The sequence below is a fragment of the Adiantum capillus-veneris genome, chromosome 15, assembly GCF_014529385.1.
Source record: "Adiantum capillus-veneris isolate H3 chromosome 15, ASM1452938v2, whole genome shotgun sequence".
NCBI classification, from domain to species: domain Eukaryota; kingdom Viridiplantae; phylum Streptophyta; class Polypodiopsida; order Polypodiales; family Pteridaceae; genus Adiantum; species Adiantum capillus-veneris.
Window position 1 is genome coordinate 57,044,332 of NC_140945.1, and position 144,179 is coordinate 57,188,510.

The following is a 144,179-nucleotide window of genomic DNA, read 5'->3' on the forward strand; positions in this document are numbered from 1 at the left end:
TCCAAATTTCATATGTAGCATGTATTAGATATATATAATGGATGTATGATGACAAATGAGCAGTTTTGGCTCTGTAAGTGCAAATAGACATCATACCCGTATGATGTCTTTTGTGTCAAAATGGTGCTTTTTGGTTCCAGATAGCTTGTAGATGTGTTTAACAACAATCCTACAAAGTTTCAATGAGTTTGGAGTTATTTTGACAAAATTAGGACCAAAAATCAATTTTATGGCCTACTTTGCGTTTTTTTTGGTTTTCCTTGGGTTTTCTAACTCCAATTCTCATGATACTTGGTTCATAGGATGTGATTAACATGTGGAATGAGGCTATGCACTCAAATGTTGAAATGGATGTGAAATTCATGCTGTGAGACATCATACGCGTATTATGTCTTTTCTTGAAATGTTGGTCTTTTTGTGCAAAGAATGCTTTGTGCTAGTGCCCTAAGCCCTGCTAACTAGTTTTCAACTTAAAAAGTCATCAGTTTAGCTAAAAAGCCCCCTTATAGGCATTTCAGTCTCCGAAGTCGTCTTTTTGCCTTGGAGTTGAATTTCTTCAACTTTTTTTCTCGAGAGTTGCATTTCCAGCTCATTGGATATGTTGTGAAGCCATCTATTTGGCTGAACTTGACTTTGGCTCCCCGTTCTCCATCTTTCTCCCTTTGGTTGCCCGAAAGCGTCTTTTTCACCATCGGTAAGTGAATCAGCTTTCTTTTGGGTTTTGCTTGCAAACATAAGTCATCGATAGTTACTTGAAGCTGCTTGTGAAGTTTCATTTCATTCGGTCGTCAATTTCAGCCGTTATGCCAAAATGACGCTTTGTGTGTCCGTAGCCAAATCGGTTGTTCCGACCTACTTTTTGTGATTCAAACTTGGAGATATTCTATGGTTGCATTGTCCTTGATGTGGTTGAACTTCCTGTGAAGTTTCGTGTTGTTTCGACAACTTTTTCCTGTTTGCCTCTTGCAGGCTCTGTTGACCTAGGGTTTTTCCAGTCGTTCTTTCTCGAGCTTTGAGTGTTAGAAACCCATCTTCTATACTAGGGTAACCCACCTATAAGTTCTTGCAAGGTTTGGTTAGGCGGTTGTGCCACTACCTAGCATTCTACCCCATTCCCCGTCTGCTCTTGTTTCTTGGTTTTGGTCAGTTTTCGCGACAAAAGTTAATGATAAGCATCAAAAGCTTATGGCAACGAGTCTACCTCTCATGTCTGGTGTCCTCTGAGCTCTCGTGGAAGTCGTAGAAGGTCGTAGAAGATCTGTGCTCCTGCGGCTCTCTGCTCTTCTCCAAGAAGGTAATAGTGTGAATGAGCTTGAAAGTGATGTGAAAAATACTTGACTTCAGACTTCCCGGTTCACTTGCCACCAAATTTGTCATGTGCTCCTATCTCGTTGTGAGATGCGCTTTAGGATCTGAAATTTTCCAAATCGGACTCCGTTTGACCTGTTTTCTTAGAATTCCGTCCGCTTGCCAAAATTCTGCCGTTTCGGACTTTTCGCAACTTGTTCAGAATTGTACTCAATTTTTACCATGGGTTGCCCTTGTCATTAGGACCATCACCGTCTATTCTTTTCTTTTTTCCGATCTCATTTCACCTGATTTTTTATTTATTTTTCTTTTACTTTTATTAAGAAAATCATAAAAATAAAGGAAAATAGCAAATTGAAGCCAAAAAATTCCAAACATACACAATAAATAGCTGGTAACCCTGTGTATATGAATATACACTTATTTGTGATTTTTGGACTTGGATTACCACTTTTTTCCACTTTTTAGCTCCAAAAACACTCTTATTTAGTGATATTTACACGTCTAGAGACCCAAATTCATCATTTGATCTCTTCTTGTTGCAAAACAAGGTATATAAGGGCATAAATATTATCAATATCCGCAATCAAACATAAAAATTGCAAAATCATGTAAGACACTGTCCTTGTAATATAATTTTTGTTTTTCTTTGTTTTTTTCGCTTGTAACTGCTTTGTAGCTCCTGTATACCTGTATACCTCCCCCCCTCCTAGTCTGAGTCCTCGCGGACGACTATGAAGTGTCTGTGGGCGAAGCATTGTAGTTGTTTTGGTCATAAGTTCCCAATGCAATTGTAGAGCGATGATACAACAGTCTTTCCAATAAAGCTGCTCTTTGTTTGATTGAAGGATTGGTGGTCGGGTTTTGGGTTGGTTTTGGCACTTCGGTAGTAGAATCAGTAGATGGATTCTTCTTTACCTTGTTGTTCTTTTTCACAATCCAAATCTGCTTCCGCTTCGCTTGTGCTTGCCACAAACTCTTTGCGACCCAAACCTGCTTTGTTCTTTGTGTTGATTTCCTCGCCTTGAAATACCTAGGAGTTTCCGTGGATTGTACTGAAGGGAGTTCCTGTTTACAAATCCTTGGGATCCAAATTTGCTTGCTATAGCTTTGTGCCCTCATGAAGTTCTTTGGAATCCAGATCTGTTTCACTGTCCTTGATTGTCTGGAATCACTCTGTTGTCTGGTATTGAAGACTCTGTTTTCCACCTTTGTGTTCTCTGGCACAACCTTTTTTGGTCTCCATACCAACTTTGACTCCGTTTTTTTCCAAGGTTGAGCTGTTATATTATTGCTTGTCTTCCTTATCCAATGTTGAGAATTCCTCGTCGAAGAGTAATCCGGTTGTATAGAAACTTTTGGTTGCCATTGCTTCTTCTTTTTCTCTAGTTGTTGTTTACCTTTGTTCTTGGATTCTTCCTTTGGAGTTGGCTCTGCTCCTTTGGTGAACTTAACTGATTGACTTTCACCTTCGTATTTGATAAGCACTGATTTAGAACTCCAGTCAATCATTGCATTGTATTGCTTCTGCCATGGTTGTCCTAGCAATAATGGATGTTGTGTAGCTTGGTCTTCAACCACGTAAAACATATGAGGATACACATATTAGTTAATCTGTATATGTAAAACTGTGCATCCGACAGTTTTGATTGAATTCTCAGAGTAACTCTTTAACTCTTCGCCTCGGCTTGCGCTTCCTCCACAATCTTTTTCTTTTTCTGGACACGCAGCTTTTCTTGATGTATTTTGAGAAGCATGTCTTGGGTTAGCGGCAAAAGATACTTTTTCACTCTGCATCCACTAATCCAATTGGGCATTTCTTCTCCGTCTAATGTAGCAAGCTTGACGGCTCCACTTGGTGATAGATCTTTAATCACCAGAGGTCCCATCCTTCGCTTTTTAAGCTTCTTAGCATGTTGTTTCAGAGTGTAAACTAGGACATAGTCCCCAACCTTAAACTCTTTAGTCCGCACATGCTTATCAAAAAATTCCTTTTGTCGCCTTTTTTGAGCGTAGATAGAAGCTACTGCTTTTAGGCGAAGCTCGTCTAGCTTTTCCAGGTCATCTATTCTATCAGAAAGCTCGTGCCCTATCCACTCTAGATCCCTAGCCACCCTTAAGGTTGAAATCAAGAATTCTATTGGTAAGATAGCATTTAGCCCAAAAACCATGTTATATGGGGTCGTTCCTATTGATGTTTTATATGCTACCCTATATGCCCATAATGTTGAATGCAACTTCTGGTCCCAATCAGTTCTCAACTCAGATACAATCTTCGTAAGGACCGTGCATATGGTTTTGTTTGTTGCTTCAGCTTGTCCGTTTGCTTGTGGATGATACGGGGCTGATTTCCTATGGATTACCATGAATTCATCTAGAAGGATCTCTATCACTTCATTTATAAAATGTGTGCCTCGATCACTCACAATTTCTATTGGCAATCCATATCGTACAAAGACGTATTCATATAGAAATTGTGCCGTGGTCCTGGCATCTGCTTTTTGAGTTGCCTTTGCTTCGACCCACTTTGTTAGATAGTCTGTAGCCACAACGATGTATTGTGCATGAGTCTTATATGCAGGAGGTGAAATGGGTCCGACATAATCAATCCCCCATTTTGCAAAAGCTCTTGCCCCCATCATTGGTCTAAGCGGCATATCATCTCTTTAAGTGGTACTTTGGTCCGTTGACAGTCATCACACCGTTTAACGTATTCCTCAGCGTCCATATGTAATGTTGGCCACCATATTCCTGCGGCTAAGACAAGTTTTGCTGTCTTATCACCTGAGAAATGGCCTCCACCTACTCCTCCATGAGCTTGCTCCAGGATTATCACATACTCAGACTCTGATGCGCAAATCCTAAGCTCGTTGTCTTTACCTCTCTTATAGAGTTGATCTCCTATTAAAGCGTAATCTCTAGCTTCTGTCTCTACAGATTTCTGACGAGCTTTTGACGTTCCTTCTGGGAAAGTTCTATTTGTGAGATATTGAACAATATACCGACTCCATTTCGAAGCGATCATTATCTGATATAATGTCGAATACTTTGCTGGCGGTTTTGATGAACATACAATACATACAGTGACATATTCATGTACGCTTTCTTTCATTCCTGGCCAATAGACTCCCAATTGTAACAAATTCCTATATGTGTTCCTTCTTGAACAATGAAATGCACATTCCTGAACATGTGCTTCGCGCAGATATATATTATATTCCTCAAGATTGATGCATAGTCGTAAAACATGATCATTTCCCAATTGATACAACCTTCCTGCAACCAATTGAAGATTCTTGGATTGCTGAATAGCAATATGTTTCTGGTTGTATTCTCTTCTATCAAAGTCTTCTCCATAGGTTAATAGGCTAACGACATTTTGAGACCACTTCGGTATCATTTCTATGTTGAACAAGTACGCGTCTGGCATGTCGTCATCCACTCCTATAGGGTCTTCTCCATTCGTCAATCGCGAAAGATGATCAGCTCTAAGATGTGTTTTTCCTTTCTTTACTACTACCGTGAAGTCGAATTCCAGTAAGATAATGAACCATCTCACTATTCTCCCGGTATTGCATGGTTTATTCACTAGGTAGAGCAAGGCTTGGTGATCCGTAAAAAACACAAACTTGTTGGCTAGAAGATAATGCCAAAATTTCTTCACAGCATATATCATTCCTAATCCCTCTCGCTTTGTTGTGGTGTAATTCTTCTCTGCATTGTTGAGCTATCGACTGGCGTAACAGATAGGAAAATCCATGTTTCCTTCTTCTGGCTGAGCCAGAATGCATCCTATTGCATATGCCGAAGCATCTATATGCACATGGAATATCTTCTCCCAATCTGGTGATTTCAAGACCGGAGCAGTAATGAGTGCCTCTTTCAATTTCTTGAATGATTCCTCACACTCCTCTGTCCATTCAAAGTTCACTATTAGCCTGTAAAGTGGTTGGCCTATTATAGCGTACATGTAAATGAATCGTCTATAATATCTGCAATGTCCCATAAAGCTCTGTACTTGTTTTGCATTGGTTGGTCTAGGCATCTCCACTATAACTTTTATCTTCTCTAAATCCGTGGATATTTCGTTTTGTGAGACAATATGTCCCAGAATTCTGCCCTGTCCGACCATAAACACACATTTCTCAGGATTGAGACAAATGCGATATGTCCTACATTTCTCAAATACTTTTCTTAAGTGTATTAGATGCTCATCTCTCAAAAGAGAATGTACACATAAGTCATCCATGTATATTTCCAGAAACAACCTTAAGTATTCTTTGAAAGCATACGTCATCAGCCTCTGGAAGGTTGCGGGAGCATTGGTTAGACCAAAAGGCATAACCTGATAAGCATAAATTCCCCACTCCGTTGCAAAAGCCGTTTTATGTTGATCTTCCTGTGCTATGGCTAGCTGGTTATATCCTGAAAAACCATCAAGAAAGGAGTATGTTGTTTTCCCTGATACACGCTCTAGAACATGATCAGTTATCGGCAGGGGATGATTGTCCCTTATTGTTGCAGCATTCACTTTCTTTAAGTTGACACACACTCGGAGTTTTCCGTTCTTCTTGGGTACCACCACAATCGGAGATACCCAATCAGTGTGTTCAATCTCGTATATGAATTCAGCTTCCATTAGCTTATCTATCTCTTCTTTGATTCACTTAGCAAACGTATCATTATATGTGTATGGTCTCTGTCTGCTAGGCTTTGCGTCTTGTTTTAGTGGGATTGTGTGTTGGCATATTGATGGGTCAACTCCCTTTAAGTCCTTATAAGACCATGCAAACACATCCCTGTACTCTCTGAGAAGACTCAAAAGTCTCTCTTCCTCGCCTGGAGACAAATCTGTGGCTATGTACACCGGTCTAGGTGTCTCACCTGGAGCTGCTAAATCAACTTTTTTTGCATCCTCCGGTCCGTCATAAGATTCGTTCTCCCTTTTCTCTCGAATAGGTTGGGTTAGTACCACCTTCCTATCCTCTATTGTGAATTTCCTTTAGTGAGAGGGAACATCCATGTTTTCCTTGATTTTGGCGTTTTCGTCCTCTCCACTCTCAATTTCTGTCGTCCAAACTTCTTTAAGAGTTTTCTTGAGCTCTCTGTACTTGTTTCTACGTTCTAACTTGGACTCCGTGTGTTCTCTGTTGCGCTTGCTCTTTTCTGATTTTTCTGTTTCAGTTTTCGTTTCATTCCTTTGAACTTGATTTCTTGAGCTTCTTTTGTCTTTTCGTAAGCTCTTTTGCTCATTGCCTCTCATTCTTCCAGAAATCTTGTCCTTAACACAATCTTCCGCCTTTACTAGCATTAGAAATTCATTTTTCCTCTTATTCTAAGCATCGGATTGGTTCTAACCCCCTTTGTTTTTCTCTTTGCTCTATAGCGTTTCTGGCGTTGTTTAGTTTGGTTCGGAAAATCATAAAATCGGACATCCGTTATAGTTTCTTCGTTTCCGCTTGAATTGTCCGTTGACTCGTTGTCTGCTTCATTTCCCCACTCTTGCTGATCGGGAATGTCGTGAAACACCTCTTCTTCATCTTCCTTTTCCAGTGTATCGTTCTTTTCAGTTTCTTTTTTGAGTATAGTTCTCAGCATGAAGTACGGAACCACGTCGTACCCGTCCTTGTCGCAAAATTTCGTTGTGGGACCATCCGAAATTGCACAAACATCTAGGGTTGCTAGAATGTGTGTCCATTCTAATGGTTCAAGCGTGTCCTCTGGAAAGGGTTCTCCTATATAAGTTTCGTCTTCAATACCCCTTTCTAAAACATATTCTTCTCGCCTCTTCACCTTCGCAATACTCTCTGACCTTGTTTAAGGGTACAGGCTTAGCGTTCTTTTGTGGTTTGCTCAGCTCTTGTATACCCTCTTGCAGTCTCGATGTTGGGTCTTTTATCCCAAATTTCTCGAAGCATCTTCCTACAGTGGTCCACATATGTGGTCTTAGCCTCAAAAGCTCAGCTAGAGTGATAGTGCATGTCACTGGTGTTGACAAGATCTCTATCAATCTTTGCGAGTCCATGACTTTTTCTGATGAGATTCTTCGTGAGGGAAGTGCTCTAATCTCGGATTTTGCTTCGTACTCTCCTAAGTATAAAGGTAAGGTATTCAGTGAATGAGGTTTGCTCTCCATTGTTCTAACAGAGCCCCCATCTCCCCAATAAGATTGCAGATCCAAGTCCACTTGAGATCCTGCCTCAAATTCCACTATGGGAGGATTCCTGATGTCCTTTTCCCAATTTGTCTGATTAGCTTGGCAACTTAGCTCGTTTGCAAAGTTTGCCTCTCTCACTTGTTTCCAAAATCCATTGTAATCCTCATCTCTTCCGTAAATCCTCTGTATGACTGGATGAAAACTCTCTATCTCCTGATCGGTTGTGTTCAATACTATGCGGTCATCCTTGTGTGTATTTTCAGGCTTTTGTGCACTGGGAGTCTTTTCAGCTACTCGTGAAATGATAGTCTCTTGCTGAATTGGGTTTTCCGTTCCACAATTCATTGTTTCTCTTGGTGGTTCTAATAAGGCTTGTGCAGTCTCGATCATTTTCTGGCACATTTCAAGTCTCTGCTTTTCCAATTCCGCGTTTGGGTATGTCATCCACTTCTTGTGTTTGGTTGTTCTTTAACCTAGCTTCGTAAGCTCTCATCAGTGCGTCCAATGGTTCGTGTACTTTGTCAACTAGCACTGATCCCCCTGAGCTTAAGCTCGTTGTTTCTTTGATACTCTTTTGTTTCGTTCTTTCCGGGCTCATCTCTCGTTTCCCGTTTTGACTCTCAAGTTTTTCTAATCTATCTTTAGTTCGCTTTAGTTCCTCAGCTAGAATAGCATCTTCACGTTCTTTTCTCAACTTCATGCGTGCTTTTCTAGCTTTTCATGTGTTTCTCTGACTCCGCGGTCCTTGACTAACCACTTCAGTCGCTAACTTTCCATTCTCAGGTTCTCTAGTGGTTTTCTTAGCTTGAGCTCTAGTAACAACTTGCGTTGGTATCAGAGTTTCATTTTCGGACCCACTGTTGGTAGGAATAGTTTCTAGCATATTCAATGTCGTCTTTTGCACTTTGTTTGGATTCTTTGAACAATCCTCAATGAAGTGAGTAACCCCACACTCAGTGCAATAAGCGTTAATTCTAATGATTTCCGTATGTGGACAAACATTCATCAGATGGTCACCTCCACACTTGTAACAGGGTCCTAGTGCTGGTCTTGGTCCCACTTGATTCGTCCTTTGTGGATAGGATGGTCTTTGTCCTGTTAACCCTCCATGAGCTATGAACATCAATGTTCTTGCGTCCAAATTGTATCTCTCTTCATCAGAAGCACTTGTAACTGTTGGTGTTCCAACATTCCCAATCATGCCCCATGGTTCTGGTTGTTTGGGTTCTTCTGGAGGGTAATACACAGTTGGAGACATGTGTGCACCAGATTCTTCATAATAGGCTTGAACAGGCACTACGGCTTGTTCTTCCTGATTCTCCAAGGTTGGTGCATACCTAATGCCCACTGGTCTTGCTCCTGGTAAAGGTGGTTGTTGTCCCAATGCCGGTTGCGGTCTTTCTATCCCCATAGGTCCTGGTACATTTCCCGTTGGGTATCGAGGTACTGGATGTACCTGAGGTGGTGCTAATTGAGCAGGAGGTGCATACTGACGCTCCCTTAAATACCCTTTGTTGTAATAGCACTGCTCTGTTGGATGGTTTGTCCATTTTTGTTCAATAGCACACCATTTCAGTGGTTTTGGCAATGGTTTTTGGTATGGTGCCATCCTTTTTAGAGCATCTTCTATCATTTGCTCTACATTTGGTGTGGTTGTTGTTTGAACAATTTTTTTAGTGGTAGTCTCGCTCGCTACGGAGGAAGAGCTACTGGATGCAAAATCTGTATCCGCTGACACCTCTCCATAAACCGTACAGTTATCCACTAAGTACAATGCTTCTCTCGTTACTTGCTCGAAACTTGTACAAGCTTTCAAGTGCAAGTCCTTCTTGAGAGTGTCGTTTCTCAATCCTTCAATAAAGAGAACAGATAGTTTGTCATCTTGTGGTCGTTCACGTACTGGACATCTCTCAATGTATTGTTTGAAGCGAAGTGAAGCTTCCTTCACTTTTTCGTGTTCTCTCTGTTTAAAAGCATATATTTGTGAGACCGTATTGTGCTTAATCCCTCGTTTTGAGAATTCCTCAACAAACTCTCTTAGCAAATGGTATATCCTTCTAATTCTTTCTTGCCCATTGTTGAGTATTGCCTCCCATACTTGTCGTAAGCGGCAATTTTCACTTCCGATCCCTCTGTGTAGGTAAAGACATAAAGTCTTTTTTGGTCTGTCAACTCTCCAGTGTAGGGTTCTTCACATCTATAATAGAGATCTTGCTCCCCATTATTATATTTGTATAGCCCCACATAGATGTTATCAGTGCTGATCCTTGTAGTTTCATTCTCTCTTCTTAACCTCGCATCAGGGAAGTTCATTATTGGTGCTTTCTCCTCAAGTTCTTCATCTACTTTGGCTTTGGTGCCCATCAATCCCCACTTGTCCACAATGTTAGGGTTTAGGACTACCAAATACATGGTACCCTCGTCATCTAGATATCTATCTCCGCTATAGCTCACAGGCACTAAGTCCTTGAACTCACTAGGTCTATCTTCTATCTTTACACAATAGCGGTCCATTCCATCTTTGTAGATCTTGGCACCTTGCTCATTGTCGTACTGGTATTTTATGAACAATAGCTTCATTGTGGCGGAAGGGTTTGATGGTCCTGCTGCCATATTTTCTCTGTTGTTCAGGTTCAAGTGTTCCAAGTGTTAAAAATCTGGTAAGATCTCTCCGAAGAAGTATCAGAAACACTTCCTTCAAAGATCGGCTCTAATGGTTGCACCCAACTTTGGTTTACACTTCCCTCGGTTGATATGACACTTGCTTGTTCCCCTTGTTTTGGTTGGTTATTCTGGAGATTCCTGTCCGATCTCAAATTCATCAATTCCCCTAAAGGACTTTAACTTTTCCGTCTCGACAATTTGTTTTCCCAAGTTTTTGGGGTCAGAATTGATCCAAACTGATTGATACTTGGTCAATTGTTTAATCTTGTCAGTTGGACAACTTCTGTTTCATCAAGTGAGAATTTTGTTGCAGTTATGCTGAAAAAGACATTATACGCGTATGATGTCTTTTTTCACAGATTTGGACTATTTTGGTTATGCTCACTCTCAGTAGCCCCCTTATGCTCTGTCCACTCACAAAATTCAGTTTGAACTCTGTTTGAGCAAGTTATGGCTAATTTAGGCTTTTCTTGGCAATTTTCCGCTTTTGACTTGTTTTGGGTCAATTGTGATCCAAATGGGATGAAACTTGAAATATAACCTCTAGACAACTATTACAATGGATCTGTGTTGGCAAAGTATCAAAATATGTCCAAAATTAGGTAAAAAACATCATACGCGTATGATGTCTTTTTCATCAATTTGGGTCAAGACTTGATATTTATGCTTTCTAGAGTGTTTGTAACAATCTTGTCAGGTCAGATATAAAAAATAAGCAGTGGATGTGCTAAAAGACATTATACGCGTATGATGTCTTTTGTCTCAGATTTTGACTATTCTTGGTTTTAAGCCTTCTCCAATGTTTATAATTGAGTTTCAAGTGTTTTTATCAGGTTTGAATGTAAAAACAAGATCTGAATCCAAAATTTTCTATTCTTTGCGTTTCTTGGACTCCGACTTGTCTTTTTGGGTTTCTTTGAGTGTTAATGCTCTTGTTTTAAGTTGAAATTAGGGTATAACCCCCCTTTTGAACACTCTGGTAAAGTCAAAATTTCTATTTTGGTTTCTGTTTGGTCATTTAGACATCATACGCGTATGATGTCTAAAGTTGCAGATTGCCAGTTTTTTGGCACAGAATCCTTCCTAAAGCTTTCTCAAGTGCTCAGCAACTCCCAGATACACAGAAAATTTCTCTGACTTTTGTTTATTGCAAGTTTCACTACTAACTCGACGCTTTAGTGATCTAACATGCAATCAACCATATCAAGCAAATACTCCAATGATCACTAGCTCTAGATCAGGATCAAATGAAGTCCTACCTAAGCTATTCCTAATCATAAAATGGGTTTGGTAATTGTGATTTGAAAGAGATCCACTGCCACTCACGGACTAGCAAATTCTTCTTCTATCAACAACTACTCAACACCAACAAAACAACAAACAAATCTAAGCTAAACTAAAAATACTGTCAACACGGAAGACCCAGGAATACCCCACTTCCTAGTATCTCTCGAGATCTTCGGAGTCCACCACTCCTAGATCTTTTCTTACTAAAGTATACAAAGTAGTTTATACGACTCACCTCGTAGGATTAGTCTAAGGTCACCTACTTAGGGCTCTCGTCCCCGGCAGCGGCGCCAAATGTTAAGGCGGTTACGCCGCTAGCGGAAGCTAAATAGCGAGAACTCAACCAACAACATAATTTGTCAGACGAGGACGGAGCTTGACCCGCAGGCGCATGGAAACAACTAGGTGGGTGTCAAATCACCTACTCGATCTTCTAATGACAATCACTACTAAGGAAATCAAATCTAAGTTCTAAAATACGCAAGTGACTGAAATCCGTACTACGAACGAATGCTATACGAAACAGGATCTACAATCATTGAATCGATCTCAAACTCAAGGGGAAGTCTATACACTAGGTAAGAACAACACCCTAAAGACTTGAACTGCAAAATCAACCTATAACCACTCCGTGCGGTAAACGCGTATGAAGACAGGCCGAAATATACAGGTGACCGAAACTTGACCCCGATGGTACTAATGTGTAGCTCTACTCGTTGTGGTTCTATAGATATGCTGCACGCTCAATTCCGACACACGAGTTGGAAGAAAACTCACATCGAAGCTCGTAGGAACTTACCACACATATAAGACGATAGCACGCACTCTTGGTATCTGTGCGTAGCTCTCGCCGTTGCTAACACAATGGCGGTGTCGCTTCTCCAATGGCGGCTCCATAGCTCGCGTAGCAAGTAGATAAGACTCTCTCTCTCTCTCTCTCTCTCTCTCTCTCTCTCAGACACAGTCACGGCGCTCAAAAACTCACTTTGATTAATAATCTGAATGCCTAGGTTACAAAAACTTTGGCTTATATACCTCAGCCTTGGAGGTGAGAACATCTCTAACTAATTACATCAGCAAGTGAAATTACTTCGGGATTACAAGCTGGAAACTCAATTGAGTCCCGTTACTTAATGAATGGCTCAAATCAAAATTAATGTCGGAAAGACATTTATTACAATCAATGGTTACAAAATGATGAGTGTGAGCAAAAATGTGGGTGTGATCCTCTGCTGGCTCAACATCAGCCATAGCCAGAAATTGTTTGAAGCACATAAAAACTTCGGACTTCGCTTTAAGCGGAAATACCCATGCATGCATGGATTAATCATCAAGGAAAGTCACGAAGTAAAGGTAATTGCCCAAGGATGGAGTTTGCATGGGCCCACAAACATCTCTATGCACAAGCTGCAACCTGCATGTGGCCCAAACTGAACCATCCTTTGGAAACTTAGAACGTTGCATCTTACCCAAAATACAGCCTTCACAAACATGTTTGACAAGTGCTTCAAGAGGCGGCAAAGAAGCAACCATATCAAATTTCTGCAAACACAGCAAACTGGCAAAATTCAGATGACCAAAATGTGCATGCCAAAGTTTTTCATCTAAAATAGCCCTTGAATTTGCAATAGCATTTGCAAAATTTTGTCCACACTTGTCATACAAAGTGAGCTTATACAGCCCACGGCACGAAAGGCCAGATGCAACAACTTCATCACCAAAACTGACATCATGAATTGTACACCTGTCATCCACAAATTTGACTACAAGTCCAAGTCTAGCAAGTGTGGATACAGACAAGAGATTCTTCTTGATCCCAAGTACATAAAGTGCATCAACAAGTGTGAAGGAACTGCCATTTGCAATAGTAAGCACAATCTTTCCAACTCCCTGAACCGGATAAGAGGCATTGTTGGCACAAGTGACTGAATTCCCATGAGGGACAGACTCGAGAGAGGGAAACAATTCTCGATGTGAGGTAATATGCTTTGTAGCACCACTGTCGAAATACCACACATGTGAATCTGCAGCAACAACTGACAAGCATGCATCATGGACAATAGGATTGTAAGTGCACTCCACGCTAAAAGCCCATTCTGCATCAACCTCAGCATCACAGTCTCCTTTCACAGAAGACTCAACAATGGCTGCATTTGTAGTGGAACTAGCATTTGCAGTGGAATCACCCTCTTTCTTCTTAGCCTCTTTGGCCTTCAACTTAGGACACAACTTGATCAAGTGATCATTAAATTTACAATAATGGCAACGCATCTTCTTTTTGCCCTTATCACCAGAATTGCCAGACGAAGTGCTGCCAGTAGAAGCATTAGGAACAAAAGTTTTGCCACTCGCAGCAGAACCGTAAGAAGTGGCTACATTGCCGTTACCACCCTTTCTTTGAGAAGCAATAAAAGCCTGCTCAATTGCACGCTGTCTAGTCTTTTTTTTTTTGGAAAGTGACTCTTGCAATAGCAATGTGCATAATGCATCAAACTTGACAACTTCTGGATTTCCTTGGGTCATAAGTCTCCAAGTACTAGCAAAAGTCTGGTAAGGCATCAAGAACAGTCTGCACAAGGGAGCTGTCTGAAATGACTTCACGTGGAGAAATAAGTTGCTCATTGATATCCTTGACACCAGCAAGGAAAGTGTCCATATCATCTTCCTCATGCATAATCTTTGACTCCAGCTCTTTACGCAGCAAAGCAATTTTAGCCTCATTGCGGCTTGCATAAAGACCTACTAGAATATCCCAAGCTTGTTTTGCAGATTTTGCTGAACGGATGTGAGGAGCAATGGTGCGCTTCACTGACAATGCAATCAATGCATGAGCCTGCGCATCCTTTACATCCCAACGATCTTGTTTAGCCGTAGGCAAAACAACTCTAATAGCTGCAATCCTTGCAGCAAGACCTGCAACATCCTCAACATCGCCTACATCCTCAAAACTAGGACGTACATCAATGCCCTGCACAATATTCCAGACGCCCTTTGACACAAGAACGTGTTACATCATATAAGCCCACATAGGGTAATTGTCCCCATCCAACATGTCCTCAGTAGCAAACATCTTGAACACATCTGTGTTGTTGTTGTCAGCCATGGTAAATGCTGCACCTGATGTGAAAACTGTCCGAAAATAGGAGAAACGAAGCGGGAACAACACGTGCTATATAGCACAAACCGTAGAAAACTGTAAGGCACCTGTTATGCAGAAATCGACACTAATAGAAATTCTGCACAAAATGATGAAATTGCCTTTGCAGACCTGCCTGTAGTGGAAACGGAGGCCGAAATGAGCTCGAATCAAAAATCTGAGTAGACTAAGCTCTACGAGCTTCTCCCAAAATATTTGTGGGCGTGTGAACGCTTGCCAAAGGTCATTGAAATCGGAGAAAGTGAGCAGGCGTGTGCTAGAGCAACTGGCGACTAAGCCCGGGAGGATGCAACCTACTCTGATACCAATTGTTGGAATTAGGGTTGCAGAGAAACACACACAACTTGGAGAAGACGAAGGAAGCTCGAGGCACACAATAGAGATTGTGTTACTTAGTGTGCAATGGAAAGATAGATAGCCCTAAAGTGATGGGCGTATATACAATGCTTGGGGGAAAAAACCTCCTAAAGAGGGAAAAAATGCCCCACGGTCCTAATGTGTTCACGCACATCACTACCACATGTATATGGTAACACTTATCATGTTCAAATTTTAAATAGTTGCTTATGTAGAGTTGTTTGCGTTTGTCAAACCTTAAATATATTATAATTGAAAATTTTCATACATTATTTCTTTACATACAACATGTGTAATGGCTACTAGTCCATTTTGTTGTCTCGCATCACTTTTGTGATTCCACACCGATTTTGAGGAAATTTAAAAATTGTGTAGCCATATCTACTTTTAGTGTATTTAAGGAGAGCCTAAATTGATTGCCTTTTTTTATATTTTTCAGATGACATGTTATAAGATTGCTATGAAACCTTGTAGGATGGTAAAACTAGCCATGTGACCCAGATTATTGATTCCAATTTTCATTTTGATAATGTAGAACCATAAACTCATGTTGTATGCTCTTTTTTAGCTTATTTGATCTCATGCATGAAGCGCATGTGCAATTTTCATGGGTTTGTATCATCCAATTTTGAGTATTTAAGAACTAAGATAACTTTTATTAGTTTTCATTAAGAATCCTTATTATACTTGCTTGTTTATATTATTACTGCTTACTGAGGATTACAATGCTTGTGATTGCTTAATTTTTGGATCGCTGACTATGCTATTAGGAAACCCATAGAGTCTGTAAACATGTTCATTATATTTGTGATATTCAAGTATCTTAATAGTAGACCTGGTAGGAATGAACTTGTATATTTTAGTCAACGTGTCAATAACAACCCATAATGAGGCATGTCCTTGGATAATATCAAAAGACCTAGTATGAAGTCCATAAAAATACTTTTTTATTTATGGTTGAGAATCTCAAGGAGATGCAAGACTCTGCCTACTTTGAGGCACTCTACTTTGTTAATTGTCATTTTTGGTAATGCAAGATGTAATCTTGAACATGGAGATGCAAACTTGGTCAATAAACTATCCAATACATTTTTGGATTGCAAGAATGCACATGAAGATGGGGAAGATGACAGAGAAGCTGAAAAGCACACAACCCAAGAAATAGTATTACCAAGTATGCTAATACAAAGATATGGCGTGCCCTAGAATGATGGGCATATATATAAGCAAGGGGACATAACCTCTTGATTAGGGAAAAATAGTACCAAGTGTGCTTACACAAACCAATGCCATAATATGGTAACAAATTCCCTTTAGGAGTGATGTGATGAACAAGAGCTAACACTCTTGTTTAGGAAGTGCCACACTGTATGTGATTAGTTCACAAAGGGGAATGATCCCAAAAATTTCAAAAAGCTTTAAACTTCTTACAAGGTAGAGCCTTTGTGAAGAGATCATTAGGGTTGTCCTGCATAGCCACATGACCTCTTCTACAAAGAGTCTCTTCTTGACATAATGACAATGCATCTCAATGTGCTTCATGCAAGCATGTAACACTAGGTTCTTTGCAATTTCCAAAGCACTTTGATTGTTAGGAAGATAGTGGTGGCAAATTGTTGTCCAAACATCCAAGTCACTCAACATATTCAATAGTAGGCATGGAAGGAGCATGAAAGCTACTTGATACTTAGCCTCACAACTAGAAGTAGCCACTGTAGATGGCTTCTTGCTCAACCACTATATCCCATGAGCTATTGAAACAAAAACCACTAGTGGACACTTGTGTGTCATAACAATTAGCCCAATCCAAGTGTGAAAAAGCATGTAAATCTAGCAACAATTGCTAAATGCAAAAGATGAGGACATATAAAGATTTGTTTATGAAAATCTTGGTATTTCATTTGTGAAAAATGAGCTTTGGGATTTCTTGGGTGATCATGAGGAGTTTCCTTGTAGATATGTGATGAAAGAAACTATTGATGACAATTGCAATGATTTTTCCAATGCTTTTATAAAGGAAAACTTGGAATTCACCGGTGACTTGATTGCACAAAGTACATCTTGTTATGAGGCATTGATGGCAAAGATGCTGCAAATTATGTCATGGATCAAGGAAGTAGTAAAGAAAGTACAGATGGTTTGTTATGAAGGCATTGATGGCGAAGATGCTGCAAATTATGTCATGGATCAAGGAAGTAGTAAATAAAGTAAAGATGGTTTGATTGAGGATGACAAAGGGTATTGTGCTATTTACTTATTCTACCAACATACAAAATTCCAATGTTGATACTTCTATATATGCTTCTTATGCTCGTGATTTGATGACATACGTCGTCCTAAAATTGCAGAGAAAGTGACCCAAAATGGAAAAGTGATGAAAACTGATGCATATCTCTTTTAATGCTTATGTGAGTGATCCCAAAAATTTAGGGATTTTTTGACTCTTTTTGGGATTTTTCACATAAAATATGGTCTTTTATGGGTAAAAAATGAGTTATAAATGACCTAGTTTTGGTTAAAAATGGCATAAAAGGCCCAAAAATTGACACATTAGCACATTTGGCCATGGGAAGATAGAGAGAGCTACTTCTTATGACTGAAAAAACTTGCAATTTTTCCCTTCTGTGTAACTTGTATATGGGCTTGTGAGAGAGTGAATTAGGGTTTCCCTTCATCAAAATGTGTGAGTGGGCTATGGAAGCTCTTAAATCTCTGCAAAATTAGAAAATGGTCGATGTGAAGGTGAAAGCTCATGATTTCCTTTTAACAGTTCAAAGTTACAACTACGTAATTGGAGGCGAGGCTACACCAAATTGTCACACACACAAGAGTTTTGAGTTGATTTGATACTGTGCAAGAGTGAAGATTTCATGGCTAGAGGTTTGGCCTTTTTGAGTGTGTCTATTGCTTTGAACAATTCAAGAATCAACATATACTCTCACAGCCAAAGGTTTCACACCTTCCGAGCTAAACTGCACAGTTTTCGACAATGTATCCGGCTCTTGCCCCTTCTGTGTCATAGCCCCGCCAAGCACGACACCTTTCACCAATAGCCCTAGTTGGCAACCCCTTGACGCCTCCTCCACATAGCAATATCAAGCAGAGGCTTGCTCTTTCATAGAGCTTTACACACACACACACACACACACACACACACACACACACACACACACACACACACACACACACACACACACACACACACACACACACACACACACACACACACACACACAAAGAAGCTGCCCTTTAAGAAAGCGCAAAGAGCCTTGCATATTAAGGATTTCTTGCCGAAGGGAAACTTCCACAAGACTCGAAAGGCCACTTGCAAAGAGCAAAAGATGCAGAGAAGCCCAATTGTCTTGCTTCAACTCTGGCGAAGGAGGCTGATGCTCCCCTACCCGCTTTTTGCTTGCTCGATCGAATTCTTGTTTGCTGAGAGGATATCATGTTGGATTCCATTTCTTTTTTGAAATTTTCCCAGCTGGGACCCCCTACTCGACAAGCTTTATCCAAGAATTCCATCAACCATGCTTAAGGCATCATCTTTCATTTCACATTGCAGAACAACATGAGCACAATCTTCATTTTGGCATTTTCTAAGAGCTGGGTCGCGCTCTGTTCTAGCAGGGCTACTGGAAAAGAGAATCTACCATATATTGGGCATATTTCCTGCTTTTGTGTAGCTCTGCTATTGCTCCAGTAATCCCTTCAAAAATGAAGGGATTACACTATTTTTCAAGTGGGGAAGAGCATAGCATACTTTTCCAAGCCCTTGTCCAACGGAAGCGCAGGAAGACCATTAGCTTTTCGGCTATATTCTTGTACCATTGCCTTTGCAATTGAGGTGCGACCCGATATCTCCTTCCCCGTCCTTAATCCTGCTAGACGTGCGATCCGGCTCTAAGCAGACTGACCCAAAAACGATCATCTTTCGTTTCACATTACTAAGCAGACTGATACTCTGCGCCCTCTTCCTGCATAACGAACAACTACATTGCATAATTTGCGCCCCCCCCCCACCCCCCCCTCCCCTCTCTCTCAGCAATGTCGATGGCTTGCCAGAGCGCAATTGCTTTCCTCTCGACGGCTTCATCGCGCCAATCTTTGAAGCTTCCGCAGAGCAGCTCACTCTCAAGGCTCCCTTTATTCAGTCCTCACTCCTTTCAAGGTATACGAAGAGGTGTCTCTCTTTCCCGGGCTCCCTGTCTACGCCATTCCCACAGCAAACGTGCTTCCTCCTCCTCCTCTTCCGCTCCCTCTCGCCCTCTTCTGATTACTGCGGTATGTCCTCTCTCTCTCTCTCTCTCTCTCTCTCTCTCTCTCTCTCTCTCTCTCACACACACACACACACACACACACACACACACACGCACGCACGCACGCACGCACATGCGCATGCACGCACACACACATACACGCGCATGCACGCATGCACACGCAGCACTTACACCTTCATTTTGATGTAGGCAGGCAAACTATAATTACCAATAACCGAAATGGCCACTACAATAGGCAGTTGATGCATGCATACACGTGCATGTGCGCACATGCCTGCTTACACATGCATAGCATGCACGCATACTGTAGTGAAGGAGTTACCTGAGAGAGAGAGAGAGAGAGAGAGAGAGAGAGAGAGAGAGAGAGAGAGAGAGAGAGGCGTGGGGAAGGAGAAGCAAGAAGGCAACGCTATGTAATGCTTTGCTGTACTAGGCACCAAGGGGTTTGTTATATATAGGACGTGAGGAGACGTTACAATCAATTAAGAGCCCACGTGAGGATCTTGGGATGCGGGCCGTTATGCCTATTGGGATGATGACTAGTGGATGCTGTGGATTATTATTCCCATGCACACACACACGATGGTTCTCCAACAAGTTAAAGAAAGTTCTTACTTGTTAATGTTCAAGACCAACAAACCATAAGGATGCCACAATTTAATTCACGTGACCAAGCTTCAAGGAAAAGTAATAAAAGTGTGACGGGTTTTAGGGTTAGGATTTTTGCGTCGAGATTATAGACGCATTTGATCCATGCGTTCGTTTGGCCAGTCACAAACTCACTCTCCCTAGAAAGGTGGTCCATGCGAATCTCTGCGTCAAAGTCACAATCCCTTGTGTAGTGAGCAGTTATCTTAATGTGACATGTGCATCTGTGTGGCACTAGGACATCTAGATGACCTGCGGGTCTAGGACTAATTTAATTGTGTTTGGAGATTCCGGCCGAGGGACCTAAAAACTAGAGAAAAGAAGAGGTACCAATGTGTGAATGGCCGCGGAGGGGCCTAACTCATTCAAAAGAGGAGAAATTGAAGTCCTACCAACTTACAAAGATCTGCTGAGGGCCTATATCATCAAAAAGGCCCCATAGGACTTAAAAACTCACCGTTTCAGCCTGACAGATTTTCGGGATTTCCTCTAATTATACGGACGACAGGTCCGCGATCTGCACTAACACATGGCCAGATTTCCGCAGGATACGTTGGGCAGCTTTTTGGCGAAGTTTGGCGTAAATGTTTTAGGGCAAATGCTTTTGAAACTGATGCTTTTAGGACATGTGATTTTGGGGCTCTGCTTTTGGTGACCCTTGTAAGTTTATAAGCACCTAAGGGCTCACTCTCAAGAGGCATCTAGACGCGGAGCTTCTAAGAGTTGGACCCTCGGGATTTGTACTTTGGCAAATCAATAAGAAAGAGATACTGAAAGGGATGCCAATCTTTGGGGACAGTGTGACTTGAGGTGGAACTCCGCCACTTTGTGTGTTCCCGCGTGGACTCTCTCTCTCTCTCTCTCTTTTAGTTGTTGGGAAGTATTAAAAGTGTTGCAAAGTATGTATTCTATCTTTAGATTGACCAAGTCTATCCATGGGAATACGGGAATATGGACAATAGTAGACAAGTTTAGCAAACAAGCGAATTCGCAAGAGCGCGCTCGTTGCTCTGCTGTGAACCTCGCTGCGCCATCCCCCCCCCCCCCCCCCCCCCCCCCCCCCCCCCCCCCCCCCCCCAGCGCTGGCTGCCTCCTCCCGCTGTTTGCCTCCCTCCCCCCCCCCGCTTGGCCTCAGTCCCCGTTGCCCCCCCTCGCGCTGCCCCTGCCCTTGCCCTTGTTCGCCCGCCCTCCCGCCCTCAGTCTTCTCCCTTGCGCTGCTACGCTACCCTTGCCCCCCCCCCCCCCCCCCCCCCCCCCCCCCCCAATTCGGCTCGTTCGCCCGTCCGTTTTGTTCTTCCTCCTCGACAGCTCCCCGCAGTTCGGCCCTTTCGGCACTGGTACAATTCCTTGGAGCAGTGTTCGGCGCGGCCAGTTGCAGCACCCTCCCGTCGCCCTCTTCTTACGCCACAGCAGTAGACACAAATGGAGGCTCCAGCTTCGCCACAAAGGGACTCGCCAGAAGCCCCCTCGCCCGACCCCGCTGAGCCCACCATTTGACTTGCTCTCTCGCCGACAGAGCAAGCGAGCCTTGCCGCAGAGGTAGAGCGATTGCAGGCGACCTCGGTCATCTGCAAGATTCTCGGCACCCGACCTAGCAGAGGAGAGCTGCGAGACCTTCTCCAGGCCCGCCTTCTCGCAGAGGTGGGCAAGATCTTGGATGTCCAGATTCTCGGACGAGGTTACTATCAGATCGAGTTTGGGACCTCCGAGATGGCGTCCAAGGTCATAGCTATGAATCCACTGGCCATCCGAGCATCACGTGCCCACTTTCGACAGTGGCGACATGGTTTTGACCCAGCTTCGGATGGTTTAGTGGAGGAGGCAGACATCCCCATCTCAGTCTGCTTTCCGGGTTTACGGAGGGAGTACTTACACTTCTTTCCAGGATCGGTTCTGCCATTGGGACTAGCCTGGAGACACCTCGTACGGCAACATCAGTAGCTGCCAAGGCGGCTGGCATTCCCTCAGTTCGAGTTTTGGTCAGAGATACCCACACGCTCTCGAAGGTTATCCTGTTACCTCGGGTGAGTGGGGGTTGGTTTCGACAGAGTGTGGAGTACTCGGGCCTCTCGAACCAGTGCTTCATTTGCCGACAGATGGGCCATCTAGCGAAGACTTGTCCACGGAGGAGGCCGCAACCTGCACCACAGCCTCAGCCCCAGCCTGCCAGCAGGGACCTTTACCGAAGAGTCAAAGTTTCTCAGAGTCAAATCCTTTTTCAAGGATAGCGCATTGACATGATGGGCGATGCTAACAAAGAAACCAGACAGTCCCAAAACATGGATTGATTTCAAGTTAGCATTCTATCCGAGTTTCCTTGATGATACATTTGAGGTTGAAATACTTATAGCTTGGTCGGGCCTAAAGATGTACCCTTAAGACACTCTTTCCATCTACAATCAATGTAAGGTGCAACGGAAGTGAATGTCGAACTTTGCTCAAGATGAGTGCTCCGAACTGTGCTCAAGGGTTCCTTTTACTTACGGAAGGGAGAGCCTTCTGTTCCTTTAGTGAGAGAGTGCAATGATCACAAACAAAGTGAATGACACTATGAATGAAGGTGCTGAGACTTGAGAGAGACAGAGAAGAATACGACACGAGACGGTTCTCAAACCCTCCTCCAAGGGCTCCCCTCTCTATGGCGAGAGAGGTCTATGCTATTGATTGCACAAATCTGGTACAATGGTCTAGATGCAATGGACTTGCCGACGATGTCGACGACAATGATGATGACGACGAGGACGGGCTAACGCTACGGCTAAAATCTGCAAATGCTGAATTTCTGCTGAATTCTGACACTGTGTTGGCAAGGACGGCGATGGCGACGACGAGACGACTATGCGTTGAAAACGTAGATGCGGAAATCTGCGGACAGCGGGGTGAATCTGAAAACGCTGGCTGATCTGACGATATGGCGAGGATCTGCTGTGGGTAGGTGAGATTTGCGAGGCTAAGGGCTGATCTGCTGTGTCTAAGTGCTGAAAACTGAAAACGCTGATGCTAGGAGATGATCTGTCGCCAGAAACTGCAAAACGCTAGACAAGTCTGCAAGATACAAAAACGCTAGGCTTGATCTGGGATCCGCAACCGCCAAGTGTTGGAATGTGGAAACATTGGCTGATCTGGGAAGTCCAAAAACGCCAAGCTTGTCTTGTGGCTGAAAACGCTAAGTCTCCTGCCAGTCTTGCTGAGAAGGTGCAATGCAAGTCAGTGGAACTCTTGTTGCCTCTTCTGCCAGAAAGTGCTAGCGCTAGGTTTCTTATATAGTCACCTAGCAAATTTCCCCTACTCAGTTTCCCAACAAAGTCACTTATTAAATAATAAGTGAAAAATGGATAAATAGGGAAAATGGTTTTGTGCATTGTAAAATACTTATGATGGGTACTGAGTGTCATGCTTATGATCATGCTAGGTACAACTAGAGGATATGCAACTACTCTTAAGTGCCTGGACATGCACGGCTTGCGCACAGGCTCACAAAGGTGCCAGAACACTTCCTAAGCTGACCTGAACCCTAGACCTGAAGTAGCTTGTCTACATGCACATAGGGTTAGATGTGCACGTGACATCCGCTCATTTTCAAACTGAGGTATTGGTACCGAGCTGCATGGCTTCCTTGTAGTCCGCCAACAACTCTCGGTAATCTCTGAAAAACTCTTCGCCGACCCACTCTGATGCGTGGGTCGTGCGATACTTGAACTTCATGAAGGTCTGCAATGCTGGCTTCTTTGGGCCGCGCCGAAAGCAACACAAAGGGATCTGTTCTGGCTTCAATGCTACAACTTCGGCTATGGTCGTGGGACCACTTTCTTCAAGAATCTCTGAAAGGGAAAATTCCTAAAACCATGTCCAATACAAAATCATAATAATACCCATTCCATGTAGAGTACCTGGAAAAAGACTATGCTTCCTAAAAGACCGTGCATGCAATGCAGATGAACAAAGTAACGGAGTGTCAAACCGTTCACCAAACACATGCAAACAGTGAGAGCGAATCTTGACTTTTCAACCTAACTCTATCATCTGTGGCAAATCACAACGGAAATGCTGATGCTTATGCTCTTTCTGAGACTTTGTCATGCCAAGGAAGAGACATGTAAAAGCGATTGACCAAACGGACAATCGCGAAACAATGTAAATTCCTTGAATGCAAACTGTTTTCCTTTTCATGAGTGATCCGCATACATCCGTGTTCATCTGTGAGTGAATCATGTGTATCATACAATACGGCATGCCTGTGAAAAGGTGGTACATAAAGACGGTGACGAAAATACAAGAAACCGTCACGAATGAAACACTCGAACAATGCGTGTTGACTAATCATGCGAACACACAATACTTTCTGAGTGGGTTCCTTGGACCTCGACTCGAGAGCCAAGATCAGTTCTACGCGATTGATCGTATCTGCAATGAGGTTAGCTTCACTAGAAAAATCATCATTCAAACCATCATCCTTGTGAACAATCACATCTCTATCATGCAAAACATGTGTGTCGTGCTTTGGAGAAGAGAGGACCGAGAGAGTCTCCTTTTGTTTCTTTTCAAGCTTCGCGTGCACATTAGAAATGAGAGGTGAAGAATGAATAACTTCCTCCCCACGAATGACAATGAGAGAGTCATTTTTGGCATTGAAATTCAGAGTATTGTCTGCCCAATCAATGAGAGGGTTATGCTTACGAAACCATCGAATGCCTAGAATCATATCACATCCTGAAAGAGGAGAAACTACAAATTTTCTACGGAAGGACGCTTGCTGAACAATGAATAACACATCAAGGCACTCTCGTGTAATGAGAGAGTCCATACCGGGAGTGAAGCCCGACACCTCGAGAGGAGATGTGTTGCGAACCTCCAAGCGGGCTCTTTCTACAAGAGGCACAAATCACATCATGCATAGTGCCAGAATCAAACAAGACCACCATGTATTGACCATTCACATGACCATAACACTTCATGAGAGACTCATCAATGAGAGGATCATGAGAAAATTGGGACGCACTAGTGTTCTCTTTTATGGCATTAATAGAGGATGTGGGTTCTTTAGGTTCGTTGGATGGGTTCTTAGGGACATGTGCTCTTTATATGACCCTTGACATGACATTGATAACAACCACCTTCCTTAGAATAAATGACTTGTTCTTCTGCCGTTCCGTATCCTTTGTGCAGTTTTTTATATGGGTTAGCTTAGCTTTAGTAGCTGTGTTAGCTTTACCCTGAGATTTATTTGAGTGTTCTTTTCCGAAGGATTAGAGGAAGATTGGCTATAAGAGTTACCATTCTTACCGTTCTGTGGGTTGTGAGGAGTCTGAGAGGTACTGTGAGAAGACTTGTTCTCCTTAGGCTTTCCTTTGTTGTGCTTCATTTCTCTCTTGTGTGAGAGCAATCGCTAGTGCGTTGTTGAGATCTACGAGATCGAAGACTTTGATATAAAACTTGATATACTCGTCCAACCCAAAAATAAAAGCCTCTTTGCGCTTTGCATCCGATTTGCGTATTTGTGTGCCAAGCTGCAAAACATGGTTGGAAAACGACATGATTGGGGTACGATTTGCTTGAGATTGCGCCAATCTTCCGTTAACCACACTAGGTAGTGAGGTGGCAAGAACTACGCCTTGAGCTTGTCTTGGAAGTCGGCCCAATTGAAAGAAAGGGGCATGTCCTCCTCGGCTTCCTCTAGGTGCCACTTGCCACGCTTGATACCAATTAATGGCATCAACGGCAAGATACATGGTTGCTGTCAAAACTTTGCTATTCCCTGTTTTCTTAGTTGTCGCAAAATAAGCATTAAATTGATGCAACCAAGAATGAATGACATTAGCATCCATTTTACTGTCATACTTCCTGAATGTCAACTTCTCTATGACGGGGTTTTTGGAATCCGTTTTTCGACTTGTGCTACTTGATGATTCTCCCACGTCCTTGAGTGGCTCGGATTTCAAGATGAGTACATGCAGGACCAACTGTAAGGTGCAATGGAATGAATGTTGTATTTTCTCAAGATTAGTGATCTTTACTGCTCAAGGTTCCTTTTAGTTCTTAGGGAAAGAGAGAGCTTTCCGTCTTATGGAGAGTGCTGTGATCACGAACAAAGTGAGTGGATATTGTGCGTGCAAGGGAATGAGACTGAGAGAAGGAGAGAGAAGAGATACGACACCGGGAGGTTGTAAAACCCTCCTCCGAAGGCCCCACTCTCGTCGGCGAGAGTGGTCTACTTGATTGCACAAAGGTGTACAATGCGTATGCAATGGACTGATGCAATGGGACTGTGCCGATGGCGACGACGATGATGATGACGACGATGGCTAAATCTGTGATCTTCTTCGACGGGAATCGGGGACTGTATTTGGGCTGAAAATGGACTGTTTCAGGGCTGACTTGTGGCTGAATTTCACTGCCCTTGTCGGGGGTGACTTGGCGATGAAAAACGCTGATCTAGCTGTGCATATGGCTGCGTTTTTCCTTGCTTTAATACTTGCTGTAAAATGCTGATGACTGGCTGTAAAAACGCTGAACAGTGGATGCAAAAACACTGCAGATCTGCTGCGATTTAAGGGCTGAATGCTGAAGATAAAAACGCTGGTTGGTTGCAAGGTTTAGGGCGTTTTTAAAGGCTGAAATTGCTGCTACTGAAGGTCCTTCAATGCTGAAAACCGATTGTCTTGCAAAGGTTCCCAATGCTAGTCAAAAACGCTGAAGACTTGTCCTGCTAGCGTTAGTGAGAAGATGGGATCGCTGGCTTTGGTAGTGGTTGGAAAACGCCAATAGCATGAGAGGGATGGCGATGGGTGCTAGGGATGGAAGGACCAAGCATGCGAGAAGCAAAATGCTGATGAAGGAGAGTGGATGGGGAGTGGCCTCGCCAAGGTTGGAGAGGGTCTTGCTGAGAGAGGGTTGGACACCTGTTGCTTGGGGAAGCCTGCTGTGCCTTTGCTCATCTGCCAATTTGTGCTAACTTGGGTTTGCTTATATATTAACTTACCCAATTTGCCCTACTGAGTACCCAACAAAAGTCACTTAATAAATAAGTGAAAAATGTCAAAAATAGGGAAAAATGGGATAAAGTCATGTGAAAAATCCCCAAACTGACTCTGATGGAATCTGATGGAAATGCTTATGCTTATGCAAGGTGCAACCAGAGGATATGCATCTACACTGAGTGATTGGGCATGTACGGTCTACGAATAGACTCACAAAAGTGCCAGATCACTCCTAATCTAACTTGACTGGACTTGACGGAAACCCTGCTATGGTGTAGCTTGTCCACGGACACATAGGGTTGGGATGTGTCACATGACATCCCCTTCTTTTTAAAGTGAGGTACTGGTACTGAGCTGCATGGCTTCTTTGTAGTCTGCCAACAACTCTGGATAATCCTTGAAGAACTCTTCGTCTACCCACACCGCTTCATGGGTTCCTCGATCTTTGAACTTCAAAAAATACTGTCGTACTTGTTTCTTCGAACCATGGCGAAACTGATGCAACAAGACTTGCTCCGGCTCCATGACTTCTGCTTCATCGATGATCACCGGTTCTTCTTCTTCCAAAACGTCCTTTGGAGGTGTTCCCTGAAACACTTTCAACCAAGAAACATGGAAAACTTTGTGCATTGACCATGAGTTAGGCAACTTCAATTTCATTGAAACCTCATTAATCTTTTTGATGACTAGAAATGGACCATACATACGAAAAGATAATTTAGGACATTTCTTTCCAACTTGCTTAAGACGCTGTTTCATAATTCGTAGATACACCCAATCTCCTTCCTTGATCGAGACCTCCTGACGGTGCTTGTTAGCCTGTCGAGAATAAGATTCCTGAGCCTTGCTTAGCCGAAGCCTCACACTCTCAGAAATCTCATCCAGTGACTGACTCTCAGCATTGGCATCAGGCATTTGACTGACCGATCGAGTCAATAATGATTGGAATCGGTGGCCAAAAGCTGCCTCATACGGAGTTCGACCAATAGCAGAAGAGAAGAAATCATTGAGAATAGCCTGTACCAATGGGAGATAGAGCTCCCATTGAGACTGCTGATCATGAACATAAGACTTCAACACATCAAAAGCCAATTGATTATAAATTTCCGTTTGACCATTTGACTGTGGATGAAAAGCAGATGAAAAATTCAACTTTGTGCTAAAATTTTCAAAGAGTGCACGCCAAAAGTTGGACGTAAACTTAACATCCCTATCTGAAACAATGGACTTTGGCAAACCACAGAGGGGGTACCAATGCTTTATGAACAATCGTGCAACATCTTGTGCTGTAACTGTGGCCTTACAAGGAATCAACATGCAAAATTTGTTGAAACGATCAACAATAGTTAAACATTGAGTGTTCCTTGAATGCTGACTTGGTGGTAAGTTAGTCACAAAATCCATAGAGATATCCTGAAAAGGTCCCTCGGGAATAGGCAGCGGAAGCAAGAGGCCTTGCTGCTCACCCCTAGGAGCTTTCACTTTTTGACATATAGTGCAATGTGTGACATAGCTAAACACATCTTTTCGCATTTTAGGCCAATAGAAAAATCGTTCAATCTTTTCCAATGTGGTGTTCATACCCCTGTGCCCACCCGTGAGAGAGTCATGTGCATCATGCAATATGGCTGGCCTGAGAGAGGGCAACACACATAGACGCTGACGAAAAAATAACAATCCATCACGAATGAGATAGTTGCTGGGCCCTTGGGAAGCAAGAGTCTGCAACGAATACTTACCAAACTCCGAATCTGCATACTGATTCTTCGTGCTGTCAAAAGACTCACCCTGTATAGAAAATGTGGTTCTTGACTCAAGAGCCAAAATCTGTCCTTTGCGACTCAACGCATCTGCAACAGGGTTAGCTTTTCCAGGCACATACTCAATCAAACCTCCAAATTGCTCAAAAAATTGTGACCACCGCGCTTGGCGATCACTCCAATGTGCACTAGGCATAGACTAGAGCCACTTGAGGGCTTGATGATCTGTGCGTACTGTAAACTCTCTACCATACAAGAAATGCTTCCAATGCTTAAGAGAGTGAATGACAGACAAAAGTTCTTTATCATAAACTGAATAATTCTTTTCCGCACTACTGAGCTTCCGGCTAAGGAAAGCTACTGGGCGACCATGCTGCTGGAGCACAGCGCCTATGGCGACATTGCTCGCATCCGTCCATACCTCAAAGGGGTCATCCCAAGAGGCAAGGATAAGACACGGTGCTTCTGTCACCGCAACCTTGAGAGCTGCGAAAGCCTCAATGGCTGCCTCGAGCAAGTCTACGCGCTCACGGCGAGTCTTTACCCCTTTCAAAACATCAGTCATAGGTGCAGCAATGCGTGCAAAATTCTCTATGTGCGAACTATATGCTTGACATAAACCAAGAAAAGAACGCACATCATATGCAGTTTTGGGCAAATCCCAATTATGAACCTGTTCCACCTTCGCGGGGTCTAGCTTGACGCCTTCTGCAGAAATGATATAACCCAGATAAGTGACTTCAGTAAGAAAAAATTCAGACTTCTTAGGTGCAATGTACAACTGACACTCATCCAAACGAGTTAATACCCTTTCAACATCCCTTTCATGTTGTTCCCACGATGCAGAAAAAATGAGAATATCATCTAAAAAGATAAACACACATACACCTACCATGTCGCCGAAATGACCTACCATGAGACGATTGAACGTACCCACGGCTCCTGTCAATCCAAAAGGCATAACAATATACTCCGATTGCCCTCGCTCGGTGCGAAAGGCAGTCTTGAAAATGTCGCCTTTGAATACCCGTACCTGATGGTATCCACTTTTGAGATCGACCTTGCTGAAAACCTTTGCTCCATTGAGCCTATCCAAGATATACTCAATGCGAGGCATCAGAAACCTGTTCTTGACGGTCATCTTGTTTAATGCCTTGTAATCAACACACAAACGAGACGAACCATCCTTCTTGCGAACGAACAAAATAGGGGCAGCAAAAGGACTTACACTAGGACGTATGAATCCTCTAGCCACCAAACTCCGTGAGTTGTCGCTCTAACTCTTCCTCCTGTGACTTGTTCAAAAGGTAGGGAGCCTTACTGACCGGCTTGCTCCCTGCATAAGCTCGATGCGGTGGTCCTCCGGCCGCTCTGGTGGGAGACGAGGTGGAAGATCATCTTGCAAAAAGAGATGTTTAAATTTTGTAAACAACTCCGAATACTTACCTGGAGCCTGAATGCTTTGGGAAACTGGAGCAGCATAAATGAATGCCGCTTGTGCTCCTCGTCGTAATTCACGCTTTACCTGTACATGCGAGATGAGAGGCAAAGAATGCAAGCCCTCCTTAGCTCGAATGATGAGGGGGGAATCAGTATCGGAATGTAAAGTGATCGTGTTAGCACTAAATTTAATGTCAGGATAAAGTTCACGAAACCATTTAATGCCTAAAATCATATCACATCTTGAGAGAGGAGACTCAAGAAATTTCCTACGAAAAGAAGCTTGCTGAATGGTAAACATCACATCAAGGCACTCTGTCACCAGCGTGTGACTACTATCTATCCTTTTTGTTGATTTCTTTCTTATTATCTATTTACTTTCACTTTTTGGAAACACCCCTCGGGAAATCTAACTGCCCTGCATTTCATAGCTAGTGTGGAACTGTCCAGAGGGAGTCCAGGCCTGAGGGCAAGAGAGCACTAAGGTTGGACAAGGACTATGGTTAGCCAAAGTGGGGTCATTGACTAGCCAAAGTGGAATCCTTTGCTACAGAGCCTACATTTCAGTTCTGGGTGTGGCTGCAGTGTACAAAGGGGGTCAGATGACCTAGAAAGATACAATGGCAGCATCTCCTAAAATTTAGGGAACTGCTATTTTGGGACTTGAAAATGTGTTTGCGTCATTCCGGAGGGGAACATTTTCTTACTCTGCCGTGAAGTCAACTGGGCAACCGGTTGGGAGATTTTTAGGCGGCAACCCCGAAACGGGAAAATGCTTATAAATGTGCCAAGTGGCACCTTCTGGTGCACTTTCCTCATGCAAGAGAAGGGGGCGCTGAATTTTAAGCTGGGAGAGGCTCATTTTCAGTTTTTGTCACAGGTTAAGAGCTATGGAGTGCTTGCTTTCCCTCCTATGTACAGTGCGGTGCCAGGAGTGATGCCCTGCACGCTACGCAATGCCCTCTCTCCCCCCTTTGGCAGTATGTTATGCCCCTCTAGTGGGCTTTTCATTTGACTAATGTACAGTTGTGTGGGTTCATGCGCGATTACCGAGGCAAGAGCCTCTTGCACAGGTACTGGATTAGCTAGCGGCTAATCCCCCGCAGGTACAGGTGATTCGGAGAGGTTTCACGAACGAAATCTCGTCCGATTCAAAGGGCAAGTAGCCCTACAGGTGCGAGAGCTCGAGGACTTGCTACGGATGCGACCGGCACGCGAAACGGAGCCCGAAACAGTAAATTACAGCCTGCTGTGTATTTTTGCAGGTTTAGGGTTTTGGCCCTAAACGGACCCTAATACCCCCAGGAGGTTCGGGGACGCGAGGGGACCGCTGTACAGGTGATCTGGCGCATTTTCAGGGCTGAAAACAGAGAATTCAGCGTGCTGCAGATTCTCGCCAGGTTTTGCAAAGTGTCCGTATGCGTCGGGAAAGTCATTTAATGCGTGGGAATACTGACCGTGAAGGGTTCTAGTACAGTTATGTTGCTGAAATCAAGCCAGAATAGTCAAAATTCAGCCAAGGTTGTGCGGGGCAGCTTGGAAAGAACCACAACGTTTATTCCCTCTTTTAAACAATAAAGAAATACCGAAAGGGGCGCCTAAGTTAGGGGCCAATCTGGTGTCGGTCTACGCACACAGGTGCAATCTAGTAGCCTGTATCCCTCTCCCCTTTGTTGTGTCTTGAAAGTACAGGTAAAGTGGACGACAAATTAAATGGGTGAAAGCTAAATCAAGGTTTAAAGTAAAGTCTACCGCCCTTTTTGGATTGAACAGGCCGGTTTCACACTTCTTCGTGATAAGAGAGTCCATACCAGGAGCGAAGCCAGAAACCTCGAGAGGAGATTTCTGACTAACCTCTAGGCGGGCTCTCTCAACAAGAGGGGGACTAATCACATCATGCATACTGCTTGGATCAAACAATACGACAAAACGTTGTCCTTTTACATGACCATAACACTTCATGAGAGATTCATCAATGTGTGTGTCAGAGTCATGAGAAGATGCAGGTTGTGTTGTGACAGAGTTTGTGGTAGTTGCGGGTGCCTTTGGTTCTTTAGGTGGGACTGTCTTAGGACAGTTTTTCTTAATGTGACCCTTAATGTGACATTGAAAACATCTACCTTCTTTAGCATAAATCACTTGTTCTTTCGCCGTGATGTATCCTCCTATAATTCCTTGAGAAGCTTTTTCATCAGGGGTTAGCTTAGGTTTTGCAGGTACTTTACCTTTACCCTTAGATTCATTGTGAGAGTTCTTTTCCGAGGAATTAGAGGAAGAAGGGCTAGAAGAATTACCATTCTTACCGTTCTTACCATTTTGTGTGTTCTGAGAATTTTGAGATGTCCCTTGAGAAGACTTGTTCTCCTTAGGATTTCCCTTGTTGTGCTTCATCTCTTGGGCGAGAGCGATTGCTACCGCCTTGTTGAGATCCGCGGGGTCAAAGACTTTAACATCAAACTTGATGTATTCGTCTAACCCAAAGAGAAAAGCCTCTTTGCGCTCATCATCCGACTTGCGTAGTTGAGGCCTAGCTGCAAAACACGGTTAGAAAAGGACATGACTGGCATACCATGTTGCTTGAGATTACGCCAATCCTCTTTCAAGCGTGCAAGGTACTGAGGTGGCATAAACCGCGCCTTGAGCTTGTCTTGGAAATCAGCCCAACTAAAAGAGAGGGGCGTGAAATCGTCGGCTGCCTCTAGGTGTGCGGCTAGCTGTGCCTCTTGCCATGCATGGTACCAATTGATGGCATCACCGACAAGGTACATAGCTGCCGTCAAAACTTTGCTATTTCCTGTTTTCTTAGTTGTCGCAAAATAAGCATTAAATTGATGCAACCAAGAATGAATCACCGTAGCATCCATCTTACCATCATACTTACTGAAAGTCACTTTTTCGGTGATTGGGTTGTTGGAATCCGCATCGTGGGTTGCACCACGAGAGGAACTCCCATGATCTTTGGGTGGTTCGGTCTTCGAGGCGAGAACTTGGGCAAGCAATTCTTGAGTGCGTAGCTCTCGTCGAGCTTCATGCTCGGCCTCCAATGCTGTGTTTCTTGCTGCCGCTTCTTCCTTCCTTAGTTCTTTTCTTTCTTTTCTTGCATCGCGCTCGCGTTCTAAAGCAAGGCGCTTGTCTTCCTGTCTATCCATCGTGGCCATCATTTGCTTCATCATTGCTTCCATAGGGTCTTGCGTAGATGGCGAACGGGGAGGGTTGGAAAAACCTCTTGGTGGGGAGAATCCTTCGTCGCCTCTCTCATGCTCATCACCTGAATGCAAAGTATCCATGCCGCTTCGGGTGGCGACCATGCACTATGATCTTGGGGTTTTAAGCTCGCGAGGAACTTGGGTTCTTGATGGTCTAGAGGTTCTTGAGGTCCTTGATTCGTGAGAATCTTGGGTTCTTGAGGTTCTTAAGGGGTTCTTTTGCTTGCAAATCGCGTTGGAGAAGGATCTTCTCTTCACCCGAGTTCTACTTCCTTTCTGCAGAACACTTCTAAAGCTCTGATACCAATGTAAGGTGCAACGGAATGAATGAAGTATTTTCTCAAGATTAGTGATCTTTACTGCTCAAGGTTTCTTTTAGTTCTTAGGGAAAGAGAGAGCTTTCCGTCTTATGGAGAGTGCTGTGATCACGAACAAAGTGAGTGGATATTGTGCGTGCAAGTGAATGAGACCGAGAGAAGGAGAGAGAAGAGATACGACACCGAGAGGTTGTAAAACCCTCCTCCGAAGGCCCCACTCTCGTCGTCGAGAGTGGTCTACTTGATTGCACAAAGGTGTACAATGCGTATGCAATGGACTGATGCAATGGGACTGTGCCGATGGCGACGCGATGATGACGACGACGATGGCTAAATCTGTGATCTTCTTTGACGGGAATCGGGGACTGTATTTGGGCGTTTTTAAAGGCTGAAATTGCTGCTACTGAAGGTCCTTCAATGCTGAAAACCGATTGTCTTGCAAAGGTTCCCAATGCTAGTCAAAAACGCTGAAGACTTGTCCTGCTAGCGTTAGTGAGAAGATGGGATCGCTGGCCTTGGTAGTGGTTGGAAAACGCCAATAGCATGAGAGGGATGGCAATGGGTGCTAGGGATGGAAGGACCAAGCATGCGAGAAGCAAAACGCTGATGAAGGAGAGTGGATGGGGAGTGGCCTCGCCAAGGTTGGAGAGGGTCTTGCTGAGAGAGGGTTGGACACCTGTTGCTTGGGGAAGCCTGCTGTGCCTTTGCTCATCTGCCAATTTGTGCTAACTTGGGTTTGCTTATATATTAACTTACCCAATTTGCCCTACTGAGTACCCAACAAAAGTCACTTAATAAATAAGTGAAAAATGTCAAAAATAGGGAAAAATGGGATAAAGTCATGTGAAAAATCCCCAAACTGACTCTGATGGAATCTGATGGAAATGCTTATGCTTATGCAAGGTGCAACCAGAGGATATGCATCTACACTGAGTGATTGGGCATGTACGGTCTACGAATAGACTCACAAAAGTGCCAGATCACTCCTAATCTAACTTGACTGGACTTGACGGAAACCCTGCTATGGTGTAGCTTGTCCACGGACACATAGGGTTGGGATGTGTCACGTGACACCAACTCTTGCATGCGTTGGTCTCTCTGCGCCTCACGTTCTAATTCCAAGGCCGCTCGTCTTTCTTCGGCCGCCATGTGTGCTTGCTCACGCTCACGCTCCAAGGCTACCCTTCTTTCTTCGGACGCCAAGCGCGCTTGCTCACGCTCATGCTCCAAGGCTGCCTTTCTTTCTTCGCGCTTGCGATCCAAGGTGGCGCGTTGCGCTTCTTGTTGTAGCATCATGTCCATCATCGACTTGACCAAAGCCTCCATAGGATTTGGTACAACCCGTTGCGCAGATGGGGAAGGTGGAGGGTCCGAAAAACCTCCTGATGGGGAAACTTCTTCTTCACCACCTCCATGCTCATCACCTTTATGCAAAGTATCCCTTCCGCTTCGGGTGATGACCATACACTGAGATCTTGGGTAATTAAGTTCACGAGGAATTTGGGTTCTTGAGGTCTTGAGTTTCTTGAGGTTCTTTCTTTAGCTTGCAATCTATGTTAGAGAAGGCTTTTCTCTTACTTGAGCTCGACTCTTCCCTGCGGGCGTACCCCTTGGCGGCCTTGCGCTCACACCAAAGTTGCTTTTTCCTACCTCACGTCGATTGGCCGGCCGCTAAGTGCATGGTCCGCTCTCAATGAGTGAAGAGAGGAACAAGGGGAGACTGGATAAGCCCTTCTTTCTTGGGTTACCCGTCACTCTTCAAAAACACGATCAGGAATTGACACGCCCAAGTGGGCTTGGGTTACGTGCGACCGCAACAAGCAAAACATTTCTTGTGGTTCTTTCCTTGAGTGATACAGAACATTGCCAAAGCTTTGATACCAATGTAAGGTGCAGCGGAAGTGAATGTTGAACTTTGCTCAAGATGAGCGATCCGAACTGTGCTCAAGGGTTCGTTTTACTTACGGAAGGGAGAGCCTTCCGTTCCTTTAGTGAGAGAGTGCAATGATCACAAACAAAGTGAATGACACTGTGAATGAAGGTGCTGAGACTGAGAGAGAGAGAAGAATACGACACCAGACGGTTCTCAAACCCTCCTCCAAGGGCCCCTCTCTATGTGGCGAGAGAGGTCTATGCTATTGATTGCACAAATCTGGTACAATGGTCTAGATGCAATGGACTTGCCGACCATGTCGACGACAATGATGACGACGACGAGGACGGGCTGAAATTTGAAAAGGCTAGGGCTGAAATCTGCAAACGTTGACTTTCTACTGAATTTTGACACTGTGTCGGCGATGGCGACGACGCGACGACGATGTGCTGAAAACGCAGATGCTGAAATCCGGGGACAGCGGGCTGAATCTGAAAACGTTGGTTGACCTGACGATACGACGAGGATCTGCTACAGGTAGGTGAGATCTGCGAGGCTAAGGGCTGATCTGTTGTGTGCTGAAAACTGAAAACGCTGATGTTAGGGGCTGATTTGTCGCCAGAAACTGGAAAATGCTAGAAAAGTCTGCAAGATGCAAAAAGGCTAGGCTTGATCTGGGATCTGCAACCGCCAAGTGTTGGAATCTGGAAACGTTGGCTTATCTGGGAAGTCCAAAAACGCAAGGCTTGTCTTGTGGTTGAAAACGCTAAGTCCCCTGTCGGTCTTGCTGAGAAGGTGCACTACAAGTCACTGGAACTTCTGTTGCCTCTTTTGCCAGAAAGTGCTAGCGCTAGGTTTCTTATATAGTCACTTAGCAATTTGCCCTACCTTGTTTCCCAACAAAGTCACTTATTATTTAATGGATAAATAGGGAAAATGGAGTTTGTGCAGTGTAAAATGCTCATGATGGATACTGACTGTCATGTTGATGATCATGCTAGGTGCAACCAGAGGATATGCAACTACTCTTAAGTGCCTGGACATGCACGGCCTGCGCACTGGCTCACAAAGGTGCCAGAACACTTTCTAAGTTGACCTGAACCTTAGACCTGAAGTAGCTTGTCCACATGCACATAGGGTTAGATGTGCACATGACAATCAAAGATCTTGGGATATGTATTTGCCTATATCTAATTTCAGGGATATGAATTTGCAGGACAGATTGAGAAGTACACATTGGGTTTCCCCTACGAGATTATTGTGTCGGCAAGATAGTCTCTATAATATAAGGAAACTTATGTCTCATGCTAGAGTCATGTATCACATGATGAAAGACAAATCGGTCTTTGAAACGACCCCACCTCCACTATCACCTTGGAACTCTATTTCTCGCAACAACACCCCTTCAGCCTAGAGGCAACAAAGGGCAAGACCTTCACAGACTCCTAACGGGTGTTTTCAACTCACTCCTCAGCAGATGGCTGAGTACCGGGCTCAAGGGCGATGCTATAACTGTGGTCGCACACGACACACTTTCACAACATGTAACCGACGGTCCCAACCTACTTCACCCAACAATATCCCTGTGAAATGTCCGAATGCCAGGATAGCAACAAGAAACCCCGCCCTTCGGTGGGATTGATTCCAGATCTTGTTGAAGAACCTGAGCATGATACCGCAAGAGAACCATGCATAGCTTGGGGATGAGTGTCACAAAATGATGACGTGGCCTAGACACACACACGACATGCTGACGTGGTAGAACGTACGGATGTGGCACTACGGACATTGACGTGGCATAGGACAATACGACTGATGACGTGGCTGGCTGTACGGACCTTGGATTTTGCGTCGATTGATGACTTGGCAACCTGTACGGATTTTCGCAAATTGCGTTGATGCTTTTTTTGCTAGCTTTTGGGACGAGTAGCTTTTGGAACTTATTGCTTTTGAGTTTAGAAGCTTTTGGGGCATCCCTTGTAAGAATAAATAAACCCTCTGGGTCTTCACTCTTCAGAGCATATGGACGCAGAGTTTGAGAGCAGAGGACTCCCTTTGGGTGTTGTACTTTGCTCAAGCATCAATATAATAAAGAAATATCGAAAGGGGCGCTGTAACAAACTTGGACACTCCAAGTCAAGAATCTACCGCGACACGACAAGAATTTACTTCAACACAATTCACAATTAGATTTGACACCGGCCCGGCGAAGTTCCGTGCCAAGAGGTATTGGGCCCAAAGACTGGCGCCCCTTTCGGTATTTCTTTTTAAATTAATCTTCGAGAAAAGTACAACTCCCATGGGTGCTCTCTCTCTCAGACTTTGCGTCCACATGCTCTGCAGAGGGAGCCCCCTTGGGTATCTTATAAAGGTTACAAGGGTTGCTAAAAGCAGAGCCCCAAAAGCTTCAAAATCAAAATCTTCCACTTAAAAGCATTTAAAAATAAAGCAACTTGAATCAAAAGCTGCCCAAATTCAGCCACGCAAGTTCAACCCTGCTTTTTGTGTAGAAAAAGCAGGTCTGTACAGCTTAGCCACGTCAGCACTGCAGCGCCGCAAATTATGGATCCGTACGCATGCCACGTCAACAGATTTTTGCAATTTTCGGGAGGTGCCACGTCAACAATTGTTCCACGTTTCACGGGGCTACCCTGCTGCACAATCTGGTGCACATTCTAGGGGTGTATTGGGTCATGCCACGTCACCGGTTTGTGACATACCCCCCTCTTGAAAGCATTGTAATCGCCCTCGATTACGCCTGCAAAACAGAAAGAGGCCATAAACTGTCTTAGTAGACACTGACTGTTAGTACCGACGCACTAGGAAAACACATCTAGCACATGTACCAATCGACAGTCACATCACGACATCACAGGACATCACTTGACATCACATGACAAAAATTCATTCGGATCTCAGACCATGATTATTTGGCAACGTATTTAGCAATCGCATCTAGATCCACTCGGGACCTCATAGATGCCGATTAACTAATCCATATTGCAATCACGTCTATCGAGATCTTTCAGACCGAAATGCTGCAGTCATTTCGTCTACCAGTTCTTGCACTTAAACAAGTCAAGAACAAGTCAGTATCATGTTCGGGAATTCCAGTTCATAAAGTCATACAACAGAATACTGTCAGCTCACAATATCCCTGAAACTCAAAAGAGACATCAGTGACTTTAGTATCAAAATCGGGGCAATCTGTTGACAAAGGAGTGGAGCGACTCCCCTCTTGTCCATACCCGTTGCGCCAAATTCTGCCCAAGCTGAGTTTGGGGTTCCATTTGGAATAGACTATGTAAACCAAATGCTTCAAGGTAAAGATTCACAATCTGAGGAGTATCTGCCAGGTCCTCCTCCTCCATTTACTTTGCATCCAATGCGGAGTAGGTCTTGAATTTAACCAAGAACCGTCTTATCGCTTTACCTACTATCTTTCTGTGCCAATATCTGTTCTCGAACGAATATGTGCTCGTTTTCCTCCACTTCGGGTTGCTCATCTGGCACCCCATCATCGGGCACATTGTAACAGACTTGGACACTCCAAGTCAAGAATCAATCGTGACAGCACCAAATAACCACTTCAAAACAGTTCACAGTTCACAATAGATTTGCACTGGCCCGGCGGAGTTCCGTGCCTAGAGATATTGGCCCCAAAGACTGGCGCCCCTTTCGGTATTTCTTTTTGTATTAATGAGTTCAAAGTGCAAGAGTGGTTGGGTCTCACTCTCATACTCTACGTCCACATGCTCTGCAGAGTGGGAGCCCAATCCACATATTTAATTTACAAGGGATGCCAAAAGCCCCAAAAGCTTAAAATAAAGCAAGGGTTCTTTTCTCTCACAAGCTCTCTTGAATTTCAAAATAAAGCAAAAATATTCTCTCTCTCTATCTCAAATTGCATCTCTAGAAACCATCAGCGTGAATAACACCGCAATTTCCGGAAAGCTGCCGTACGGTGCCACGTCATCATGTCAACGCTTTTTCCGGGATTCCCTTGCTGCCATTAGGTTAGGGTTAGGGTTTTTTCTGTTTTAGGGTTTTTGGCAGATTTTAGGGTTTGCAGGTTTTAGGGTTAGTGTTTCCAGAAATTAGGGTTTCAGCAGCAGTTAGGGTTTCAGCTCTCGGGTAGACACGTCATCACTTTGTGACATACCCCCCTCTTGAAAGCTTTGTAATCGCCCTCGATTACGCGTACAAAACAGACAGAGGCCATAAACCGTCTTAGCAGACACTGACTGTTAGTACCTACGTACTAGGAACACACATCTAGCACATGTACCAATCGGCAGTCACATCACACGACATCACAGGACATCACTAGACATCATAGGACATCACATGACATCCAACATTCATTCAGATCTTAGACCATGATTTATCGGCAATGTAGCTAGCAATCGCATCTAGATCCAATCGGGACCTCATCGATGTCCGATTGACTAACCCCTATTGCAACCATGTCTATTCGAGATCAATAGACCAAAATGCTGCTGTCATTTCGTCTATCAGTTCTTGCACTTAAAAAGAAGTCAAGAACAAATCAATATCATATTCAGGAATTCCATTTCATAAAGTCATACAGCAGAATATTGTCAGCTTTCAGTATCCCTGAAGCTCAAAGAGACATCAGTGACTCTAGTATCAAAATCAAGGCATCTGTTGACAAAGGAGCGGAGTGACTCCCCTCTTGTGCATCCCACTGCACCAGATCTCCGGCCAAGCTGAATTCTGGGTTCTATTTGGAGTAGACTATGCTAAACCAAAAGCCTCGAGATAAAGTTTCACAATCTGAGGAGTATCTGCCAGGTCTTCCTCCTCCATCCACTTCGCATCCAATGCAGGATAGTTCTTGAACTTAACCAAGAACCGCCTTCGGACTACTTACCTTTATTCTTCGTATCCTTATGTGCCAAAATCTGTTCAGGAACAAGGATCTCCTTGTTTTCTTCCACTTCGGGTTGCTCATCAGGCTCCCCATCATCAGGCACATCACCTTTAAAAGGTTTCAAGAGACTCACATGGAATGCATTGTGAATCCTCCAAGTATCAGACACTTTCAGTCGGAAGGAGACATCATTTATCTTTTCAGAGAAAGGTCCGTAGTATCGCATACTAAGCTTTGGAAAAAGCCTCTCCTTTCCCTTTTTCTTTCTCAGGCGTGCCTTCTCAAAACGTAACAGCACCCAATCATCCTGCTCCAATTTCAAGTCGCGACGATGGCGATCCGCTGCCTTTTTTTGTCATTCTCGAGATTTCTGCAAAGCCTCGCGAACCTTGGGCAAAAGCCGTATCTAAGTCTCGCGTATATTCATCTGCTTCAAAAATCTTATCTTTCGTACTTAGGAAGGGTGGAACCTTCGCTGCACCTTCAACAATCTCAAATGGCCCCTTCCCCGTCGAAGAGTGTATCGTGTTATTGTAGGCAAATTCCACCAAAGGTAGGTACTTTTCCCATTGAGTCTTCTGATCCGAGATATAAGACTTCAATAAATCTGAAACCATTGAATTGGCAATCTCAAATTGCCAGTCAGTCTGCGGGTGGAACGATGACGAGAACTGCAACTGCGTGCCAATGTTCTCCCAAATTGCCTTTCAAAACAAACTCGTAAATATGGGGTCCCTGTCGGACACAATCGTCTCAAGCTTGCCATGTAATCTGAAGATCTGGGCCACAAACAATCTCGCTAAGTGATCCAGCTTGACTTTCTTCTTCACTGGAATGAAATGAGCCTATTTGCTAAATCTGTCAATAACAGTCCAGATAGTCAATAACAGTCCAGATACCATCGTGACCCCTCTGTGTTCTCGAGAGATCAAAGATGAAATCCATTGCAATACTTTCCCAAGGGCGGGTGGGTATCGGTAAAGGCTGTAACAATCCCTGTGCTTTATGCATGTCAAACTTGACCTTCTGGCATACTAAGCAATTACGCACAAACTCTTCCACATCCTTTATGAGTCTCGGCCAAAAGAAGTATCTCTCTACCCCTTTCATGGTGGTCGGAATGCCGCGGTGACTTGTAAAAGATGGACAGTGGCATTCAGTCTTAACCTTTTCCCTCAACGGCTATGTAACGCACAACATGGTTTTTCTCATCAAGTAGCCATCTTGAATGGAATATCCCGCTACTGTCTCCCCATCCCGTATCTGTGTGAAAACGTCTACAAAATCTGTATTTGTGGCATAGTGGTCAACCATATCCTCGAAGCTCCTATGATGTATTGCGGAAATAGCCAGAACCAACGGCTTCCGAGGCAAAGCATCTGCCACCACATTCTTTTGTCCCTGCACATGGACAATCTGGAAGTGAAACTGTGACAAGATGTTTGCCTACCGCATCTGCTTTTTCGAAAGTTGCTTCTGTGACAAGAAGTAGCGCAAACTCTGATGGTCTGTAAAGACAATAAAATCCGCTCCGAGTAGGTAATCCCGCCACTGAGTAAGAGCATGGATAACCGCCAAAAGCTCTTTCTCATAAATCTGTGCTGTTATTTCTGGCCTTGAGAACAATCGGCTCTCGTAAGCAATGACATGGCTTTCTTGCATTAAGACCGCACCCAGACTACGACCAGAAGCATCACAATATACTTCAAATGACTTTTGCAAGTCCAGCAAAGTCAAAACTGGTCCCGTAGTCAATTTCTCTTTCAATGTCTGAAAGGCAGTCACCTCTGTGGGTCCCCACGAGAAAGGGACTCCTTTCTGTGTCAAGATATGCAAAGGGGAAGCAACCTCTGCAAACTTTCAAATGAACCGGCTGTAGTACGAACACAGTCCCAAGAAGCTTCTAACTTCATGGACATTCTTCAAATCGGGCCAATCGCGGATAGTCTCTATCTTGGCCGGATCCATTTGCACTCTTGCTACTGAGACAATGTGTCCCAAAAAGTGTATCTCTGGTAGGAAAAATTCACTTTTCTTTGCATTAATCACTAACTTGTGCTCTCGTAATGCCTGAAAGATTTGAAGCAGACGATCTCTGTGTTCTGCCTCATTCTTGGAGAAAACAATGATATCGCCAAAGAAATTGCCGACAAATAGCCTGTACTCTCGAAAAATCCTTAACATCATCCGGTTAAATGTTGTAGGAGCATTGGTTAAGCCAAAAGACATCACCAAAAACTCAAATAACCGAAAAGTCGTCCGAAAAGCTGTCTTATAAACGTCTCTTAGCGCGATTCTGATCTGATGATATCCACTCTTCAAATCAATCGTGCTAAAGCACGAGGATCCTTGTAATCTGTCGAGTATATCATCGATCCTAGGAATCCGAAATATGTTCTTGATGGTGATTTTGTTGAGAGCTCTATAATCGATGCACATTCTCCAAGATCCGTCTTTCTTCAAAATCAACAACACTAGAGAGCAATATGGTGAAGTACTAGGTTGGACAAGACCCTTTTCCAAGAGGTCTTTCACTTGGTTTATAATCTCTTCATTTTGTGCTCGGCTCACACGGTAAGGTGCCCGGTTCGGTGGTGTGCTTCCAGGTATTAGATCAATGGTATGATCTTCAGGATGAGCAGGTGGTATCTCGCCTGGTAGGCCCTCTGAGAAGCAAACGGCGTGAGAGTGGAGAAAATCTTGGCGTTCTTTATCAAGTTTAGACATATTTGTTCTATCCTTATTGCTTAATTCTTTCATAAAGATCGAGTAAACAAACAGACTAGATTTCATTAATTTAGAAATGGCCGAAGCCGATACAATAGGGACACACTCGCCCTTTAGTTTTATGTCAAGTACAATGGTTCTGCCCTTCTCTGTAGTCAATGTCGCTTTCCTCGCCCGATAACCGACCACGGCGTTGTTCTTGTGGTACCAGGGAATCCCTAAGAGAACATCACAACCTTCCAAAGACATTATGAAAAAGTCCTCATGCCCCAAATACCCCTGACAATGCAACTGAAGTTTACCAATGACAGGTGTAATGGCTACGTCCCTGCTGGTGCCGCTAGAACAGCCTCCGCAAGTGGTCCCATCCGATCGGGAGTGATCTCGAGCCGCGCCGCCAATTCAAGTGAAATGAAGTTGGCCTTGGCTCCTCCATCAAAGAAGATCAGGGCCTCTTGGTCTTTCACTTTGCCCCAAGCTCGGCAAAGTTCTGTACTCTCGTCCATGGTGTTGGGATCGATACCCACACAATCTGGAACGAGTCCTGTTTTCATCTTGCCTTTTCGTCCACGTTCCTCAGCTGCTCTCGAACTCTCTGGCCTTTCGTCGTCCTTGTCATTCTATTCTTTCTGTGCCTTTTTAGGGCACTTCGCGGAGATATGTCCATGTTCCCCGCATCCAAAGCACTTCCCCTCCCTGATGAAGCGAGCTCTCTCCTGAGGAGTAAGCTTGGGTAGTGCATCCTTCTTTTTTGGATTGCTCTTTCTCTTTCTACTTCATTCGCTAAAGTCTGTTTGTCACAAATGCGGGCACCACGTGCCAATAGAAAAGAACAGACTGAACAGACTTTTAGCACTTCAATACAACTGTTCAATAACAACTGAACTGAGAGAGAGAGAGAGAGAGAGAGAGAGAGAGAGAGAGACACGGAGTGGCGAAATTCCACCCCAGAGAGTATTGGCCCCAAACCTTGGCGCCCCTTTCGGTATTTCTTTATATTACTGCTGATTCGCAAAGTACAACAGCTGGGGAGCACCTCCTCTGCAATCTGCGTGCTGAAGAGTGCCATAGAGGGCTCCCAAGGCTCATATTTAAAGGCCCAAAGCTTGAAAGCATCAAATATGAAAAGCTGACCCCAAAAAATCACTTTCCTAAAATTTCGGGATTTCCCTAAAAAACCGCCGCGAATTCCGGGACGTCCGTACAGGCGCCACATCATCATATTTTGATGTGCAAAGTCTTTTGAGTGTGTTCTGCTTTATTTTTAATGCCTTTATGCCACTTGGGACCCCATCGGACGGGATCCCCATAAGTTGGTAGGACTTCTTCTTCTGTTGCTTGTTCTTCTTAGGGTTTCTAGAATTAGGGTTTGCAGGTTTTAGGGTTAGGGTTTCCAGAATTAGGGTTCAGCAGTTAGGGTTTCTGGCAAAAATTAGGGTTTGCAGGTTTTAGGGTTAGGGTTTCCAGAATTAGGGTTTCAGCAATTAGGGTTACCACGTCCTCACTCTGTGACACTTCTTCTACTGCTTCTTAGGGTTTAGGCCCCTCGGCCGGCATCTGTAAGTTGGCTCCATTCTTTAGGCTTTTGACACGTCAGCAGTTTGTTACATCTCCCCTTCTTGAAAGAGAGTAATCGTCCGCGATTACAGCATATCTGCAAAACAACTCAAGTTAGCTCAAAAATTTCCGAGGGACATTCCGAGGGACAATCAATTTGCTCTTTTTATTAAGGAGTTAGCTTCTCCTTTCTGCTCTTTTGATCAAGGAGTTAGCTGCTCCTATCGGCTGTTTTGATCAAGGAGTTAGCTTCTCCTTTCGTCCAGATCGGAACTCTTGATATTCCGGCGTAGTAAAATTAGCCATCACACCCAGACCGTACTGATCTTCCTCTGGTGTCTTGATGCACTAAAATTACATACCCAAGCAATCTCATCCAATTAGGAATATTTAGTGGTTGGCACATCACAATGCAACACAAATGCTCACATATGCATGTTACAAGACATAGAAACATAACGCCGCCGATGAACACTCCTCCCGCATAACCTAACAAGGTCCGGGCCGGGAGATATTCAACGACTCCCTCATCACTCCTCCCGCATAACCTAAAAAGGTCCGGGCCGGGAGATATAGAGGCCTTTTACAACCAAACGCCCCCCAGACCGCAGCCTGCGTCGTTTGGAGGTGCTGAGAGTAACCACTGCTGAGACTTCTTAATACTCCTCCCGCATAACCATCCAGGTCCGGGCCGGGAGTCACACCAACAATTATTTTACAAGCATACAACCAAACGCTCCCCAGGCATCGGCCTGCGTCGTTCTGAGGTTTTCAAACATACAACGAAACGCTCCCCAGGCATCGGCCTGCGTCGTTCCGAGGTTCAAACAATACCAAAATAGTATTTACCACTTCTCCACCTGGGAGTAAAATCACCAATCATTGAAACCAGAGTCAAACAATTCAAATCGGCACCAAAACAGGTTCAAAACAGGTACCATCCATTTCAAACAAATTCCAAACAGGATCACCAAACAAGCTCAAACAGAACTCAAACTTAAAAAGCAATCTCGACATCAGTCGAGCTCGAAAAGTCGACTGACTTTCCATCCTGAAACCTGCACCAAAAATTAGGGTTAGGTTTCTTCCATAAGGTCGTAGCCGAGCACAGCATGGTCCATCAGCTCTTGGACAAACAGTGTTTCTTTGGCGGCGATGGTAGTCTCAAGATAGCAATCGTACTCGGTCTCCAAGTTCATCTACTCGTGAAGAGACATCTACTGGGAGATGTCGAGAAACTTCAAGTTATAATCTGCTAGGGTTTCCATGGCAAGCATTTCAGGATACCCCACTCTGCCAGAAGTTGCACTCCGAAGGAAGATGTCAGAAACCATATAACTTCGGGCAAAGATTTTCTTGAAAGCTTGCCAAGTACTTGGAGTATGCTGCTTGGTAGCTATAGACATCAACATCTGCATGGCACTGCTTCTGAGAAAAACAGTGACTTGAAACAAATCTGGATCCTTCTCTTGCATGGCTTATGCCATGTAAGACATGAGCAGTGAAGACGGGAGCGCGCCCGATGCGCGATGAAGTAAGGGTGGAAGTGGCTGATACCTCAAATATAATTCAATTCCAATAGCTCTGTCTGCTCTTTTGTAGGACCGGTATGCTTTCAGAAAAGCACACGCCTGATGCTCTGATACCACTGTCACAAATGCGGGCACCACGTGCCAATAGAAAAGAACAGACTGAACAGACTTTTAGCACTTCAATACAACTGTTCAATAACAACTGAACTGAGAGAGAGAGAGAGAGAGAGAGAGAGAGAGAGAGAGAGAGAGAGAGAGAGAGAGAGAGAGAGAGAGAGAGACGACACGCGACACGGAGTGGCGAAATTCCACCCCAGAGAGTATTGGCCCCAAACCTTGGCGCCCCTTTCGGCATTTCTTTATATTATTGCTGATTCGCAAAGTACAACAGCCGGGGAGCACCTCCTCTGCAATCTGCGCGCTGAAGAGTGCCAGAGAGGGCTCCCAAGGCTCATATTTAAAGGCCCAAAGCTTGAAAGCATCAAATATGAAAAGCTGACCCCAAAAAATCACTTTCCTAAAATTTCGGGATTTCCCTAAAAAACCGCCGCGAATTCCGGGACGTCCGTACAGGTGCCACATCATCATATTTTGATGTGCAAAGTCTTTTGAGTGTGTTCTGCTTTATTTTTAATGCCTTTATGCCACTTGGGACCCCATCGGACGGGATCCCCATAAGTTGGTAGGACTTCTTCTTCTGTTGCTTGTTCTTCTTAGGGTTTCTAGAATTAGGGTTTGCAGGTTTTAGGGTTAGGGTTTCCAGAATTAGGGTTCAGCAGTTAGGGTTTCTGGCAGAAATTAGGGTTTGCAGGTTTTAGGGTTAGGGTTTCCAGAATTAGGGTTTCAGCAATTAGGGTTACCACGTCCTCACTCTGTGACACTTCTTCTACTGCTTCTTAGGGTTTAGGCCCCTCGGCCGGCATCTGTAAGTTGGCACCATTCTTTAGGCTTTGACACGTCAGCAGTTTGTTACACTGTTCGGCTCGTTGTGTCATGACCTCATCGGTGGGGTAGGTCGGACTGCTGCCAGAGTGAATGGTAAAACCCCGCTTTGCATGACTCGTCAACTCCTGAATAGAAGCTGACTTCTGTTCCAAGCAGTGATCTCGGATCTCTGTTGGTAGACCCAAGGTAAACCGCTCAATCTGTTCTCTGAACGAGATCTTCTTGAATGAAGAGGCGGGTAGAAAAGAGCTCCAGAATCTCTCGTAATAAGCATCCACTGTATCTCTCTTGGTGATCCGAAGATGGTTCCAAGCAGCTCGTATATCGTGTTCATACTCTTGAGTCAACCAAGAAGAAATAAAAAGCTTCTTAAATTTCAGCCATTTAACTGGCGCAGTCTTGTTTAAAAGAAGCGTGGACCACCAAGTTCGAGCATTTCCCTTAAAATAAGAGGCAACTCTCCGAATCTTGGAGTGCTCTGAGTAGCGTCCTTCCGCGAAAGCGATGTCAAAGTGTTGTATAAAAGACAAAGCCTTCGAAGCATCTTTATATCCTGAAAAAGTGTCAAATTTGATCGACTGTCCACCTTCCTTAAACTCTTGGACTTTCTTGCTTTTATCTTCCAGAAAGTCATACTGGTTGGCTTTATAAAAATTCTTCTTGTTCGCATAAAAATTGCCTTCATCAGAGTCTGAACTGTTTGTAGACGAGTCCTCTGTAGAACTGTCACTCACTGGGCGAGATTTAGACTTCTTTGCCTTTTTCTTGCCCTTTCCGAAGCGTTGTTTCTTGCTTCGCTTTTTGCCTTTTCTGTCTTCTTTGCTCGAATTTGAAGAGCTAGAAGAATTGTCAGAAGAAGAAGAAGAAGAAGAACTGGGTACTCCTTCAAATCGAACACGCTTCTTCTGTTTCTTTGCCTTATCAAATGTCGACTGACGACCCAAATAACTTGGGAAGTCAGTGCCTTTCTTCTGCTTTTTGCCGTGCTTTTTAGCTTTGGTCTGTGCGTCAAAAAATTGAGCGATCCGTGCATCAACCACCTCTTCTAATTCCTTCTCTGAATATGTCTTGTCAGCAGAAGGTTTCTTGAGAGCGGGTTTCGGGAGTGGTGTTGTGGTTTTCTGCCACTTCTCGTGCACTTCTTGAAAAGAAGTCTTGCTCATATATTTTGCCAATTTTGGGTCCTTCACAAAACTGAGCATCATCTTTGTTGCATCGCCGATCAATTGACGAAGCTTCATCTCTCGTTGCTCCGCCTGAGTAGGCCGAGGCAGGCCATACTCTCTGCCGGAATCTTCGTTGTGATCCCTGCCCGCATCTGCGGATGTAGAGGGAGTCGACTGATCCTTGCGTGAAGCCATAGGTGCCGCGGAAAAAAAATTGGGATCGGATTTCCCGTAGAAGAGAAATCGGCCGTGCTCTGATACCACTATAACAGACTTGGACACTCCAAGTCAAGAATCAATCGCGACAACACCAAATAACCACTTCAAAACAGTTCACAGTTGACAATAGATTTGCACTGGCCTGGCAGAGTTCCATGCCTAGAGATATTGGCCCCAAAGACTAGCGCCCCTTTCGGTATTTCTTTTTGTATTCATCAGTTCAAAGTACAAGAGTGGTTGGGTCTCACTCTCATACTTTGCGTCCAGATGCTCTGCAGAGTGGGAGCCCAATCCAATATTTAATTTACAAGGGATGCCAAAAGCAGAGCCCCAAAAGCTTAAAATAAAGTAATGGTTCTTTTCTCTCACAAGCTCTCTTGAGCTTCAAAATAAAGCAAAAGTACTCTCTCTCTCTCTCTCTCTCTCTCTCTCTCTCTCTCTCTCTATCTCAAATTGTGTTGCTAGAAAGCATTAGCATGAATAACGCCGCAATTTCCGGAAAGCTGCCGTACGGTGCCACGTCATCATCTCAGCGCTTTTTCCGGGATTCCCTTGCTGCCATTAGGGTTAGGGTTAGGGTTTCTGCTGTTTTAGGGTTTTTGGCAGATTTTAGGGTTTGCAGGTTTTAGGGTTAGGGTTTCCAGAAATTAGGGTTTCAGCAGCAGTTAGGGTTTCAGCTCTCGGGCAGACACATCATCACTTTGTGACACATATTGCCTTTAAAAAGGCTTCAAGCGACTCGCATGAAAACATTCTGAAGTCTCCAAGTGTCGGGCAGCTTCAGTATAAAGGAGACATCATTTATCTTTTCGGAAATCTAGAAAGGTCTATAGTATCTCATGCATAAGCTTTCGAGAAAGCCGCTCCTTTCCCTTTTTTCTTTCTCAGGCGTGCCTTCTCAAAATGTAAGAGCACCCAATCGTTCTCCTTCAATTTCAAATCACGACGATGTCAATCTGCTGCCTTTTTCTGAGGTTTCTCCAAAGTCTTCCGGACCAGGTCCATGTCCCTCGTAAAGTGGCCGGCTTCAAAGAAAAATCTTATCTTTCGTGCTAAGGAAGGGTGGAACTTTCGTAGCAAATTCAATAATCTCAAATGGCACCTTCCCCATCAAAGAGTTAATCGTGTTTCTGTAGGCATATTCCACCAAATGTAAAAACCTTTCCCATTTAGTCTTCTAATCCGAGATGTAAGACGATGACGAGAACTGCAACCGTGTGCCAATGTTCTCCAACATAACCTTCCAAAACAAACTCGTGAATCTGGGGTGTCTGTCGAAGACAATCATCTCAAGCATGCCATGTAATTTGAAGATCTGGGCAATAAACAATCGTGCCCATGCTGTGTTTTCGGGAGATCAAATATGAAATCCATTGCAATACTTTTCCAGGGTGGGTGGGTATGGGTAAAGGCTGTAACAATCCTTGTGCTTTATGCCTGTCACAACTTGACCTTCTGGCATACCAAGCAACTGCGTACAAAATCGTCCACGTCCTTCTTGAGTCTCGGCCAAACAAAAGTATCTCTCCACACCTTTCAAGGTGGTAACAATGCCCCGGTGACCCGTAAAAGGTGGACAATGGCATTCGGTTAGAACCTTTTCCTTCAACGGCTGTGTAACGCACAACATCGTTTTCTTCATCAAGTAGCCATCCCGAATGGAATATTTTGCTACTACCTCCCCATTCTGTATTCAACTGAATATATCTGCAAAAAATTGTATCTTTGGCGTACTGATCGACCATATACTCGAAGCTTCTATGATATATCGCGGAAATAGCCAGAACCAATGGCTTCTGGGACACAAAGCATTTGCCACCAATTTCTTCTGTCCCTGCACATGGACAATCCGGAAGTAAAAGTGTGACCAGATGTTTATCCACCGCATCTGCTTTTCCTATAGCTGCTTCTGTGACAAGAAGTGGCGTAAACTCCAACCATCTGTGAAAACCTTAAAATCGGCTCCGAGTAGGAAATGTTGCCACTGAGTAAGAGCATGGGTAACCACCAAAAGCTCTTTCTCTCAGATCTGTACTGTCAATTCAGGCCTTGAAAACAATCAGCTCTCATAGGCAATGACATGGTCTTCATGCATAAAGACCGCATCCAAACTACGACCACAAGTATCACAATACACTTCAAACGACTTCTGCAAATCCGACAAAGTCAAAACTGGCCTTGTAGTCAAATTCTGTTTCAATTTCTGAAAGGCAGTCATCTCTGTGGGTCCGTACGAAAAAAAAAGACTCCTTTCTATGTTAACAAATGCAAAGGGGTAAGCAACCTCTGCAAATTTTCTGATGAACCGTCGGTAATAAGACAATAAGCCCAAGACGCTTTGAACTTCATGGATATTCTTCAAATCGGGCTAATCACGGATAGTGTCTATCTTGGCCGAGTCCATCTGCACTCCTGCTGCTGAGACAATGTGTCCCAAAAAGTGTATCTCTGGGCTCGGCTCACATGGTAAGGTGGCCGGTTCGGTGGTGTGGTTCCATGTATCAGATCAATGGTATGATCCTCAGGACGAGCTGGTGGGAACTCGCCTGGCAGGCCCTCTGAAAAGGGATCGGCATGAGTGTGGAGAAAAATCGTGGCGTTCTTCATTCAGGTGAAAACATATTCGGCCTTCAATCATCATTCAGTTCTCCTCTAAAAATCGAGTAAAGAAACTGAAGTTAATTAAGTACAATCTCTGTGCCCTTCTCTGTGCCCAGTAGTCAACCACGACGTTGTTCTTGTGGTACCAAGAGATCTCGAGTAGGACGTCGCAACCTCCCAAGGGAATTACGTAGAAATCCTCGTGCCCTAAACACCCCTGACATTGCACCAATGATCGGTGTAATGGCAACATCCCGTCCGGGTGTCGCTAGAACTACCTCCGCCTGTGGCCTCAGCCTGTCGGGCGTAATTCCAATCGAGCCGCCAATTTAAAGAAGTTGGCCTTGGCTCCTTCATCTAAGAAAAAGAGGGCTTCTTGATCTTTCACTTTGCCCTAAAAGCGGCAAAGTTTTGTACTTCATTCATTTGATTCGGTTCGGGCCCCACACAATGTGGTACCAGTTCTGCTTTCATCTGCCTTTTCTGCCACGTTCCTCAGGTGCTTTCGAACTCTCTGACCTTTCTTCATCCTGTTCTTTCGATGCCTTTTTAGGGCACTTCACGGAAATAAGTCCCGTTTCCCCGCATTCAAAACAATTCCCCTCTTTGCTGATCCTCTCTCGAAGAGTGAGCAGCTAGGGTCGTCCATCCTTTTCTTTCTTTTCTAGGGTGCTCTTCTTCTTTCTACTTTCATTTTTAGAAATCTGTTCGGTTCTCTACGTCATGATCTCATCCGTGGGGTAAGTGAAATTACCTGAATGAATAACAAAACCTTGTTTCGAATGACTCATCGGTTCTTGAATAGAATCTGACTTTTGTTCTAAGCAATGATCCCGGATCTCTGTAGGAAGTCCCAAGGTAAACCGCTCAATCTGTTCTTTAAACGAGATCTTCTTAAATGAAGAAGTTGGTAGAAAAGAGCTCTAGAATCTCTCGCAATATGCGTCCAATGTATCTTTCTTGGTCATCCGAAGATGGTTCCAAGCAGTTCGTATGTCGCGCTCGTACTCCTGAGTCAGCCATGAAGAAATAAAAAGCCTTTTGAATTTCAGCCATTTAAGTGGCGCTTTCTTCTTCAATAAAAGAGTGGACCACCAAGTTCGAGCATTTCCCTTGAAGTAAGAGGTAGCCCTCCGAATCTTAGAGTGCTCTGAGTAATGTCCTCCAGAGAAAGCTATGTCAAACTGCTGTATGAAGGCCAGAGCCTTTGAAGCATCTCGAAATCCAGAAAACGTGTCAAATTTAATTGACTATCCACCTTCTTTAAATTCTCGGACTTTTTTGCTTTTATCTTCTAGAAAGTCATACTGGTTGGCTTTATAAAAATTCTTCTTCCTTGCATAAAATCTGCTGTCGTCGGAGTCTGAACTATCCGAAGACGAGTCCTCTGTAGAACTGTCCGAAACTGGGCGAGGTTTAGACTTCTTTGCCTTTTTCTTGCCCTTTCCGAAGCTTTGCTTTTTGCTTCGCTTTTTCCCTTTCCTGTCTTCTTAGCTCGAGTCAAAAGAGCTAGAAGAACTATCAGAAGAAGAAGAAGAAGAAGAAATGGGTACTCCTTCAAATCGCACACGCTTCTTCTGCTTTCTTGCCGAGGCAAAAATAGATTGACGACCCAAATAACCCCGGGAAGCCAGTTCCTTTCTTCTGCTTTTTGTCGTGCTTTTTGGCTTTGTTCTGCGCGTCAAAAAGCTGGCTAATCCGTGCATCAACCACCTCTTCTAATTCTTGCTCTGTAAATATCCTCGGCGTAGGAGGTTGTTTGAGTGCCGGATTGAGGGGTGGCTCCGTGGTTTGCCACCACCTGTGAGTGCACCTCGTCGAAGGAGATCTGGGTGAAAAATTTTGCAAGTTTAGGGTCCTTCGCAAAATTCATCGTCAACTTTGTCGCATCATCGACCAATTTTCGATGTTCCATCTCTTCAAGCTTTGCCTGAGTAGGCCGAGGCGGGCCGTACTCCTCGCGTGAATCTTCTTTGTGATCTCTTCCGGTATCTCCGGATGCAGAGGAAGTCCACTGTCCTTTGCTTGAATCCATAAGTGCCGCGTAAAAAGGATCGGATTTCCCGGTAAAAGAGAAATCGGCCGCGCTATGATGCCACTGTAACAAACTTGGACACTCCAAGTCAAGAATCTACTGCGACACGACAAGAATTCACTTCAAAACAATTCACAATTAGATTCGACATTGGCTCGCCGGTGGAGTTCCGTGCAAAAAAAAAATCTATTTGTAATCTGCTAGGGTTTTTGTGGTAAGCATTTCAGGATAACCCACTCTGCGAGAAGCTACACTCGGAAGAAAGATGTGTGAAGGCATATAACTTCGCTCAAAAACTTTCTTGAAAGCTTGTCAAGTCCTTGGAGTGTGTGGCTTGGTAGCTATAGACATCCACCACTGCATGACACTGCCTCTTAAGAAAAATAGCGGCTTGAAAAATCCTTGATCCTTCTCTTGCAAGTGATCTTTATGGCTTATGCCCTGTAAGACAGAGCGATGAAGACGGGAGCGCGCCCGATGCGCGATGAAGTAAGGGTGGGAGTTGCTAATAAGTCCGGGGTTTGCCCATGAAGCTTCTTTGATAAAACTCCTGTAAAACTTGGAAGCGCCATCTTGCTCCGTCTCCTCTTTGGTAGGACCGGTATGCTTTCAGAAAAGCACACGCTTGAAGCTCTGATACCACTGTCACAGAAACGGGCACCACGTGCCAACGGAAAAGAACAGACTTTAGCACTTCAATAACAACTAAACTAAAAGAGATGCATGACACACGAGATTGGGAGTGGCGGAGCGTTGCAAATGGTCGGACATTGTATGACCAATGTGAACGGTAGTTTCACCCGCAGACGGAAAGTTGGTCGGCACTGAAATTCGTATAGTAAGAGGATGTTTAGGCTCAGTTCAAGATCATGTAGGTCCCCCCGTCGCATTTAGCAAGTTGGTGGATACTAGGAAGTGAACTCAATAAAGGCACAAAGTCAAGGTGGGATCACCAAAAGAAAATACCCGACAGTTGGGCCACATTGCATTGTTGGATGCGGTCCCAATGGGGATAGATGGTCAGAAGACCAGTGGAAGCCTGCTATTTTGGGCCATGAAATGCCATTACCTACGGAACGACAAGGGGAACATTTTACAACTCTGCCGCAAAGTCAACTGGGCCACCAGTCGGGAGATTTTAAGGTGGCAACCCCGAAACGGGAAAATGCTTGTAATCGTGCCAAGTGGCGCATTTTAATGCACTTTCCTCATGCAAGAGAAGGTAGCGCTGAATTTATACCTGGGAGGCTCATTTTGACTCTTGAGAGTTCTGTCTCACAGGTTAAGAGCTATGGAGTGCTTGCTTTGCTCTCTATGTACAGTGTGGTGCTAGGAGTGTTGACTTGTACACTACACACTGCTCTCTCTCTCCCCTACGTGCAGTTATGTGATGCCCCACAAGAGGGCTTTTCATTTGACCTATGTACAGTTGTGTGGGTTCATGCGCGATTGTCGAGGCAAGAGCCTCTTGCACAGGTACTGGATTAGCTAGTTGCTAATCCCCCACAAGTACATGTGAATTCACAGAGGTTTCACATGAGAAATCTCGTCCGATTCAAAGGGCAAGTAGCCCTACAGGTGCGGGAGCTCGAGGACTTGCTACGGATGCGACCGGCTCGCGAAATAGAGCCCAAAACAGGGAAATACATCCTGCTGTGTATTTTTGCAGGTTTAGGGTTGCGGCCCTAAAAGGTCCCTAATACCCCTAGGAGGTCCGGGGACGCGAGGGGACCGCTGTAGAGGTGATTTGGTGCATTTTCAGGGCAGAAAACAGAGAATTCAGCGTGCTGCAGATTCTCGCCAGGTTTTGCAAAGTGTCCGTATGTGTCGGGAAAGTCATCTATTGCGTGGGGATACTGTCTGTGAAGCGTCCTAGTACAGTTATGCTGCCAAATTCGGGCCAGAACAGGTGGTTTTCAGCCCGGGTGCCATGCAGGCGAAGTTGTAGATTTGAAGAGGAGTTCGGACGAGATCTCACGTGAAACATCTCCGAATTCACCTTTACCTTATAGGTCAAATGAAAAGCCCTCTTGTGGGGCATCATATAACTGCACGTAGGGGAGAGAGAGAGAGCAGTGTGTAGTGTACAAGTTCCTCTTCAAATCTACAGCTTTCAGCCATTACCCCTTGCTGTTTTCTCTGTTTTCAGCCCATCTGGGGCAGTGATAGTGATTGACAATCCCTCCCTACACCCTCTGCGCCGCTCCGGACCCTGCCAGGAGCGTACGCGCACGCTGAAAATCGCTGGACAGCAGCGTTTTCATCTCCTCGTAGTTACGTTTTTGGGTGGACAGCAGCCGCTTGGCTCGTGTTTTTCACAGAGGATGAAGTTACCTCCTGCCAGGACACCATCCGATGGTGGTCCATGCGGTCTCTTAGTGACTGTTTCAATACATGGTATCTTCGGCATTGGCTTGATCATCTACGGGTGTACAATCCTTGGGAGATCCATTCATTCCAGCCATCATTCTGCGGTTGCGCACTCTAGAGGGGGTGGTGACCTGTGGTTTGCAATGGACATACCTATGCACTCATCAGAGGAGTTCACACGAGATATGGCCATGCTCATGGCATATGGGATTCCAACATTCCTAGAGAGAACACCACCATCTTGGGTGGACAGACACTTACCACTTGACCTCGACATGTCAGATTACTTGCTTACACAGGAGCATCTACATGGACTTAGGGAGAGGATCTTGGATCTCTTCTTGGACAGGTTCATTGCTTGGATCTACAGACTGGAGTGGGACTTTAGTGCTTTGGATTCTCTTGGAGAGTTTACCCTTGAGATGCGGGAGATCAGGCATCCTGCGACCACATCCGGAGTCAACTGGAGCTTGGCTTGGATGGTAGTGCAGTTGCTCTTCTACACTCCTGATCATTTGGATTGATACCTTCAGAGTTGCTTACACTCACCTCAGTAACCTTACAACAGACTTATCCCCCGACCTGGGCAGTAGGCCACTCCCAGCTCATTTACCTTGAGAGCCACACCGAGTTGCGGTTTGGTGGCGTTGTTGGCGCGGATTCTGTTTTGGTTGACACCGGAGGATTGGAGGTAGGAGATACAGGCAAGACGGGGCAGACACATTGGTCTAGCCTTTCCTATTCTCAGAGGCCCTTCACAGTGTAGACCGTTGAATCTGGCTTTCCCCTCATCTTGGATTTTTCTACCTATTGATAGGACACTATCTGGTGGTGGTCCGTGCGGTCTCTCTGATTCGGAGGGAGTTTATGGCGCAGGTTACTACATCTGGCCTTCCTGGAGTTTTACACAGCTTAGCCACCTGGCCACACTGGGTTATAGGTTCATGCATTGACAGGCTTTCGGTCATTCTCATGACGGTTCCTGTGCTTCTCCATTTTCTCCAGACGGATTAACTACAGACACCACAAATCCTATTAGGCAGGACACTTGCAGGTCTATTGACACTTCTTTCACGACAAGGAGTTGTTTTCACACTCAGTTCAGGACCTTCACGCAGTATCTTCACCCTGTATCGGCGGAGTACAACAATTTGCTACACTGCTCGTGACGATACTCTACCATGGAGATTTCTTGGCGGTCGTGACACCCCAGACTGCTGCTACTGTAACTGACTTGGACACTCCAAGTCAAGAATCAACCGTGACAACACCAAATAACCACTTCAAAACAATTCACAGATCACAATAGATTTGCATTGGCCTGGCGGAGTTCCGTGCCTAGAGATATTGGCCCCAAAGACTGGCGCCTCTTTCGGTATTTCTTTTTATATTAATAAGATCAAAGTACAAGAGAGTGTCTAGGGTTTCACTCTCAGACTCTGCGTCCAGATGCTCTGAGAAGTGAAGCCCTCACCACGTATTTAAAAGTACAAGGGATGCCCAAATGCAGAGCCCCAAAAGCTTCAAAATCAAAAGCAGTTTGTTTCTCTCTCACAAACTCTTTTGAGTTTCTAAGAAAAAGCAAATTACTTTTTCTCTCTCTTTCTCTTGCTTATTTGCGTAGAAAAAGCAGAAAGCATCGCCCAAAAGCTGTCAGCGCAAATTGCGGTGCAATTTTTGGAATTACGTACCAGCTGCTACGTCAGCATCCCGGAAGATTTTAGGGTTTGCTGAAATTAGGGTTTCAGCCAGAAATTAGGGTTTTTGGCAGATTTTAGGGTTTGCAGGAATTTTAGGGTTTCAGCCAGAAATTAGGGTTTTTGCTGTCCGCTACGTCATCACTTTGTGACATACCTCCCTCTTGAAAGCATTGTAATCGACCGCGATTACGCCTGCAAAACCGACAAAAGCCATAAACCGTCTTAGCAGACAGTGACTGTTAGTACCTACGTACTAGGAACACACATCTAGCACATGTACAAAATCGATAGTCACATCACAGGACATCACCAGACATCACAAGACATCACATGACATTCAACATTCATTCGGATCTTAGACCATGATTTATCGGCAATGTAGCTAGCAATCACATCTAGGTCCAATCGGGACCTCATCGATGGCGGATTGACTAACCCCTATTGCAACCATGTCTATTCGAGATCAATCGGACCAAAATACTGCAGTCATTTCGGCTATCAGTTCGTGCACTCAAAAGAAGTCAAGAACAAATCAGTATCATTATCAGGAATTCCATTTCATAAAGTCATACAGTAGAATACTGTCAGCTCTCTGTATCCCTGAAGCTCAAAGAGACATCAGTGACTCTAGTATCGAAATCAAGGCATCTGTTGACAAAGGAGTGGAGTGACTCCCCTCTTGTATATCCCACTGTACCAGATCTCTGGCCAAGCTGAATTTTGGGTTCCATTTGGAGTAGACTATGCTAAACCAAAAGCATCGAGGTAAAGTTTCACAATCTGAGGAGTATCTGCTAGGTCCTCCTCCTCCATCCACTTCGCATCAAGTGCAGGATAATTCTTGAACTTAACCAAGAACCGCCTTCGGACTTTACCCTTATTCTTCGTATCCTTATGTGCCAAAATCTGTTCAGGAACAAGGATCTCCTTGTTTTCTTCCACTTCGGGTTGCTCATCAGGCTCCCCATCATCAGGCACATCACCTTTAAAAAATTTAAAGAGATTCACATGAAATGCATTGTGAATCCTCCAAGTATCTGGGAGTTTCAATCGAAGGAGACATCATTTATCTTTTCAGTAATCTGGAAAGGGCCGTAGTATCGCATACTAAGCTTTGGAAAAAGCCTCTCCTTTCATTTTTTCTTTCGTAGGCGTGCCTTCTCAAAACGTAAGAGCACCCAATCATCCTCCTTCAATTTCATGTCGCAACGATGGCGATCCGCTGTCTTTTTCTGTCGTTCTTGAGACTTCTGCAAAGTCTCGCTAACCTTGGCAAAAGCCGTATCCAGATCTCGCGTATATTTATCCGCTTCAAAGATCTTATCGTTCGTGCTCAGGAAGGGTGGAACCTTTGCAGCACCTTCAACAATCTCAAATGGCGCCTTCCCTGTCGAAGAGTGTATCGTATTATTGTAGGCAAATTCCACCAAAGGTATATATCTTTCCCATTGAGTCTTCTGATCTGCGATATAAGACTTCAATAAATCTAGAACCACTCAATTGGCAATCTCGGATTGCTCGTCAGTCTGCGGGTGGAACGATGACGAGAGCTCCAACCGCGTGCCAATGTTCTTCCAAATTGCCTTCTAAAACAAACTCGTAAATCTGGGGTCTCTGTCGGAGACAATCGTCTCAGGCATGCCATGTAATCTGAAAATCTCGGCCACAAACAGTCTCGCTAAGTGATCCGGCTTGACTGTTTCCTTCACTGGAATGAAATGAGCTTGTTTGCTAAATCTGTTAACAGTCCAGATACCATCGTGACCACTCTGTGTTCTCGGGAGATCAAAAATGAAATCCATCGCTATAGTTTCCCAGGGGCGGGTGGGTATGGGTAAAGGCTGTAACAATCCCTGTGCCTTATGCCTGTCAAACTTGACCTTCTGGCATACCAAGCAACTGCGCATAAACTCTTCCACATCTTTCTTGAGTCTCGGCCAAAAGAAGTATCTCTCTACCCCTTTCATGGTGGTGGCAATGCCACGGTGACCCGTAAAAGGTGGACAGTGGCATTCAGTCATAACCTTTTCCCTCAATGGCTGTGTAACGCACAACGTAGTCTTTTTCATCAAGTAGCCTTCCCGAAGGGAGTATCCAGCTACTGTCTCCCCATCCTGTATCCGTGTGAAAATATCTGCAAAATCTGTATCTGTGGCATACTGATCGACCATATCCTCGAAGCTCCTATGATGTATCGCGGAAATAGCCAGAACCAACGGTTTCGGAGACAAAGCATCTGCCACCACATTCTTCTGTCCTTGCACATGGACAATCTAGAAGTGGAACTGCGACAAGATGTTTGCCCACCGCATCTGCTTTTCCAAAAGCTGCTTCTGTGACAAGAAGTAGCCCAAACTCTGATGGTCTGTAAAGACAGTAAAATCCGCTCCGAGTAGGTAGTGCCGCCACTGAGTAAGAGCATGGATAACCGCCAAAAGCTCTTTCTCATAAATATGTGCTGTCATCTCCGGCCTAGAGAACAAACGGCTCTCGTAAGCTATGACATGGCCTTCTTGCATCAAGACCGCACCCAGACTACGACCACAAGCATCACAATATACTTCAAATGACTTCTGCAAGTCCGGCAAAGTCAAAATAGGTTCCGTAGTCAATTTCTCTTTCAATGTCTGAAAGGTAGTCACCTCTGTGGGTCCCCACCACGAAAAAGGTACTCCTTTCTGTGTCAAGATATGCAAAGGGGAAGCAACCTCTGCAAACTTTCGTATGAACCGCTTGTAGTACGAACACAGTCCCAAGAAGCTTCTAACTTCATGGACATTCCTCAAGTCGGACCAATCACGGATAGTCTCTATCTTGGCCGGATCCATTTGCACCCCTGCTCTGCTGACACAATGTGTCCCAAAAAGTGTTTCTCTGGTAGGAAAAATTCACTTTTCTTTGCATTAATCACCAACTTGTGATCTCGTAATGCCTGAAAGACCTGAAGCAGATGATCTCTGTGTTCTGCCTCATTCTTGGAGAAAACAATGATGTCGTCAAAGAAAGTGCCAACAAATAGCCTGTACTCTCGAAAAATGCTGTCCATCATCCGGTTATATGTCGCAGGAGCATTGGTTAAGCCAAAAGGCATCACCAAAAACTCAAATAATCCAAAAGTCGTCCGAAAAGTTGTCTTGTAGATGTCTCCCGGCGCTATCTTGATCTGATGATATCCACTCTTCAAGTCAATCCTGCTAAAGCACGAGGATCCCTGTAACATGTCGAGTATATCATCGATCGTAGGGATCGGAAATCTGTTCTTGATGGTGATTTTGTTGAGAGTTCTATAATCGATGCACATTCTCCAAGATCCGTCTTTCTTCAAAACCAACAACGCTGGAGAGCAATACGGTGAAGTACTAGGCTGGACAAGACCCTTTTCCAAGAGGTCTTTCACTTGGTTCATAATCTCTTCATTCTGTGCTCGGCTCACACGGTAGGGTGGCCGGTTCGTTGGCGTGCTTCCAGGTATCAGATCAATGGTATGATCTTCAGGACGAGCAGGTGGTAACTCACTTGGCAGACCTTCTGAGAAGCAATTGGCGTGAGAGTGTAGAAAATCTTGGCGTTCTTTATCAAGTTTAGACATATTTGTCCTATCATCTTCACTCAACTCTTTCATAAAGATCGAGTAAACAAACAGACTGGATTTCATTAATTTTGAAATGGCCGAAGTCGATACAATAGGGATAGACTCGCCCTTCAGTTTAATATCAAGTACAAGTCGATACAATAGGGATAGACTCGCCCTTCAGTTTAATATCAAGTACAATTGTTCTGACCTTTTCTGTAGTCAAAGTCGCTTTTCTCGCTCGATAATCGACCACGGCGTTGTTCTTTTGGTGCCAGGGAATCCCTAAGAGAACATCACAACCCTTAAAGGCATTATGAAGAAGTCCTCATGCCCCAAATACCCCTGACAATGCAACCGAAGTTTGCCAATGACAGGTGTAATGGCTACGTCCCTGCCAGGTGCTGCTAGAACTGCCTTTGCAAGTGGTCCCATCCAATCGGGAGTAATCTCTAGCCGCGCCGCCAATTCCGGTGAAATGAAGTTGGCCTTGGCTCCTCCATCAAAGAAAATCAGGGCCTCTTGATCTTTCACTTTGCCCCAAGCTCGGCAAAGTTCTGTACTCTCATCCATGGTGTCGGGATCAGTACCCACACAATCTGGAACCAGTCCTGTTTTCATCTTGCCTTTTCGTACACGGTCCTCAGCTGCTCTCGAACTCTCAGGCCTTTCGTCGTCCTTGTCATTTCGTTCTTTCTGTGCGCTTTTAGGGCACTTCGCGAAGATATGTCCAAGTTCCCTGCATCCAAAGCACTTCCCCTCCTTGATGAAGCAAGCTCTCTCCTGAGGAGTAAGCTTGGGTTGTGCATCCTTTCTCTCTGGGTTGCTCTTTCTCTTTCTATTTTCATTCCCAGAAGTCTGTCCGGCTCGTTGTGTCGTGACCTCATCTGTGGGGTAGGTCAGACTGCCACAGTGAATTGCAAAGCCCCGCTTCGCATGACTCATCAACTCTTGAATAGAAGCTGACTTCTGTTCCAAGCAGTGATCGCGGATCTCTGTAGGTAGACCCAAGGTAAACCGCTCAATCTGTTCTCTGAACGAGATCTTCTTGAATGAAGAGGCGGGTGGAAAAGAGCTCCAGAATCTTTCATAGTAAGAATTCACTGTATCGCTCTTGGTCATCCGGAGATGGTTCCAAGCACCTCCTATATATATCTCGCTCAAACTCTTGAGTCAACCAAGAAGAAATAAAATGTCACAAATGCGGGCACCACGTGCCAATAGAAAAGAACAGACTGAACAACTTTAAGCACTTCAAATAACAACTGAACTGAAATGGGAGAGAGACGACACGCGACACGGAGTGGCGGAATTCCACCCCAGAGAGTATTGGCCCCAAACCTTGGCGCCCCTTTCGGTATTTCTTTATATTGCATCAACACAGTACAAGCCGGTACTCCAAACTCTGCACCTTCGTACTGAAGCATGCCAGAGAATGAGCCCTAGCCTCATATTTAAAGGCCCTTGGCCTGAAAAGCAGTTTACATGAAAAGCTTTCAAACTCAAAAGCTTCTGGTCCAAAAAGCAGTTTACATGAAAAACTTTCAAACTCAAAAGCTTCTGGTCCAAAAAGCAATGCCAAAAGCTGCCAGCATAATTTACGGAAATCCGTACAGCCTGCCACGTCATCATGTCAGCGCAATTTTCGGAATTTGTCTGCTGCCTTAGGGTTAGGGTTAGGGTTTTTGGCAGAAATTAGGGTTGCAGGTTTTAGGGTTAGGGTTTCCAGAATGAGGGTTTCAGCAGTTAGGGTTTTTGGCAGAAATTAGGGTTTGCAGGTTTAGGGTTACGGTTTCCAGAATTAGGGTTTCAGCAGTTAGGGTTTTTGGCAGAAATTAGGGTTTGCAGGTTTTAGGGTTAGGGTTTCCAGAATTAGGGTTTCAGCAATTAGGGTTACCACGTCCTCACTCTATGACACTTCTTCTACTGCTTCTTAGGGTTTAGGCCCCTCGGCCGGCATCTGTAAGTTGGCTCCATTCTTTAGGCTTTGACACGTCAGCAGTTTGTTACATCTCCCCTTCTTGAAAGAGAGTAATCGTCCGCGATTACAGCATATCTGCAAAACAACTCAAGTTAGCTCAAAAATTTCCGAGGGACATTCCGAGGGACAATCAATTTGCTCTTTTTATTAAGGAGTTAGCTTCTCCTTTCTGCTCTTTTGATCAAGGAGTTAGCTGCTCCTATCGGCTGTTTTGATCAAGGAGTTAGCTTCTCCTTTCGGTTGTTTTGATCAAGGAGTTAGCTTCTCCTTTCGTCCAGATCGGAACTCTTGATATTCCGGCGTAATAAAATTAGCCATCACACCCAGACCGTATACTGATCTTCCTCGGGTGTCTTGATGTACTAAAATTACATACCCAGGCAATCTCATCCAATTAGGAATATTCACTGTTGGCACATCACAATGCAACACAAATGCTCACATATGCATGTTACAGGACATAGAAACATAAAGCCGCGGATGAACACTCCTCCCGCATAACCTAACAAGGTCCGGGCCAGGAGATATTCAACGACTCCCTCATCACTCCTCCCGCATAACCTAGAAAGGTCCGGGCCGGGAGATATAGAGGCCTTTTACAACCAAACGCTCCCTAGATCGCAGCCTGTGTCGTTTGGAGGTGCTGAGAGTAACCACTGCTCAGACTTCTTAATACTCCTCCCGCATAACCATCCAGGTCCGGGCCGAGAGTCACACCAACAATTATTTCACAAGCATACAACCAAACGCTCCCCAGGCATCGGCTTGCGTCGTTCAGAGGTTTTCAAACATACAACGAAACGCTCCCCAGGCATCGGCCTGCGTCGTTCCGAGGTTCAAAGAATACCAAAACAGTATTTCTCACTTCTCCACCCAGGAGTAAAATCACCAATCATTGAAACCAGTATCAAACCAGAGTCAAACAATTCAAATCGGCACCAAAACAGGTTCAAAACAGATACCATCCATTTCAAACAAAGTTTCAAACAATACTTTCTTAAACAAAGTTTAAAAGTATCTAACTATAAAACAACTAGAGAGTTCATTCAGGCTTTTGTTCGGACAACCGAACTTTGAGGACGACTTGCTTGTCCTTCTGCATCACGGTGATGGTTTGGTTCCGGACTTGGAGAGTCGCATCATTCTTGTCATGCCAAGGCATGCCTAATAGAACGTCACAATTGCCCAACTTCATGATGTGGAAATCAGCTTTTCCATGATAATCTTGAATAGTCATTGGAAGAGCACCAATGAGCGGTACTACTTTCTGAGTTTGCCCTATGGCTAGCTCAGCTTCAATTTCTCCACCCTCTGCATCATAATCAAAGTGCATCTGCTTTAAGAATTCTGGATGGATAAAGTTCTCTGTAGCTCCGGGGTCAAAGAAAATAAGGGCTTTGAAACCATTGACTTTGCCATATGCTCGACACAATTCGTTTGTACTCTCAAGGCGTATGCCATAAATATCAGGAACTAGTCCAATAGCAGGTCTAGCTCTCTTAGCAGGAGGTGGCGCCGGGGTTCTGTCGACCGATGGTGCGGGCGTCGGCCCCTCTGGTCTATCAATGCGTTTGGGACAATTAGAATGATTGTGCCCTGTTTGAAAGCATCCAAAGCATCGGCCTTCTTGTATTAAGGTGTCTCGTTGTTGAGGCGTTGATTTTCACGAAACTCTCGAGAATTTGTTCGTTGTTGCTGAGAGTTGTGGTTAGTGGCCGGAGATTCTTCTGTGGTAAACTCTAGCTTTCCCTTCATCAGTTTGTAGCCGACCGCGGCATGGTCCATAAGTTCTTGCATGGTAGAGACTTGCTTGGATAGACAATATTCCTGCAATGGTGATGGTAGTCCAATGGTGTATCGCTCGCATTGGGCCTCCAAGGGAACATATCTAAAGAAGGACACCGGAAGGTACACATCGAGAAACCTTTGGTTATATTCGTCCATGGTTTCAGTGGCAAGCATTTTCAAGTTGCCCCATTCTGCCAAAATCCGCACTTCAAACATAGAAGTCATGTAACTACGTGCAAAAACTGTCTTGAAAGCTTGCCAGGTCCTTGGAGCATGCGGTTGTGTCGCGATTGAACTCCACCATTGCATAGCATTATCTTTAAGAAATCCCGCTGCTCGAGAAATCTTGGATTCTTCTGTATAGTTCCCTAAAGCATAGATGTTATCGAATTGCTGTAGAAACTGCAATGCTTTCTTGGGATCTTTCACCCCAGAAAAAGTAAAAAATTTGATTGTCGTGCCACCATCCTTGAAATCTTTGGGTTGGTTAGGCGCATATGCCGAGTATGGATAATAAGGGTATCCATATGGGCTCCAACCATTGTACCTTGGTGGCGGTGGTGGGGGCAATGGCGGTGGCAAAGGCGGTTGCACTGGATCAGGGTCAGATGGCTGCACCATATTCCTGAAGACTCCCCCGATTGGAACAGACGGCTGAGAAGGTTGTCGGTTAGAAGCTCTCGTACTTTCTGGTGCCAGAGGAGGAGGTACCACCTGGGGCAGCAGAGGGGGTAACATGAAGTTCAAAAATTGTTGAAAACTTTGCAGCATTGGAAGATTCTGCTGAGGATGCCGCAAAAGAATGTCGTGGAGTTCATTGAGCAGGAACTGCAAATATTCTGCTGAATCCATGAATTCCAAGTATTGGGTTCTTAAAGTTCGGGTTGGAGGGCGAAGATATCCTCGAATAAAGCTCTGTCTGCTCTTTTGTAGGACCGGTATGCTTTCAGAAAAGCACACGCCTGATGATCTGATACCACTGTCACAAATGCGGGCACCACGTGCCAATAGAAAAGAACAGACTGAACAACTTTAAGCACTTCAAATAACAACTGAACTGAAATGGAGAGAGAGACGACACGCGACACGGAGTGGCGGAATTCCACCCCAGAGAGTATTGGCCCCAAACCTTGGCGCCCCTTTCGGTATTTCTTTATATTGCATCAACACAGTACAAGCCGGTACTCCAAACTCTGCACCTTCGTACTGAAGCATGCCAGAGAATGAGCCCTAGCCTCATATTTAAAGGCCCTTGGCCTGAAAAGCAGTTTACATGAAAAGCTTTCAAACTCAAAAGCTTCTGGTCCAAAAAGCAGTTTACATGAAAAACTTTCAAACTCAAAAGCTTCTGGTCCAAAAAGCAATGCCAAAAGCTGCCAGCGCAATTTACGGAAATCCGTACAGCCTGCCACGTCATCATGTCAGCGCAATTTTCGGAATTTGTCTGCTGCCTTAGGGTTAGGGTTAGGGTTTTTGGCAGAAATTAGGGTTGCAGGTTTTAGGGTTAGGGTTTCCAGAATGAGGGTTTCAGCAGTTAGGGTTTTTGGCAGAAATTAGGGTTTGCAGGTTTAGGGTTACGGTTTCCAGAATTAGGGTTTCTGGCAGAAATTAGGGTTTGCAGGTTTTAGGGTTAGGGTTTCCAGAATTAGGGTTTCAGCCATTAGGGTTACCACGTCCTCACTCTGTGACACTTCTTCTACTGCTTCTTAGGGTTTAGGCCCCTCGGCCGGCATCTGAAGTTGGCTCCATTCTTTAGGCTTTGACACGTCAGCAGTTTGTTACATTGTCAAAGCCTAAAGAATAGAGCCAACTTACAGATGCTGGCCGAGGGGCCTAAACCCTAAGAAGAAGTAGAAGAAGTGTCACAGAGTGAGGACGTGGTAACCCTAATTGCTGAAACCCTAATTTTGGAAACCCTAACCCTAAAACCTGCAAACCCTAATTTCTGCCAGTAACCCTAACTGCTAAAACCCTGATTCTGGAAACCGTAACCCTAAACCTGCAAACCCTAATTTCTGCCAAAAACCCTAACTGCTGAAACCCTCATTCTGGAAACCCTAACCCTAAAACTTGCAACCCTAATTTCTGCCAAAAACCCTAACCCTAACCCTAAGGCAGCAGACAAATTCCGAAAATTGCGCGGACATGATGACGTGGCAGGCTGTACGGATTTCCGTAAATTGCACTGGCAGCTTTTGGCATTGCTTTTTGGACCAGAAGCTTTTGAGTTTGAAAGTTTTTCATGTAAACTGCTTTTTGGACCAGAAGCTTTTGAGTTTGAAAGCTTTTCATGTAAACTGCTTTTCAGGCCAAGGGCCTTTAAATATGAGGCTAGGGCTCATTCTCTGGCATGCTTCAGTACGAAGGTGCAGAGTTTGGAGTACTGGCTTGTACTGTGTTGATGCAATATAAAGAAATACCGAAAGGGACGCCAAGGTTTGGGGCCAATACTCTCTGGGGTGGAATTCCGCCACTCCGTGTCGCGTGTCGTCTCTCTCTCCATGCCTCTTACATTTCAGCCATGTAACTCCCACATGTCACGTGACACATCCCAACCCTATGTGTCCGTGGATAAGCTACACCACAACAGGGTTCAGTCAGTCTAGTCAAGTTTAGATTAGCAGTGATCTGGCACTTTTTTGAGTCTATTCGTAGACCGTGGATGCCCAGTCACTTAGTGTAGATGCATATCCTCCGGTTGCACACAGCATGATCATCTGAATTCCCATCAGAATCCATTAGCATCAGTTAGGGGAATTTTCTAGTGCATTTAGCCTATTTTCCTATTTATTGGTATTTTCACTTATTATTTTTAAGTGACTTTCCAACAAAAGTAGGTAGGGCAATTTTGCTAAGTTAATATATAAGCAAACCCAAGTTAGCACTTTCTGGCAGAAGAGGCAGCAAGAGCTTCCCGCTCAACAGGCAACTTCTCAGCAGTACCCCCTTAGACACTCAGACCCTCTAGCGTTTTTGGGATCGCCCTCTCTTGCATACCCTGGCGTTTCCATCGACCATCGCCAATACCCTCCAGTTCTTGGCGTTTCCCCACTAGCACCAAAGCAAGCTTCTCAGCCTAGCGTTTTCCTCATGAACACCATCAGCGTTTTCAGCCATTACTAACGCCAGCATCATCAAGCACTTCAGCGTTTTTGCTTTGCAGAGTCAGATCAGCCTCGCATGCATCAGATACATTAGCGTTTTGGGATTGCAGATGCAGATCAGCCTAACGTTTTGGCAAAGGACAGATTCAGCCAGCGTTTTGTTTTTTAGCCCTAAACCACATCAGATCCACGCAGTTTTCAGCCTAGACATAGACCCCCAAGTTGGTTGCAGATGTTCCCCCATTTTCAGCCATAAAAACACAGCCAAAACAGTCATTTTCAGCCACCGAAATAGTCATCGAATTCAGTGATTAGAAGATCACAGATTTCAGCCATCAAGTTGTTGGCGTCATCACCGTCGTCGTCATCGGGATAGTCCAAGTTGCATGAGTCCATTGCATACGCATTGTACACCTTTGTGCAATCAAAGTAGACCACTCTCGCCGACGAGAGTGGGGCCTTCGGAGGAGGGTTTTACAAACCTCTCGGGTGTCGTATCTCTTCTCTCACCTTCTCTCAGTCTCATTCACTTGCACGCACAATCCACTCACTTTGTTCGTGATCATAGCACTCTCCATAAGACGGAAAGCTCTCTCTTTCCCTAAGAACTAAAAGGAACCTTGAGCAATAAAGATCACTAATCTTGAGAAAATACAACATTCATAACGCTGCACCTTACATTGGTATCAGAGCTTTGGAAGTGTTCTGCATTACTCAAGGAAAGAACCACAAGAACCACAAGAAATTTTTTTGCTTGTTGCGATCGCACGAACCCAAGTTTACTTGGGTGTGGCGATCCCTAATCGTGTTTTGTTGAAGAGTGACAGGAATCCCAAGAAAGAAGGGCTTCTCCAGCCTCCCCTTGTGTCTCTTTTCGAGCGGACCGTGCACTTAGCGGCCGGCCAATCGACGTGAGGTGGGAAAAAGCAACCTTGGTGTGAGCGTAAGGCCGCGAAGGGGTGCGCGCACAGAAAAGGGTAGACCTGGGGTGAAGAGAAGATCCTTCTCCAACGCGATTTGCAAGCGAAAGAAAACCTCAAGAACCTCAAGATCCTCAAGAACCCAAGAACCCAAGAACCAAGACCCTCAAGAACCCATTTCTCGTGAGCTTAAGACCCCAAGATCATAGTGCATGGTCGTCACCCGAAGCGGCATGGATACTTCGCATTCAGGTGATGAGCATGAGAGAGGCGACGAAGGATTCTTCCCACCAGGAGATTTTTCCAACCCTCCCCCTTCGCCATTTACGCCAGACCCTATGGAGGCAATGGTCAAGCAGATGATGGCCATGCTGGATAGACAGGAAGACAAGCGCCTTGCTTTAGAACGCGAGCGCCTTGCTTAGGAGCGTGAGCGCATTGCTCTCGCCGCAAAACAAGAAGAAAATCGCCTCGCTCAGGACCGTGAGGGCGACGACAGAATTGCAAGAATGGCCGCAAATCAAGCAGCCAAGGACCGCGAGTGCGACGAAAGAAACGCAAGATTTGCCGCACAACAAGAAGAAAATCGACTTGCTCTTGAACGCGAGCGTGCTGAACGAAATGAACGAAAAGCAGAAAAGGAGCCCGAGCGTGAAGCTCAAAGGGAGCTTCGCAGTCAAGAATTTATTGCCAAAATCCTAGCCTCGAAGACCGAACCACCCAAAGATTGTGGGAGTTTGTCAAGTGGCGCAAGCCACGACGTGGATTCCAACCATCCAGTTACAGAAAAGTTGATTTTTAGTAAGTATGACGGTAAGATGGATGCTACAATTATTCATTCTTGGTTGCATCAATTTAATGCTTATTTTGCGACAACTAAGAAGACAGGAAATAGCAAAGTTTTGACGGCAGCTATGTACCTTGCCGGTGATGCCATCAATTGGTACCACGCATGGCAAGAGGCACAGCTAGCCGCGCACCTAGAGGCAGCCGACGATTTCACGCCCCTCTTTTAGTCGGGCTGATGTCCAAGACAAGCTCAAGGCGCGGTTTATGCCACTTCAGTACCTTGCACGATTGAAGGACGATTGGCGAGCTCTCAAGCAAAATGGTATGCTAGTTATGTCTTTTTCTAATCGTGTTTTGCAGCTAGGTACCCAATTACGCATGTCGGATGATGAGCGCAAAGAGGCTTTTCTCTTTGGATTGGACGAGTATATCAAGTACGATGTCGAGGTATTCGATCCAATTGATCTCAACAAGGCGGTAGCGATTGCTCTCGCACAAGAGATGAAGCACAACAAGGGAAAGCCTAAGGAGAACAAGACTTCCACAAGTACCTCGCAGACTTCTTAGAACCCTCAGAACGGTAAGAATGATAACTCTTCTAACCAATCTTCCAACAGTATCTCATCAAAGAATTCTTCCAATGAATCTAAGGGTAAGGCTAACACAACTGCTAAACCTAAGCTTACTCTAGATGAAAAGGTAGCACAAGGAATTGTAGGAGGATACATCACGTCGGAAGAATAAAGCACTTATTCTAAGGAAGGTCGTAGTTTTCATTGTCACATTAAGGGTCACATACAAAGAACATGTCCTAAGCTTGAATTGAATGAATCTAAAGAACCCACAACACCCACTACATCTGTCAATGCAATGAATGATAACATGATTGTGCCCAAAGTTTCTTAGGACCCTCCCATTGATGATTCTCTCATTAAATGTTATGGTCGTACCTTGGGGTACCGTTTTGTCATATTGTTTGACCCAGGTAGTATGCATGATGTGATCAATTCCTCTCTTGTTGAAAGAGCCCGTTTCGAAGTTAGTCCGAGATCTCCTATCGAGGTCTCTGGCTTTTGTCCTGGTATGGACGCTCTCATCACAGAGGAGTTCCTTGATGTGTTGTTTGCAATTCAACAGACTGCCTTCACTAGAAGATTTGTTGTTTCTCCTCTCTCAGGATGTGATATGATTTTAGGCATGAAATGGTTTCGTGAACTAAACCCTCTCGTTGATTGGGAGGCTAACACCTTCAATGCCAAAAGTGATTCTCCTACCGTCATTCATGGAGCGGACATTGTTCCTTCTTCATCTCTCATTGCTAATATGTAGGACAAGATTGAAAGGATTCGGGATAAGGAGATTCTCTCAGTCTCTCTTTCTCCACAGCATGACACACAGGATTTGCATATGATTGTGTGAAGCATGATGATGATTTGATTGACCATGATTTGCATGATGATTTAGGTGATAAAGACAAGCATGATGAATTGCATGAAGATGATGTGATTTTTCACAAGGATGATGTGTTAGTGGATGCTTTTTCTAGCGAAGCTAACCTCGTTGTAGATTCGATCAATCACCAAGAATCGATCTTGGCTTTCGAGTCGAGGTTCAAAGAACCCCCACATGACGGTTCGATCATTCCGGACGAACCGATCTTGGCTCTCGAGCCTTGGTCCAAAGAACCCTCATAGGAAGTATTATGTGTTCGCATGATTGATACGCATACATTGTTCGAGTGTTTCATTCGTGAAGGTTTCCTGTATTTTAGTCAACATCGTTATGTGATCCCTTTTTCTAGGCATGACATGTTGTATGTTGAGCACGTTTCTATCATGGATGAGCACGAATGTATGCGGATTGTTCATGAAAAGCTGAAAAGTTTGTATGTAAGGAAGGCACATTTCATGTCTCTTCCTTGGCATGACACAGTTTCCGAAAGAGCACATGATAGTATGAGCATCAAGCATGGGCATTTCCATTGTGATTTGCCATAGTTGATTGTTTTCGATCAAACAGAAAAGATTTGACCTCATTGTTTGCACGTGTTTGATGAACGGGTTGTCACTCCGTCTCTATGTTCATCTACATTGCATACACAGTCTTTAGAGAAGACAAGATTTATTTCCTTCACTTTACATGGAATGGGTATGTTCATGGTTTTGTGTTGGAGATGGTTTCATAAATTTTCAGCCATGGAGATTCTTGAAGACGAAAGAAGCAGGACTCTAGAGGAAGTTGAAGCAAGGACGGAGCTACAGAAGACTTTGTGTCACTTTCGACGCGGCCCAAAGAAGCAAGAGTTGCAGACCTTTATGAAGTTCAAGTACCGCACGACCCACACATCAGAGTGGGCCGGCGAAGAGTCCCTTCCAGAATTCCGGATGCTCTTGGCGATCTCCCTCGATGCCATACAGTTCGGTACCAGTACCTCACTTTGAAAAGGAGGGGATGTCACGTGACACATCCCAACCCTATGTGTCCGTGGACAAGCTACACCACATCAGGGTTCAGTCAGTCTAGTCAAGTTTAGATTAGCAGTGATCTGGCACTTTTGTGAGTCTATTCGTAGACCGTGCATGCCGAGCCAGTCACTTAGTGTAGATGCATATCCTCCGGTTGAACATAGCATGATCATCGGAATTCCCATTAGAATCCATTAGCATCATTTAGGAAAATTTTCTAGTGCATTTAGCCTATTTTCCTATTTATTGGTATTTTCACTTATTATTTTTAAGTGACTTTCCAACAAAAGTAGGTAGGGCAATTTTGCTAAGTTAATATATAAGCAAACCCAAGTTAGCACTTTCTGGCAGAAGAGGCAGCAGGAGCTTCCCGCTCAGCAGGCAACTTCTCAGCAGTACCCCCTTAGACACTCAGACCCTCTAGCGTTTTTGGGATCGCCCTCTCTTGCAGACCCTGGCGTTTCCATCAGCCATCGCCAATACCCTCCAGTTCTTGGCGTTTCCCCACTAGCACCAAAGCAAGCTTCTCAGCCTAGCGTTTTCCTCATGAACACCATCAGCGTTTTCAGCCATTACTAACGCCAACATCATCAAGCACTTCAGCGTTTTTGCTTTGCAGAGTCAGATCAGCCTCGCATGCATCAGATACATCAGCGTTTTGGGATTGCATATGCAGATCAGCCTAACGTTTTGGCAAAGGACAGATTCAGCCAGCATTTTGTTTTTCAGCCCTAAACCACATCAGATCCACGCAGTTTTCAGCCTAGACACAAAAGCAGATCAGCCCCCAAGTTGGTTGTAGATGTTCCCCCATTTTCAGCCATAAAAACGCAGCCAAAACAGCCATTTTCAGCCACCGAAACAGTCCTCGAATTCAGCGATTAGAAGATCACAGATTTCAGCCATCAAGTCGTCGTCCTCATCACCGTCGTCGTCATCGGCATAGTCCAAGTTGCATCAGTCCATTGCATACGCATTGTACACCTTTGTGCAATCAAAGTAGACCACTCTCGCCGACGAGAGTGGGGCCTTCGGAGGAGGGTTTTACAAACCTCTCGGGTGTCGTATCTCTTCTCTCACCTTCTCTAAGTCTCATTCACTTGCACGCACAATCCACTCACTTTGTTCGTGATCATAGCACTCTCCATAAGACGGAAAGCTCTCTCTTTCCTTAAGAACTAAAAGGAACCTTGAGCAATAAAGATCACTAATCTTGAGAAAATACAACATTCATTCCGCTGCACCTTACAACACAGTCTTGCTTAATAGAAGCGTGGACCACCAAGTGCGAGCATTCCCCTTAAAATAAGAGGCAGCTCTCCGAATCTTGGAGTGCTCTGAATAGCGTCCTCCCGCGAAAGCGATGTCAAACTGCTGTATAAAAGACAAAGCCTTCGAAGCATCGGAGTATCCCGAAAAAGTATGAAACTTAAGTGCTTGGCCACCTTCCTTAAACTCTCGGACTTTCTTGCTTTTATCTTCGAGAAAGTCATACTGGTTGGCTTTGTAAAAATTCTTCTTGTTCGCATAGAAGTTTCCGTTGTCAGAGTTTGAACTGTCCGTAGATGAGTCCTCTGTAGAAGTGTCACTCACTGGGCGAGACTTAGACTTCTTTGCCTTTTTCTTGCCCTTTTCGAAGCGTTGTTTCTTGCTTCGCTTTTTGCTTTTTCTGTCTTCTTCGCTCGAGTCTGAAGAGGTAGAAAACTGTCAGAAGAAGAAGAAGAAGAACTGGGTAAGTCTTCAAACTTGATATGCTTCTTCAGTTTCTTTGCCTTGTCGAATGTCGACTGACGACCCAAATATCGTGAGAAGTCAGTGCCTTTCTTCTGCTTTTTGCCGTGCTTTTTGTCTTTCTTTCGCACGTCGAAAAGCTGAGCAATCCGTGCATCAACCACGTTCTCCAGTTCCTTCTCCGTATATTTCTTGGAGGCAGAAGGTTTCTTGAGAGTGGGTTTCGGGAGTGGTGTTGTGGTTCTCTGCCACTCCGTCTGTACCTCTTCCAAAGAGGTCTGGTTCATATATTTTGCCATCTTCGGGTCCTTGGCAAAATTGAGCATCATCTTTGTTGCTTCATCAATCAATTGATGACGCTCCATCTCTCACTGCTCTGCCTGAGTAGGCCTAGGCGGGCCATACTCCGTGCCGGAATCTTCGTTGTGATCCCTGCCCGCATCTCCAGATGCAGAGAGAGTCAACTGATCATTGCCTGAAGCCATAGGTGCCGCGGAAAAAAAATTCGGGGATCGGATTTCCCGTAGAAGAGAAATCGCCCGTGCTCCGATACCTTGTTAACTGACTTGGACACTCCAAGTCAAGAATCAACCGCGATAGCACCAAATAACCACTTCAAAACAATTCACAGATCACAATAGATTTGCATTGGCCCGGCGGAGTTCCGTGCCTAGAGATATTGGCCCCAAAGACTGGCGCCCCTTTCGGTATTTCTTTTTATATTAATCAGATCAAAGTACAAGAGAGTGGCTAGGGTTTCACTCTCAGACTCTGCGTCCAGATGCTCTGAGAAGTGAAGCCCTCACCACTTATTTAAGAGTACAAGGGATGCCCAAAAGCAGAGCCCCAAAAGCTTCAAAATCAAAAGCAGTTTGTTTCTCTCTCACAAACTCTTTTGAGTTTCTAAAAAAAAGCAAATTACTTTTTCTCTCTCTTTCTCTTGCTTATTTGCGTAGAAAAAAGCAGAAAGCATTGCCCAAAAGCTGTCAGTGCAAATTGCGGCGCAATTTCCGGAATTCCGTACCAGCAGATTTGAGGGTTTGCTGAAATTAGGGTTTCAGCCAGAAATTAGGGTTTCCTGCAAATTAGGGTTTCTGGCAGATTTTAGGGTTTCAGCCAGAAATTAGGGTTTCTGCTGTCCGGCACGTCATCACTTTGTGACAGCTACACTCGCAGAGTTCGTCGGAGTATTGTCCTTCAGTGGACATTGCAATAGACATCTTCATCATTTGCCTCACATTTTCGGCTTCATGCGGTTTGTTCATCATCGGATGTTGAGAGGGGGTGTTAGACTTACACCACTCTGCTGCTTCATAGGTCTAGCGCATACTTGTAGGGCTAGTATGTCTCCGGACTGGCCACCCATAGTCTAGGTTGTACCTCGTCCGGCCGCCCGAGCTTGGGGCCGGCCGTCCACATTTTGTCCGGGCGTCCACATATATTTCCACATATCATTTTTCTGTTGGGTCCTGGGGATTTTCATCAAGCCTTGCTCTACCTCCCCTTGGGCACCTATTTATGGGGCCAGGGGAGTATCCACCTCGACATCTCATAGAGATCATCTGATTGTACAGACAAGGTCTTTTGCTCATGGTAGTCATGGGGGGATTGATCGCATGCTCTTCACCATATCTTGCGTTTGTGGTCTACTCTCTCTCTCTCTCTCTCTCTCTCTCTCTCTCTCTCGCTCGCTCGCTCGCTTTTGCACACGTGCACTCACACCCCATCCCCATCTACCCTACGGATTGCACCAAATCCTATGGAGGCTTTGGGCAAGTCGATGATGGACATGATGCTATAACAAGAGGTGCAATGCGTCACCATGGATCGCGACCGCGAAGAAAGAAGGGCAGCTATGAAGCTTGAGCGTGAGCAAGCACCTGAAGGTCAACGCATAGCAGCCGAAGAAAGGCGAGCGGCTATGGAGTTAGAGCGTGAGGCGCAGAGAGACTAACGCATGCCATAGTTGGTCCTACAGGTACTCACCTCGAAATCCGAGCCAATCAGGGATGTGGGCGGTTCATTAGGTAGCACAAGTAGAGATGCGGACTCCAACAATTCAGTCACTAAGAAGTTGACGTTCAGTAAGTATGACAGTAAGATGGATGCTAATGTTATTCATTCTTGGTTGCATCAATTTAATGCTTATTTTGCGACGACTAAGAAAACAGGGAATAGCAAAGTTTTAACAACAGCCATGTATCTTGTTGGTGATGCCATTAATTGGTATCACGCAAGGCAAGAGGCACAGTTGGCCGCGCACCTAGAGGAAGCCGAGGAAGGCGTGTCCCTTTCTTTCAATTGGGCCAACTTCCAAGACAAGCTCAAGGCGCAGTTCTTGCCACCTCAGTACCTAGCATGGTTAATGGAAGATTGGCGCAATCTCAAGCAAATGGTATGCGAGTTATATCTTTCTCTAATTGTGTTTTGCAGCTCGGTACCCAATTACGCAAATCGGATGATGAGCGCAAAGAGGCATTCCTTTTCGGGTTGGACGAGTATATCAAGTTTGATGTTGAAGTACTTGACCCCATAGATCTCAACAAGGCGGTAGCGATTGCTCTCGTACAGGAGATGAAGCACAACAAAGGAAAGCGTAAGGAGAACAAGTCTTGTGTAAGGTGCAGCGGAATGAATGTTGTATTTTCTCAAGATTAGTGATCTTTATTGCTCAAGGTTCCTTTTAGTTCTTAGGGAAGGAGAGAGCCTTCCGTCTTGTAGAGTGCTATGATCATGAACAAAGTGAGTGGATATTGTGCGTGCAAGTGAATGAGACTTAGAGAAGGAGAGAGAAGAGATTCGACACCCGAGAGGTTGTAAAACCCTCCTCCGAAGGCCCCACTCTCGTCGGCGAGAGTGGTCTACTTTGATTGCACAAAGGTGTACAATGCGAATGCAATGGACTGATGCAATGGGACTATGCGGATGACGACGACGGTGATGACGACAATGACTCGATGGCTGAAAACTATGGTCTTCTATCTGCTGAATTTCATGGCCTGATTTTGGGGCTGAAAATGACTGTTTTTGTCGATGGTTCTTGATTGGAAATGAATGGTTCTTGTCGGGGGTCATGTTGATGGCAAAACGCTGAGGTATTGTTCTTGTCACGCTGCGTTTTTAGGCTGATTTGCACCTGCTGAAAATGCTGCAAAAGCTGAGGTCCATGCTGTGAAAAACGCTACAAAACGCTGAAGGGCTGATGTGTAGCTGGCGTTTTTGCTGAGGGCTACGATCCCAAAATGCTAGGCCTTGGGGCTGATTTGCAGGGGAACTAACGCCAGAAGGGGGGAACTTCAATGGCGATGGATGATGTTGTGAAAACGCCAAGGGGATGGGAGAGGATGGCGAGGCTAAGTGCTGAGGGGGGATACTGCTGAGAAGTTGCCTATTGAGTAGGAAGCTCCTACTGCCTCTTCTGCCAAAAAGTGCTAACTTGGGTTTGCTTATATATTAACTTAGCAAAATTGCCCTACCTACTTTTATTGGAAAGTCACTTAAAATTAATAAGTGAAAATACCAATAAATAGGAAAATAGGCTAAATGCACTAGAAAATTCCCCTAACTGATGCTAATGGATTCTGATGGGAATTCCAATGATCGTGCTGTGTGCAACCGGAGGATATGCATCTATGCTAAGTGACTGGGATGCACGGTCTACGAATAGACTCACAAAAGTGCCAGATCACTGCTCATCTAAACTGACTGGACTGACTGAACCGTGCTGTGGTGTAGCTTGTCCACGGACACATAGGGTTGGGATGTGTCACGTGACATCCCCTCCTTTTCAAAGTGAGGTACTGGTACCGAACTGTATGGCGTCGAGGGAGATCGCCAAGAGCATCCGGAATCCTGGAAGGGACTCTTCGCCGGCCCACTCTGATGTGTGGGTCGTGCGATACTTGAACTTCATAAAGGTCTGCAACGCTTGCTTCTTTGTGCCGCGCCGAAAGCGACACAAAGTCTTTTGTGGCTCCATCCTTGCTTCAACTTCCTCTAGAGTCCTGCTTCTTTCGTCTTCAGAATCTCCATGGCTGAAAATTCATGAAACCATCTCCAACACAAAACCATGAACATACCCATTCTATGTAAAGTGAATGAAAAAAATCTTGTCTTCTCTAAAGACTGTATGCAATGTAGATGAACATAGAGACAACCCGTTCATCAAACACATGCAAACAATGCGATCGAATCTTTTCTGTTTGATCGAAATCAATCAACTGTGGCAAATCACAATGGAAATGCCCATGCTTGGTGCTCATACTATCATGTGCTCTTTTGGAAACTGGGTCATGCCAAGGAAGAGACATGGAATGTGACTTCCTTACATACAAATTTTTCAGCTTTTTATGAACAATCCGCATACATTCGTGTTCATCCATGAGAGAAACGTGCTCAACATACAATATGTCATGCCTAGGAAAAGGGATCACATAACGATGCTGACTAAAATACAGGAAACCTTCACGAATGAAACACTCGAACAATGGGTGCGTATCAATCATGCGAACACATAATACTTCCTGTGATGGTTCTTTGGACCAAGGCTCGAGAGCCAAGATCGATTCCTCATGATTGATCGAATCTGCAACGAGGTTAGCTTCGCTAGAAAAAGCATCCACTAACATCTCATCCTAGTGAACGATCACTTCTTTTTCATGCAAGTCATCATGCTTGTCTTTATCATCCAAATCATCATGCAAATCATTATCATTCAATTCATCATGCTTCTCATAATCATGCAAATTCTGTGTGTCATGCTGTGGAGACAGAGACTGAGAGAGTCTCCTCCTCCTGAATCCTTCCAATCCTGTCCTGCATATTAGCAATGAGAGATGGAGAAGGAGCAATGTCCACTCCATGAAAGACAGTAGGAGAATCACTTTTGGCATTGAGAGTTAAAGTGTTAGCCTCCCAATCAAGGAGAGGGTTCAGTTCACGAAACCATTTCATGCCTAAAATCATATCACATCCTGAGAGAGGAGAAACAACAAATCTTCTAGTGAAGGCAGTCTGTTGAATTGCAAACAACACATCAAGGCACTCCTCCGTGATAAGAGCGTCCATACCAGGACGAAAGCCAAAGACCTCGATAGGAGATCTCGAACTAACTTCGAGGCGGGCTCTCTCAACAAGAGAGGAACTGATCACATCATGCATACTACCTGGGTCAAACAATATGACAAAACGGTGTCCCGACGTACGACCATAACATTTAATGAGAGAATCATCAATGGGAGGGTCCTGAGAAACTTTGGGCACAATCGTGTTATCATTCATTGCATTGACAGATGTAGTGGGTGCTGTGGGTTCTTTAGATTCATTCGATTCATTCGATTCAAGCTTAGGACATGTTCGTTTTATGTGACCCTTAATGTGACAATGAAAACAACAACCTTCCTTAGAATAAGTGCTTTGTTCTTCCGACGTGATGTATCCTCCTACTATTCCTTGTGCTACCTTTTCATCTGGAGTAAGCTTAGGTTTAGCAGTTGTGTTAGCCTTACCCTTAGATTCATTGGATAATTCTTTGATGAGATACTGTTGGTAGATTGGTTAGAAGAGTTATCATTCTTACCATTCTTGCTGTTCTTACCGTTCTGAGGGTTCTGAGAAGTCTGCGAGGTACTTGTGGAAGTCTTGTTCTCCTTGGGCTTTCCTTTGTTGTGCTTTATCTCCTGTGCGAGAGCAATCACTACTGCCTTGTTGAGATCGATTGGATCGAGTACCTCGACATCGTACTTGATATACTCATCCAATCCAAAGAGAAAAGCCTCTTTGCGCTCATCATCCGACATGCGTAATTGGATACCTAGCTGCAAAACACGATTAGAGAATTTTTGGGCAAAGTGAAGGATCTGGAAGCTCTTTTGAAGGAGCCAAGGCCAACTTCTTTTCACTTGGAATTGGCGGCTCGATTTGGAATTACGCCCGACAGACTGACGCCACAGGCGGAGGTAGTTCGATTGGCACCTGGATGGGATGTTGCCATTACACCGAGCATTGGCAAACTTCGTTTGCAATGACAGGGGTGTTCAGGGCACGCGAGTGATGTTCTACTCGGAATCCCTTGGTACCACCAGAACTACGCCGTGGTTGACTATCGGGCCGAGAAAGCGACTTTAACAAAGGAAGGGCTCAGAGATTGTACTCGATGAACTTCAGTTTCTTTACTCATTCTTTTGGGAGAGAACTGAACGATGGATAAAGATTGAATATGTTTTGACCTGAATAAAAGAACGCCAATATTTTTCTCCACACTCATGCCGATTGCTTTTTAGAGAGCTTGAAGATCAGACCATTGACCTGATACCTGGAATCACTTCACCGAACCGGCCACCTTACCGTGTGAGCCGAGTACAGATTAAAAAGATTATGAACCAAGTGAAAGACCTCTTGGAAAAGGGTCTTGTCCAGCCTGGTACTTCACCGTACTGCTCTCCATTGTTGTTGGATTTGAAGAAAGACGGATCTTGGAGAATGTACATTGATTATAGAGCTCTCAACAAAATCATCATCAAGAACAGATTTCCGATTCCTAGGATCGATGATATACTCGACAGGTTACAGGGATCCTCGTGCTTAAGCAGGATTGACTTGAAGAGTGGATATCATCAGATCCGAATTGCGGCGGAAGACGTCTACAAGACAGCTTTTCGGACGACTTTTGGGTTATTTGAGTTTTTTGGTGATGCCTTTTGGTTTAACCAATGCTCTTGCGACATTTAACCGGATGATGGACAGGATTTTTCGAGAGCACAGGCTATTTGTTGGCACTTTCTTTGATGATATCATTGTTTTCTCCAAGAATGAGGCAAAACACAGAGATCATCTGCTTCAGAGATACACTTTTTGGGACACTTTGTCTCAGCAACAGGAGTGCAAGTGGATTCGGCCAAGATAGAGACTATACGTGATTGGCCCGATTGGAAGAATGTCCATGAAGTTGGACTGTGTTCGTACTACAGGCGGTTCATACGAAAGTTTGCAGAGGTTGCTTCCCCTTTGCATATCTTGACACAGAAAGGAGTCCCTTTCTCGTGGGGATCCACAGAAGTGATTGCCTTTCAGACATTGAAAGAGAAATTGACTACGGGACCACTTTTGACTTTGCCGGACTTGCAAAAGTCATTTGAAGTATATTGTGATGCTTGTGGTCGTAGTCTGGGTATGGTCTTGATGCAAGAAGGCCATGTCATTGCTTACGAGAGTCGATTGTTCTCTAGGCCGGAGATGACAGCACAGATATATGAGAAAGAGCTTTTGGAAGTGATCCATGCTCTTACTCAGTGGCGGCACTACCTACTCGGAGTGGATTTTACTGTCTTTACAGACCATCAAAGTTTGTGCTACTTCTTGTCACAGAAGCAGCTTTCGGAAAAGCAGATGCTGTGGGCGAACATCTTGTCACAGTTTCACTTCCAGATTGTCCATGAGCAGGGACAGAAGAATGTGGTGACAGATGCTTTGTCTCGGAAGCCGTTGGATCTGGCTATTTCCGCGATACATCATAGAAGCTTCGAGGATATGGTCGATCAGTATGCCACAGATACAGATTTTGCAGATATTTTCACACGAATACGGGATGGGGAGACAGGAGCTGGATACTCCCTTCGGGAAGGCTACTTGATGAAAAGGACTATGTTGTGCGTTACACAACCGCCGAGGGAAAAGGTTATGACTGAATGCCACTGTCCACCTTTTATGAGTCACCGCGGCATTGCTACCACCATGAAGGGGGTAGAGAGATACTTCTATGGACCGAGACTCAAAAGGATGTGGAAGAGTTTGTGCGCAGTTGCTTAGTATGCCAGAAGGTCAATTTTGAGAGGCATAAGGCACAAGGATTGTTAAAGCCTTTACCCATACCCACCCGCCCTTGGAAAAGTATTGAAATGGATTTCATTTTTGATCTCCCGAGAACACAGAATGATCACGACGATTTTCCGATTACATGGCACGTTTGAGACGATTGTCTCCGACAGAGACCCCAGATTTATGAGTTTGTTTTGGAAGGCAATTTGGGAGAACATTGGCATGCAGTTGTCATCGTTCCACTTGCAGACTGACGGGCAATTTGAGATTGCCAATTTAGTGATATTAGATTTATTGAAGTCTTGTATCTCGGATCAGAAGACTCAATGGGAAAAGAACTTACCTTTGGTGGAATTTGCCTACAATAACACGGTACACTCTTCGACGGGGAAGACGCCATGTGAGATTGTTGAAAGTGCTGCGAAGGTTCCATCCTTCCTGAGCACGAAAGATTAGATATTTGAAGCGGATGAATATTCGCGAGATTTGGATACGGCTTTTGCCAAGGTTCGCGAGACTTTGCAGGAGTCTCAAGAACGACAGAAAAAGGCAGCGGATCGCCATCGTCGCGACTTGAAATTGAAGGAGGATGATTGGGTGCTCTTACGTTTTGAGAAGGCACGTCTACGAAAGAAAAAGGGAAAGGAGAGGCTTTTTCCAAAGCTTAGTATGCGATACCACGGACCTTTCCAGATCACTGACAAGATAAATGATGTCTCCTTCCGATTGAAACTGCCAGATACTTGGAGGATTCACAATGCATTGCATGTGAGTCTCTTGAAACCTGTTAAGGGTGATGTGCCTGATGATGGGGAGCCTGATGAGCAACCCGAAGTGGAAGAAAACGAGGAGATCCTTGTTCCTGAACAGATTTTTGGCACATAACGATATGAAGAAAGGTAAAGTCCGAACACCATCCTGCATTTGATGCGAAGTGGATGGAGGAGGAGGACCTAGCAGATACTTTACCTCGATGTTTTGGTTTAGCATAGTCTACTCCAAATGGAACCCAGAATTCAGCTTGGCCGGAGATCTGGTGCAGTGGGATGCACAAGAGGAGAGTCACTCCGCTCCCTTGTCAACAGATACCTCGATTTTGATACTAAAGTCACTGATGTCTCTTTGAGCTTCAGGGATATTGATAGCTGACAGTATTCTGCTGGATGACTTTATGAAATGGAATTCCTGATAATGATAGTGATTTGTTTCTTTACTTTTTTTGAGTGCAGGAACTAATAGACGAAATGACTGTAGCATTTTGTTCTACTTGATCTCGAATAGACATGGTTGCAATAGGGGTTAGTGAATCGGGCATCGATGAGGTCCCGATTAGACCTAGATGTGATTGCTAGTTACATTGCCGATAAATCATGTTCTAAGATCCGAATGGATGTTGAATGTCATGTGATGTGCTGTGATGTCTGGTGATGTCCTGTGATGTCGTGTGATGTGACTGTCGATTTTGTACATGTGCTAGATGTGTGTTCCTAGTACGTAGGTACTAATAGTCAGTGTCTGCTAAGACGGTTTATGGCTTTTGTCGGTTATGCAGGCGTAATCGTGGTCGATTACTATGCTTTCAAGAGGGGGGTATGTCACAAAGTGATGACGTGGCTAAGGAAGCAGAAACCCTAAAATTCCTCCAAACCCTAATTTCTGCCAAAAACCCTAATTTCCGGAAATCGCGGTTTTTTTGAAATTTTGAGCGACGCAAATCTCAGCTTTTTGCTATGATTTGGGAGAAAGAGAGAAAAAGAGAACTTGCTTTTTATTGACTCATTGAGAGAGAGAATCTGCTTTTGCTTTCAAGCTTTTGGGGCTCTGCTTTTGGGCATCCCTTGTAATCTTTAAATTAGTGGTGAGGGCCTCACTTTTCAGTGCATTTGGACGCAGAGTCTGAGAGTGAAACCCTAACCGCTCTCTTGTACTTTGATGATTGATTAATACAAAAAGAAATACCGAAAGGGGCGCCAGTCTTTGGGGCCAATATCTCTAGGCAAGGAACTCCGCCGGGCCAGTGCAAATCTATTGTGATCTGTGAATTGTTTGAAGTGGTTATTTTGTGGTGTCATGATTGATTCTTGACTTGGAGTGTCCAAGTCTGTTACAGAAGGCTCTACCTCCGTAAGTAAAAGGAACCCTTGAGTACAGTTCAGAGCACCCATCTTGAGCACTATCCACATTCCTTTCCGCTGCACCTTACATGCTGGCTACCGTAAGGAGAGGGCTGCTCAAAAACATTGGGCTTCTCCCCTCCTGTCCTCTAGCGATGGGCAAAAAGATTGCCCCCTAGGGCCACGAAGGGAGGGCATCCCTGATTGTGGCTGATCTGCACTCTTTGGAAGTAAAACCTCAGCCTGCCCGACCCAGCCCTATACCTCCACGACCTAGATAAAATAGGAAAAAATAGGGAGAGAGTGGAAAGGAGGCTCCCGATGCCCATGGGGCACAGGGAAAAATATCACAAGACTGGGGATGGAACCAAGCCAAAACCCAAGGCTAAACATGACTATGACACAACCCGATATGAGAAACCTACCTCACATTGGCCGGGCACAACCATAAAACATCCCTCACTCCCTAACATCTGTCTCTAGGAGAAACTGGGACCGATTGGATGAATTCAGAGAGATGCTTGAACCCTTAACAAGGGGAGGGGGGAGGGATACACAAATTGGCTCGCTCGGAACCCCCCATGCCTTATGAAACGAACGCGTGGAGAGGATCTCCCGACTACACGGACTGCCTACGGACATGTGTCGGACGAACCACCCGATCATAGCCACCATCCGGTAGCACCCCTGTGCTGGGGCCAGCGTCCGAGGACGTGCGTGCACCTGTAAGACCGAGCGTCCCATACCACCGGGGCTGTGAATTTTTTAAGAGAGTGCCTCTGTATTTGGGTCATATTATTACTCACGGTTGAATTCGTGTTGACCCTGAAAAGTTGGATAAATTGCGAAATTGGCCCATTTTGAAGAAGATCCGTTACAGAAAAGGATCGAGATCGAGTTGCTGATGCACTCGGCCGGATTCCTGAAGTTAATGCCTTGTCTATGGCCGAAATCTCGACGGATTTCTATCTCTCTTCGAGGGCTATATCGTTCCGAGCTATTTTGGCAAGATATGGAACGAGGTCGAAGCGGAGCATGACTCGTGTATAGGCTTGGGTGGTCTGGAGATCCGAGTGAGTCATGTGGGAGAGACGAGACAACGACAATATTCCATTAGAGGTGGACTATTGTCTAGAAATGGTAAAGTCTGCGTGTCGAAAATCGATGAGGTTCGACAAAGGATTTTGTTCGAATGCCATGATGTTCCCAACGTTGGGCACCCAGGCATCCAAAGAACTTTAGCATTAGTCAAACGATATTTCTATTGGCCAAGGATGCGGTCTTACATAGAGAGCTATGTGAAGAGGTGCACTCAGTGTCAGGTCAATAAGGCAGAGCGCCTTAGGAAAGCGTGCCTGCTACATCCATTGGAAATCCCTGATGCCAACTGGTAGAGTATTTCTATGGATTTTATTGTTGGTTTGTCAAATACTAGTTGTGGCAATGATGCCATTTGGGTTGTGGTCGATAAGACTCACAAAAATGGCAAAATTTATACCAACGAAGTCGACAGTAAAAAGCCATGAGTTCGCAGTTTTATTTGTCGATCAACTTTATAAGCTATATGGTCTACCAGAGGATATCATTAGTGATCGAGATACTAAGTTCACTGGGTGATTTTGGCAAGATGTTTTTGCTCACCTTCGGACGAAGTTGAGTATGTCATCCTCCAATCATCCTGAGTGCGACTGACAAATTGAGAGGATGAATCAGACGCTAGAGGACATATTGAGGGCTTCCGTCTCTCACAGGCAGTCTGATTGGGAAAGATACCTTCCACAATTAGAGTTTGCCTATAATAGTAGCAAGCATTCTGCTACTAGATTTAGCCCATTCACGCCGATGTATAATTTGAGCCTAAATCCCTTATTGCTATTGGCTTAGACAAAGTCAAGGATCTCCAAGCTCGAGATTTCTTGTACGACATGCAAGAAATGCTCGAATTGGCTAAGGATAGTATAAGGACATCGTGATCAAGTTACTACTTATGCTAATAAAATATGATCTCCAAGGACTCTAAAGGTGGGACAATGGGTCTATCTGAAGATACCCAAGGATTCCAAGACAGTGTGAACTGGAAAGCATTATAAGCTTTCAGCTAGATCTTGTGGTCCATTCTTGATCATAAAGAAAAGTGGCCAAGTTCCCTATAAACTAGCTTTTCCTTCAGATATTAGTGTACATCCAGTGTTTCATGTCAACCGCCTTAAAGAAAAATTAGGCGAAGCCGAGGTTGTTGTGCCTATTGAGGAAAATGTATGGCAAGATATGCAAACTTAGTATATTCCTCGAGAACCAGAGGCTGCTTTAGATCATCGTACTTGTCATTCGCGCCAAAAGGCTTATGACGAGTACTCAACTAAATGGACGGGTCAATCTGAAAGGTTTGCTTCTTGGGAATCAGTTAGAGCCTTGAAGGCTCAGTATCCCCACTTCATTGATGAGGACATCAATGGTTCTTAAGGGGGGAAGTATGTTATGTCCCCCTTACAGGGAGGGGATCTAGCTAAGACACTGTCGGGATGGGCGTCTGGTGTCCGGGTGGACGTAGTGTGAACCCAACGAGTGTGGCTGGCCGCTATTTTAAAAAGGAGGTCAAGGCCTCATTTGTAGTGATCGACCCCCACTGGCAGAGTGCTAGTGGTTAGCCCGTGAGGCTAGGAGTGTGCGAGGTCACCTCGAGGAGGTGAATCCGGGTGGTATGGGACGCTCAGTCTTACAGGTGCACGCCTACGTCCTCGGACGCTGGCCCTAGCACGGGGGTGCTACCGGATGGTGGCTATGGTTGGGTGGGAGATCCTCTCCGCGCGTTTGTTTCACCTTATCACATTTTGGAGTGGCTTTTGCTCACCCCTTGGTAGTGGTCCTGCTTTCATAGAGTTGCTTACATTAGTTGCAAAATCACATCACTTAGGGGGGTCACCATGATGCACTTCACCATTTCTTGGCAGCTGTGTTGGCCATTAGGAAATTCCCCAAGCAAAACAAAGCGGCCATTGCTTTGATGGTCAGTTAGTCCTAGGGAGTGATGAATGCTGATGTGAGTAAGGACTTTGCCATAGAAATTTATACCAAATACCATGGCAGGTTTGTTTGTACAAGGATCACTAATGGGAGGGTCCGTGATGCACTTCACCATTCCTTGGCGCCTGCATTGAGCATCACACTATTCCCCAAGCAAAACAAAGTGGGAATGCTCCGAGGGTGGGTCATTTAGTCCTAGGCAATGATGAATGCGGGTGTGAGCAAGGAGTTTGCCACGGAAACCTGTACCAAATTCCGTGGATGCAAGGCCTCTTTGTACAATGATCACTGCTTGGGCGATGGTCGAAGAGGCACAACACCTTGCCCAAGGCCTTGAACATCCATGTCATGAAATGGTTGCTACCAGAGACAGCTTGTCGATATAATGTAGTAGAGACAATTGCGGTCCGAAGCTCTAGTGAGTAATCTCCTTTTGCTCCTTATCCATCTCCTTCCTGTTCCGCTTCTTCTACAAGTCGTTTTCTTGCGTCTGTAATCTTTGATACATCCGAGGGGTTGCTGTGGTTGGCATTGGTCTCCGTGCAGGTATATGCAGCTAAGACACATGCTATAGATATGGGTACATCGAGAGATGTGCTAACCACGGGTCCCCTCTGGTGTAATTTTCAGTTGCAGTATAAGAATCTGACAATTAGCTTACTCTTGTGACCATATTAAAAAGAGTTGCTCAGGACCTCAAACATTCTGTCCTAGTACTGCACTAAAAGCTTGGAACCTTTGGTTGTGTTTCAAATAACATTTTCGGGCAAACAAAGGTATAATCTAATTACATGCAATATAGTCCATTGCTGCTCACCTTGCATGGTTCACTCTTTTTTTTGGAGGTGAAGCTTGATTGATGTGAGCATCATAACTTATCAGTGAAGTCTTCATTGTCAAGTATGATCATACATCATGATGAAAAATGTCCTATGTGCCTTGAACTTACAGGGAGAGCGTCCTCTTGTAGGAGTTGAAGCACCTGATTTTGAGGCTGAAGCTGTTTTGGATCAAGAATTTGTAAAGGTACTATACATTCCTTTTTGTGTAAAACTTGTTCTGAGCACTTCTAAGATGTTATGCCATTGACTGCTTAGTTATGAGTTCACAAAAGATTTGTCATACATTACAGGCGATGTGATTTTTGCTCGAGGAATGTAGTTCTGTTTATAATTTTCTGTTTGGAAGAATCAGTTATCACCCATTTTCTCTTGCTTTGCAGACAATATCTAAAAAAAGGGTACCCTTTTTCTGTATTAAGGCATGCATTTCACCTCTAGAGCGTGTCAGGAACTTAGCTCCTTGGTGTCATAAAGGAAGTGCCATGTAGGACCTAATTCTCTACAAGCCTTGTCCAAGCTATGCATGATGAAGGTGATGGTCTCCACATCCTATTCAATCAAGCAGTGAAACTGAGGTATGATGATAGTGTTACCTTATCTAGATTCCTCGTATTAGATCTGTCTGATGCTAGAAAGGTACATTTTCAGTTTGAGAAAACTAAATATTATACCTCCACAGGAACTTGAGAAATCTACTCAAAGACAGGATAGGGTGGGAAATTCTTGGAAGATTAAATGCATACAAGCGATTCTCACTTGACTCAAAAGGTTGTGGCTTTTGAGGGTTCACTCGACTTTGGACAAGCAACTTAAATAGCCTCTCCACGAGTCCATGCATCGGCTGAGCTCCCATCTCTCCGAAGACGGCGGGCCTAAGACACGTATGAATTTCTAGAGTGCGAGTGACCAATTGGGACCTTCATCTAATATTGGGTTTCTTGGAGGGTCTTAATTGACTCGCTTATGTCGAAAAGTTACTTGCATGCGTCCTCAGTATCCTCAATGCACTAGGAGAGAGTCTGGCTAATGCTTGGATGCTTCTTGAGCGCAATTGCCATCTGTAGGAAGAGGCATCCACGAACAAGAGGCCCTAGCTTACACCTTCCTTCGAGCCATCATTGCCCGCTATTGGAGGACAACTCAGCACTTTCTCCTTAAGACAATCCTAAAGATGCTCATGAGAGACAACTACTATGACTAGCTAGTTGTAGCCTATAGCTCTGGAGTCATTCAATAGCTTTTCACTTTCTAACCTGGCTAAGATTTCGTTAGCGTTATGCTCCATTTTCTGTGACACTTTCTAACCTAAGGTATATCATCATCAATTGTATCTTGTTCTGGTCTCATGGGCCATTCTGGTTGTTAAGAGACATTTTCGTGTCTCTTTCTATTTCTCTCAAGTCATCCGTTTGAGTCGAGGAGACTTACACAGGAGGACGCTCTCACCCTCCCGTGATGAACTCAATTATCTCACTCAAGCTCACTCAATCGTTTCTTAAAGTCACTCAAAAATCACGTGGATTCTTGATTACATGCAAGGCACGAGGTACTCAAATAGCAATATATGCAGGAGAAGAGAGAGTCATTTTGTCTTGCTAGGCACATTGGACAATGCATTCTAGATTACTTTTGTTTTTTCTTCTGACATTCAGATCTTGAAGATACACCTTTCTGTATAGAATTCAGAATGTATATTGGTGTTCTCTCTCTTTGCCCCTTTCTAACCACAGATCTTTTTGACCTAATGAAGATAAATGGTGTGGCATGAAAGACTTGCCCTCATCTATTAGTCAACATGTTTCAGCTCATTTTTGGCAGGAAATGTTCCTTATGCTTAATGCGGTTTTTTGGTTGTGATGTGCACAAGGGCTGTTTTCAATGCAGGTAAAGCTTTCAGATTATAAAGGGCAGAAGTATGTGGTCCTGTTTTTCTATCCCCTGGACTTCACTTTTGTATGTCCAACAGGTATCATTAGCAGCTCTATCTTTTGGTTAGCACATTTGAAATTACCTGACTAACAAGGAATTATGGCCATGCTCGAGCAGAGATAACTGCTTTCAGTGACCGATATGCTGAATTTGAGAAGCTCAATACAGAAGTTCTAGGTGTCTCGACAGACAGTGTGGCAAGTGCAAGAAAAATATGCGTTTCATTTTGTTTCAAAATTCTGGTCTTTTACTGCCTATGAAATGGAGTACCATGGAGGTTTAGCTGCATTGACATACAACAGCCTGATAATGCTATGATACATGCAGTTTTCCCATCTTGCTTGGATCCAAACAGATCGCAAGTCAGGTGGCTTGGGTGATTTAAAATATCCTCTGGTTGCAGATTTGACTAAGACAGTAAGCAAAGCATACAATGTTTTAATCCCTGGCCAGGTTAACCTAATTCCTAACCCTCGGGCATTTTGGACGTTTATGGAGGTATACTAAAAGGCTCAGTACTGAAGTCACTTATTACAGGGTATTGCTCTACGAGGTCTATTTATCATTGACAAAGATGGCATCATTCAACACGCTACAATCAACAATCTAGCGACTGGGCGGAATGTAGATGAAACATTGAGAACTCTACAGGTTGGTTACAATTGTTATTCCTTTCATTGATTTAAACAAGTAAATAAAATAAATAAAAACAAACACACACACACACACACACACACACACACACACACACACACACATCTATGTATATATCTCTATATATATATACACACATTGTATATACACACATTGTGCAACAGATTTGTTACATTTTGCATTTGCAGGCTGTTCAGTATGTTCAGGAGAATCCAGATGAGGTATGCCCAGTAGGGTGGAAGCCTGGTGAAAAGACAATGAAGCCAGATTCTAAGCTCAGCAAAGAGTATTTTGCTGCCATATAACATCTTCGCCAAAGTGATGTCTTGCTTCACATTTCCAGCGACCTCAATTGGAGTGTCTCCCAAGACTAATGGTTGCCCCGGCCAGCCCATTCATTCAACTTCATATAACATAATGAGACTAAAAGCAGTCAAGAAGATTATACGTAGAACGGTATTTTGTGACGTATATCTCTTAGAAGAGGTAGCAAAAACTCAATATGGTATGTCAGATGATAACATTTTCATCACTATTACGATAAAGAATCAACCAGGGAATGAATTTTGTTCCTGTAAGGCTTGATCAAAGAAAAAATCCTCTCTTAAGGCTTGATCAAAGAAAGAAAAATGGAAGGGATGTATATGGTTTTTCTAGGGTTTTTTAAAGTTGTGATAGCCAATCATAGCTGTGAGATTTACAAGCTATGCCATGCACAAAGTGAATACAATATTATGTATAAATACATGTATGAAATTTTTGTGCAAATAATCTCATGCTAGCCGGGTGCCTACACTTCATTGGCTTGGGTGCTTGAGTTGTCTAGGTGGAAATTCACTCAGCGTAGTGGTTGCGAGAACTCCTTTTGTTCCTTACCCACTCTTATCTATGTAGTATACCCATGAAGCATCTATCCTTTCGTCACATAAGGGCTTTTACCATGCTCACTGATCATTCTCACTTGGGTAGCTCGAGTATATCAACCCACTATTAGCCACTAGATTCCTCTCTCGGTAGGTGAAGAATCTCCAAATTAGTGGCATAGTTTTGGATAACCTATCTCCTATAAATTGGCTTTGAAGTCGATAGACGGAATGTTCAACAATTCAGCGCATCCTCACACCCTCTTACATCACTAAATATCAGGATTACCGTACACTAAGCTCAATTTTGCGATTAGTCTTTGCTGACCACCTTGTAGACCTATGCTCAGTTTGACATGAATTACGTCAAAGCCCTCTTGACGTGAATATGTGCCCCTAATGCCTCTTCATCCTCCATGAAGCTTAATCCCTCAAGATTTGTGCTGCTCGTGGTAATCTTTGCACTTTAACCTTTACTTAGACTTTGGTAGGTAGATTATGGTTCTCACTTATAAATGCGTGATTGCCTTCATAATTACCATTCAATATGTAATCACACAGCAATGCTATTATGTCTCAGTCCTTCCTATGATATGTATGCACTCATTTGCACATTTGGTGATTGTTTCCTATTGATCAGCTTCTAGAAGAGGTAGACATTCCATCAACTAACCCTCTTTAACATGCACTCATTTGCATATTTGGTGATGACCCTCTTCACCAACTATGCCCTCTCCTAAAGGAGAAGGATGCAATTCCATAGCTTGAGGATGTCATCAACAACTTGCAACAGAAGATCTTCGAGAACAAGATGATAACTAGGGTATCAACCCCAAGCACCACTACTTCCAATGACAAAGATACTACTTCCAATGGGGCTTTGAACAATGGAGCTTATGTTAACTCTTCCAAGGGGAGGAGGTGTCATGAATGTGGCAAGCGAGGCCGCTATGCTCAGGATTGTTTTACCAAGCATCCTTGCCCACATTGCGACAAGGCCAACCATCCATCATTCAAAGACTTCTACAAGGAGAAAGGCAATGACTCTTAACGGTAAAACAAAGCCTCATGTGGTAGGAGGAGGAGGAGAAACCCACTGATTGAATGATTCTTTGTGATGTATTGCAGGTGTTTTCTATGTTATATGCTCTTGTTATTGTTCTTCATTGTTGTCAAGGTAGCTATATTGTTGTGGATATACATGTTGTAGCTTGAGGCTAGCCTTTTTGTTTGTGGTGAGGCATTGTTGTTGTCTCTTTGGGAGACATGTTGTTTCGAGGGCTATTGCCATGATGCCATCTTGTTGCTCAATCATGTTGTCAATCACAAATGAGTTCTAGGGGAGAAATGTTGTCAGAACTCTGTTTTCCACATGTATCGACTCTTACCTACGTCGTATACCCATGAAACATCTACCCTTTGTCACATGGGGTCTTACCATTCTCATCCATCATTCCCACTGGGATAGCTCGTGGTTATGAGTCCAATATTGGCCCTCGCTCCTATGTTGTATACCCATGAAGTATCTACCCTTTCACTTGGGGCATGGGTATATCTACCCTTTGTCACTTGGGCTCTTACCATTCTCACCAATAAGTCCACGACACATCCTCAATTTCACCATAACAAGCGATTCTTTTTTAATCTTTTTGTATTTGACAATATCAACCAAAAAGTTCGTATGAAACAAGTTTTAGAGTTGTGTTGATATTGTCTATTTGACAGTATCAACCAGTCTGGAACAAGTTTGAGAGTTGTGTGTACATGCATTGTATAATGGTGATTGCAAAAGAAGCCACATACCGGTGTTGGTAGGGAGAATGAGGTGTATGAGCTACTCATACTCACACACATTATGTTTGGCCAACCATCCTAACATGCTTTAATTTAAAAAGTCCAATGATGTGGCTTTTCTTCACTAAAGCTATACTAAGTAACTAAGGTTTCCTCCACTTGAGCTTATTGAATTCTACATCTGTAAGAGCTTGAGAAAATGGTGAGAGCTCAACACTTTCACATGCTAAACATTGGTTCACTGGGCTTTCAAAAAATCTAAAATGCAAAAGTGAAGGGTAAGAATGTAGGAAGTGAAAAGTCTTTTGACAATGGAAAGTCAAACTTTCTACTCTATACAGGGTAAATGTATCAATTTAAGTGCACTTTAAAAGAAAGATGAATTTGAGGGGATTTTGCTATTCAATGCAAATGTGCATTTTGAATATATATTTGGATCTATCCTTTTAAGCGCCTTTTTTCAAGATTGATATTGATACTTTTAAAAAATTTGTGCAGTGCCTTTTGAATATATTTTTGGATCTATCCTTTTAAGCGCCTTTTTCTCGAGATTAATATTGATATTTTTTAGAAACTTGTGCAAGTTGGTACTTCACAATTTTGAAAGCTAAGTTTAAAGAGGCACTTCTACACTCTTTTTTTAAGTGCTTCAAAAATTGCTAAACATTGGGTACCTCCACGTGTTAGTGTGTGTGCACATGTGTGTGCAAAAGAGAGGGACACTAATGAAAACTCGAATCTCTGGGAAGAGAGGGGGGTTTACATGCTTATGGAAAAGTTTGGCCATCCATGTATTAGCTCTAGATGAAACTCAAGTTTGGAGAGAGAGAGAGAGAGAGTTGGCAAGGAGAGGAGGTTCGTGGATAGATAGATAGCCCACTACCATATTTGACAAGAGCACATTCGCTTGTGTGAATTGCCTTTTGGAATTGTGTCCATGTTGATGTCAACCTAGACATGTGTGTGTGTGTGTGTGTGTGTGTGTGTGTGTGTGTGTGTGAGAGAGAGAGAGAGAGAGAGAGAGAATTGCCTTGTGTGAACTTCTTTTGGAATTGTATCCACTAGGTTGTCACTCAAGCCAAACAAGCCATTAGAAAAAGCAAGAAAAAACATACCTAGTGCTTGAAAATCAACCGTCTATTAAAATTGAAACTTCTCATCACTCTTCACACGATGACTTTCTCTTCCATTTTAAGAACTATTTTATGCATGATTTGCCTCCTAGAATTCCACCTTCATCCCTTGAAGATCATAAATTGATATTATCTAGAGTAGCGAACTTTTTTGTAGAGCACCTTATCCCCATAAACCGAACTACTTACATGGAGATACAAAACTAAATCACCAATTTACTTAATCGAGGACTTATAAGACCTAGTAGTCTACTATAAAGAGCTCCATTACTTCTTGTTAACAAGAAAAATGAAACCTATTACATGTGTATCGACCACAAGGCTTTAAAGAAGATCACCATTAAGACTAGATTTCCTATTTTCGGAGTTGACGATTAGCTAGAAAAACTAGAAGGGGCAAATATTTTCAATAAAATTGACGTTAAATTTGGGTACCATCAAATCAAAATATTTGAGGAAGATGTTTACAAAACTGCTTTCAAGACAAAACTGAGCATTACGAATTTCTTGTCATGCCATTTGGTCTTATAAATGCACCATCTACTTTTACATGTATGCTGAATAGGATTTTTATTGACCATCCGTGATTTGTTCATTGTCTTCTTTTGATGATATTTTGGTGTTTAGTAAATCTAAACAAGAATATAAAGAATATTTAACACGCGTATTTGATTTGCTTTTACAAAACCACTTGTATTTAAATCTAAAAAAAGTTTATTTTTCCAATTTGAAATTAAATATTTGGGACACATTGTATCGGAAAAGGGAATTCATGTTGATCTGAAGAAAATTGAAGCTATTCAGTCCTGGCGTAGACCCAAAACCTACATGGGCTACATTCTTTCATTGGTCTTTGTAGTTATTACAAGAAGTTTGTTCGTAATTTTGCTTATAAATCTCATTATTTGCCTCTCCTGTTGGAGAAAAACATTTCTTATGCATTGACTTATTTAAACAAAAGTTCATTTACTACACTCAAGAATGATTTAACAAATGCACCTGTGTTACAATTCCTTGATTTTGATAGACCATTCTTTGTTGTAGTCACTGACGCTAGTGGAAAGATATTCGTGAAGTTATTGTGCAAGATAACCATCCACTCGCAGTAAGAGTCGTAAATTTAAACCTTATAAATCAAAATTCAGTACATATGACAAAAAATTAACTACTGTAGTGCATGCTTTAAGATTTGGAAGCATTATTTAATGCATGTTGATTTGATAATCAAAACCAATCAACAAAGTATCAAGTATTTATTATCTCAATCCTTAATAGATGATAAACATATTAAGTGGGCTCCCTTATTTAAGGTTTTCAACCCAATATTCATTACCAACTTTGTAAAGAAAATCTTATAGCTAATCCTTTGACTTGAAGACCCTCTCTTAATAATCTATCAACCAATATGTATACGTTATTTGACCTATGCATGATACTTATGCACAAGATGATGATTTCAAAACTAGAAATCTATCAATAATCTATCAAATGATATGTGTATGTTATTTCACCAATGCCTGATACTTATGCACAAAATGATGATTTCAAAACCACATGGTTGCATATGCTCGATAATTATATGAACACATTTTTGAAATACACTATTCAAGAACACTTTCTTTATTTTAAATAGAAATTATGTGTCACAAAATCTTTTTGTCTTTTACTCATTGTCGTGATTTTATTGGTCTACTATGAAAAGTGATGTTAAGCAGTATGTTTCATCTTGTCTGATTTGCCAAAAGATTAAAGCGACACAATAAGTAAAAAATTAGGCCTTTTACACCCTCTCTCCATTCCTGAAAAACCTTGGAAACACGTTTCTATGGATTTTGTCACTAATTTTCTACTTAATGTTCAGAAGCATGATATAATATGGACTATCATTAATCATTTCTTTGAACAAATATACTTCATTCCTTGCAAGAAAACTCTCATAGAACATCAATGCACTTCTTTTACTTAAAGATATCATGGTTTGCTGAAGGTAATGATCGAGATTCCAAATTTTGTAGTGCTTTTTGGACTACAATTTTTGAAAATCTTGGTAATACACTTGATTTTTCTTCTACATTTTGTATTGTGTATAATGGTTAAATGGAAGTTTCTTTGAAGGTATCTTGCCGATGTTTCTTATCACCATACTTTTTGACAAGAGTGTGTGCGCGGTGCAGATGTGGTGCGGTGTGTGCATGCGAGAAGGGGAGATGGAGAGAGTAGATGCTGTGTGGGTGGAGTAGGACTCAAATAAGCTACTCCTTATTCCTGGTATATGTACAAGAATAAGGTGAGTAGTGGATGGGCACCCATAGCTTGGGCGGTCGGGTAATGCATAGACGCCTTTACCCCAACAATCTCCCACTTAAAGGAGAATATGTCAATAAGTGGGTCCTACTAGCTAAAATACTAGTATGTATAAGAAAACAGGTGAGAGACTCTTGAGGCAATCTACATGCAGTCCGATCGGCTCTACTGATAGGGGAGCATGTGTATCCACGCTAGAGCCTGCATGTAAATCCCACAGACAACTCTGTATAGTCTGCAAAACTCCACTACGCATCATGCTAGTGTCAGTCATTGTACGACTGACAATCTCTACTGCAAATGCTCCCACTGTAGATGCTAGGTCGGACTTCGACACTAGTAGGTCGTACATGAGACGCCCAAATATTGACAAAATACATGGTTGTACTTGTTGAGTGTCTTAGTAAACAGATTCACAAATGGTATACAAAAAATACCAAAACCCTGGCAAACAAGCTGATCACTCCTGAACGAGCGGCTCTATGGACTATTCCTTATTCTTTGTATATGTACAAGAATATGGTGGGTAGTGGGCAGGTACCCATAGCCTGGGTGACCAACACTTTTTACACCAATCCTATGCTTGTTGAACATTGTGACGAGCCAGTCTCAACATTTCCATGTGGTCTTGGAGAAAATCCTTGACCTACCAATGCTTCTTAGTTGCCAACCCCATCGTAACTGTGACCTAGGTTGAAAACCATACATAAGCATGAAAGGACTAAAACCGGTCATGCTTAGCACTATTGTAAGCAAACTCAAGAAGAATAGGGAGATAATCTAAAACCGGTCATGCTTAGCACTATTGTAAGCAAACTCAAGAAGAATAGGGAGATAATCTTTCCAATCTGATTGCTTTTTGCTAACATATGCTCTTGGCATATCCTCTAGCACTTGATTCACACCTTCAATCTGACCCTCCGTTTCAAGATGATCTATCGTACTAATGTTGAGTTGTGTAAACATAGCCCTCCAAAAATAACTGCTAAACTTGGGATCACGATTACTCACAATATTGTTTTGGCAACCCATACAACCTATATAGATTGTCAACAAATAACTTAGCTAACTCTGGAGTTTTAATTGTGGATTTTGTTGAAATAAACTTTGCAAAGTTTAAGTAACCGATCTATGACCACCCATATCAAGTCATGACCTAGTATACTGGTTGGTAAACCCACAATGTAATCCATAGAGATACTTTCCTATTTACCATTAGGAATCTCCAATGGATGTAATAGACCTCCTTCTTTCGCCACTCTGTAAAATTCTTGGAATTTTTGGTAACTTGCTAAAATTTTGGAATTCCCTGAACCTTGTAGAAAATTTGGTACCAAAGCTCGGACTTGAGCTCCACTTATTGCTTCAATTGAGGTATTATGCGTTGCTTGCGAGCTTGGAGAAGGACCGATGGAGAAGAACCGGGGGGGGGGGGTGACTACGGGCACCCTCCCTTGATATGGTTTTTCTTTGAAAAAACAATACCCTAAGTGGGCTAGCCTTGGGTGCCCCAAGTGAGAACCATGTGACTTGTAGCAATGGCGTCAGTGCAAGAGGGAGAGAATCACTCACGATGCACTCTAGCAAGCCCAAGAGAGCGATATGTAGAAGTGTTTTTTTCTCCACTTCCCCCCCTCACCCAACGAGCTTGGACTTGCCTCATTGGAATTTACATTGAAGTTTCCACCATTGAAAAGAGGCAACAAAGTGTCATAAATGTCATGTGAGCTTACATTACTGTCTCTATGACATGACATCAGAGGCTGAACAAAATCTTCCACAAACACAACATCCCGTGGAACCGAGATAGGCTTTGTTTAGGGATGGTACAATCTATAACCTTGCTTTCAATATTATAACCAACAAAATGCATTTGACAACCTAATCATCCAATTTTTTGCGAGGCGTTTGTGGCACCAAAGAATAAGCCAAACAACCAAAAACGCGCATGTGATCAATAGACGACTTTCTATCATGCTGACAAGCTCTCATGGGACACCTGTTAAGTACATAAGTAGCACATATGATGGTCTCAAGCCAAAAGGAAAGTGGCAAAGCTTGACTTTTGACCATACAATGTGCCATCTTCGTAATCGAACTGTTTTTCCTTTTAGCAATGCCGTTTTGTTGAGGTGTATACGGCACTGTACAACGGTGTTTTATCCCATGACTAGCGAGAAATGCATTAAAATCATGAGACATATACTCCCCCCATCGATCAAAATGGAGGGTATCCATAGTACATTTAGAGACATTTTCAGCCATAGCCAAAAATAGCTTGAAGCACATAAACACTTTGGACTTGGATACACCCATGCATTCTTGGAGTAATCATTAATGAAAGTCATGAAGTACAAGTAATTTCCTAAGGACGGAGTTTTTATAAGCCCAAAAACATCACTTCACAAGTTGCAAATGGCATGTAGCCCTTACTGAAACATCCTTTGGAAACTTCAAACGCTACATATTACCCAAAATACAGCCTTCACAAACATGCTTCACAGGTGCTTTAGGAGTTAGCAAAGAAGCAACAATATCAAATTTCTGCAAACATAGCAAACTTTCACATGCCCAAATGTGCATGCCAAGTTTAGCATTTGAAACAACCTTTGAATCCACAACTGTATTTGCAAAAATTTTCCCACATTTGTCATACAAAGTGGGCTTATATAGCCCACAACACAAAATACCATATGCAACAATTTAATCACCAATATTGAGATCATGAACTGTACATCTTCCATTCATAAATTTGACAACAAGACCAAGTTTAGCAAGTGCAAATATAGACAAAAGGTTCTTCTTGATCCCACGTACATAAAGTGCATCAACAAGTGTGAAAGAATTTCCATTCGCAACAGTCGGCACAATATTTACAACTCGCTTGATCGGATGAACGACATTGTTGGCACAGGTGACTGAATGAGGGACATCCTCAAGAGAGGTAAAAAAGTCACGATGAGAGGTAGTGTGCTTTGCATCACCACTTTCAAAGTACCAAACATGAGCATTTGCAACAATTGATATACATGCATCATGGACAAAAGGATCATAAGTGCACTCTGCACTAAATGCCCATTCTGCATCTACATCAAGATCACAACCTCCTTCAACAGAAGACTCTAAAATAGCTGCACTTATAGTGGAACCAGCCTCTTCTTCTTAGCCTCAGACACTACTTGATCAAGTGATCATTAGCTTTACAATAATGTAAACACATCTTATTTTTGCCCTTTTGACCAGAATGCCCAGACAAAGTGCTGCCAGCAAAAGCATTAGGAACATGTGATTTACCACTCATAGAAGAACCATGAGAAGTGGCTACATTACTGTTACCACTTTTCCTCTGAGCAATAATAAAGGCCTATTCAACTACACGCTATTTAGCCTTGCTTTTTCTTGAAAGTGACTCTTGCAAAACAGAAATGTGCATAATGCATCAAGCTTGACAACTTTTGGATTTCCTTGGGTCATAAGTCTCCAAGTACTAACAAAAGTTCGGTAAGAATCTGACAAAGCATCAAGAACAATATACACGAGGGAAATGTTAGAAATAGCTTCCACTATCGAAGCTCCAAAAGAGGATACTCATTGCAAAGGATCACCTCTCTCCTATGCTTGGGGAAAGGTAAGGGAGCATGATGCTTTCATCTTGTTTGACCCTGGTTCTACTCTCAACTTCATATCAATGGAGTTGGCCACCAAGTTGGGCATTCAAGCTTTTGAGATGGGAGATGCTGTAACTGCCAATGCCGCTTTCAAGGGACATCAAGCCTCCGTTACTCCCTTGATTGGGAAGTTGAGGCTTCATGTCCAAAGCTATGTCGACAAAGAAGACTTCTTCATCTCTCCTCTCCAAGATGAGGATGCTATCCTAGGGATACCATGGTTTAACCGCATGGCTGCCAACATGAAGTTCCCTGAAAGGAGAATCTACTTCCTACAAGGGAAATAATATGTATATAGATGCTAATGAGTCTGGTCGTACTATACCACTTGTAAATCCTCTTGCCCTTGATAAATCAATGAAAAGATCAGTTTCTACGTACATGATTTTTGTCAAAGAATCCCTAAAAGGTCCTAATGTTTCATCAAAGGTGAATGGTAGGAATCAAGAAGAGTTAGACTTGTCTAACTTTCTAAAAGGATTCCAAGATGTGTTCATTGATAATATCCCCATGGACTTACCTCCAAAACGAGGGGATGATGACCATCGAATTGAGCTCCTATCAGGAAGCTCACTACCCTCCCTATCGAGTTTCACAAGCTCAACAAGAGGAGATCATGATGCAAGTACAAGAATTGGTAGACAAAGGAATGGTGAGGCCTAGCTCCTCTCCCTTTTGCTCTCCAGTCCTTTTAGTGCAAAAGAAAGATGGTACATACCGCATGTGTGTGGACTATCGTGCACTAAACCATATCACTATCAAAAACAAATTTCCATACCTTTGGTATAAGATCTGTTTGATAAGCTACAAGGTTCTACCTACTTCAGTAGGAGTGACCTTAAAAGTGGCTACCATCAAATAAGGATAGTGAATGAAGATATCCTAAAGATCGCGTTTCGTACAACGTTTGGCCTTTATGAATATCTAGTCATGCTTTTTGGCTTGACTAATGCACCAGCTACATTCAATTGATTAATGGAGAAAATTTTTAGACCCTACCGCAAATTCATTGGAGTGTCTTTGATGATATCATCGTCTACTCCAATTCCTTGGAGGAACACAAGAAACATCTCCAAGTGATTTTTCAAGAATTAAGGGAGAATAAGCTTTTTCTCAATCAAAAGAAAAGCGAATTTTTCCTTCAAGAAATTCAATACTTAGGTCATATTATCTCTCAAGATGGTATCCGTATGGATCCATCAAAGTTGGAGGTAATAAAAGCATGGCCTAATCCAAGGAACCTACATGAGCTAAGAAGATTTATTGGTATGTCTGCATACTATAGATGCTTCATAGCAAAATTCTCTCAAATAGCAGGACCATTACATGACTTAACAAAGAAAAACGTTAAGTATTCATGGACTGCTAAGGAGCAAAGTGCTTTTGAAAAGCTCAAAGAGAAGCTTATCTCCCAACCAGTCCTTATGCTTTCGGATCTCTCAAAGCCATTTGAGGTCCAATGTGATGCTTGTGGTGATTGCCTTGGAGAAGTCTTGCTTCAAGAAGGGCATGCCATAGCATATGAGAGACGAAGGCTCAACACGGATGAACGGTTCTTAAGCATTTATGAGAAAGAGCTGTTAGATATTCACATGCCCTAGACACATGGAAGCACTATCTATTGGGGACTCCATCAATCTTACAAACAAACCATCAAAGTCTCAAGTACTTCATGACACAAACAAAGCTTTCCGACAAAAAAATGAAGTGGGAAAATTTTCTTTCACAATTTAATTTCCACATTGCTCACGTTGCTGGTAAGCACAATCAAGTGGCTGATGCACTTTCACGACGACCAAAAGTTAATGCTGTGTCAATAGCAACTCACAATGATCTATCTTCCATGATAGATGAGTATGCTACTGACCCTGAATTTAAAGAAATAATGTCAGACCTTGCTCAGATTTTTGATTCGGGCTCATTTCGGCCTCCGTTTCCACTACAGGCAGTACTGCACAGGCTATTTTGTCATTTTGTGCAGAATTTAGCAGTTTTCTGCATAACAGGTGCCTTATAGTCTTCTACGGTTTGTGCTATATAGCACAGGTTGTTCCCGCTCCGTTTCTCCTATTTCCGGGTAGTTTTCACATCAGGTGCAACATTTATCAGGTTCAAGATGTTTGCTGCTGAGGACAGGTGGATGGGGACAATTACCCTATGTGGGCTTATCTGATGCACCACGTTCTTGTGTCAAAGGGCGTCTAGAATATTGTGCACGGCATTGATGTACGTCCTGGTTCTGAGGATGTAGGCGATGTTGAGGATGTTGCAGGTCTTGCTGCAAGGATTGCTCCTGTTTGAGTTGTTTTGCCTACGGCAGAACAACCTCGTTGGGATGTTAAAGATGCACAAGCTCATGCATTGATTGCATTGTCTGTGAAGGGCACCATTGTTCCTCACATCCGTTCAACAAAATCTGCAAAACAGGCTTGGGATATTTTGGCTGGTCTTTATGCAAGACGCAATGAGGCTAAAATTGCTTTGCTGCGTAAAGAGTTGGAGTCCAAGATTATGCATGAGGAAGATGATATGGACACTTTCCTTGCTAGTGTCAAGGATATCAATGAGCAACTCATTTATGCAGGTGAAGTAATTTTAGACAGTTCCCTGTAGACTGTTCTTGATGCCTTAGCAGATTCTTACCAGACTTTTGCTAGTACTTGGAGACTTATGACCGAAGGAAATCCAGAAGTTGTCAAGTTTGATGCTTTATGCACATTGCTATTGCAAGAGTCACTTTCCAGAAAAAACACGACTAGACAGCGTGAGTTGAACATGCTTTTATTGATTCTCAAAGAAAGGGTGGTAACATCAATGCAACCACTTCCTATGGTTCTGCTGCGAGTGGCAAAACTTCTGTTCCCAATGCTTCTGCTGGTAGCACTTCGTCTGGCAATTTTGGTGATAAGGGCAAAAAGAAAATGCGTTGCCATTATTGTAAAGCTAATGATCACTGGATCAAGTCGTGTCCTAAGTTGAAGGCCAAAGAGGCTAAGAAGAAAGAGGGTGGTTCCACTGCAAATGCTGGTTCCACTACAAATGCAGCCATTGTTGAGTCTTCTGTGAAAGGAGACTGTGATGCTGATGTTGATGTAGAATGGGCTTTTAGCGCAGAGCGCACTTACAATCCTACTGTCCATGATGCATGCTTGTCAGTTGCTGCAGATTCACATGTGTGGTACTTTGATAGTGGTGCTACAAAGCACACTACCTCACATCGTGAATTGTTGACCTCTCTCGAGTCTGTCCCTCATGGGAATTCAGTCACTTGTGCCAACAATGCCTCTTATCCAGTTCAGGGAGTTGGAAAGATTGTGCTTACTGCTGCAAATGGCAGTTCCTTCACACTTGCTGATGCACTTTATGTACCTGGGATCAAGAAGAATCTCTTGTCTGTATCCGCACTTGCTAGACTTGGACTTGTAGTCAAATTTGTGGATGACAAATGTACAGCTCATGATCTCAGTTTTGGTGATGAAATTGTTGCATCTGGCCTTTTGTGCTGTGGGCTGTATAAGCTCACTTTGTATGACAAGTGTGGACAAAATTTTGCAAATGCTGTTGGATTCAAGGGCTATTTCAGATGTGAAACTTTGGCATGCACGTTTTGGTCATCTGAATTTTTCCATTTTGCTGCGTTTGCAGAAATCTGATATGGTTGCTTCTTTGCCGCCTCTTGAAGCACCTGTCAAACATGTTTGTGAAGGTTGTATTTTAGGAAAGATGCAGCGTTCTAAGTTTCCAAAGGATGGTTCAGTTCGGGCCACATGCAGGTTGTAGCTTGTGCATAGTGATGTTTGTGGGCCCATGCAAACTCCGTCCTTGGGCAATTACCTGTACTTCGTGACTTTCATTGATGATTACTCCAGGCATGCATGGGTATTTTCGCTTAAAGCAAAATCCAAATTTTTTATGTGCTTCAAACAATTTCTAGCTATGACTGAAAATGTCCCGAAATGTACTATGGGCACCCTCCGTTCCGATCGAGGGGGGGAGTATATGTCTCATGAATTTAATGCATTATGGGCTAGTCGTGGGATAAAACACCAATGTACAGTGCCTTATACATCTCATCAAAATGGTGTTGTTGAGAGGAAAAACAGGTCACTTACGGAAATGGCACGATGTATGGTCAAAAGTCAAGCTTTGCCGCATTCTTTTTGGCTTGAGGCCATCATGTGTGCCACTTATGTACTAAACAGGTGTCCTACGAAAGCTTTGCAATCTATTACTCCATATAAAGCATGGCAGGATAGAAAGCCTTCTATTGAGCACATGCGTGTTTTTGGTTGTTTGGCATATGCTTTGGTGCCACAAACACAGCGCAGAAAATTGGATGATAAGGCTGTCAAATGTATTTTTGTTGATTATAGCACTGAAAGCAAAGGTTACAGGTTGTATTATCCACAAACAAAACATATTCTAGTTCCACGAGATGTAGTGTTTGTGGAAGATTGTGTTCAGCCCTTGCTGTCATGTACTAGAGACAGTAATTTAAGCTCACAGGACATTCATGATACTTTGTTGCCTCTTTTTTGTGGTGAAAATACGAATGTAAGTTCCAATGAGGCAAATGTATAGTCTATGGGGGTTTCTAAAAATGTTTTAGATCAGCCTATTATTGATGCAGATGTACATGATGTGCTTGATGAGGAAAGGGCTGAAAATGAGCAGAGGTATGCCAAAATGGCTGGTGCGCACTTTGCATGATAGTAAATTGGATGCACCTTTGTCTAGCCATACTCGTTCAGGCTCTTGCCATGCATCTTATGCATCAAATTGTTATGCTTTGGTTGTGTCTAGCTTACATGATGTTGAGGAGCCTCTGCCTTTTGATGAAGCACAGAATTCAAAAAAATTGGATGGCTGCCATGCAATCAGAATATGATGCACTTATAGAAAATGACACATGGACTTTATGTGATTTGCCTCCTGGCAAAAAGGCCATTGCTATGAAGTGGGTTTACAAGTTGAAACGCAAGCCGGATGGTGAGATTGATTGCCATAAGGCTCGACTTGTTGCAAAGGGTTATGCACAACAAAAAGGCATTGATTATGAATAGACTTTTGCTCCCACTTGTCGTATGACTACTGTGCGTTTTCTATGTGCAGTGGCAGCTCATTTTGGTTGGGATGTACATCAATCAGACATTGTTATTGCTTTCTCGAATGGTGACATATTGGAGGAAGTTTATGTAACGCAGCCTCGCGGTTTTGTCATAAAAGGACAAGAGGACAAAGTGTGCAGATGTAAGAAGGATTTGTGTGGGTTGAAGCAATCTCCTCGTGCTTGGTATGAGAAGGATGACACTCATTTGGTCAAACGAGGCTTTCGTTAACAGCCCAACAGAAAGCACATTGTATGTAAAGTGTGAGGGTGATGTACTCTCATTGTGGTTCTTTATGTCGATGATTTGCTGATCATTCGACCAAATGAGAGACATATTTCTGAATTTAAGGCTGATTTGAATGCTACTTTCAAGATGAAAGATTTGGGGTTGTTGCATCATTACTTGGGTATACAGTTTAAGCAGTGTGATGGTGGTATTGCCTTGTGTCATAAAAGCTACATAGAGACATTGCTATGTAAGTTTGGACTTGAGGATTGCAAACCTATTGCCACTCCCATGGAAACAGGTTTGAAGTTGAGTCTACATGATGCTGGCGATGCTGTTGATGTCACTCTTTAACAAACTGCTATTGGCTGCCTCATTTATGTATGCAACACAAGGCCAGATATTCAGTTTGCAGTCTCATAGGTCAGCAAATTTATGCATAGCCTAGGGTCTAAGCATTGGCAGGCTGTCAAGAGAATTTTCCGCTACCTTAGTGGTACTTCACATCTTGGCTTGTTTGATCCCAAGGGGGGGATCATTGCCGCCATACTTACATGCTTTTTCGGACTCAGATTGGGCTGGTTGTTTTGACACGCGAGTGTCCACAAGTGGTTTTTGTTTCATGCTTGGCAGTTTATGTATATCATGGTTGCGCAAGAAGAAACCTACTTTGGCCACTTCGAGTTGTGTGGCTGAGTACAGGGCAACTTCACAACTACGGTTGAGTGTGTATGGCTCACACGCCTTATGGCTGATTTCGGTGTTGGACAGGACACTGCCAACACTATCTACACCGACAGTCAGAGCGCATTAGCAGTTGCGAAAAACCCAGTTTTTCGTGCTCGCACAAAGTACATTGAGGTGCATTACCACTATGTCAGGGAGAGGCTCTCAACAGGAGAGATCATCTTGGCTTATGTGCCAACACAGGATAACCTTGCAGATCTTTTCACAAAGGCATTCTCTCGTGAGAAGCTTGAAGCTTTCAGCAAAGGTTTGGGCTTACCCCCCTTTGTGGACTGATCATGTCCTCAAGGCATGGCACTTCCCTTTACTCCTGTGCCTGTTCTCGTTCACCGCATCACTCTAGGGGGGATTTGTTACCATATACATGTGGTAGTGATGTGTGTGAACACATCACTAGTGTGTGAACACACTAGGACCACCGGGGAAGTTTTTCCCTCTTTAGGAGGTTTTTCCCCCCGAGCATTGTATATACGCCCATCACTCTAGGGCTATCTATCTTTCCATTGCATACTAAGTAACACAGTCTCTATTGTGTGCCTTGAGCTTCCTTTGTCTTCTCCAAGCTGTGTGCGTTTCTCTGCAACCCTAATTCCAACAAATCCCCCCTTCCTTGAGTAGATCATACTTTAAAAGGATGTCATCACCTTGGAACCAGTTATTCCAATTGGTAATAGGTGAGGATTTTAGCCAATAGTTCTCTATTACCTTGGGTGCCTCATCGAGTTGCAAGGGTGGTAAGGTACACTTTCCACAACCCCATTGCATGAGAATCTAGGAGTAGGGTAAGTAGGATCGGAGGTGGATTTCAGAACATTGCTCTCTTTGAAAGAATCAAGTGTGAGTTGTCATTGGAAGTTGCAGAATTTCAGGTCTACGGCTAGAAATAGCTCGAAAAGACTCAAAACCACTCAATCCGAATGGAGAGTAAGCTTAAAAGTTGTATGAACCAGTTGGTAAGCTCAAAGACACTTCGAGGTAAAAATTTCAAGAGTTGACCAAAAATCAGATTATTTACTTTTTCTTGATATTCTAGGCTAAATTAAGTTTTGAATTGATTCATAGGCTTAAAATAGCTCAGACAAGAACTATCTTTGAAAAAATTGCAAAAAAGTGCTCATTTCAAGCCTGAAGTTAATAATCACGATTATTAACTTTTTGCTCTAAATTGACCAAGGTTCATACCACTGACTCATTGCATGTATACAAACAACTTTTGTAAAGGCCCAAGAGATTTGGATCACCAAACTGGGTAAAAACTAAAGTTTGTACTAACTTTTTGAATCTTGAGTGTAACTTTGGAAAAAATTTGTCCAAACTTGTTGAAATTTGATACATAGGCTTATATTGATGTGATAAACATGTGTACATACTAAGTTGACCAAAAATTTGTAAAAAGTTGTCGGTTGTAAATAATCGTAATTATTTACATCTGTCCCATTTTTCAACTTTTTTTACCAAGTCAGCATATCACTAGTTTTAACATGTTGTAATAAGCCCATAAACAAAATTTGGTAAGATTTGGATCACTGGATTGAAAATTGTGGCTAAATTGCAAAGTTAGTCTGCGGACAGATAATTGATGGGCCATTTGACCAAAAATTGTCCAAACTTAATGAAACTTGGCTAGTGACCTTAACTTGAGGTGCTTAACAGATCCGTGTCAAAGTTGGGGCAAAAGGTTGCAAAAATATAGCTGGAGTAAATAAATGCGATTATTTACATATGCTTCAAAACTTGAGAAATTTGCAAGTTTGAGTATACTACAAGGTCAAGCATATCAAGTAGACTTCACAAATTAATTTTGGTGAAATTTGGATCACAAAAGTGAGACTTAAGTCAGATTCTCAAAATCAGAGTCTGCGAACACAAAACATTTAATAAAATTTATCAGATTTTGTCCAAACTTGTTGAAACTTGTCCAGGGACTTTAACAAGTTGTATACTTGCCAAACCAATCCAAAAAATGCCAAAAACTGACAAAAGTAAATAATCACGATTATTTACTACTGCTATCCAGAGACATCAAATTTGACTTTTGAACCCATACAGTGTTAGACCAACATAACATAAAGCCACCAGGCAATGGGTTCAATCGGATCAAAACTTGTAAATGTTCACTCAGTTCCAGGTTGCAGATTAAACCTTTGAAATTTTGCTAAAGTCGAATATGAAAGTCAAATTTTGACTCCCATAGCTCGATTTGAAGTGATACACATAGATCGATCATGAGAGTTAGCAAAAACTCTACTGTCTTTTAGCTAATTTGATCAAATTTGTACAAGAATCAGGTTACAAACTAGAAATCAGTGGCTTGACAGAAAGTTGCAATCGAATCACGTGGAAATTGACGATAGGTCAATCCAAAGGTGAGTACTCTATCCAGGGCTTCATAAGTCTATATGAACCTTAGATCTGGTCATGTACTAGGAAATCATGACATACTCGGAGAAGCCTCCAGTAGAGTATCCACCGAAGACAGCGTGAATCAAGGCAATTCCTTGCACACAATTCTTGAAGAAGTCTCATACACTTTTTCAGATTCAACATCCAAAATGTGTTCTTACTCGACTCACTCGAAAACCGGAACGATAATGCGCTGTAAGCATATACTCTCTTTTTACAAGACTAACCGTCATGGAGCCCAGGTTTACTTGGACCCTAACGAGGAGTATGCTATTCACATTGATGACCATGGTATTGAGATCGAAGAAGAGATTAGGGCAAACAAACAAGGAAAAATGTACATGGACAGAAACGGAACTCAATATGTACAAGTCAAAAACCCTGATGTGGTAGACAAATGGGGGTTACAAGTAAACACCATAATCGCAGATATGTCAGCAAAAGAAGGACCACCACCTTTAGAATTTGAGGGATACGATCAAGTAGATTTGAAGCCTTTGAAACAGCTTAGTACGGATAATCCTAGGATCGGAGTCTATTGTTGGGAAGATAGAAACATAAAAGATCTTTTATGGACTTTGCATGCCAAACCAGGACAACTAACAGCCATGAAGATCATCTATATCTTCAAGATCAAAGATAAGGGATCAACGGACCTACCAACCTACCTATTTAGAGATTGTTATAACAACAAATTTGTTATGATGAATCCTGAGGAGGTAGAACAAACCAAATACCAAGGGTATTCCATATGGGATTGGATATTGGGATAAGGGCCATAAACAATTTCAAGAGATGAACACCATGAGAGATCATTTGAGAGTAATGTGAAGAAACTAGAAACCACCTCATCACGTAGAAAACCGGGTGACACTAAGGCCAATCTAGGGCTACATGAGTCACTATTTCCAACAGACTGGTTTGAAGGACTCGAAATAGGACCAATTGCTAGGAGACCGGGAGTTGAACCAAACAGACGCGTCAGACCAGCTGATTTTCAGAAATGGGTCAGAAATACAGTGGATCAGGGGATCCATACGACCACTTAGCAAGCTTTAAGCAAGTACTAAGAGCAGAACGTATATTCGACTTCTATACTCAATTCAAGGGGTTTGGAATGACATTAGAAGAAAAAGCATTGACATGGTTCCAAAAAATTCCACCAAGGTCAATCATGGACTTGAACACATTAGCTCAAGGATTTGTAGTTGCTTGTTCCAAAACGGGGATCAAACATAATACGGTAGCTCAAATCTATAGCTTTAAACAGAAACATGGTGAGTCTGTTAGGGATTGTGCAACTCGAATGAAACAATACATTGCTAGATGCCCCGAGCTAGAGATACCTGCAGAAGAACAACTCGTATCCTTGTTTCTAGAGGGACTGCTAAACAAAGAACTCCATGATATACTCTATAGCAAGAAGCATACAACCCTATAAGTGTGCGTGTCAAATGCTATTGAATTAGGAGACAATTGTGAGATTTTCAACAAAGAAGATGTCCTTAAGGATAACCAAAGCGAGAAAACAACATCCAATAAACTAGCATAAGTGGGAACGGCTGCTGCAGCACCACTCTCAGCCATAGAATATATGCTTAAAAGGATGAACGACATGATGAACAACATGCAAAAATCACCTATAAGGGGACCAAGACAGGGGATACCTCAACAGGGACAACCACTTAGGACGCAAAAATGGTGTGCAATCAAGGATAAATGGACCAACCATGAGACCCACGAGTGTTACTTCAGACCAAAATATGATGGGAATGTTCAATACGTACCCATGAGGCCACAAGGACAACTCATGTACAAATATCAACCTAATATGGCCCAAGCTCAAAGACCACCAATGGGTATGGAAAGACCTCAACCTGTATTGGAACAACAACCTCCGTATCCAAGACATAATGCAGTGCCTGTAAAGTACATGCACTCTGAAGGAGTCATATATGAACAAGCATTAGTGTCTGTTACACCCTATTCAGAGCCTAGTCCATCTACAGTAATGGTAGAAGGAGATGGATATAATTCACATCCACCACCAATGGAAGAAACCATGACTTATGCTCCACCAGAACTCGCACCAATGTATTATGTAGCTAATCAAGGTGTCAGACCTCCCATGGTAAGACCCATAATTAAGCCAAGAATAGAAAATTATCATAAATATGGTGCAGATGATCACTGGAAAAATGAATATCCAGAGCCTGACAAAAACCTCAAACCAGTTAAGCCTATTTCATCCAATGTTACAAAAAGGGAGGACACTTTCGTGAAGATTGTCCTAAAAATTCTTTAAACAAGGGTAAAACAGTAATAAACGTAGTCTAAGTGATACCTAGTAGCTCATCAGAGAGTGAACCAATTGTTCCAATCAAGGTAATCACTAGAGCCCATGCCAAGAAAAAGAAACACAACTCCTCTGATGATTCAGAAAATATGGAAGTTTCCTCTCAAAGAATTAAAAGGAGCAGAAGCAAAAGATATGAGATGAGAAAACAAAAACAACGGGTTGAAATAGAGGAGAAAGCAAAAAAGCTATTCTAGGAAAAGTTGAAAGAAACTGGAAGTGAATTTAAGGAAACAACTGTGAAATCTGGAGGATCCATCCTGGTTGTTGATAAATTTTTTGAGCCTACTAATGCCGCCTTGGAAGCCTACCAAGCAGGACTTAAAGCAGGCCAACACATGAAAAACAAATGGAAAAACTATCCTTCTCCAGACATGGAAGCAGCTAAGCTAGAAGCTTATCAAAATTTGATAAGAATCACACAAGAAATGCTGGAAAAACAAAAACCCAAGCTTGAAAGTATTGCAAATCCTGAAGAGATTGTGGTGAGAGACACTAAAGAAAAATCCGATGTGGTGGCAAAACCCCACCTTGAAACAAAAGAACCAGAGCTTATAGTGTCGGACAGCGAAGATGCCTTAGACAAAGTTCCATTCGTAGAGGAAGACTGGCCATGACACTTATGGAAAAAAGTAAGAGAGATCAACGATGGGAGCCTAGCTCTAAAGTCAGATCCTATAGAGGAAGTCTCGTTGGATAACCTACCTTTTGATATGAACATGGATGTACAAACCTTGTACGTGGATTGCGGATCTGAAGCTTCAGGAATGTCAAAACCATTGACCTTGAAAACATTACCCTCTTACTTTGGAGATAACGAAGATGAATCCATAGTGTGTAAGACCACTCAAGTAAAAAGAGCTGAACAGACCCTAGAAGTAGACAACATTCATTCAATCATGTCTACACCCATCCAATGCACTCTTACCTTGGGAGAACTATTAGAATTGAAATGGACAACAAAGAGATTCGATCAGTTCCTATGAACAAAGTCACAAAATATTACAAAAGGGAAGAAGGAAACACCACCCTTCCAGTGAGATATAATGAGATTGAAACCATGGCGATACTGGATAGTGGAGTAGGCATAGCCATAGCCACTATATGGGAATCCTTGGGATAACCAGCCATTAGACAAACTCAAATGAAATTGTAACTGGCTAACGGACACATTGAGAGACCATTAGGGCTGCTTGAAAAAGTGATAGTCAATTCCTGTGGAATTGAATATCAACACACTTTTGCCATAGTAGATTTTGGGAAAAAACTCAACTATGAAATCATATTGGGAGGACCTTTCATGCGACAGGTACTGCTTATCCAAGATTGGGCAAACAATTATCTGTACTTGAAGAAGTGGGATCTATAACAAGAGTAAACCTAAAAGATCACACATATAGAGATGTCTTGAAAACACCCATACAGGAGTTTGATTCAGTCTTTTCGGCTGAAACTAAACTTCCATCTTGGTTAAACAAAGACACTCCTATTTGGATGTGTGGAGATTCAGAAAATGGAAGCTTAAGACGAGAAGAATGTATCCTAGAAAGGGATTGCATAGATGAAGCCTATGTACCTGAACCCTTTCCAGAGCATTTTCTTGAGCCATTTGAATGGAATCAAATTTTAGTGACAATGGATGTATGTGTGAATACGTATATGCCTACTCAATTTTAGCGACAATGGATGTATGTGTGAATACGTATATGCCTACTCAATTTTGCAATGAGGATGGCTACGACATAAATCCCATCCAAATGATTTCAATCCTCAACATTGAAGACAAAGATGAGGAGCCCAAGGACTTAATGAAAGCTCAACAAGTCTTTTCAGACCTCTATTACGATGCAACTGATGAGTTAGATGAACACTCAGCTACCTCAGAAGATTCAGGCTTAGAAAAAAGAGCATATGAGAGCTAAGCTACTCTTAAAAGGAGGCGAGGAAAAGAGGTTTGACTTTCCAAACCAAAAATCGAGAAGACAAAAATGGTATAGACGAAAAAGAGACACTAGAATTATGAAAACGCGACCTATGCCATCAGTCTCTAGTAAAACACAATTCTGATGCAGATAGATGCTAATGATTGTGTCAAGAACCATTATTTTTTCAAATATATATATACAGAAGACCATTATTTTTTCAACTTTGAAAAAAACTTACAGATTTTAAAAGAAAAGGGTACATTATATTCTTAACAAAATTCACAGATAAGGGGTTTTACAAACATGTCTTGAACGCACGTGATATGGTAGTTTTACACATATGAACCCCCCAAGGGAAAACGCTAAAAAGATAGACTTGGCTGAACCAAGAGAAGAGCCCAGACCTGCTTACATTGCGAATGACCTAGCAGCAAAAGAAGAAGAGCTCTTGCTGAGCTTGTTAAAGGAATACCCAGATATCTTTGCTTGGTCTTACAAGGATCTCAAGGGTGTTGATGCAGAAATCTGTCAACATACTATACCCATGAAAGATGATGCGAAACCAATTAGACAGAGGCCATACACTTATAATAAAACATTTTCCAGGAAGATAAAATAAGAGATTGAAAATCTAAAGGAAGCAAATTCATTTACGAAATTGAACACACAGATTGGGTGTCTCCCATTGTGGTAGTCCCCAAGAAGAATGGAAAATTACGAGTGTGTGTTAATCTCAAAAAGGTGAATGCAGCTACTATTAGAGACAACTTTCCTCTTCCAATCACTGAGCATGTTTTAGAACGATTTGCAGGAAAAGAAGCTTACGACTTCTTAGAAATATTTTTGGGATACAATCAACTTTTGGTTGACCCAAAAGATCAGCATAAAACTGCTTTTGCAACAAAATGGGGTATATTTGTCTATCGGGTTATGCCGTTTGGGTTAACTAATGCTCCAACCACATTTCAAAGATTGATGAGCCATGCTTTCAAAGAATATCTTAGGAAATTCTTAGAAGTATATATGGATGATCTATGCGTACATTCATCAATTCGGGTTGATCATTTTGAACACCTCAAAAAGGTATTCGAAAAATGTAGACTTTATAGGATTTGCTTAAATCCTGAAAAGTGCACATTCATGGGTAGACAAGGAAAAATTCTTGGACATATAGTGTCTAAAAACGGCATAGCTATTGATATTGAGAAGATTCATGTCATTGCTGATTTACCTAGACTAACAACAGTCAAGGGGGTACAAGCCTTCATGGGGCATTGTGGATATTACCTACGGTTCATCTACATGTACGCTATAATTGCAAAACCCATGTATAGCTTGATTACACACTTTGAATGGACCGAGGCATGTGAATAATCCTTCATGAAGCTTAAGCAAGCTCTCACCTCAGATCCAATATTAAAAGAACTAGATTGGAATAAGGTATTCCATGTACATGTAGATGCTCCCAATTTCGCTATTGGTTGTATACTAGCTCAACTAGGAGACGGGAAAATTGACTTTCCTATTTCTTATGCTAGCCGACAATTGAACATGGCGGAAAATAATTACACCACCACTGAAAGGGAAGGATTAGGAATGATCTATGCCATTAAAAAGTATAGACATTACCTATCAGCCAACAAGTTTGTGTTCTTTGTGGACCACCAAGCTTTCTTGTATTTGGTCAACAAGCCATGCAACACATGAAGAATAGGGAGATGGTTCATCACTCTTCTGGAATTTGATTTCACTATGGTTGTAAAAAAGGGTACTACACATCAACGAGCAGATCATTTGTCAAGGATTGTTTCAGGAGAATCACCTAAAGGGGTAGACGATGATCTACCAGATGCCTATTTGTTCTCCGTGGAAATGATACCAAGATGGTTGGAAAACATTGTGTCATTGATGACAATAGCTCAAGTGGATTCACAAATACTACTTCCTATTACGATCAGATTAATCGAGCAATTGGCTATGTATCAATTACTAGCTGGTAGGCTATACAAAATAAATTGACACGGGATATTGCACTTATGCATTAATCCTGAAGAAAAAGAATAGTACCTAAGTCAAGCACATGTTACCATAATAGGACTTCACTTTGCGGAAGACCAAACTATGCAATGAATCTTGAGACTTGGAGTATTTTGGCCGACTATGAGGAGTGATGTTCGACACTTTTGTAAAGGATTTCCCTCAATGTCAAGAACAAACACCCATACCTCATGTAGCATTTTTTCAAATGTCACATGTTACTAGGTGGAGTAACTATCTAGTTACTTACTTATTGAGCCGAACATTTCCTGAGGATATGAGTAAGCGTCATCAAAGAGCAATTGAAATTGAAGCAAGAGACTATGCTCTTATTGGGAACCAATTGTATCGGAGAGGTAAAGATCACCATTTGCGTCTTTGTGCAAATGAAGACGAATATATTCCAATTATAGAACAAGCACATGTTGGATTAGCTGGAGGTCACTTTTCTAGTGAGACCACCGCAAGAGCAATCTTAATGGTAGGCATATGGTGGCCAACACTTTTTGTAGATGCCAAAGAATATGTTCGACGGTGTGATGCGTGTCAATGAGCAAAAATGACAACGCGTTAGATAGCATGCCCTTAAGACCAATGATAGGGTCTAGAGCTTTTGAAAAATGGGGTATAGATTTTTTTGGACCAATACAACCACCTGCTTATAGAACCCAAGCTCAATATATCATTGTAGCTATGGACTATTTGACCAAATGGGCCGAGGCTAAAGCAACTCAAAAGAATGATTCCATAACCACTGCTACATTCTTATATGAGTATGTATTCACGAGATATGGATTGCCAATAGAAATTGTCAGTGATCGGGGAACTCATTTTTGCAATGAGGTAATCAAGTATTTGCTTAATGAGTTTATGGTCATCCATAACAAATCAGCTCCCTACCAAGCAAATGGACAAGCTGAGCATACGAATAAAATTCTTAGCTCGATGCTGACTAAAGTGGTTAGTTCAAGAAGGACGGACTGGGAAATGAATCTCCATGCTGCTCTATGGGCTTACCGAGTTTCATTCAAAATAGCTTTAAATACTACACCCTTTAACCTTGTTTATGGTCTTGATGCCATACTGCCAATAGAATTTCTATTGCCGACATTAAGGGCAGCACAGAATCTTGAGTGGAGTGGACATGAACATCAGAAAGACTTGAAGATTTGGAAAAGCTAGATGAGCAAAGTCTAACGGCCGTAGCTCACATCTATGCACAAAAGCAGAAACAAAAACAGTTCTTTTATTCCCACTTAATCACAAAAATCTTCAAGAAAGGGGACTTAGTTTTAGTCTATTCCCTTAAGCAACACATTCCCAAGTTTAAGAAAAAGGAAAATGGACCGTTTATCATTGAAGATGTATCTCCAAGTGGAGCAGTAAAATTGTCCACCCTAGATGGTGAACCAATGGCTAATTGGATTAGTGGATGTTGTTTAAAGAAATACAATTTTCTGCTAACCAATGAATTTCTAGAAAGAATGCATGCAGCCAAGCAAAGAAAGATTAAACGATAGTAGGTATTGATGAAGCCCAAGAGGAAGCTCGGTTTCCGGTACTCAAATGAAAAGCTGCTCTCAAGAATCAACAGATACAGATTTCCATTAACACTGAAAATAGATGACCGGCAATGGGAATTACCTAAAGACGTAGTCTCAACAGCGATTCCTGGAATTCCCTGGATGCGGACATACAAAGCATTACCAGATTGGGAGACAAATCAGCTAAAGCTATCAGCTAAAGGCGGGCTACTCATTGTTCCAATTGCACCAAGCAAGGAAGAATGAAAAAGAAGCAATCAATAGACCAAACCACGAAGTATTCAATCTTTTGCATCCCCTCAAAAGGCAAATGCTACAAGTAGCATGCAAGGAGTCAGGAAAATTTGGGTACCAAAAGCACAGCTTAAGGATAAACCGATTCAGATTTGGGTGCCAAGGATTAAAACACAGAGACGATCATCTTCGAGCAAGGAACCTAGCATGAAATTGTATTGGAAGAAAAAAGAGCACTTATCTTCTCCACAAACCATAGAACCAATCAAGCAATGGCGAGTTAAGTCTCAAAAGAATCCACCACACCATACAACACCAAGCAGACCGAGCTACCAATGGCGAGAAAAAGCTCGACAACAATCAAAAGTGCTACCAACAGCTCATTCAATCAGTGTGTTGAAGCATCCTGATGGTACAATCAAACATAGAGTACACAAGCTACAAGATTTGCTCTTTGGAAGACATCAACAACAAATCTCGACATCAGAAACCCTTGAGTTAATTACTCAAGACCTAGCTCTTGCATAGAATAGTGGTTTGAATTGCATTGATCTTCAAAGCATGGTAGAGCCAACCAAGGCTATGCATAGACACGATTGTTCAACCCATGCACACATTCGTCCCGAAGTACGCCATCTAGGAGGGGTGGAAGGGCACTAAGTACTAAGTAATCAAGGGCAATGTTTGAAGAGGGAGGAAAAAAGTTCGATGTTAACGTGTGATTTTTTGCAAAATTACCTAATAATGCCCTTATGATTCATCATCAAGGGAAAATTCATTGATAATATCTTCCTGATCAGTGTAAATAGTGTATATACTATAAAAAAATCATCAAAAAATAGTCCTTTTTGGTATTTTTCATCAGTTTTATTGATAACGAGGCTTAAAAATAGAAAACTCCAACAAAAATCAATAAAGTTGTGTTTTTCAATGGATTTTCTTAATGATTAGATTTTCACTTTTCTTTTTTAGAGCATTTTGCTATTTTCTTTTATGTTTTCAAATAAACAGGTCAAAAATTAATAATAAATATCAGGGAAGCTCAGATGGAAAAATCGAAGACACAATGGTGATCAGAAAGACAAGGCAGACAAGCACAAAAAGTTTTGATGAAATCAGAAGATGGAAGCGGGAAGCCTACTTTTGCAAAATTCTTGCAGAATGAGCTACAAGAATCCAATCAAGAAAATTTTTGAATCTAACATAGATTTCACGGCCTAGTAGGACTAATGGGGGAATCTGGGGAAAATTGGTTCGGGAAGTCTGGGTATAGATATCCAAGATAGGCTAAAACCACCTCATTTTCACTTGCAGCCTTTGGAGAGAGAGATTTCGACCTCTTTCGCGCGACTTTTCTGGAGCCCACAGTTGACCGTTTCAGCGCCGTTTCACACGAGACATGAGGGGTAAGTTCTTTACTTGTCAATGATCCATTTTGTACTGCCGGTAGCTAGTCTAAAGCCCTAGAAAAAACCCTAGAAATCGAGCAGTGCACCTTCCTATGACCAAAAACTGACCATAGCGGCCTGTTAGCTTGACCAAATCAGATGGGATTTGAACCATAGCATGCCCTAACATAATAGAACCTTTCTATATCATCAGTTGGCCATTCGGCAGGGGTCGAGGGGGTCGCCAGTAGAAAAGCTAGGTTTTTGGCAAATGCTAGAATTCTGATATGACTCCACATATAGCTTGCCTATGAGGTCCATATACAATGTATATGATTGGTTTGGTGAAATCAATCAAGCAAAGCCCTCGAAAAGCAGAAAAAGGCTCAAAGGTTACAAAGTGTCAAATTCAACATACCGGGTCAAAACTGACTCCAAATGAGCCAGAATTGCACAAGTTGCTTCATGACTATGTTGCGGACAAGTCCAAAGCCTCAAAGTTGATTAATCAACCCAACACATAGTGTAGTCACAGAAAATGGTGATTTCAGAGTCGACAAAGCACAAAGTGATGCCGACATGACCAAACTTGTCCAAATTCAATTTAGGGCTTGTTTTAGGTGTATAGAATATGTTTAGGTCAAAAGTTGTAAGTTTTGCAAAGAATTTGTCAATGTTGTAAATAATCACGATTATTTACTTTTGCATCATTTTTGCTTGGAAATTGTCACATCCCCTCACCTAGCAAAAATCAAGTATGAGCCAAAACGAGCACCCATTACTTGGAAAATTGTCAAAAGACGCAAAGAAGTTGTTGCAAGTCAATTTCTTGGTTATGGACAACATTATTTGATCCAAATCACCTTATATCTCATACACAGGGTCTATACAATGCCTAGAACCAGTTTGTACCAAAAAATGTTAATTTTGGAAGAAAAGTTAATAATCACAATTATTTACTTTCTAGCCAAAATCGGGGAGTTTTTATATTTTGCCATAATGCATCCAAAGTACATGATGTGTTAAGCCCACTAGCCAAGTTTGAACCAATTTGGAGCTCAAAATCTCAAATTTCCTTTATATGTACTGTTTCAGAGACCTAAAGCCAAAATTTGGTACCATTTTCACCCTATGCAGCCAAAATTTCACTCAGAGCATGTATTTGGTATATACTTCAACCCTATGAAGCCAAGTTTGGTAAAAGTTGAAAAAATTACTCAACTGTAAAAAATCACGATTATTTACTTTGGTTGCAAAAATTTGTTTTGACTTTACAGTTTTGTTCCTTGCATGTTTTTATGTATCTATGCTTGTTCAGGAATTGACTTGAAGCAAATTGGACCAAAATTGCCAGCATGGGACATTTCAGAGAAATTCCAAAAAATCTGCTAACTTTGCACTCTATTCACTGAACACGAGCCATGCAAGCAGCAAAGAGGGCCAAGAAAAAGCTATCAATTTCTGAACAAGCATAGATGCATAAAAACATGCAAGGAACAAAACTGTAAAGTCAAAACAAATTGGACCAAAATTGCCAGCATGGGACATTTCAGAGAAATTCCAAAAAATCTACTAACTTTGCACTCTATTCACTGAACACGAGCCATGCAAGCAGCAAAGAGGGCCAAGAAAAAGCTCAACCAGAAGGAGAAGTTGTAGGAACTGTCAGCTTATCAACTAGACCCTGATTCAGTCAAGGCGTCCAAGGCAACATACCTCTCTAAAGAACAACTAGAAGAGCATCACACTACAGTCTTCACCGGCAGATTCAAGAGTGAAGAGGGACATCAGGTGGAGTTGCAACTACTACCTAAGGAAGTATATGATGTTGCCGTGAAGCCAGAGACCAAAGAAGCCAACCGTCGCAGGCTTGGACTCAGAGACTTTTATGAACAAGAGCCTTATGGAGTGGATTTCCAGAAAGCTTACGAGCTTTTGTCCACTATTAAAGAAGATGGAATAGTCCAAATATCTGACACTTAGGAAAACAAGGTCGAAGTGGTCATAACCAAAGATATAGTGGCAGAGGCACTCAGACTGCCTACAGAAGGAATGACCATGAGAGCAAGGGACAGGAAAACAGCAGGGACTTTTACAAAAGAGACCGCCGGGCTACCTTTGCATCGATTCACAAACAGGTGGAAGAGCCAGCCAGATTATACCATCAACACTTTCATTTTTTGGAAAAAAGGCCACCAAGGTACACTACGCCAAATCGCACGGTTGCCACCACATTTACCCAAGTTCTAAAGTCAACAACCAGGCGACCTGTGAACCACGTGCAGTATGTCTTGACCACCTTGAAGGGCACCAAGAAAGAAGGCAAGATCACTTACTAGGGTGCGCCAGAAGTCTTGACCAGGATATCATACCATGCCATTGGCATGGCCAACAATCTACCACCTGCTCTTGATCAAAACACCTGGATATTGGCATCACAACCGTCTTTGAGAGCTACAAGGTCGAGATCTTATAAATCCGATGAAGAATCAACTGACAACTCGTCGGAAAGGCACAGCAGTGAGAGCTCTGATAATGAGGAGAAGAGAGTGAGAAGAGAAGAAATGAAGAGAAAAGCTATGGCAGCCCACCAAGAGGAGCTCGCACAAAAACAAGCTCGCTTTGAAAGAGAAAAACACGCCTATCAGTGCAGCTGACAAGCACAAGGGAAGGACCAAGAGAAATGGGTGCCTAGTGGACTTAAAGGCCCAAGAACAAAGCATCACACTAGAAAGAAAGATGAAGACCCCACAAAATCTTTGGAAAAAATGTACCAAGAAGCAGAGGCCCTCAAGCTAAAAGAAGCCAAAGAAGCAGCTAGAAAAGCCGAAGAGGTAGAGGAACAGAGATGAGCTGAAGAAATGGCAAGGGAAGAAGCCCAAGAACAAGGTTATGAGTCTCCCAGACCCACCTCACCACCTACAGAACAACATGACCATCCTATGCCAAGCCCACTACCATCACCTAAGAAAGAGAAAACCAATGAATCTGAGTCCACCAAAGAAATAGAATCTGCACAAGAGGCTGACCAACCAGAGAAACAAAAAGATAAAGAAGCAGAGCCAGAACAAGAGACTACCATTGCACAAGAGTCCACTGCTACACAAGAGCAACAACAACAGAAAGAATCTAAGCCAGAGATGGAAGTGAGCCTTGCACCAGAAGAGACCACACAGTATGAGCCAACACCCTCTACTTCCACTCAGCATGAAACGATCGAGGGATCAAAGCCTCAGGATGACAAAGAAAAAGACCAACCCTCTACCTCCACGCAAGAAGAACCAGCATCCATGACCCAGCAGAGGGATACACAAGAGGCTGCAGGCACATCAACCCAGCTGGAAAGACAGGAGGATTGGCAGTCAAACGACGAGGTAATATTACAAGTAAATGAATATGCAAGGCAGATGCAAGAGATGACGGAGAGATTCCGATCAACAGCACTTAGCCGTAGCACAAAGGCTAAAGAGCTCGAGATGGTGATTGACGCTCTCCAAGGAGAGTTAGAAGACAAAATGATTGTCATCACCGATCTTTAAAGGCAAGTGCAGGAGATGAAAAGCCAAAGCTGAACAACATCAGCTAGCAAGAGATTGTCAGCAGAGAGAAATGGAAGAGTTAGGTGATCTGCTCACCAAATTGTCAGATGCTTGCAAAGCGAAAGATAAACAGCTGATAGAAGTTACAGATAAACTTCTTACAACATCCCTGTCAGCTCAAAAAATTCAAGTGCAGTTGGATGTTTCAAATACCTCCTTACAATACTCTGAACAGCGAATCAATGATCAAGCAATCTTCTTACGGCAAATAAGAGAGAATCCAACCGTGGCCTTGATCAAAGGGACAGTTGAAGTGTACAAGGCACTAGAAAAGAAGAACAAGGACCTCGAGTTGGAATTAAAGTTGGAGCAATCACATGGTAGGGACCTGACATTGATGCGGGTCCAGAGAGAAGAAGAGCTCCTAAGAGAAATAGCTGAGCTCAAAAGAGTTAACCAGCTCCTGAGGGAAGAAAAGTTAGATACGCACGAAGAGGCAGACACTTCAGAGCCGCTACAAATTGATATACCCTCGGTCTCATTTGCTGAGTTTGAGACACAGTCCACGTCAAAGCCGAGTGCTGAAGAGGATTTTCATATTAACATCACAGATGTAGACACAGTGCCTATGGTCCATCTATCAAAAGCTGAGGAGAACACATTGAAAGAGAAGATCACCCAAGAGGTGGATGAGCAGTGGAAAGCCGCAATGGATTGGGAGTTGAGAGCTCTACACTCTGTCAATGTCACTCAACTCACTCCCAATCAGATCAATGCGCAATGGCATCAACAATCCCTGCCATACCCTCTCATAAAAGTGGAACTACTACAGGTAAAAGAGAGGCTGTACAAAGACATACAAGAAGATGGCGCAAATAAAAACCACCCAAAGTGGATGTTAAGCTGGTTGAACAAGAATCCGAGGTATTTGATTCTGTTCACAAGAGCACCTGCAGCCCTGCAAAGAGATCCAACTTTTCGTCCTGTACCCAGAGTAAGGACATGGCAAGAGCATGAGGCACTGACAAAGAAGCAACCAACCTGGCTGAATTACCCACAATTGCCAGCTCCAAAGAAAGGACAAGCAACAGAGGAATACATGGTGAAAACCTTAATGGGTGCCATGTCTTTCTTCAAGAGTTTCCCAGACCTGTTCTGCGCCATGTTATATAAGATATGCCAAATGTTGCTCACTTGTATTGAAGTATTTCATGAGCCAGAGCAAGCAGGCACCCGGTGGATGTCGTTCCTCGAGGGAAATAAGGGGTTATGCTATGATCTCAGTAGTCAGCCTTCCGAAGAAGTACTCTATGGCTTCTACGTCCGGTGTATGTTCTTGCCATCACATAATATGTTGGCGTTTGAGGAAGCTTTCTACACTGGATTCTTCACTTGGCGAACGAAGATTTTCGCGCTAGTGATCAACAACCTCACATCCAGATTTGTAGGCTACTCAGCGGTGGAGCTGAAGAACAGAGTGACTATGCAGTTTCTGCAAGTGCCAGATAAAGAAAGAAATATCAGATACCAGAAGGCACTGAATACGCTTGAAGACCGCCTTGCCAGCCGTCAACCTGAAGATTATTTCAGCCCATAAAGCTGTGTCAAGGGACGACACAGGCGAGGAGGGGGGGAATGTTATTAACAAGCTAACATGGATACCATAATTCGGAGTTCTCTTTGTAAAAAAATTATTATTTTCATAAATCGAGAATATTGTAACTCCTATTTTCTCGAATAAACTCTGTAATTAATGAGCTGAGGATACAAGCTTCCAGATTGTATCAACCTGTCATTACCCAGCTTTGGTAGAACTCCAGATTATTGGTTTTGACTACCCAAAAACCTTGGCTAAGGTATAAAAGCCATTTTTTGTAAGTTTTTTATAAGTTTTTGGATAAGAAATACACAGTGTGAGCTAACGGCTCTCACTCCTCTCCTTCTCGCGCTTCCTACTCCCTCCCCAGTTGTCACATTGCAGTCACATTTTTTGCATTGCAACCGCAGGTAAGAGCTCTATGCATTTATGTCAGCAGTTCACAGTATTTCATAGCTTTTGGCATCGCCGACCCGCGACCTAATTTCATCATAGCTAGGAATTTACACTTTTAAATAAAAAAACTAAGCATAGGCAGGGTATTGGGACATCATTGCTAAGCATTTAGATGCATTCTGGGTCGAAAACAACTAGGTCAAAAATCCACTGCTGTTAATAATCGCGATTTTGTAACTTGACCTAAAGTGGGGTTTGAGACCATAAGCATGTGTGCTTAGGTCTTATAAACATGTCCTAGAAGTTTCATTACGTTTGGATTTCATTTGATGCTGTAACGGATGTGATTTGTTTGTCGATGAGCGATTGGCTTTTGGTGATTTCAGTCACTTGAGTGTAGCTTGAGTTAGATGCGAGTTGTTAGTTGTTTTCTGAGAGATTGACAACCTCTTGTAGCCTCTATGCACTAGTCGAGTCAGCTTCGTCCCATGGATTGACAATTTAATCGTGGTTCTCGCTAATACTGCAATAAGATAGGATGGTGAGGTTAGACATGCATCCCACAATTCTCATTTAAGAACGCTCCATCTAGGATTGAGGTGCTAGGGGTGTCTTTTGAACTAGATGCAATGTGGATCTCTATGGGTTGACCCTTAGTGGTCGCTAATTCAGGAGCACTTGATTGCTCTCCTAGCAAGGATATTGACATAGGAGCTTTCGCTTTTAACTCTCTTCGTTGCTCCACCTTGCATAAGCTCTCAATTTCATTTTCCCTAGCCGCAATGATATATGCTCAACCTCTTGCACTTCGGCAAGGCTTCTACCATCAGGTAATATAACCTCGGAGGGGAATAGCTCGTAAGAGTCAGGGGGTGCAATGAATGGAGTATTCATGTGCACACTCTCTAATAGCATAGGGTCTACGTTGGTCATGAATGGAGAATTTACTTCCCCATCCCCCTCATTTACATCATTAGCTGCATGTTCGGAGCGAGTGGCTCTACTAAAGGTTTCCTTCAAGCGGCTAAGCATGCTCGGCCCGGACCGTGGGCCATGGCATGCATGTCTTGGCTTGAGCTATCAGGATTAGGCATTGGGTAACCCTCCATGACATCATAGTCAGAGGAAGAGTCACTAGACCCTATATGCGGGTCCTGGGTGGTACTACCTTGGGTTCCCGTCAAGGGCCCGGAACCTAAAGTAGGTGGATTTTGAGAACTCACATAAGTCGAAATGCTTGCTAGTTGCTCGGCCTCCAGCACACGACTAGAGCATACATGTGCCTTTGGCACCCTACAAGCGTCGACGAATACCCTCGAAGGTCAACCGCCCGATTTTTTGGGCGTTTTACACCATGTTTTCACTCGTTTTTTGATATTTTTTAATTATTTTTAATGATTGGTTTTTGAATTAAAGTGTGTGATAGCTTGAAACAAGCGTATCGCTCAGGGGGTCGTGGTGTGCTTTACAGCACAACGTTTGGTTACTCCAAGCTCCGTTGGTCCTAAAAAAGGTCGATTTTAACTTACACGTGAAGCTAAAATTAGTAACTTTAAAGGGTGACTAAGGCCTGAGCCTGGGAAATATTTTTGATCCCGGTCCTACCTTTATTTTTTATTTTTTTTTGAGATAAGGTCGTCGTGGCCGCGCTACGCGTGCGAGCACACACACACCTAACCTACCTACTTACAACTAATAGAGCTTCTGTTACACACTAACACAGTACTACATCAACTCATTTGCTAACATATCTACTTACTATACTTTACACATAAGTAACATTATGGATCTACTACCTTAATTTTAACACCTTATCACAGGGAAAACACAATACCTTTCAACACCTTATTATCAAAACAATACACTGCAACAAAACAAACTCCTTCTCAAAACACACACCTTCTTTCTCTACCTTTCTTGCATTTCAAAATGCACCACATAGCAGCATTAGAGTGCTACTTGAGTTTAATGCAAGGAATTTTCCCGGCAACGGCGCCAAAAATGTGCGCGTCTATCGCATGTGTCAATACAAGGGACTTGCCATACACTATGTGCGAGCCACAAATGGATGCAAGCACATGCAACCAGACTAATCTAACAAGTTCAAGAGAGCAAGGGTGTGTCACTCACCACCCTACACTTTCCTTCGTGGAGGATTCCTCGCCGCAAAGAAGAAGGAGCTACCGCCGTGCCACGCTCAACCGCTTCGCCGCCGCCGGACGGTCGTCGCAATGCTCGATCGCGCACACACACTCTCTCTCACTCATACACATACACACAAGGAGATGAAGAAGAAGAAGATGGAGATGGAGCAAGAGCACTCTTCAATTGCACAAATGAGAGAATGAGTGATTTTTAGGTTTAGGTGACTTTTATATGAGCTCGCCCATTCACACTTGGGAGGCCCATGCTTAGTCAACTAACCCTTGAATGTTCCAGTTAGAGTGCGCCTCTCATCGACGATCACTCTACCCTTTTTCTATTGGACTGACAAGCCCGGTCCTTGACTCGACCAAATAAACAATACGGCGTCTATCGTAGGTGATAGGGTGTCCGTGAGCCGTGAGGGTTAACACAGACACACACACACACACACCATTTCTATTTTAAAAACTAGAGGCTTTTCCCATAACTTGGAACTATTAGAGAGCCTCCCCTTAAACTCTAGAGGTAGCTACCAAATTTTCTAATTTAATAAATGCGTCAAAAAAGAAACTGAAAACCTTTCACTTTTGCAAATTCTGTTAAAGAATCCTTTCAGATTCCTATCAAACAAGCGATAAAATCATGAGGCCTTCCCTTGAGAGGAGGGTGAAAGGTAATTATTGCAAGTTAAATAAGTGCAGTGATTCCCAGTTTCTAAGCCAAAGTTTACAGCCGATTCAATACTACAGCCTGTAAAACTTTATTTTTTTTCTTCCAATGCAAGCTTGGAATCGAACAAGGATTCGGCAATCTTACTCAAGTCAAGTTTCAGAACTCGGTTTGTTGTTGCAAATACATGACAACACCCATATTTTTTCTTTTTATTTTCTTTCTCTAATTTTTGAGTTTTTTTTTTAAATCTTTACATTTCTTGTGTAGGTTGGGCTGGATAGTGAGTGATGCTTGAATGGTGTGGACATTGGACACATGTTTAGGGTTTGCATCGAGGGAGGGAGAAGCATCGAGAGTAGAGTGGATTTGCTACAGAGCAGCATCGCAAAGCTAGTTGGCGCCACGACAGCATCAATGTGGCAGCAATGTTGTAGCAGAATAGAGGGGAAATTGTGTGGTGGGCAACACAGTTGTATAGGTAGTGGCACCAGTGCGGTAGCAGAATAGAGGGCAAATGACAATAGTGGACTGCAGGCAAGAACATAGACCCGAGATGGAGCAATGGACAACAATGGCAAGCAATATATAGAAGGGGCATGGTGGACAATTTTGTAGTCAAAAGTAGCAACTACTTTGAGGATGAAACAACCCTTTCAAAGGGAATATGCCCATATCAAGAAAAAGATATGCTTCATGTGGATTTTACCTTACGATCAAAACATGAAGCAATGGATCAAAGCAATACTATTGGTAATATTTGGAGCAATGGCAAATTGAATGTGACAATTTTAGGGACTATATGGTAGTATGTGTTTGCTAGCAGCTGTAAATTACTTATCACTACCACTTGGTGATAGTGTTGTGACAAGAGGCCTAGAGGCATAGATTTCCATATATGGAAGACCTATATTATGGACGTTGGCATAGTCAACAAGCTTTATCTGAGGTATGCCTTGTACACCAGGAGCCTTTGTTACAAGACTGGGCACCCTCCTATTGCATGTGGTTAACTGCAATTGGGATTGCTGGCTTAATGGTTAATTATGTGTTGTCTATTTGAATTTTACTAAGAGTCAGTGTATGATGGTTTGTAGATTGGAACTCTGTGAGTTGACGAGGAGGCGCCATCAAATAATAATTCTCTCAGTCATTGTATCATAGCACAGTATTTTAGAAATAAGCCACTATGGCTCCTTTGTAAATAGGATAGTGAGAACCCACCCTAAGAGGGTCATGCAATAAGTAGTGTGTACCACTCATAACTAAAGTGTAAAAGAGGGAAGTCCAATTTTGGCACCAATAATAAATCAAAATATCAAATACCAAACTCCACAAGAGAGGTGTCGTGAGTTCGGGGCTAGGATTTTAGGCCTTTCTTGTGTAGATGCTCTCAATTTTCCATCTCCCCTCTCTTAAGCTTTTTTGTGTTTGCGTACTCCCTAATTAAGTCTACATCTTCTCTTCCATGTTCTTACACCCTCTTACAGCTTGTATCTGCCAATTCTATGCTCTTAGTGTGTGTGTGTGATAGTCTAGGTGTGTGTGTGTGTTCGCTTGGAAATTAGAGAAAGAGTTGACAGGTTGATGGCAATGTTTGTGAGCAAGTGTTGAATTGTTTTAGGCAACCGGTCTTCCCTTCTCCCATCAGTGGTATTAGAGATTTGTTTCGAGTTAAGGGCATGAAATTTTTAATTTGGTGAGGATCCTCCAATTGGCATATTAATCGACAAATTTATTCCACAAATTTTGCTGATCGGCAACATAATCGGGTATGTACAAAGCTTAAATTAAGATAAATCTTTAAAAACTGACGGATTTGTGAAGACATTTGGGCAAGCAACCGAGCATGAAGTGTTTTTGAAAAGCTTTGAGAGATTTGGCAACTTCGATTCAACATCGGAAAAGTTAAAGAAGAGAAGAGGAAGTCGACAAGAAGCAATCAAGCTGACTCAAGCTTGTAGAGGTTTTCTTTGCAAAGGAAATCGACCCAAGAGCTAACCAAATTGAGTTTTCTTTTTCCAGCTCACTCCAGCTGTGAGAAGGTGCGCCTACACACACAAACCAAGTCGTTATTCTGCCGTGAGAAGTATGTGAAGGCAAGAGCTTGAAGATAGAGTATTGCATTCTGCATGCATAGAATCTGCACTGGCATCCAAGCAAAACAAAATTAGCAAAAAAGCCTTCACAGGATTTTGATGGCACTAAAGATGCTAGCACGGTTCTAGCCTGGGTTAGTCAATTATATGACTATTTTCATGATGAAGGCTTTCCCAAACGTGAAATAGTAAAATGTGCATCAAATCAGCTCACCAGTAGCACTGCATTGTGGTTGAACGCCACCAAACAACACAAAAAAATATCACGTACCTTGCATGCATTCAAAAAGCTGTTCTTACCTCATTTTTTTCCCACACAGTATAAAGCTAAATCACGATGCCAATGGGATTTTGTAATGGAGATGGCCTATGAACTTTGAGAATAGCGGAATTAAGAGAATTAGAGTGAGCATTTTTGTGAGATTACTTTGAGAACATAGAGGGTGAACTTAATTGATAGTAGCAACATAAACATAGTATTAATTAACTTGGCATGAACAATACTTTTACAAGAGAGAGACTATTAGAGAACATGACAATAGTTGAGGACCGGATTTACTTGGAGCCGGCCCCCCCTCCAAAAGGCGTTTGTATTATAGATTCTCCCATCAAGAGAGACTTGATACAATACAATCTTTGTGTTCCTTGTGACCTAGGTGATGCAATGAAGATGGAAAGCTTCATGTATTGCAAGTATAACATAAACTTTGCAAAAAGCATTAACTATCCCAAGCCTCAGTCCCAAGGCCTCAAACACCTTCGAAGGTGGAGAGAGCTAGTCGGGAATGAGGGTATGGAAGAGGAAGAAGAATCATCTATAGGAGAAAGAAATAGTTCCTCACTTATCATCACTCTTCTTTCTTAGCATAGCATAATAGCATGAAGATAAAGAATATGGAAAGCTTAATCATTGAAGCATGGCTCTTGGTTGGATTTGCATTCCATAGCCAAGAGTGTTGGTGGCTATCCTCTTCACAACAAACTTGGAGAAGGAGATGGAGCTCTTACACTTTGCACATCCCCCAATGGGAGGTGTGTGTGTGTGTGTGTGTGTGTGGGAGAATATACCCCCCTCTCATTTTTGGTCCACCTCTCTCCCTCTCTCCTCTCTCTCTCTCTCTCTCTCTTGTATTATTTAAATATATCATTTGAACATGTGTCCGCTTTTAACTCTTTGAGAAAACGAACTTAATTATTTATTTTTATGCATCTAAATTCTCATTGGACCCCTTTAAAGCTTATCCAATAGGATTCAAGCACATCATGAGGGCCACATGTGGAAGATCTTGACATGTGTCATTTATGCTTCTTAAGATATCGTGTTTGAATTGAACACTTCAAGCACCTAGTCATTTAAGCATGAAAACCGTTTATGCCTCTTTGAGATTATGTTTGAATTGAGCACTTCAAGAACCTTAGTCAGTTCAGTATGAGAAGCACCTCAAGCTTGGGTAAGGTCCCCACAAACACCTTAAACACCTTAGTTAGCAAGCCAACAAGCACCTCATGCTTGGGTAGGATTTCCACCTCAAGGTTAGCCCTAGCTTGCCTAAGGTCGAAGGACTTTTTAACACTAACTTATGGAGGTCTTTAATGAAGCTAAACCTAAGGTATTTTAAGCTCCATTAGATGCATGTTACTCTTTGATAGACTACTTCCTTTTGGACCCCTATTGAGATGTAACCATCTCTCCTCTTGGTCCCTTATTGAGGTAAATCTAGAAGCACTTATTGCACCATTGCTCTTTGGTAGACTGTCTCCTTTTGGACCCCTATTGAGATGCAACCATTTCTCTTTTTGGTCCCCTATTGAGATAGGTCTAGAAGCACATATCTATATCCTAGCTCTTGTTCCCCTTTTATCTTCCCATATTAGATGATCAGTTTAATATGAGGAAATCATTTGGGTTGGTTAGATATTGAATTTTATGACATTACCTCTCTCTTGAAATCATAGTCGTCCTTGCCTATGAGGTAGAGAAGATAAAGCCTAGTCATTAGTCCATGTTTGTTAGTGGTTAGAGAATCACTTTTTACCCTACGACATCATTCCAAAATGGATGACTAATCCATTTGGTGCTCGAGAGACTTAGCTGCGGCAAGCATGTCTGCTCTTTAGTCCATATCATACTCCCAAAGTAGAGTGACAAATTCTACTTGGTGTTCGAGTGATGTCATCATCATAAACATGATTCTAAGCATGCATACTTCTTAAATTTTATGCACAATTTAAGAAATAGAACGAGTCTTATAAGGCAAAAACATTGTTTATTTAAAATGCATTTTCATTTGCTTACTCTAGTGTAGCATTGTAAGCATTGACAAGGTTCATATTATCCTCAAGCTAGGTTCCTTGCATCCCTCTAGCATCTTTAAAAGATAATCCTTAAACTTAATAAGATATCGTCGGATAATCTTACCGTTTCTTAATACCTTGTCTTCATGTCGCAGGATGGACTCAAATTGAAGTACTTATTCTTGATCTTTGATTTTTGGAGATTTTGCAACTATTGCGTCTTTTGGTGGCACTCCTTTGTAAGGCTTAAGTAAGCTCTCATGGAAAACATTGTGCATGAGCCAATGGTTGGGTAACTTTAATTGTTAAGCCATCTCATTGATTGGCTTAATTATTTAAAAATGACCATAGTATCTTTTTGCTAGTTTAGCATAATACTATTGGTGGCCCGTAGGATTCTTGCCCGTAGTATACCTTAGACAAGCCTTGAGAAACTTTAGCAAGACCCAATCATTTTCCTTAAAGGCTAAGGCTCTTCTGTGGCTTATTAGTAGCAGTCGTTTTTGCCTTTGCTTTGAGATGTATATAACCTCTTTAATCTTTGGAAAGGATTCTTGTGAGTCTCGGCTATATTCATCAGCAACGAAGATCTTCCCATGTACTTTAAGTAGTAAGGGACTTTTGGATCTTCCCTCTTTAACCTCAAAAGGTGCTTTTCCCATAGAATTATGTACAATGTACGTTGATCTACTTCCATGACATAGGCTTTTAGTAGATTCAAGGACCATTAGATTAGCTATTTCACGTTGGTGATTCATTTGTGGATGATAGGCCAAAACGGAAATTTAATCTACTTCTTAGATTCTCAAAGAGACCCTTCTAGAAATTACCGGTCATTCTAGGATCTTTGTCTGACACTATGGATGTTGGCAAGCCATGATACTTGAAAGTTTGAGAACTAAAGAGGGTTGTCATTTGATGTGCCTTAATAGTCTTTTTGACAGGCATATAGTGTGTTTTCTTGCTAAGCCTATCGACTGAAACAATCCAAGTTGCTTCCCTCAATCAAATTTCAATTTTTGGTATACCACGCATTTTGAAACATATTCTTGTATGTTTACTTTTCATGGTAGACCAACAGAAATACATTTCTACTCGAAGAGTACATTATGGAATTTCTCTTTGCCCCGCATAAGGAGAAGCATGGGATTCATACATGAATTTCTTATTGTATGGGTGAGTAACACATAACGTATTGTCGTTTGGAAGATAACCATCCTTCAAGGTGAATGGTTCTTTTTTTTCCCCTAATGCAAAGGCTATAATTATCTACTTAAAGTTTCGGTCAGTAGCATACTCATCTATCATGAAAGATACATCATTGTGCTATAGACACCACATTTACCCTTGGCCATTGTGAAAGTGCATCGACCACTTGATTGTGCTTGCCAGCAATGTGAGAAAGATGAAAATAAAATTACGAAAGAAAATTTACCCACCTCATTTGTTTGTCAGAAAGCTTGGTTTGCATCATGAAGTACTTGAGACTTTGGTGGTCTGTTCATAAAATGAATGGAGTCCCGATTAAATAGTGCTTCCATGTGTCTAGGGCATGTAGAATAGCTAAAAGCTCTTTCTCATAAATACCCAAGACCCGTTCATCCGTATTGAGCCTTCGGCTCTCATATGCTATGACATGCCCTTCTTGAAGCAAGACTGCTCCAAAGCAATCACCACAAGAATCACATTGGACCTCAAATGGCTTTGATAGATCTATCAAATGGCTTTGATAGATCTAGAAGCATGAGGACTGGTTGAGAGGTAAGCTTCTCTTTGAGCTTGTCAAAAGCATTTTTCTCCTTAGCAGTCCATGAATACTTAATGTTCTTCTTTGTTAAGCTGTACAATGGTCCTGCTATTTGAGAAAATTTTGCTATGAAGCATCTATAGTATGACACATACCAAAAAAGCTTGTTAATTCATGTAGATTCCTCGGATTAGGCCATGCTTTTATTACCTCCAACTTTGATGGATCCATACGGATACCATCTTGAGAGATAATGTGACCTGAATATTGAATCTCTTGTAGAAAAAATTCACTTTAATAAAAATCTTATTCTCTCTCACAACTTGAAAGATTACCTAGAGTTGTCCCTTGTACTCCTCAAGAGAATTTGAGTGGCCTGAAGAATTTTGTCCATTGTGAGTTTGAATGCGGTTGGAGCATTTGTCAGGCCAAAAATTGTAACTTATCAAATAGATCTTCTACTTGTGGCACATGAAATCATTTTTTTTTAATAGTGATCCTATTTAGTGCTCTATAGTCGACACACATGTGATATGTGCCATCTTTCTTTTGCACTAAAAGTACTGGTGAACAGAATGGAGAGGAGCTAGGCCTCACCATCCCTTTTTCCACCAATTCATGCACTTGCCTCATGATATCCTCTTGTTGAGCTTGTGAAACTCAATACGGAGTTTTATTAGGCGGTGAGCTTCCTAGTAGAAGCTCTATTGCATGGTCATCATCCCCTCATTTTGGAGGTAGCTCATTAGGGATTTCATCAATGAAAACATCTTTGAATCCATTTAGGAAATTAGAAAACTCTATTCCTCTTGATTCCCTTTATTTCTACTTGTAAAACCATAAGAATCATTTATAGATTCTCTAACAAAAATCATATACACAAAAATAGATCTTTTCATTGACTTATCAAAAGCAAGCTATTTACCATGGATATGGAGTTCCCCGACTTGTTAGCATCTATGTACATGCTCTTTTCCCTATAGGTGAAGCAGATTCTCCTTTCAGGGAACTTCATGTTGGCAGCCATGCAGTTGAACCATGGTGTCCCTAGGATAACATCCTCATGTTAGAGAGGAGAGATAAAAAAGTCTTCTTTGTCGATGTAGCTTTGGACATGAAGCCTCAACTTCCAATCAAGGGAGTAACGGAGGCTTGTTGTCCCTTGAAAGATGTGTCAACAGTTACCTTTTCTCCCATCTCAAAAGCTTGAATGCCCAACTAGGTGGCCAACTCCGTCGATATGAAGTTGTGAGTAGAGCCAAGGTCAAACAAGATGAAGGCATCATGCTCCCTTACTTTTCCCCAAGCATAGGAATGAGCCTTTGCAATGAGTATCATCTTTTAGAGCTTCAACCATGGAAGCTCTAGGAGTGTCATTGCGTACATTTCTTTTGGGGTAAGAACGATAACCATGTCCTTGCTCTTCACACTTAAAGCATTTATGGTCTTTACAAAAGGCCTCTAATTCTTTGGGAGAGAGCTTATTTTTACCTTTGTAAGCTCCTTTCTCCTTGTCCTTGTTGTTGGTGTTGGTGTTGCCTTGGGAATATTTTTGAGCATTGCTCTTCCCTTTAGCTTCATTCTGATCCTTGTTTTCCATGGGCTTGAAATTTCTTCTCGCCCTTTGTTGGAAATTGATCCTTGAAGCAACCATATTGTGGTGGATGATAGTGCTAAGCCATTGTGAGTTGACATACTCGGACATTTCATTAGGTAATCCTGCACAAAATTGTTGATTTTGTTCGGCGAAGTTTATCCTTTGAAAGATTGTAGCTTTGAGATGTAAATCCCAAAACTTGTCTACATATTTGGATAGACTCATTCAAGAGTATCTTCAAACTTCACCATTTGGTGAGCATTTTTTCCTTGGCATTGCTTGCAATGCTTCATTATGGAAACTCGTAGAGTTTTCCATGTATTTGGGGCTTTGCTGTTGCCATGAAGGCTAGACCCGGCTAGAACACCATTGACGAGCAAATTTTTGGAAGTGCATAGCTACATGGTGTAGCTTGGAGGACTCCGTGAAGCCCTCGTCTCCAAAGGCCGCATCAAATTGTTGAATGAAAGCCAATACTTTGTCAGTGACACCAAAGTTGCCATAATAGGTTAGAAAAGAGATACTCTTTCCTCCCTCTTTGAATTTCTTGAGATTTTGGGACCTTCGCCATGTTGGTTAAGTTTGCGATGTCCTCTCTTCTTGTATTCTCTAAGAGAATAACTATTGCTTTCTTCAGAAAAGGAGGAAGGTGAAGAAGAAGGAGAGGGTGACCTCTTTCTTGCTTTTTTCTTCCTTTGTTTCCTCTCTTCCCTTTTGGAGTTACAAGGAGAAGGCCTATGGGTTGACCATTTCCTCTTGGGAGGAGTTGGTGACCGTCTAGACCGCTGTCTTTGTGGAGCCACATCTTCAAAGGAGCTTAGGGATTCAGTTATTTCTCGTTCTTTGGATTCCTCCTCTCTTATGGGAGAGAGTCTTCTTTTGGAAATCTCATCAAGAGACCTCCTAAGCTCTCTTTCTCCTTTTAGAGAGGAAGGGAAATCCCATAAGCACGAAGTTGTTGAGTAACTTCGGCTTGCAAAGCAGGGTTGCCCATACCTTGATGCAACCTAGTAATAACAAGATAATTGATAAACATGGGGGCATCATCATTAGCACCTTCATGTGAAGTTATCAATGTTTATTCTATTCTCTTGGTTATTGTCAACCATGCTAATTATACTTATGTCTTTACTTAGTGTATTCTTTTGAAATTCAAAACCTTAGTTGCTACTCCTCTTAGCCTTTGAAAATAAGCACTTAAGTATCTACACACACGGCTCAAATTGGTTAATTATAGAGAGTAGTGGGGTGGGTATAACATAGCAAAATTGCCGAGAGATAGCTCCTTCTGGACTTCTTATGGCTCAATAATGGTAAAGCCGTAGGAAAGTCTAAAAGGACCCCATTACATTAATACCAAAGCTCCCAAGGTGTACACCATATCCCACATAGCGGGCTCAACAAACTGATAATAGATCCCAATCCCACTTACCCTAATATAATTAAAAAAATCAACCATTAATAGGCTACTTAAGGACCTCTCTTCTTAAGCAAGAAAAGAGAAACCAAATGCTCTGATACCAATGTAATGGAAATGGCTTATGAACGTTGATAATAACGGAATTAAGAGATTTATAGTGAGCATTTTTGTGAGATTACTTTGAGAACATAGAGGGTGAACTTAATTGATGGTAGCAACATAAACATAGTACTTACTTAACTTGGCATGAACAATACTTTTGCAAGAGAGAGAGTATTAGAAAACATGACAATAGTTGAGGATCGAATTTACTTGGAGCCGGTCCCCCCTCCAAAAGGTGTTTGCATTATAGATTCTCCCATCAAGAGATACTTGATACAATACAATCTTTGTGTTACTTGTGACCTAAGTGATGCAATCAAGATGGAAAGCTTCATGCATGTTAACCCTCATGGACACCCTATCACCCTATCACCTTCGACGGATGCCTTATTATTTATTTGATTGAGTCATGGACGGGGCTTGTTGGTCCAATAGGTGTGTAGGTGATTGTCGATGAGAGGTGCACCACTTATCTTATTTTTACAGTAGTTTTGCAATGACCGGCCATTGTGGGCACCCATGTGTGAATTGGTCAAACTCCTATAAAAGGTCCATTTTGACCTAAAAATCCTCGTTCTTGGAGGTGCAAGCTAAGAAGTGCTCTTTATCCTTCTCTGTCTCCTTCTCCTTTGTGTGCTCACTGTGCGTGTGCTCACGTGTGTATGTGTGCTTGTGTATGCTTGAGAGAGAGAGAGAGAGAGAGAGAGAGAGAGAGAGAGAGAGAGAGAGAGAGAGAGAGAGAGAGAGAGAGAGAGAGAGAGAGAGCATTGCGACGGCGAGGGTTGAGCACGACATCGGTGGTGGCTCCTTCCTCTTCGCAGCACAGGATCCTTCACGATGGAAGCATTAAGTGATGAGTGACATACCATTGTCTCTTTGAGCTTGTTAGGACTGTCTAGTTGTGTGCTTGCAGCCTTTCAAGGCTCGCACATAATGCACAAGCAAGTTCCCAACCTTCAACACATGCGACAACGCACACATTTTTGGCACCACTACGGGAGAATGCCTTGCACTAAGCTTGAGGAGCACTCAATGCTACCTCAGAAAGCCTTCACTTCTGTCATTTCTATGTTTTTTGCTGAGTTATGTAGATCTGCTAAGTGACTGTAATGCACAGGTTTAGCAGGTTTGTTAGAATCTTTTAGTGTTGAAATTTTCATGTTTTCTGTTAGATTTTCTATGATCTGTAATGTGTAGATGCTAGTAGATCTATTAGCTAGTGTAAATCTGTAATGTGCTCTGTGAGTATGCAGTTTTGTTGTGTTAGTTAGTGTAGACAATGAGTAGTAGAGTAGATAGTGAGAAGGTTGACTATCTGTGAGTGTGCAGTTCTGTGTTAGACGGTGTGTAAGCAAAGGTAATTAGTGTTAATTAACTATTTTAGCTACGTGTTAGTTGTAAGGAGGTTAGACAGAGCTACATAGAGCTGTTGTGTGTGCGTGTGAGCTCGACATCCACGCGCAACATTATCCACTAAAAAAAATAATTTAAAAAACACTCGAGATATCTGGGACTAAAGAAAACTTAAAACAAAAAGAAAATTAAAAAAACCTTATCTTAAAAGGAAGGATTAAGATCGGGATCATTCCCCCGATCCCGATCTCGAGCCCGAGCCCGAGCCCGAGCCCAAGCCCATGCCCAATCCTCAGTCCTCCGTCTTATGATATACTATACACACTATTTTATATATAAAGACTAGGACCTCAAGTGGAGGGAGGGCATGTGGGACAAGCTCCTCAAATCCTCCACCATTCCCTTCACACTCACCCTTTGGACTTACTAATTCTAACCCTCTTCCCACCTAAGAAAAGACTAGTTTTAAGATTCGGAGGGCTGTACGTAATTGAATCGAGGGTTGCAAAGCACAAACGTCCCTCTAGCCAAGACGCTCGTTTTGAGCCATCACACGCCATATTTCATGGCTTGGTTAAAAAAAGGGACCAAAAATAACAAAAAATTTGGGTTGTAAATACCTAAAAAACTAGGTGAGCGGCCTCTACGAGCACTCCCCAACACTTTAGAGTGTTGAGATCACATGCACCTACGCTATGGTTGTGTGCTAGAGGACGAGCACATAGAGAGTGTCTCTGTTTATGTGGGCACTCATTATTCCTCCACCTTAGGCTCTAGGCCCTCAGTGGGAACACAAGGTAGTACCACTCAGGATCCACATATTGCGTCTAGTGACTCTTCCTCTGACTACAACGTCATGGAAGGTTACCTGATGCTAATCCCGATAGTTCAACCAAGACATGCATGCCATGGGCCCACAATCCAGGCCGAGCGTGCTTAGCCACTTGAAGAAAACTTTTAGTAGTAGAGCTACTTGCTTCGAACATGGAGCTAGCGATGTAAATGAAGGGGGTGGGGAAGTAAATTCACCATTCATGACCAACATTGACCCCATGCTCCCGGAGGGTGTGCATGTGAATACTCCATTCATTGCACCACCTGACTCTTCAGAGCTATTCTCCTTTGAGGTTATATTACCTGATGGTAGAAGCCTTGCCAAAGTGCAAGAGATTGAGCGATATATCCTTGCAATGAGGGAAAAGGAAATTAAGAGCTTACGCAAGGCGGAGCAGCAGAGAGAGATTAAGGCAAAGGCTCCTATGTCAACATCCATGCTAGTCGAGCAATTGAGTGCTCCTGGATTAGCAGCCACTAAGGGTCAACCCATAGAGAGCCACATTGCATCTAGTTCAAAGGACACCCCCAACACCTCAATTCTAGATGGAGTGTTTCTAAATGAGAACTGGGAGTATGAACTACAAACAAAAACTCTAATCGACCTATATACAAGTCACACCTATCACATGGGTTGGTTAGATGTCCTACAATCCACAATGGGTGCTCCTAGCGTAGAGAATCAACAACAAAGAGTTTGTGATGTCATCCATAGGGTTATTGAGCTGGAGAGGCATAAAAAAGGGATCCACATGCCTTCAACGGGTCTCATGAGATTCTTGGATACAAGGAAGGCTAAGCAACCAACCTTATCACAAATGGATACTCCCTTGGTAAGTTTGATGGATCCTCCATATGTTGTTTTGCCAGGGGTCTTAATACAATGTGAGCCCACAAGTGATAGCTTTACCTTTCCAAGTTTAGCTCATCTCTCTCTTGATGACACCATGGCTATGCCTACCCCAGTGATGGGCATGACAAAAAACACACCATGGACCTCATTTTTTAGTAAAGCAGCAATACATGGTAACCCAATGCATGCAACAGTACCTACAAGTGTGTATCAATTGTATGCTCCTGTAAGTCCTTGTACTCATGTAGCTCCTACCCCTCCCATTGTTTCAACAACTTATGCTCCACAACCACAACATCCAAGCTCTTATTTCAATGGGACCATAATGGCTAGCATTAGCATGTCACATTCAACATCTGCTATGCCTAGGGCCACACATATGAACTTTGGGCCACCACATGGCACAAAATTGTATCCAACTTGGAACCCAAGGGCTGCATATGCCAAACACAATGCCAACCCCCATTCCACATGCAGTCCTGAGAGTGCATGTCCCCATTATACCTACTCACTTAGGTGACTTGGCAACCTTTGCTCAAGCTATTAGTTAATCCATTGCTGAAAATATGCGTAACACGTCGGATAGAGAGCCTAGAAGTAAGGCAATGCAAATAGCGAAGCTCACACAAAAATTTAGTGGAGACGGGGACGTGAGAAATCATATCGAAGTATTTGGACAAATATATGATTCCCTAGGAGAACACAATGACCTGGATAAGAGTAATTCTTTAAACCTAACTGTAATGGAATTGTCCTATTTAATTTGAGAGTAGCGGAAATTAATGAGAGTACTTTTGAGAAATGACTTTGTGAGCATAGTGGGTGAACATAATTGAAGATAGCAACATAATCATAGCAATTAGTTAACTTGGCATGAACAATACTTTTGCAAGAGAGAGAATTTAGAAAACATGACAACAGTTGAGGACCGGATTTAAGTGGAGCTGGTCCCCCCTCCAATAGGCATTTGTATTATGATTTCTCCCATTAAGAGAGACTTGTGATGATGCATGAAGATTTCCATCTTCATTGCATCACCTAGGTCACAAACATAACATAAACTTGAAGATAGCTTTAACTATCCCAAGACCAAAAAACACCTTCGAAGGTGGAGAGAGCTAGCAGGGAATGAGGGTAGGGAAGAGGAAGAAGAAACATTTCATAGGAGAAAGAATTAGTTCCTCACTTATCATAACTCTTGTTGATAGCATACATAATAGCATAGTAATGAAGAAGAAGGAGATGGAAAGATTAAGCATTGAAGCATGGCTCTTGGTTGGATTTGCACTCCATATCCAAGAGTGTTGGCGTAGGCTCTCAACCTCTACTTGCTTGGAGAAGGAGAGGGAGATCTTGCACTTTGCATAGCACACAATGAGAGTGTTTGTGAGTGTGTGTGGGTGAGTATACCCCCTAAGCAACCCGCTAGCTTGCTTGGGTCGACCCCCCCTTGTAGCTCATGCTTGAAGCTCATTGGACCCCTCCAGGCCTAGCCAATCATAAGCAGGAGGCATTACAAGCAGCAAGGGTAGCCTTGGATAAGTGTCCCCCTTTCCCCTTTGAGAGAGAGGGCTAGATAAATGCTAAATAAATTAATTAAATCTCCTAAATTATCATTGGACCCCTTGGGTGGCCAACCAATAGTCTTCAGGCACACCATGAGTGCAACATGAGGAGGAACTTGACAAGTGTCCCTTTTGCTTTCTTTGTACCATGCATGCCTCGTGTGAGTGTGTGGGTTTTCTCTCTCATCCCCCCTCATGTAGGGCTCACCCCCTCCTTGTAGGCATTGAATATTTGACTTTTTGACACCTCAAGCCCCTCATGCATAGGCCCAGTTCCCACCACAAGCTTGGCTCTTAAGCACTTTAAGCTTGGGCTGAGTTCTCACCTCAAGTGCAACCCTAGCATCTCAAGCATGTCAAGCAACTCAATCATCTCAATAATTAAGCACCTCAAGCATCTCAAGCACCTCAATCACCTTAGTCATGAAGCATGACAAGTAGGACAAGCACCTCGAGCTGGGTCGGGTTCCCGCGCCTCAAGCTCAGCCCTAGCTTACCTAAGGTCAAAGGACTTTTACACACATTATTGGAGGTCTTCAATGAAGCTAACCCTAAGGTCTTATGCTCCATTTTTTAGCCTTGCTCTTTGATAGACCATCTCTCATTTGGGCCCCTTTACCATTGGCCCCGTGTTGAGATAGATCTATAAGCACATGTCTATATCTTAACACTTATTCCTGTTTATTCTCCCACATTAAGTGATCAATTTAATATGAGAAAATCATTTGGGTTGGTTAGATATTAGATATTAGATTTTATGACATTACCTCTCTCTTGAAATCATAGTTGTCCTCGACTATGAGGTAGAAGAGATAAAGCCTTAGTCATTAGTCAATTTTACTTAGCGGGTAGAGGATCCTTTTTAACCCTATGAAATATTTCCAAGATGGATGACTAATCCATTTGGTGCTTGGGAGACATAGCTGCCGCAAGCATGTTTGCTCTTTAGTCCATTTCATTCTCCCAAAGTAGAGTGACAAATTCTACTTGGTGTTTGAGAGACGTCGTCATCACAAACATGATTCTAAGCATGCATACTTGTTAAATTTGTGCAAAATTAAAAAGAGGACTAGTCTTATAAGACAAAAACATGAGTCATTTAAAGGAAATTTGTACATTTGCTTACTCTAATGTAGCATTGTAAGCATTGACAAGGTTCATACTATCCTTAAGCTGTATTCCTTGCACCCATCTAGCATCTTCAAAAGTATAATTTTTGAACTTAGTAAGATACCGTCGGATAATATTACCATGTCGTAGTACCCTGTCTTCATGCCGAACGATAGATTCGGGTTGTAGCACTTCTTCTTGGTCTTCAACTTCGGGAGGGTCTTCAACGATTGGTTCAGTTGGTGGCTCTCCTTTGTAGGGATTAAGTAGGCTTACATGAAAGGCATTGTGTATGAGCCAATGGTTGGGCAACTTGAGTTGATAAGCTGTCTCATTGACGGGCTTCAAGATTTGGAAAGGGCCATAGTATCTTTTTGCTAGTTTAGCATAATACTTTTGATGGCCCGTAGGATTTTTGCCCGTCGTTTGCCTTAATCAAGCCTTAGGAAGCTTGAGTAAAACCCAATCATTTTTTTTGAACAGTAAGGCTCTCCTGTGCTTATCAGCATCCGCTTTTTGCCTTTGTTGAGAGATGGATATAGCCTCCTTATTCTTTTGAAAAGATTCTTGTAGGTCACGGCTATACTCATTGGTGGCGGCGAAGATCTTCCCATGTACTTTGAGTAGCAAGGGACTTTAGGTCTTCCCTCAATGATCTCAAAAGGTGCTTTTCTCATAGAAGTATGTACAGTATTATTGTAGGCATACTCTACAAGAGGTAAGTACTCTTCCCTTTGTGAGTGTTGATCTACTTCGGTAACATAATTCTTGAGTAGATCGAGTATCGTAAGATTGGCTATCTCACTTTGGCCACCCATTTGTGGGTGATAGGCCGAAGAGAAATTCAATCTTGTTCCTAGATTTTCAAAGAGACCTTTCCAAAAATTATTGGTCATTCTAGGATCTCTATCTGACACGATGGATGTGGATAATCCATGGTGCTTGAAAATCTGAGATATGAAGAGAGTTTCCATTTGATGTGCCTTAATAGTCTTTTTGACAGGAATAAAATGTGCTTGCTTGCTAAACCTGTCGACTATTGTCCATATTCCTGTATTCCCATGGATAGACTTGGGTAATCCAAAGATGAAATCCATGGATATACTCTCCCATGGTGAATTTGGGATAGGCAATGACTGGAGTAATCCAGGTTGCTTCCCTCTATCATACTTGGTCTTTTGGCATACTACACATTTTGAAACATACTCTTGTATGTCCACTTTCATGGTAGGCCAATAGAAGTACGTCTCTACTCCTCGGAGAGTAGGTTGAATACCTCTATGCCCTGCATATGGAGGAGCATGCGATTTCATACATAACTTTCTCACGAAGGGAATGGGTAACACATAGCCTATTTCCGTGGAGAAGATAACCATCCTGAAAGGTGAACGGTTCCTCTTTCTTCCCCAAAGCAAGGGCTGACATTATGTCTCTAAAGTCAGGGTCAGTAGCATACTCATCTATCATAGAGGATAGATCATTGTGAGTAGCTATAGACACCGCATTAACTTTTGGTCGTCGTGAAAGTGCATTGGCCACTTGATTGTGCTTACCAGCTATGTGAGCAATATGGAAATTAAATTGCGAAAGAAAATTTTCCCACCTCATTTGTTTGTCGGAAAGCTTGGTTTGTGTCATGAAATACTTGAGACTTTGGTGGTCGATTCGTAGGATAAATGGAGTCCCCAATAGGTAGTGCTTCCATGTGTCTAGGGCATGTAGAACAGCTAAAAGCTCTTTCTCATAAATGCCCAAGACTCGTTCATTAGTATTGAGCCTTCGGCTCTCATATACTATGGCATGCCCTTCTTGAAGCAAAACTGCTCCAAGGCAATCACCACAAGCATCACATTGGACCTCAAATGGCTTTGAGAGATCCGGAAGCACGAGGACTGGTTGGGAGGTAAGCTTCTCTTTCAGCTTATCAAAATCATTTTGCTCCTTAGCAGTCCATACATACTTAACATTCTTCTTAGTTAAGTCGTGTAGTGGTCCTGCTACTTGAGAGAATTTTGCCTTGAAGCTTCTATAGTATGTGCACATACCAATAAAGCTTCTTAGCTCATGTAGATTTCTTGGGTTAGGCCATGATTTTATTACCTCTAACTTTGATGGATCCATACAGATACCATCGTGAGAGATAATATGACCTAGGTATTGAATCGCTTAAAGAAAGAATTCGCTTTTCTTTTGGTTGAGAAAAAGCTTGTTCTCTCTCAATGCTGAAAAATCACTTGGAGATGTTGCCATATGTTCCTCCAAAGACTTGGAGTAGATGATGATATCATCAAAGAACACTCCAGTGAATTTGTGGTATGGTCTAAAAATTTTACCCATAAGACGATTGAATGTAGCCAGTGCATTAGTCAAGCCAAAAGGCATGACTAGATATTCATAAAGACCAAACGTTGTGCGAAACGCGGTCTTTAAGATATCTTCATCCACTATCCTTATTTGATGATAGCAACTCTTAAGGTCAATCCTACTGAAGTAGGTAGAGCCTTGTAGCTTATCAAACATATCTTCTACCCAAGGCAGGGGAAATCTCTTTTTGATAGTGATATGGTTTAGTGCTTGATAGTCCACACACATATGGTATGTACCATCTTTCTTTTGCACTAAAAGGACTGGAGAACAAAAGAGACAGGAACTAGGCCTCACCATCCCTTTGTCTACCAATTCCTGTACTTGCCTCATTATCTCCTCTTGTTGAGCTTGTGAGACTCGATAAGGAGGTTTTTTAGGCGGTGAGTGTTGAGCCAGCAGAGGATCACACCCACATTTTTGCTCACACTCATCATTTTCTAACCATTGATTGAAATAAATGTCTTTCCGACATTAATTTTGATTTGAGCCATTCATTAAGTAACGGGACTCAATTGAGTTTCCAGCTTGTAATTCCGAAGTAATTTCACTTGCTGATGTAATTACTTAGAGATGTTCTCACCTCCAAGGATGAGTTATATAAGCCAAAGTTTTTGTAACCTAAAGGAGGAGATTATTAATCAAAGTGAGTTTTTTGAGCGCCGTGACTGTGTCTGAGAGAGAGAGAGAGAGAGAGAGAGAGAGAGAGTGAGAGTCTTATCTACTTGCTACGCGAGCTACGGAGCCGCCATTGGAGAAGCGACACCGCCATTGTGTTAGCAACGGCGAGAGCTACGTACAGATACCAAGAGTGCGCGCTATCGGCTTCTATGTGTGGTAAGTTCCTACGAGCTTCGG

The 144,179-nt window shown here is 42.9% G+C and overlaps 1 protein-coding gene across 2 annotated transcripts; it reads left to right on the top strand.

The window, feature by feature from the left end:
- Nucleotides 1–18,937: 18,937 nt before the first annotated feature.
- On the top strand, nucleotides 18,938–90,676 carry LOC147440726 (2-Cys peroxiredoxin BAS1-like, chloroplastic). 2 transcript variants are annotated; one of them, XM_086483572.1, is made up of 7 exons: nucleotides 18,938–19,214; nucleotides 87,431–87,505; nucleotides 89,206–89,287; nucleotides 89,368–89,447; nucleotides 89,578–89,703; nucleotides 89,788–89,901; nucleotides 90,093–90,674. In XM_086483572.1, exons 1-7 carry the CDS (start codon nucleotides 18,978–18,980, stop codon nucleotides 90,207–90,209), a joined length of 831 nt encoding a protein of 276 aa, XP_086339698.1. In that variant the 5' UTR covers nucleotides 18,938–18,977; the 3' UTR covers nucleotides 90,210–90,674. The 2 variants fall into 2 exon arrangements, with proteins under 2 accessions (XP_086339698.1, XP_086339699.1); XM_086483573.1 differs by lacking the exon at nucleotides 18,938–19,214 and having other exon boundaries at nucleotides 87,395–87,505; nucleotides 90,093–90,676.
- Nucleotides 90,677–144,179: the final 53,503 nt, after the last annotated feature.

Bases quoted from the DNA above. Each gene is read 5' to 3' on its own strand.
- LOC147440726 (XM_086483572.1), top strand. From the start codon at position 18,978: ATGTCGATGGCTTGCCAGAGCGCAATTGCTTTCCTCTCGACGGCTTCA. The intron at 87,506-89,205 runs GTACTATACATT...TTTTCAATGCAG, and splicing joins TGGATCAAGAATTTGTAAAG to GTAAAGCTTTCAGATTATAA. The intron at 89,448-89,577 runs GCAAGTGCAAGA...TGATACATGCAG, and splicing joins GTGTCTCGACAGACAGTGTG to TTTTCCCATCTTGCTTGGAT.